Source organism: Bos mutus, chromosome 19 (genome assembly GCF_027580195.1).
Source record: "Bos mutus isolate GX-2022 chromosome 19, NWIPB_WYAK_1.1, whole genome shotgun sequence".
Taxonomy (NCBI): Eukaryota; Metazoa; Chordata; class Mammalia; order Artiodactyla; family Bovidae; genus Bos; species Bos mutus.
Genome location: NC_091635.1, coordinates 42,654,819 through 42,756,131, shown reverse-complemented (window position 1 = coordinate 42,756,131; position 101,313 = coordinate 42,654,819). Strand labels below are relative to the sequence as shown.

Sequence of the window (101,313 nt, the reverse complement as noted above, 5' to 3'; positions counted from 1 at the left end):
GGGTCACAAATGCAGTGGGCAACACTTCTGCTTTCAGTCCACTGAAGGCATATCACCATTCAATTTTCCTTTCTACTGCTGGTGAACAGTTTGTTATTTCCAGTAAGGGGCTATGATAAGTGAAGCTGTTATGCACACATGTGTATGTTCTCACCTATCTCAAATAAATATCTAGGAGCAGAAGAGCCAGGACACGGGAGCGGTAGAAGGTTGACTTTATTATGATCCACCAACAGGTTTCCAATGCTGCTGTATTTTACCCCAACCTGCAGTGAATGAGAGTTCCAGTTGCTCCATATCCCAGTCAATGAGAAAACAGTCCCCTTACCCCCTGATGTTGAAGAGAATTACTAAGAATTTTCCCTTCTTTTTCTCCTTTCTGTTCCAACTGTGCCATCTGCCCCTGCCCCTTAAATTTGGTAAGTTTCAGTTGATCCAGGAATCTAGTGAGGACAGAGAGGGGAGAGAGAAGGCATATGGCCTCAGTCTATGGAAACATCTCAAAGAAGTCCATCTTTGCAAATTCTGAAGCACAAGAAGGGAGCAGCCCTGGAGCACCTGCTCTCCACTCGGCTCCAGTAGGACCCTCAGTTGTTCGTCCAGCCTGGACCCTCGGGCCCTGTCTCTGCCACATGGTGTGGGGACCCTCTTGACCTCAGATAGGACTACTGTTGCTATGTCTTTCCTCTGCATCTCCATCCGAGATCCAGTTGATCCTGAGTCTGTTTCAGTCAATCATTTCCCTTAACAATGTGGTGGAGCCAATTAAAGACAGCTTATTCAATATACTGCCCTGGTATCCACGTCAGTTGGAATGTCTGGGACTTATCCGCTCCCCATTCCAAAGCCCAAAATCAAAGGAGAGAGAAGAGAGAAATTGGTAGAGAAAAGGGTCAGAAGCTCCTGGGGCATCATTATACACAATGCTAAGGTAACCTTGGGCTTTCCTGGTAGCTCAGCTGGTAAAGAATCTGCCTGCAATGCAGGAGACTCCGGTTCAAGTCCTGAGTTGGGAAGATCCCCTGGAGAAGGGGTAGGCTACCCACTCCAGTATTCTTGGACTTCTCTGATGGCTCAGACGTCTCTGCCTGCATTGCAGAAGACCTGGGTTTGATCCCTGGGTTGGGGAGATCCCCTGGAGAAGGGAAAGGCTACCCACTCCAGTATTCTGGCCTGAACAATTCCATAGACAGAGGAGCCTGGCAGGCTACAGTCCATGGAGCTGCAAAAAGTTGGACACGACTGAGCAACTTTCACTTCACTTCGCTTCAAGGTAAACTTCAATGTGAGGTTTTATATTTGCAAGACATTTCTTTCTACGTGATTATGTTTTTCTTTTCTTTTTTTTCCATGCCAGGCAGCATATAGACTCTTAGGTCCCTTACCAGGGATCAAACCCATGCTCCCTGCAGTGGAAGTGCAGAGTCCTAACCATGGGACCACCAGGGAAGTCCCAACATGATAATGTTTTTATATTAGGGATATAATTTTAAAGGGGAGGATACCTTTTCCAGACCCTACTGATGCTTTTGAACTGTGGTGCTAGAGAAGACTCTTAAAAGTACCTTGGACTGCAAGGAAATCAAACCAGTCAATCCCAAAGGAAATGAACCCTGAATATACATTGGAAGGACTGATGTTGAAGATGAAGCTCCAATACTTTGGCTACCTGATGCAAAGGGCCAACTCATTGGAAAAGACCGTGATGCTGGGAAAGATTGAGGGCAGGAGGAAAAGGGGGTGACAGGATGAGATGGTTGGGTGGCATCACGGACTCAATGAACATGAGCTTGAGCAAGCTCCAGGAGATGGTGAAGGACAGGGAAGCCTGGTGTGCTGCAGTCCATGGAGTCACAAAGAGTCAGACACGACTGAGCAACCGAACACCACCACCACCGAGTGGCCTCAGATGGCTCAGCTGCCTCTGATGAGCTGTGTGACCCTTAGACTCTCTGAGCCTCTGTTACTCGGCCTGGAAAAACAGTTATAGTCAGGCCTTCCCAGTACCACCGCCACCCCATGCACAGGCAGCCCCCATCTGCATGGGCCGTGCCAAGCAGTCCCACTGTTGTCTGGACATTCATGACACAACCACAACATCGGGGCGTGTCTCCGAGAAGCTCGCTGTGGTGTGCATGCGGTGAGGATCTCTGAGCCTACAGGAACTTCTGGGACCTGTTCTGACTCGGGGCGGAGCACAGGAGAGAGGAGAGAGAGCACTGGAGGAGCTTTCGCTTCTATCCCCTGCTGTTTGTCTCCACCTATTTCCTCTTGCCCTGGGCTCCTCCCCATTGAATAACTGCCAGATTGCTTAGGTTTCTATTTCTTCATTAAGCCAGCGGGAGAAGTGGCAGTGGCTACAGAGGCGGTGGAGAAATGGCCTTCGGTGGTGCCCAGGCTTCCTACATAAACCCAGTGAGTTCCCGGGGCTAGGGGTGGCCTCAGCTGGGGGAGGGGAGGGACAGGTGTCACAGCTCCTGCAGGTAACAGGAGCTCTTGCAGGGGATGGGGGGTGGGGGGCATCCAAATGAGAACAAAAGAAAGGCAGACACACCAGCTCCTGACAGAATTTCTGCTCCGAGCTCGTCTCGTCCCCCTAGCACCACGCAGGGCTGCAGCGGATGAGCATCACGAGGATTCCGTAAGCAAAGGTTTACTGAACTTTCTCTGGCTGCCACTCCTGCTCTAAATGCTCAGTGGGGGAAGAAGGGCCCACATCATAACTAGAAAAGAGATTATTAATCATTTTCTTTTGCCCGAAGGGAGAGGTACACAGGGCTTCTGGGGAGGCTAACAACCCAGCGTGGAAGCGAAATGCACTTACCTTGAAGATGACCTCCCTGGGTTCAGCCATGTACTAGCTGGGTGACCACAAGCATCCCAGGTGGCTCAGATGCGGACCCCCATCCCTGGGTGAGGAGGATCTCTTGCAGGAGGAAATGCAGGAAACGCAATGCATTCCAGCATTCTTGCCTGGAAAGTCCCATGGACAGAGGAGCCTGGCGGGCTACATTCCAAAGGGACATGACTAAACAGCTGGACACAACTAAACCACTGAGCAGGCATGCACACGCAACCTCCAGCAAGTTGCTTTATGTCTCTGGGCCTCAATTTTTGCATCTGTACAATGGGGATAATCTTCAAGTCACTGCCTAGGGCTGGGGGAAGAATTAAGCGAGGTAGTACACTGAGAGAGCCTGAAAGGTGTCTGGCTCACTGTGGAAGCGTTTAGAATTAATAGGAGTCTGGGGGTGGCAGGGAAGGCCTCCTGAGGAGGTGTCTGCTCCCTGACGGGGGAGAGAGTAAGGCAGGGCAGGTCAAGGCTATCTGAGAAGGACCCTCTGGGGAGTTATGGGGGAGAGGGGCCCTGAGGGGTGCAAGGGCTGCGTCTTGTGCCCTTTGCCTCTTGTGTGGAGGCCCATTGCGGGTGGTGTTTAAACCCTGTGAACCTTATCAGCCCCAGGTCATAAATAGAAAACAGGTTCAGACAGGTGGAAGTCACTTGTCAAATGTCCCCGGATGGTAAGTGACCGAGGAAGCAAGTGCCCATGGAGAGAGCCCTGGGTGAGCAGGAAGCAGGCATGTGGCAGGCCGGGTCTCAGGAGATCTCCGTGCTCTCTGTGTCTTGGGCCTGGTCCTTCAGTAGGAGCCTCTCCCGACCTCAGCTTCCTGACAGGCTGGGCAGGTGGAGTCCTTCCTGGGGAAGCATGGGGGGACAGCAGGTACTGGGGACTGCTGGACTCCACACTCAAGCCCACCTCCCCGGGGGCCCCGCTGGGCCTGCTTGCTCCAGGCAGTGTCCAGTGCCCCTCAGCCCACTTTGAGGGGTTCCTGTTGGGGCTGGAGGAAGCTGGGCCCCCCCCCAGTGGCTGCTTCCACGGTGACCTTAGGGTCAGGATGTGACACCTAGGTTTCCTTCTCCCTCAGAGGGGGGACCCGGAGCCCCTTCCGGGCCCTGACATTTTATTATTCTGAAGACACATTTTTCCTTTCTAATCCTTGGATTCAAAAGCCATTAGTACTTGGATTCTAATTTGAAATTAGAAGGAAATTCCTTCTACTGACAGCAAGGCCTCAAAGTCTGGACGAGAAAGAGGCTGGTGCAGCCCCCCAGGGACCGGCAGCACTGTCCACCCCACGTGGCCACCCGCCCCCAGGCCACCCAGGGACCTCTAGTATCCGGGACCTCACTTCCTCCCAAGTGCAACATGAGGGTCACCCGCCCGGCCATTCGGCTGAGTCAGTGCCTCTAGGAAATGCCTCAGGAGCACCCCTATTACTCGCCAATGCCCTGCTCTGGTCTCATCTGGCCCAGCCCCCAGAGGGCCAGAGGGCAGCAGCCATCAGAGTCAGGACAGGACTCGCTGTTCAGTCCAACAGGATCAGGGCTTCACCGTGAGAAGCGGCCTGGGTCGGGGATAAAAGCATGGGTGTTGGGATTCAAACCTGTCTCTATCACTGCCCAGCTGTGTGACTTCAGGAAAGTTGGACAACCTTCTTGTTCCTGTTTCCTCATCTGTAAACATGTCACCAATAATGACCTATGTGGTTTAGAGGAAAGGGGATAATGAGATAACAAAGACACGGAAGGGAGGCCACCAAAGGGTAGCAGTGCTGCCCCCTGTGGGTGAGCCCCCTAGCCAGGTATGGCTGGGTGGCCTCTGTGACACTGGGTCTCCAGAAGGGGACTGCCCACCCCTGGCCTGTAGGGCCTGGTTCCTCTTTCTGGAAGGATATGAAGAGGAGGGAAAGATCCTCAGTCTCCAGGCATGGCCAAGAGCTGAGACCTAGTTCGATCCCAGCAAAAGGATTAGGTCATCCTGCTGTAGACAGCTACCCTTGTCAAGTCTTTCCAGCCAAGGGCTTTCCACTTAGCCTTTCACCTAATCCTCTCAAGGACACTGCCAGGCTGGCCTCACTAGTGTCTCACCGTTCTGAGGAGGGAACTGGGGTGCAGACAGGTCATGCAACATCAGAGCTGCCAGCCCGGGGAGTTGGGAGGCGAGTCCATGCTGTGGGACCATAAATCCAACATAAAAATCCTTCCTCCGAGTCCTCTAGGTGCTGCTGTTTCTTGCTAAGATCACAGACACACAACACACACATGCACAGAGGGGTCCTTGGCCAGCCAGGCTGAAAGCGATACAAGTTTATTCTGTTACAGTTCTGAGGTCAAAATCTAAAGTCAAAGTGTCAGCAAGGCGGTTCTCTTCTGGAGGCTTCGGGGAGAATGCTTCCTTGACTTTCCCAGTTTCCCGAGGCTGCTCGCTTGCCTTGGCTTGTGGCCCCTTCCTCCTTCTTTAAAGCTAGCAGTTTCTCGCTTCTGTTGTCACATCTACTACTGACCCTCCTCTTCGGCCTCCCTCTTTGAGGACCCTGTGACTACACTGGGCCCATGCAGATAATCTGCAATAACCTATCTCAAGATCCTTAACCTAATCACATCTGCAAAACTCCCTTTGCTGTATAAAGTAGTATATTCACAACTTCCAGGAATTATCATGTAGACATTTTTGGTAGGGCAGAGGGGAGAGTGGTAATTATTCAGTCCACCCAACCCTCCTTGGAGTCAACCAATATTAATGGTTTGTTTGAATCATTCCAGAAATGTTTTTACATAATGCTTTATTTATAATTAGTAAATATATGTATATAGCCTCCCCCACCCATTTTTAAAATAATCCATGTGGCATCACTCCATATCAATTCTCAAAGAGTTCCCTTCTTCCTCTTCTTTTATCAAGTCTCCATTAAGTCCATTGTATGGAAATACCAAATTAATTTCACTGTTTTCTTCCTGGTGGACTTTTGGACTTGCTTCTGATTCTTTATAATTATAATGCAACTATAATAATCTTGTCTTTAGGACTATACTCAATTTGAAATAATCTTGTGTTTCAGAATTTGAGGATGTCATTTAAGACATTAAAATCTCACAAAGCTTTTTGGGGGAATCATTTCCTAAGATTCTTTACTGTCTGAGCCACGGCTTCCTTGGTGGCTCAGAAGTTAAAGAATCTCCCTGCCATGCAGGAGACTTAGGTTCAACCCCTGTGTTGGAAAGATCCCGTGGAGAAGGGAATGGCAACCCACTCCAGTATTCTTGCCTGGAAAATCCTGCGGACAGAGGAGCCTGGCACCTATAGTCCATGGGGTCGCAAAAAGTTGGACATGACTGAGCAACTAAACACACACACACACACACACACACACATTTCCTAAGATTAACTGTACTGCCCGCCCCCCTGGCCCACACAGGGCTTCCTCCATCCCGCCTTCCTTCTGTGCCCTGAGGACTTCATCCCATCACACTTTCAGTTCTTTATACCTTCATGTGAATATGCTTGAGGGAGGCGCCCATGCTGCCAGAAGGATATATTTTAAGCCTTGTCTTTCATAATGGTATGAAAGGCTCTTAAGAGGCTTCAACAAACAAATAAGGGGATTCTTCTTCGGGAAAGTCCACCATGCTGGTCAGCCTCACTGTGTCAGGCTGGTTCGACTCCAAAATCACTGACATGGACAGACAACAGAAAGAACTCAGAGGTGCAGAGACACTGTGATTTGCTTAAGGTCACCAAAGTATTTATGGCCGAGTTCAGACCTGACCGGGGGGGCCACAAAAGACACCTCTGCCCAAGGTGCATGGAGAGCACAGTCTGTCTGAATGGATCCTGGCGTCACTGGTTATCTCCCAGGGCCAGCTGTGCACACCGGGCTCGGAGGGGCTTCCCTGGACTCTGAGTGGTTGCACGGTTCAAGGACACAGGGTAGGACTGAACTGGGCTTGTGGGTGCTTTTTGTTTGGTCTTCACAGTGTTTACTTTAATTTGCTGCCAAAGAAAATATATAATGTGGAGAGAACAGTATCATAAACAACACACACCCATCCCTCAGTTTCAACTCTTGACCTATCTGCTTCACTTCTATCCAACCCTCCTTCCCTTTCCACCCCTGGATTATTTTGCAGCAAATCTAGATATATCAGCTCATTGCAAACATTCATTATGTGTCTCTATCACAAAGAAACTCTTCTACAATCCTTTTTAAAGGATTTTTGCCCCAGAAAGTAGAAAGCTTTACAGAGGAAAAAAAAAATCCAGATTTCTGTCTTCTCCTAGTAAGATGGAAGCTCTGTCCACACTGGACTGGAAGGTAATCACAGGTTACAGCTGAGTGGACACTGCTCTTTAGATAAGGAAGATGATGCCTACTTTGCTGCAGTCCCCAGCACTCCCTACTGTCCCCTACCTGGCCAGCTCAAATATGTAAATCACTTGCCTCATTTCTGGCAGCACTGCATGTGTGTGTGTGTATGAGAGTTTTTTTCCTTTTTTTTTAAAAAATTTTCTATATTTTTATTTTCTATTGGAGTATAGTTGATTAACAATGCTATGTTAGCTTCAGGTGTACAGCAAAGTAATTCGTTATACACATATATGTATCTATTCTTTTCCAAATTCTTTTCCCACGTAGGTTGCTCCATATCATTGAGCAGAGTTACCTGTGCCATACTGTAGGTCTTTGTTGATTATCCATTTTATATAAGCATTTAATTTTTGTAGGGAATTGACTTAAAGGAGAAGGTAGACAAGACTTCAACAGCTTGAAAAATGTGAAAATTGACTAGGAGATAGTACAGTGTGTAAGGCAGTTTGTATAACACCATCAGGCATTTGGAAGGAAGCTTCGAAAGTTGAGATGTAACTAATTTAGGAATTTTGCTCAGAGACCAAGATGGAAGCAGTGGTGGGGGTTGGGGGTGGTAGAGAGACAGCCTATTACACGATGGAATCTTCCACAGACTTTCTCATTCAATCATGAATCTCACCCCAAAAGTAGGGTTTATCCCTATTTCACAAATGAGGAAACTGAGGCAAAGAGAAGTTACGTAAGCTTCCCAAGGCCATTCAGGTAACGAGCAGCAGAATCAGGATTCAAACCTGGAGAATGCCTGGCTCTAAAATGAAGCCTCTTCACCAGAACCACGGATCCTTTATCTATTTATTTGTTTTATTAAAATCTTTTTATGTCTGCAGTAGGTTGTGTGCAGGCTTTCTCTAGTGTGGAGAGAAGGAAGCAGGAGACACTGACCACCATCTCCTCCCCACAGGTTGTCCCCTTCACTGGGATGATCCAAGGGGGTCTCCAGGATGGACACAAGATCACCATCATTGGGGCCGTTCTTCCCTCAGGCGGGAACAGGTACCGGGAATTGTCTCTCTCAGCCTCGCCCTGAGTGAACCACAGTGCTGTCAGCTCAGGAGGGTCCACTCAGCATCCTCCAAGTGTCCGCACCTGGCTCCGGGGATGGGAAGGGCCCGGCCCTGCCAACAATACATGAGACCCCGGCCACTTGCTTGTAGCATCCAGGGCACCATTAAGCAGACTTCCCAGAGACAGGGGGGATGGACGCTCACAGTCTAGGGAGGGAAGCAGGCCAGCCCAGAGCAGAGTTCTGGGACTGAACCTCGTACACAGTGACCCAGAGCTGCAGACATGTCAACTCCCTCCATTTCCTGCAGGCACCTGCATCTGCTTCAAAAACCTCATGTGGGCTGACATGGAAATATCTAAACTTGCCCTCAAAGTCGCGGTTTGGTGTCTTTCAGTTTCAAGGTCTTTGCTGCTAAAGTCAATTCAAAGAATAAATATCTCGGCTCTGTTTCCCATCCCCCTCCTTCCCGAGGTGGGCTGTCTGTGAACACAGAAGAGCTTGCACATATTCTCAGAGGCGGGAGGGTCATCAGTGGCTCAAGCAGCCCTGACTGACCCCTGCCGAGGGCCGGGTGACCCAGAGGCCTGCAACATGTGCCTGTGCGGGTGGCGTCCAGGTGGGCTGCACCCTGAGGTCCACAGTGTACACCGAGGCCCCTCTGGACACGTGAGTTCCCTCAGAAGCCTCTAGATGACTTCCTCTGCCACTGCCTCCCCTGCCAGGTGACATAGGCACACTGACCATGGGACTCTGAGAGCCCTGCGTGCCCCCAGGGGACTCGGAGGGAGGTGAGGCACCTGGTTTCCCAGAAACCGTCCCAGCAGGGGAATCGGGACCCTTGTCTCTGAACTCCCATCCCTCCTCTCTCCCCATCCCTGTGCCGACCCTTCCTCCCAACACAGGAGGGTTTTCTACTCCACTCTGTCTAACAGACCTGTCTCTACCTCCGATCGTCCCCCTTCTGATGGGAGCTGCTGTTCTCTCCTTCCCTGGGGCAGAATTTTCAAAGGAACACAGCCATGAAGCTGGAGGACGGCAAAGGGAAGATTACACCCCGATATTTCAGAAACACTATTCTTCACTTTAAGAGGAACAGGGACTTTGATTTTCTCACTCTAGAATCACTTGGAACATCCTTTCCTTTTGGTGCTCCCGGAGGGAGCATCTAGGGCTCAGGTCCCGGCCAGTTCTGTTGGTCTTGCTGGCTGAGAGCTCACCAAGCACCTTAGTGTTGAGGACAACACCCCAAACTCACCCTCGCAACTGATAAAGCAATGGGTTCTCAGGCTTTCCCTGGAAGGTGTGTGGGCACCCCTCCACGCTTCCACTGCAGCGGGCAAGGGTGCCATCCTTAGTTGAGGAGCTAAGATCCTGCAGGCCATGCTGCACAGTCCAAACAAAGAAAAAACCAAAACTTGGCCCTGCAGAGAGAATGTCCGCTGAGGGCCGCCCGTGGGTGTGCTGCAGCGCCGGGCTCTGTGGGGCTGGCACGGGAACGAGGCGTGCTCTCGGGCTGCTGCGTGTTGGTTGGGGAGACCAGAGTAACTCTGAGAAGCAGGCTGTGAACCGCACTGGTTCTGAGTTCAGGCAAGGTGGTGGGACAGAATTCTTGCTGGAGAACCTCAGATCAGAACTTGGTTTGGGGACATGCAGGAGTTCCATCTGGGAAAAGTCAGAACAAACATTGATTGCACCCCCTTCATGAGCCAGGCCCCTTGGAAGCTCCTTTTCTTTTTAGCCCTCACCTTAGAGTCATGGCTGTACCCAGAGGAGGTTGGGAAGGTGAGGAGAGATGGGAACAAAGAATCACTTACTTGGCATCCTCGGGCCGCCTCGATCATCATCCCTGAAGGAAGGCAATCACCCCCTTTCCTGGGTGGGGCAGCTTGAATAGCGTGGTCTTGGTCATCGCAAACAACAAACAGGGCAGAGCTGGGCTCGGGGTCCAGGCCTGCTGACCTCACTGGGGGCAGGTGGACACACGACGGCCTCCATGCCCGGAGAGCTAGGGTTTATTCTACATCTCCCCTTTAGACACCGTCTCTGTAGGGGTCCCACCAGTTCTTTCCACTTGTCCTCTTCTGTCCCAACTTAGTGGACGTGGGCAGGCCTCGGCGACCACTTGGTCCAAAAGGCTCTCCCTTCCAGGCACGTTTTTTGAGTTCCAACTTGGATACAAATTTCTTTACCCAGAGAAATTCACACTGTAAGGGCAAAATGTGGTAACTGAACAAAAGCACATTAGTGCAAATTAGGTGAACAAAACAGACAGCAGCAGAGTAGGGATGGGCATCAACCAGCCATGCAGGCTGTGTGCGGGTTCCCAGACGGATGTCAATGAAAAGTGTGAGGACTTCCTGCTCCCACCCTTGGGAGTAAACCAGGACACCAAGCACCGCCTGATTTCCCCCCATCTAGGTTTGCTGTGAACCTTCAGACCGGCTATAACGACAGTGACATTGCCTTCCACTTCAATCCTCGGTTTGAAGAGGGTGGGTATGTGGTCTGCAACACGAAGCAGAGAGGAAGCTGGGGGACGGAGGAGAGGAAGATGCATATGCCCTTCCAGAGGGGGTGTTCATTTGAGCTCTGCTTCCAGGTTCAGAGCTCAGAGTTCAGGGTGAGTTGGAACTCTCCTCTCGTCCCTTCAGCTGCCTGTCCCCCTGTCTCGATCAGGCGCCATGTATGGTCTTAAAATAGTCACGTGAACAACACCTTTGTACAGAGAAGAGGATCATTTCCTTGTAAGGCTGCAGTCCCCTTACACCTTCCCTTGCATTTTACAAGTGTAGTTGCTTCTTTTACTCCAGAAATAAGCACTAGAGGTCACCATGGGGCTTTTTGGCTTCCTGGTGTCTCTACAGTCCAAGTTATTTCCATTTCTCTGTTGTACCCCTTCTTCCACTCCAGGTCTCTGGGAACATTTCTTTTTCCTGTTACCTTGTTGGTGCCTTTATCCAGGTGTAATTAAGGACTTGGTTTTACTTAGCAGCAGCAGCAGGACATTGCACATTGGTTTGGCAAGCAGAGCAGTGTCTCTGGGCTTGGGAAGAAGGAGGGGGCGGAGTGAGTCCACCTGTGTCTGTGCTTCTCTTTGTGAACACGAATGTTGTCACACCCTTGTCATATAACCTGACGTCACCTCTGCTCCCCACCAACATTTGTATGTATATTTCAACATGCATATTTCAGTAATACCCCAGGTGAGCTATGCTTAGAAAGACAAACTACTGCAATAAACAAACAACCAAAAGAATGAAAAAGCAACGACTAGAGCCAGACAGAGATAGTGTCTGGATGCCCTTTGGGTCCCAAGCATGTTCCTGTGACTGGCACATCTCTGAAGGCTGATGCCCGGATCTACAGGGAATAAATGTGAAAACTAGATGCAGGTCTAAACTTCTAGAAGCAGGGGTCCCGGAGGCCCAGGTGTGCTCCCGCCTGGCTGGGGTCCCCCTCCCTGGCATGTCACGTCTCTCGGCAGGTGATGGTGAACGGGAACCTCTTCACGCAGTATGCCCACCGTGTGCCCTTCCACCGCATCGACGCCATCAGCATCACGGGTGTCGTGCAGCTGTCCTCCATCAGCTTCCAGGTCAGACTGTCCACCCAGCACTCGTCCCCCAGGGCTGGGAGCGGGGCCCAGTTCCCTGGGCCTGGGCCCTGCTGCATGGACCCAAAGTGCCAGCCAGTCTCCTTTCCACGCCCCCAGCTCCCTTCTTCTCCTCCTCCTCGTGTCGCTGTCTCTGTTTGGGACACCCGCTCAGTCTTCTGGACTCAGATGCCACTCGTCTCTGTTTCTCTCTATCCCCACTCTGCTTAGGAGGCCGTGTGGTGGTAGAAAGAACCCGGGCTTGGGAATCAAACTGAATCCAACTCAAATCCCCAGCTCTGCCATTCTCATTGGTTGGGGGATCTGGGACAAGTGACTTCACCTCTCCCAGCCCCAGTTTCCTCAGCTGTGCAAGGAGCAGGGTCTGCTGCCCCACAGGTCGCTGTGTCAGCTCAGTGAGGTCACAGCCATCGAGGGCACAGAACAGCCTGCTGGGCCACTCCCAGGTCTATTTGATCTTCTCTGCGTTCTGAAATTTTTAACATGTAACCAACATCTAAAAGGTCAGGGGCAGTTTTACAAGATGAAAGAGTTCTGGAGTTGGATGGTGGGGATGGTTGTACAATTATGGAAGTCAACCTAACACCACTGACCCACACGCTTAAAAAGTAGTTAAGATGGTCTTTTCTACGGGACGTGCATTCTGCCACAGTGTAGCAGGGAAAAGGTCAGGTAATAGCACATGGAAATCTGGATTTCGGTTTTTTTGTGTGAAAACTGGGAAGACTGGGGTATGGTGGGCTCACATTCTGCAGGGCCTCAGGCTACTGATTGGGAGCTACTGTCACCACTCTGGTATCTGTGCATGCACCTTGAGATGGGAAAGGCACGCAGCAGGCCCTTAACAAATACTGGGTCCTCTTCTTTGGTCTTCATCTTTCATATTCCTTCCCTCCTTAACTCTCTCCCATGGGGGTGGAGGAGAGAGGAGAGAAAAGTAGAGATGGAGAGAGAGATGGAGGTGGAGAGAGAGACAGAGAGATCAAGGTGCAGGTGGAGAGAGGAAGTGGAAAGAGAGATGGAGAGAGAGACAATGATAGAAAGAGAGATGGAGGTGGAGATGGAGAGATGGAGAAGGAGAGAGAGAGGGAGGTGGAGAGAGATGGAGAGGGATGGAAAGAGAGATGGAAAGAGAGATGAGGTGGAGAGAGATGGAAAGAGAGATGGAGGTGGAGAGAGATCGAGGCAGAGACAGAGATGGAGGTGGAGAGAGATGGATGGAGGTGGAGAGAGACTGAGGAAGAGAGAGAGATGGAGGTGGAGAGAGATCGAGGTAGAGAAAGATGGAGGTGAAGAGAGATGGATGGAGGTGGAGAGAGACCAAAGCAGAGAGAGAGATGGAGGTGGAGAGAGATGGATGGAAGTGGAGAGAGATGGAGGTGGAGAGAGACTGAGGGCAGAGAGAGATGGAGGTGGAGAGAGATCAAGATAGAGAGAGATGGAGGTGAAGAGAGATGGATGGAGGTGGAGAGAGACCAAAGCAGAGAGAGAGATGGAGGTGGAGAGAGATGGATGGAAGTGGAGAGAGATGGAGGTGGAGAGAGACTGAGGCAGAGAGAGAGATGGAGGTGGAGAGAGATCAAGATAGAGAGAGATGGAGGTGAAGAGAGATGGATGGAGGTGGAGAGAGACCAAAGCAGAGAGAGAGATGGAGGTGGAGAGAGATGGATGGAAGTGGAGAGAGATGGAGGTGGAGAGAGATGGAGGTGGAGAGAGAGACGGAGGTGGAGAGAGATGGATGGAGGTGGAGAGAGATCGAGGTAGACAGAGAGATGGAGGTGGAGAGAGATGGATGGAGGTGGAGAGAGATCGAGGTAGACAGAGAGATGGAGGTGGAGAGAGATGGATGGAGGTGGAGAGAGACCAAGGCAGAGAGAGAGATGGAGGTGGAGAGAGATCGAGGTAGAGAGAGATGGAGGTGGAGAGAGATGGATGGAGGTGGAGAGAGACCGAGGCAGAGAGAGATGGAGGTGGAGAGAGATGGATGGAGGTGGACAGAGATCGAGGCAGAGAGAGAGATGGAGGTGGAGAGAGATGGACAGCGAGATGGAGGTGGAGAGAGCGCTGGCTAGCCTGCTGTCACTCCCTGCAGCCCAGCCTTTCCTCTGTGGGTCCTGCGCATCCCTCACTCCCCCTCCTGTCTGATTCGCTCCTCCCTGCCTGGCCCCTGCTTTCCCACTCTTCCTTGGCTCCATTAACGCTTCTGTTCACCCCATGGCGCATGGGGTTTTGTTTTAACAGAACATCCGTGCAGCTCCCAAGCAGCCCGCCTGCTCCAAGGTGCAGTTCTCCCAGGCTGTCTGTCTCCCACCCAGGCCCAGGGGGCGCAAATCAAATGTGAGTTTAACAGAGGCCTGGGGAGGCTGAGCCATCAGCACGAAGGACACAGTGTCTGAGACACTGGTCTAGTCAGCAGGCTAGTCAAGGTCTCCAGGCCCCGTTATGCCCAAAGGTTCATCCACACCCCCAAGCCCAGAGCTGGGGACCTGGGAGTTGTCCTCAGTTCTTCCTTCCGTCATTATCTCTCCAGGGCACCGGCGCCTCTCCTCCCAAAGCCACTGGCTTGGTCCAGGCCATCCACCCCCTCACCACCCCACCCATGGCCTGGCTCTCCACCCCCACACACCCACCCACCCACCACCACTGTTTGTTCCCACGCACAAATCCAATTGCAACTTCCCCATGTTTTAAAGTCCTAAAGGCCCCCAAGTCCTTCTAGAGAAAGCCCAGATTCCCCAGCAGAATCTGCAGAATCCTCCTCAGGCTTGCCCCAGTCTTCCTCCCGGCCTCACCCATGAAGCTCACGCAGCCTCCACTACTCACGAGGGGCAGTCTTGGGCCACCATGCTTTTGGCAAGTGCCGCCCCTGTGCTGGGCTTGCTCTGCCACTCACCCCCAGCCAACCCTGAATGGCCCTTCGAAGCTCTCCTTAAGTGTGGCTCCTGTGGAGCTCCGTCCCGGATTGGCGGCTCACTGGATGCCCCTGCATCCCTACAGACTCTCAATATTTCTGTGCTACGTCAGTCATCATGTCCTGATATAACTGTGCTTATGTATGTCTCTCCATCACTCCTCTCCCCTGCTTCCCTACACCCACCAGGCCCTCTGTGGGCTCGGATTGTAGCTGGTTCATTCATGTATCCCAGCATTTTCCACAGCGCCTCGCATGCAGTAGGGACTCAGTTAATGAATGTGGAATAGGTTTGCAAGAGGAACAGTCTGCTGGGTGAAGGCAAGGTCTTGGACAGGAAGGGGAGCAGGACCTGCCCTTTCCTCAGCCACTTAAGCAGTGAGGACTGAGGGGAGGGGGGTCTCTCTACCCAGCCCTTCCCATGCCCATCACGGTACAGCCAGGGCACCTGCCTCCTGCCATGTGGACCCAGAATTGGTAGAGCTCCAGGGAGCCTTTGCAGGGCAGCCCGACTCTGGCCCTGGCCTGGGGAGGATGGGGCGTGATGGATACTATCAGAAGAACTGGGTACCATTTTGGATTTTATCTCTTGATATCTGGGTGAGCTTGGGCAAGTTGCCTAATTTTCCTGAGAACTGGTTGCTTCAGCAGCAAAACAGGAGGTAAGGATGCCTCTCTCATTTGTAAAGTCTTGAAGCCAGAGCCTGGCACACAACAAATCTCCAGCCAATGTTAGTGTTCACCTTATGGGTGAATTAGGGCACTGGGAATAATGGTTTTGTCTCAGGGAGCTAAAGGAAGTGAAATGGTCTGCATCAGATATGGCCTCCTCTCCTTTTGAGGGCTTTGCCGGTGGCTCAGATGATAAAGAATCTGCCTGCAATGCAGGAGACTCGGGTTCGATCCCTGGGTCAGGAGGATCTCCTGGAGAAGGGAATGGCAACCCGCTCCAGTATTCTTGCCTGGAGAATCCCATGGAAAGAAGAACCTGGCGAGCTACTGTCCATGGGGTCACAAAGAATCAGACACTACTGAGTGACTAACACTTTCACTTTCTCCTTCTGAAGGAGCCAGTGGGAAAGTTCCCCCTCCTCCACTTCCAACCCCTCCCTGACACTGTTGCATAACCACAGTGTATCCTGAGGGGGATGGGTGAGAATCTGGGCGCCCAGAAGGCTCAGGAAGGCTTGCTCGGCAGCAGGAAGGAGGCATTTCTTACCACAGGTCTTGCCGCCATCTCACCCTCATGCGGCACAAATGTTAACCACTATTTTCGCTTCTCATCCCCTTCAGCCTCCAGGGATCTGGCCAGCCAACTCGGCTCCCATTGTAAGTCTCTTGCTCTATCTTTAGAAGCTTTTCGCTTTGTTTCTTCCTGTGGGTTAAAAGAGAGCTTTCCCAGTGGCTCAGAAGGTAAAGAATCTGCCTGCAAGGCAGGAGACCCGGGTTCAGTCCCTAGGTGGTAGATTAAAGGAGGAAGCAAGCCAAACACTGGGCTTCTCCCATTGGAAGGTAGGGCCACCCAGGCCAGACCCTGGACCGTCTGCCTGGCTGTGGTGGTAACAGTGGGAGGGTTTTGGGTTGGGGGAAGGGTGGCTAGCCCTGATGAATTGGGAAACAGCCCCGAGGGCCACTGGTTTGCTCAGGCCCCTGTCAGTCTGTGGGCAGCCACAGGACGCCAAGACTCCGCTTCCACTTCTTCCTTCTGCAAAGTGAAGCTATGCTGGAGTGATTCCCCTAAGAAAGACAGGCCACACACCACAAATGCGTATTTGTTCTCAGAAGAAACCTTTGCCCCTATCTCATGCCCGTAAGAGAAGAAATATCTCTACCCACCAATTTGGAGGTACCTTCTGGCTGGTTACAAGCCCAAGATGAAACTCTCCTAAGAGGAGAGAGTTAAGTGTTAAGTGCCACCTCTGGGGGCAGGTGGTGGTCTCGCACAGGTGAGAGCTGGTTAAAAACGTGGTTTCTTCCTTCCAGGCTCAGACCTTCGTCCACACCATACACAGCGCCCCTGGACAGATGTTCCCTGTAAGTCTGAACACTCTGACCAGCTCACAGCCCCACTAAGTGCCCCTTTACCAGAGGCTGAATTCTCTAGGTCCAGGGTCAGGAAGAAAACAATTTAGCAAGGAGGGTGGGGCCATTTGGGGCTGAGGTCTTTCGCTCAGGGGACATGCACACAAAACTCTCCTTAGAGTCAGTAGAGGTTCTGGATCAGGCTGGATTTACCCAGTGGCGCAAGAAATTAATCCCTTAGTGGTCACTCCAGTGTTCTTGCCTGGAGAATCCCAGGGACGGAGGAGCCTGGTAGGCTGCCGTCTATGGGGTCGCACAGAGTCGGACACGACTGAAGCGACTTAGCAGTAGCAGCAGCAGGGGCCAGCAGGAAAACAGGTCCTTCTGTCCCTGGGGTGGCGGGTGGGTGTGACGCGCAGTGCTCCCAGTATCTGGATATGAGACCTTGCATCCAGAAGACGAGTCCCTGGGATGTCTGTCACTGCTGATCAAGGGCGTAGGCTGCTTCTCCGCCTCCGCCTCCGCCTCCTGCCGAGACAAAGCACACAGGAGCCTAGAGTCAATGGGGCTGTCCTTGGAGGGGCTGAGAGGCAGGTGACCATGATGGGATCCAGGAGTACGACAGGAAGGCCCACCAAGGTTGATATGCGGAGGAGGGTGGCTGGGAAAACCCAAGAGCTGAAACCTTTACTACTTCAGTCTTCTATTGGAGCATCCTCTCTAGAACGCGCGGTCTCACAAGAGTTTGCGCATACGTGTGCTTACGCACTCCCGCCCTGACGTTCTCAATCTCATTTCAACAGAATCCCGTGATCCCACCCGCGGTGTATCCCAACCCGGTTTACGTAAGTGGTTTCTCGGGGAGGAGGGGAGGTTTGGTTTGTGCTGTGCAGCGTTGGGGGGAGGGGGAGAGGGCAGCTTTCAAAATTAAAAGCAGTGCCTTAGTAAACTGAAGTTCTGGAAACTTCCAAGTAACTTAGAAGACTTAACAAAAGGAGCTTTCACCTTTAAAATCATCCCTTCACCCTTAGCATATCATACAGCCTCCCCTTCTCAGCCTAAGCATCCTTTGCGTCCAACCAAAGCTCTTTTCCTGAAGGTAAATGTCCATTAATTTGAGGAATGCTGGAAAGGTTTTCTTTGTCGTTTACTGAGCCAAGTAAAGATACCATGGAGTTCTTTCTTGAAGATACAGACACAACAAACTGTGGGCTGACAGTCCAGATGTATAGAAATTGGCACAAAGGTCCCCCTAGGGTGGCGGCTGCTCTGGCTGCTGCTGGCTGACCTGCCCCATCCCCTTCCCACAGCAGCTACCTTTCTTCACCTCCATCCTGGGTGGGCTGTACCCCTCCAAGAGCATCCTGGTGTCGGGCACCATCCTGCCCAGCGCTCAGAGGTAAGCCAGGCCTCCTGGGGAGAAGAGACACCCCAAGGTCATTCTGGCCACCCCTCTGCCTCGGGGCAGAGAGTCCATGGGAGTGGCCCGCCCCCCAGGTTCTACATCAACCTGCGTTCAGGGAGTGACATCGCCTTCCACCTGAACCCCCGCTTCAACGAGAATGCAGTGGTCCGCAACACGCAGATCAACGGCTCCTGGGGGTCTGAGGAGCGAAGCCTGCCACGAGGGATGCCCTTCTTCCGAGGCCAGAGCTTCTCGGTGAGATGTTGCCACCTGGAGCCTGAAGGGGCTCCCAAGGGGCAAATGGAGGAGCGGGTGGAAGGCATCTGGGGGCACGCTGATCGAGACATGAGTTGACGCCTCTAGTGTGAGGCCTGGCCTCAGAAGAAGAGAAACTGTTCACCAAATGACTGCTATTATCTTTTACTGTTACTGTCCTGCATAAGGCAGGGGGCAGGTACTATCGGCTGTTACAGATAAGGAAACTAATTCACAAGTGTAGGTTACTTGCTAAGGTCACACTTGCTAAGGTCCCACAGCCAATCAATGTGGGATGGGACTTGAGAATGAGGTGTCATTCATTCACTCACTCACTCACTCATTCAACAGTCATTTATCAGCTATTTCATCCAGGCCCACTTTGAGCAGAAAGTACCCCAGGGGCTGGGGGGACAGTTATGACGCCAGCAGTCTAGGTCCTGACCCCATGGAGTTTACAACCGAGGTGGGAGGAGGAAGAAAGAAACAATGGACAGATCACCGTGGAATAGCAATGGGTACCACACAGAGAGCAAAGTAGGATAAGGAACAAGTGAGCCCCAGGGTCCTGCGGCCTTAGGAGGGGGCAGATCTCAGAGGAGGCCAGAGTGCATGTGGGACCTCGGTGGTGGGAGGAGCCCAGCTTGCAAGATTTAGGAGTAGCAGAGAGAAGGGTCATGGGCACGGCCTGTCTAGGAAGCAGGGAGGACAGAGAGGTGAGGGGTGGAGGGTGGGAATTCTGGAGGCTGGGATGACACAGAGCTAGATTCTCAACACTGACTATACACTCAGACCACCTGAGAGCTTGAAAAAGAAAAATCAATGCCTGGCCCCACCCCAGGCCCATGAGGGGGTGAGCCTGGGCATCTGTATTTTTTTTGGGGGGGTGCACTGGGTCTTCATTGCCGTGCATGGGCTTTCTCTAGTTGCGGCAAGTCGGGTCTGCTCTCCAGTTGCGATGCATGGGCTTCTCGTTGGCAGTGGCTTCTCTTGTTGCAGCTCGTGGGCTCAGTAGTTCTGGCCCCGGGGCTTAGTTGCTCAGTAACGTGTGGAATCTTCCCAGACCAGGGACCAGACTGGTGTCCCCTGCATTGGCAGGCGGATTCTTAACCTCTGGACCACCAGGGAAGCCCCATCTGTGCTTTGAAATATGCCCTGATACTCCTCTCCCAGAGTTGAAAATGACCAATAGAGGGCTTGGGGGCCAGCGAAGGGATTTGGATTTTAGTACCAGGTGTTGGTGTGTTTCAAGCCAGAGAGCGGTACACTTTGATGGCTGTGTGACCTTAAGCAAGTGGCTTAACTGCTCTGTGCTTCCATTTCCTCATCTAAAATATGGGGCTACAAGTAATACCAATCTCGTGGAGAAGCAAGAAGGAAATGAGATCGTGTCCGTGACATGCTTAGGACAGTGCCTGGCGTGCAGGGACTATTCTGTTGGTGTCAGTGTGCGGCGGGCACGATGATAGTCTAACAGAAGTGCTCCCGGTGCCTCTGGAGGGTGTCGGGAAGGAAAAGACAAGTTAAGGGGCTGCTGCAGCAGGAACACGAGCACTGACCACGCCTGTGTGCCGGGTCCTAGGGATATGGATGACATAGGCCAGGCCTAAGGGGGCATCTGACTTGACTCGATGGGGGTCAGGAGGTGGGGAGTTTCCCCAATAGCTCAGCAAGTAAAGCATCTGCCTGCCAATGCAGGAGACATAAGAGACATGGGTTCCATCCCTGGGTTGGGAAGATTCCCCTGGAGAAGGAAATGGCAACCCACTCCAGTAGTCTTGCCTGGAGAATCCCATGGACTGAGGAGCCTGGCGGGCTAAAGTCCAAAGGATCGTAAAGAATGGGACACGACTGAGCGACTGTGAATGCACAGGAGGTGTGGGAAGGCTGGTTGGAGGAAGGAGGGTGAATCCTGAAGAGGGGTTAGCAGTGATCCATGTGGACAAGGTGTGCAGGGTGGGGAGCGATGACGTTCTGGGTTGGGGTGCGAGGCGGGGAACAGAATACGGAAAAGGTGCTGGGAAGGAGCGCACGAGGCGGGTTTGGGCACAAGGGAATCCTTCGGTGTGGCTCAAGTGCAGGTCTGGGTCTTGCTTGACTGAAGTTTGGGGAAGTTGGGAAGGAGGGAGGGAGACGAGCCTGCCTTCCGCTTGAGGACAGCCCAGGTGGGGTGCGAATGTCGGGGGTCTGTCTGTCCAGGTGTGGATCATGTGTGAAGGGCACTGCTTCAAGGTGGCCGTGGACAGTCAGCACCTGTTTGAATACCACCACCGCCTGAAGAACCTGCCCGCCATCAACAACCTGGAGGTGGGGGGCGACATCCAGCTGACCCACGTGCAGACATAGACCGGCCCTGCCCTGTGCTGCTGTCTGGATCTGCTCACCACCCACATCTTCCCTGCCTCAGCCCCAGCCCCAGCCCTTCCCAGGCCGCCCAGCATCTGGGGGCTTTGCTGGAGAGATCACGACCTTGGCTGGCTCTGCTCCTGGCTGCAGCCAGCGCAGAGCGGAGAGGGCAGCTGGCCAGGACCGGGCAGCACCCAGAGCCTACAGAAGATGGGTGGTCCACAGGCAGAAGGCCCTGTTCAGTTCCTGTGGCAGAAAGGGAGGGTCCTGGCCTTCCCAGGCTCCAGGCCTGCAGCCCCACCTGCCTCGAAACCACATTCCCATCCCCCATTCAAGTTCACCTAGTCCAAGTGCCAGCTGTCACTCCTCATGGGAAGCGGCATCCTCGACCCCTCCCCTTTCTCCAACCTTGACCCTCTCCCCGCTCTGTTAAGTCTACCCTGCTGACACCCCTCTGGCCCCCACTAATGAACCGGAACTGTCTCGGCAGGGGGCTGTCCCTTTTCCCAGTGTCCTTCGAATAAAGAAAGAAAGAAAAAGACTTGTTGGTTTTATTAAATGAATCTTGAGACGTTTTGTTGTCTCCGGAATTGAGAAGATCCTGGCTGAGGGAAGGGGAAGGAGAGATCATTGGTTCACTTTGATCAGGGGGCTTCCTGACATTGCACCCTGCTCCCCGCGGGTCCCCCACTAACCCCACAAGGGTGTGGGAGAAAGCTCAGACCCCCTCTGGACGGGAATCTTTGCTGGAACCTTGGTGACAGAGGTGAACCCCAGAAAACCAGTGGCTCCATGCTTCTGAAATGGGCTGGACCAGGCGGCCACATCGCAGGGCCGGTTCAGCAGAACCCTGGGTCCCAGTGGGAGGAGGGGGCTGGTGAGCTCCAGAGAAGCTGGCTCGGAAGAGAGGCCTGTGTGTGTGGTTCCGCTGTGGTTCCCCCGGCATCGGGGGTCTGTATGTGGGGAATGGGAAGAGACTCAGTGTGGGGGCTCCGCCGGCCACAGAGCCAGTGCCGGGGGACCCGGCTCTGTGTCCCTCCCCATGATGCCAGCACATCCTGCTAACTCCAAGAATCCAGTCCTTGGATACCAGGGTGGGCTTGGACCAGCAGCACCTGGGGGCTCCTTAGAAATAGAGAATCCAGGCTCTGCTGCAGATCTCATCAGTCTGCGATGTAACAAGAGCCCAAGTGGTCCCCTGCTCGCTGGAGTGGCAGAGGCCCTGGTCCAGGGCACTGGCCTTGACCACGTTGTACAGATGCATCGCTAGGACACTGCGGTGGCGTGTCCCTCCTCCTCCTCCCCCACCCCCCGGCCACCCCACCTGAGCAGGAGTGGGGGAGGGGAAAAGGGGGCCAAGGAGTCAAGGAAACAAGAGTCCAAACCCAGGCTGGGAGCCAGATTTAGCCAACCCTCCACTTAGCCTCTGGCTGAGTTCCTTCCTTGTTCCCACTGGGCTCAGTCCCTGAGGAAGCCTTCCCTGTGGAAGACGTGTGTCCTTCACTCACCATCAAGTCCTTGACACGTAGCCCAGCCTCACCTGCTTTGTCACCCAGGAGCCAAATCATTATTGGCCAAACTGTCATGAAACAGGCAGCCCCAGAGCAGAAGGCGGTGACTCCCGCGACAGGGCTGCAGGGCAGGCCTTCACTAAAGGACTGGCAGCTCACGGCTCAGCTGGCGCCCTCAGGCCAGCTGTGCTTCCTCACCTCCGTCACAGGTTTTCAGATGTGCACAAAACTTCATGTGCTGCCCCCAGGCCCAGTGGGCATTTCAGAGAAGCAACGTAGCCAAGCTGGTATGTCCCTTTGTGGGGGATTTTTGTCCAAGCTGTGGGAACCCCACCACCACCCCGCCAACCCTAACTCTGTACAGCTTAAGGCTGCTTTCCTTACAAAATACACACATACATATACAGTGTGGTTAAAATAAAATGTATTTAGTATAAATATCTCCGTTATAGAATCATACAAGGAAGGCCCAAGAGGCAGACTGGGGTTTGCTTGTTTTAAATACAGAGGCATAAATAACTGTACATGGGCAGTTAAATACAGAGTGGCGTGACAGCGCCTCCTGGTGGTCACTCCAAGCGGTGCAATCAAGGAAGTTCCATCTTTCTCACCTCTGGCCAGACACTGCAGATTTAGTCTCCAAGGGACCAGGGAGGCCAGTCTCTCCACCACCCCGGAGCAGGGGCTCAAGAGAGACAAAAGGTTCCACTCTGTCTCCAAGGCTGCTACTTGGTAGCAGGTCAAGTAAAGGGTTTGAGAGGGAAGGAGATGGGGAAATAAAATGAGAAGCTTGGGGATATAATCTCCCTCCAATCTCCCCAGTCCTGTGACCTCAGATAATCGAGAGTGGGTGCCATCATTAAGTTCCATGGCAGCAGCTTTAACTTCTGTGGGTGCCTGGAGCTCTGGGATTGCTGGGCAGCCCTGCTGCCCCATCCTTTTTCACCTCATAGGGAAATACAGCACCAAAGATGTCTTCATGATAGCGCTTCTGGTTCTTTAAGGGAAAACAGAGACCAAGGTATTAATATCAGCTCTGCTGGTGCAGCCCCCTCTCACTCAGCAGGTCCAGGCTGGGACCAGTCCCCAGGGTTCCCTGGTTTCCCCATCACACGGACACTCATGAACTATTTGCCTTCCCAATTGCAATGCTTAGATTAGATTTGAATCTCACTTAAAACTCTTTAGCTCCCATGAGTACCCACTCTGGTGTGAACCACAAAACATCTCCCCAAGCTTTATGATGGCCATTAAAGGCTGTTCATTGGAAAAGACCCTGATGCCGGTAAAGATAGAAGGCAGGAGGAGAAGGGGATGATGGAGGACGAGATGATTGCATGGCATCGTTGACTCAATGAACATGAGATGGTGAAGGACAGAAAAGCCTGGTGTGCTGCAGTCCACCGGGTCGCAAAGAGTCGGACACGACTGAGCCTGCCCTGTGCTTGTCCCACAGGGCTCCAGGCACTGTGGGCTCTGAGATAAATATGGTTGGGAAATGCTGTGCACTTTCTCCCAGTCTTCAAGCTCTTTGATGCACAGCAGCATGTTAGGGACTCTGAGTGTCTTGCAGAAAATCAACACGTTTGCCTTTGTCTAACTGAGCAACCAGATCAGGATGGAGAGTCAGGCCTTCTAACAGCTCACCAGCTCTGACCTCCCGCCCTCTCTAGGATTCCTTTGAGTTCAGTCTGAGCCTGAGTTCCCTGGTTCCAGCTCCCAGGCCCATGCCTGTGACCCGCATCCCGAGCCCACACACCACCAGCGGCCCTACCTTGAGCTGGAAGAAATAGTCCTCCACCTGTTCCTCATTCAGGCTCAGCGCAGTAGCCATCAGCTGCTTCAGGGTGCGGGCCACGTCCCGGGCCATGTGCACATCCCCACAGACATAGAGGTGGCCTTGCTCCTCGTGCAGCACGCGAAGCACCTCGCCCGCCAGCCGCTGCCGCAGGATGTCTTGAACATAGACCTGAAACCAGAGCAGATGGTGGGTCCAGGCCCCCGCCATTGAGGGCAAAGGCTGCGGTCAGGCCTCCTGGCCATGGGGAGGTGGGGAGGGGGCACAAGGGGCCATGGGGTGAGCACCCTCCCAGCCAGGGCCTTGCATGGGGACAATCAAGGTCGAGATGAGGAGGTGCACTGGCGCCCTGCCTGGCCCAGGCCTGAGTTGGGGCTGGAGAGGTGAACACCGGCCACAGCCCTGTCCTTGAGGAGCTGACCTTCAGTGGAGCTCCCAGATTTAGCACACTTGCTCTGAATTTAGCACACTTCAAAGAGGCATCAATCAAGCCACTTGCCCTGCCCAGGGATCTGAGGCCCATCTGCTTACACCCCAGAAAATGAAGCCTCTCAGCGCAGACTGTCCAGGGGACCCTCCTTGTAATTCAGAGCAGGGTTCCCCAGATATTCAGAAGTCCTGGAGTCAATCGGGGACTCCCTGCTCTTGCTTCACACAAGTGATGCCACCAGGCATGGAGATGCCACCAGGCACGGAGTACCAGCATGGGAGGGACTCAATGGGACAAGTTCACAAAGGCTGAGCCAAGAGACTGTTCTGACTGCCCAGGCTCTTGGGGCAAAGTGCCCACTGGGGTAGCAGAGTGAGTCAGCAGGCCATTCAGGGAACAGCAGCCACCCTCCAGCCTTGCGGTGCCTGGACCACCACCCACCCAACAGTTGTACATCCAGAGGGGGGAGCCTTCAGCAGGCTGGGCACTGGGGATGAACCCATACATGACCCTGACTTAGCCCTGACCATCTCAGGACCTGTCTCTTCTCCTGGAAGAGTGAATGTACATCAGTAGCTTCACAGCACTGCTCTGGTGACTGCACCATGGCTTCCATTTTATTTTTAAATATTTATTTGGCTGCACTGGGTCTTTGTTTCGGCATGCAGGATCTTTAGTTGCATGATGCCTGACCAGGGATTGAACTTGGTCCCCTGCATTGGGAGCATGGAGTCTCAGCCCCTAGAACACCAGGCAAGTCCCTTGCCTCTATTTTGGAGCTGAGGAGGTGAAGGATCACAGAAGTAAGGAGCTTGTGGGGAGCCAGACACCCACCATAGTCTGTTCTTTAAATGCTCCGCCCTTTCTACACGCACAGTTGTGGTATTTACCTTGGGCTGGTCAGGCAGGCGGGAATAGGCGGTGTGCACCTCGTGCAGCACCCCCTTGCGGGCCATCTCCAGCATCTCCTCCCAGTAGAGGTGGTCCTCTTCTGGGCGGCGGCACCCGAAAACCAGGGTCATGCGGCCGCCCTGGAGCCCTGCAAGACCCAGAGCAGGTTGCAGTTACCAGGGTGGCCAGCAGAGGGCAGGCGGATCATGCTGCAAGGCTGGCTGAGCTGGGCACCCAACTGGAATCCCATTTCACCACCACATCCTATCTAAAATAGTACTGTCCCTATTTTACAGATGAGGAAACTGAGGCCCAGGGCATTCATATCATTTTTCCACACAGGCTGAGGTAAACTTGGGAGAGGGGCCAGGAAATGTCTGTGGGATGGTTACAGTTACAGTTTTACTCCCAGGCAGGCGCTGGGCACCACCCCTCCCCATCCCCGGGAGCCTTCCGGTTATACCTTTGTGCTCAGCCTCATGGAGCCGCTGCTGCCAGAAACTGCGGAAGGGGGCGATGCCCGTGCCGGGCCCAATGAGGATGCAAGGACGGGAGCGGTCCTCGGGAAGCTGGAAGCCGCTGGCACTGAGGAGACAGAAGGAAAGAGGTCCTGTCCTCAGAGACTCTGGGTCTGATGCATGCACACAGGACAGGGGCACGGGAACTGAGGTGTGGTGGAGGCAGCAGTGTTGAGGGGCGGGGGGTTGCAGTGGAGACAACAAGCTCAAATTTGATTTTCCAAGTCCAGTAGGTTATTTCATGTCCCCCATCCAGGTGAACTACATTCACCATCACCTCACCCTGGGGTCCTTTGGGAAAAAGGCTGAGCCTCGTTTTCTGAGCCCACCACCGCTGTCAACCTCCCTGCTAGAGACCTGGCTGTGCTCTATCGCTAGGGGAGATACCCAGTGTGAGGAGACACCCAGTGTGATGACCCCAGTGCCTTCTTTACAGGCCAATAGACCCCAAGTGGCATCTAAACCCCAGAAGCCTCCCTTTCAACCCAGTATTCCCCGGGGCCCGTGGTCCCACAATAGACACAGTGGAGGAGTGCCTACCTTCGCACAAAGCAGGGCACCGGGTCTTGGGGCTTCAAGCTGCTGAGCCACGTGCTGCAGACGCCATGGTGCAGGGGACCTTGGCCATCTGCAAGGACAGCACAAACTGACCAACGTGGTCCCCGCCACCCGTGCATGAACGCTTTCAGTGGCTCCTCCCTGAACTGCCCGCTCAGGCGCTCAACAGGGTTTAATCAGAGGGCTGCTTTTCCTCCCGGTTCTGAGCTCTACTCTCTATGTGCCCAGAGTTGGCAAAAGCTGAAAGGGACTCAGAGCGGGCAAGGCTATCTCACTGCAGAAGCTGAGTCTCAGAGAGGGAAGGTGACTTGTACAAGGCCCCTCAGGTAACGGTAGAATCAGGTCACAACTCAGCTTTCCTAACTCCTACTCCAGTGCTCCTACCAAGAAGTCCTGTTGGTTTCCCTCAGGGTGGAATCCTGCTTTCACAGGATGTGCACCTGCCTCCCCTCCCCAAGGACTGAGCCCTGGCCTCTTCAGATGTTCTTTGAGTGAAAGTCGCTCAGTCACGTTGACTCTTTGCAACCCCATGGACTGTAATTGTAACCTGCAAGGCTCCTTTGTCCATGGAATTCTCCAGGCAAGAATACTGGAGTGGGTAGCCATTGCCTTTTCCAGAGGATCTTTCCAACCCAGGGATGGAACCCAGGTTTCCTGCAAATGTTCTTTAGCAGAGCAAAGAGGGTCTCTGCCTGGTTTTCAGAAACCATGTGAATGTGCTTCTCAGGTCACATCTACAAAGAAGTTAGCTTGGTGCCCGGTTCATAGTGATCTCTCCCATACTCCTCCCACTGCTGTTAACAGGGCTGGAAGATGGGTGTGTAATGATGAGGAGATCAAAGCTCAGAGGTGTTGAATGGCTGTCCAGTAAGTAGCAGACTTGGGCTGCTCCGCAGTCACTGCCCCAGCCTCACCTCGGGTGCGGTACGTGAGCACGGCCACAGTGAGGTGGATCTCCGTGGGTGTGAGGTCCCTGGAGGAGCTGATGGAGTAGTACCGGGGCTTCAGAATAGGGAGCTGGGAGAGCAGGAAGCTGGCAGACACCCGCAGGGACGGGAACTCCTCCAGCACCTCCAGAAATGTGGGGCTGTTGGTGAACTTCCACTTGTTGTAATCTGAGGGCTGAAAGCCAAGGACAATGTGAGTGTCTCTGGGAGCTTGCTCCACACGGAGGGAAGAGGCTGTCACAATTCAGTATTCATTCATTCACTCACTCATTCATTCCCACAGCAACTATTTCAAAGAACTGGGCGCTGTCCGTGGTGCTGAAAACACTAAGCTGGAGAGGAGTAGCATTTCTCTAACCTGTGTGCTTAGAACCTTACTGTCAACAACTGGTGGGCAGCAGTCAAATATTTATTATAACCTAATTTGGGGGAGTGTTTTGGAATCATACATGGGCAGCAGTCAAATTTTTATCATAACCTAATTTAGGGGAGAGCTTTGGAATCATATCCTGGAGAAGGAAATGGCAACCCACTCCAGTATTCTTGCCTGGAGAACTCCATAGACAGAGGAGCCTGGCAGGCTACAGTCCACTGGGTCACAAAGAGTAGGACACGACTAAGTGACTAACACCCTTGGAAACATACAGACCTGGGTTCAAACCTTGCCTGAAGGCTCTTACTATTTGTGGGATCTTGTCCCCATTACTTAACCTTTGTGGAGTGAGGGCAGCATCACTGCCTCGTGGGGATGTTGTGAGAATTAAGTAAGAAAATGTGCACCAAGTTAGTGTAGTGCAGCCACAGGAGAATGGCAGTGGAGGTGACTGGAATCAAGATAATTAGAGATAATGGTGATGGTAATAATGGTATCCAGTGCCTTTGCAAAGGGCTTCCCTGGCAGCTCAGATGGTAAAGAATCCATCTGCAATGCAGGAGACCCCAGTTTGATTCCTGGGTCAGGAAGATCCGCTGGAGAAGGGATAGACTACCCACTCCAGTATTCTTTGGGCTTCCCTTGTGGCTTAGCTGGTAAAGAATCCACCTGCAAAATGCGGGAGACCTGAGTTCGATCCCTGGGTTGGAAGTGCCTTTGCAAAGACTTGGGCCTAGAAAGTTTCCTGTGAGTTAATGCATTCTTTCATTCATTTATTAATTCAACTACTACACATCTGTCACTATGTCCATTCATCCACACCATCTATCCTCCAACACTTCCGAGTTCCAGGCTTCTTCCAGGTGTGGGGAATACAAGAGAGAATGGTTCTCCTTTTCTAGCTAATTTCTGAGGAAGGGCACTTAGGTTGCATTCTGCAGACATTCAAAAAACTCAGTTCACTCAATGCAACTAACTATGTCCTAGAAATGGGATGGAAGAGGATGCCTGACTTCCTACCAGCCTTTGACAAGTCACGCTTTGGGAAGTTGGGGTGGATTCCTCTTGAAGCTTAAAAACCAGCTCTAGGCTCAGGCTCCCCCTGACTCTGGGACCCTGCCCCAGCCTCGCCCACCAGCCCCGACCTTCACCTGGCATAGGGTCTCCAGCCTCTGCTTCTCAGCCTCTTCTGTGGCCAGCTGGGCCAGCTTTCGGAGCAGCAGCTGGGTTGGCGGGGTGGTGATGTCCAGGAAATAGGTGAGAGCCTGGCTGAGTGAGCAAGGTGGCAGCCGCTTATCCTTGACCCAGTAGCTGCCTGAAGGGGGAAGAAAGGAGACAGGGTAGGAAAGAGGCCCTGTTTAGGTTTCCCAAAGAGTGATAAGGCATCTGGGACAGACATCCTCCACCCTCCAGCTGCAGGGGAGAGAAGACACTGAAATTCTGGTTCCAGGAACAGCAAAAGGGCTCACGTGCCCAACTCAAGTGCAGGAGGATGCTGCTCAGAGATAGGACTGCTAGGAAAGGCTGATCAATAGTCCCCTGAAGGGCACCCAAGTGGACACAATCCTGCAAAACTAACCATGCACCAGGGTTCAGTCCCTCTCTGGCACGGACTTGAACTTCAGCAGTACACACACAGGTGAACCACAGACTCACAGTGACTAAATTCACCAAAGACTGGTGTACACCCTAGAGGTAGATGAGTTGTTCATTTAAAGAAAAGCCTTCTTCTATCCTGTGGTGGCTGCTTCTGTTATTATTATAATAGTAATTATTATGACTATTCTTGCATATTTGCCCCCTGTACTAAGTAATAGGTTTTCTGAGGGCAGACACGAAGTCTCATTCATTTTAGCACAGGTATATAGCCCAGGTGGGGGCTTCCCTGGTGGCTCAAATAATAAGGAATCTGCCTGCAATGCAGGAGACATGGGCTCGATCCTTGGGTCGGGAAAATCCTCTGGAGGAGGATATGGCAACCCACTCCAGTATTCTTGCCTGGAAAATCCCATGGACAAAGGAGCCTGGTGGGCTACAGTCCATAGGGTCACAAAAAGTCAGACATGATTGAAGTGACTTAGCACACATACACACAAGCCCAGGATATAGATGTTTTGTAGCCTAGTATACAAAATGGCAACCCACTCCAGTGTTCTTGCCTGGAGAATCCCAGGGATGGAGGAGCCTGGTGGGCTGCCCTCTATGGGGTTGCACAGAGTCGGACACGACTGAAGCGACTTAGTAGCAGTTAGCATACAGATAGTATTGGGCTTCCCTGGTAGCTCAGAGGGTAAAGCATCTGCCTGCAATGCGGGAGACCTGGGTTCAATCCCTGGATCAGGAAGATCCCCTGGAGAACAGAATGGCAACCCACTCCAGTATTCTTGCCTGGAAAATCCAATGGACAGAGGAGCCTGGACGGAGGAGCCTGGTAGGCTACAGTCCATGGGGTCGCAAAGAGTCAAACACAACTGATGAGTAACTTCATTTTTTTTCTTTCTTTCTTTCTATACAGATGGTGGTGGTGATAGTTTAGTTGCTAAGTTGCGTCTGACTCTTGCAACCTGATGGACTGCACCCCACCAGGTTCCTCTGTTCCATGGGATTTCTCAGGCAAGAATACTGGAGTGGATTGCCACTTCCTTCTCCAGGGGATCTTCCTGACCCAGGGGTTGAACCTGCATCTCCTGCATTGCAGGCAGATTCTTTACTGCTGAGCCACCTGGGAAGCCCCTGGTATGTAGGTATGAGAGGTTAAAATTTCGATGGAAAAATGAATCAATAAACAGAAATGGCCAGTTAAGGAAATGAATGAAGGGGAAAGACAGCCCAGCCTCTGGTGTTGGGCAAATAGTTCAAGGAAGAATCCCTTCTTGCTGGAACTATTATAGTCCAGAATATATAGCCCAGAATAAATAGTCCAGAACTATTTGCAAGGCTACTTTGGGGCAGGCTTCAGGAGCCCCCTACTCAGCCAGAAGGACAAGACTAGATGAGTGTTTGCATCCTAACCCATCAGTGGGACTGGCGGGGGGTGGTGGGAGGATGCTGAGGTCGCCTCAGCCAAGCTCCCCTGCATAACGCTCACCATTCTCACAGAGGGTCTCCAGGCGCACAGGCTGGTGCGGGGCAGGGCCATCCACCACTCGCTCAAGGATGCCTTGAACCAGGGCCGGCTGGTTGCATGGGAAAACTCCGAGGTGCTCTCCCGGCAGGTAGCTTGGAGCTTGGCTGCCCTCACAGGAGAGTTCCACCAGGAGGGTGGTGCGGCTGGAGAAGGAAAAAGAAGCCTCTGATGACGCCACCAGGATTTCCTCCCATGCTCCCCGATGGGTGGGCCAGCTTCCCCAGGAAACATGCCCTCCTTTCGTGTTCCTGCCTGGTTCCATGAACACAGGTTGCCGGCATCCCAGGGCTGGGGTGCTCAAGAGGGCCGGGGGCTGATGGGGACCATGGCTTCTCCATGGGGAGAGGGTGGGCAGTACCCCCCCCATGCCACCCTCCACGAGAGCTTGGCCACAGACTCTGCCTAAAGAAAGCATGTCACTGGGAGATACGTGGGCATTGGGACAAACCTTTACTAGTGTCAGCACAAATCTGGTTCTTATTAGAACACAGCCCAGTTTTGCTAATCAATGTAAGGACAGCACAGATAAACCTCTGGAGAATCGACAACACTGGCTGCCCGGCAGGGAAAAGTCCTGCCCTGTCAAAACTTCTGAAAGTTCTTAAGAGCCAAAGGGTTTGAATTTCTCTTGCCCTCGTTTTTTTGGTGAAATAGTTAAATCACAAAGGACAGGAAGTGAAGCAGGTGCCCGATTCCCAAGCTGGAAAACTGGCCCATGGTTAGTGGAGACCTGATGTGAAGGTGCTGGTGGCCACAGGGGTGAGCAGTTTAGCTGGTCCTACCAATAGCACCATAGCTAAGGCCAGCGGACACTTTTGTTTTCTTCTTTCAAAGACTGACTTACTTTGGTCTTCCCTTGATTAAAATAAAATCTGTGGGGACCTCCCTGATGGTCCAGTGGTAAAGAATACGCCTGCCAACACAGAGGGCGTGGATTCGATCCCTGGAAGATCCTATATGCCTCGGAGCATCTAAGCCCATGCGCTGCAACTATCAAAGCCTGTGCACCTTAGAGCCTCTGCACCACCTGGGCTCCGAAACTAGAGAGTAGCCCCCGCAGACCGCAACTAGAGAAAGCTAGCGCTGCCAAAAATAAATGAATAAGTCAAATCTGTGGAATTTCACCCCGGAAGTCCTGTCTTCTGCTCTACCTGGATTTCGGACTCTGCAGATTCTGCTGCGATTTGAGCCTCATGGTGAACACATGCTTGGCGTGCATACTGCTCAGGGCTGTGGAATAGAGAGAAGGTGAAGTGGCGACGTGGCTCGTAAGTGCTGGCAGGGCAGGCTCCACGTGCTGAGTCAGCTACACCCGACATTCCCCTGGGTGTCTCACAGTGACGGTGCTGGGATTTTCCTTCCCTGCCTTTTTTTCCCACTATGTTTCTCAATCACAAATAAAGACCCTTGTTCTGACAGAAGGTGCTTGTGCTGCTGCCAGGTGCTGGGAAATGCAATTTATATGCCCCCAGTATGGGGATTTCTATAGCATCCCATGGCTTGGGATCCACAGGAGAGCATAGTTGAAGCTGAGGATATACATGCAGAAACCTTCAGGACCACTGCAGTTGTGGTACAAGACAAGAGAAATCATGGGAGCACAGCATTGATAGGGGCCATCCAGAGTTCCCAGGCCACAGCTTGGAATTGCCTCTGCAAAATGTCCTTTATAACACCTGGATGCCACTGGAGTTGGAAGGCTGGGGCCCAAATCCCAGATGGCCTCGTACTAGCAACTTGTCGTACCTCCCTGAACTTCAGTTTCTCTGTCTGAGCTTTCCACTTGGGCTGAGTGTCAGAGATCACTTAGAGCAGGTGGACAAAGAGCCCAGCACAGTGTCTGGCACACGGGAGCACCCTTCTCTTTCCATCACCCTCCCATAGTTTCCTTCTGAATACCCTTCCTCAGAGACCAGACAAGCCCTGGGTCTTACATCCCTACAGACTCTTGGACCCAATAAGAGAGAGACGCCTGGTAGCCCTAGACTAGCTGCCTCCGTTCAGAGGGTCCTAGTGGTCTCCTTGGGTTTCCCAGGCAGCACAGTGGTAAAGAATCCATCTACCAATGCAGGAGACACAAGAGACCTGGGTTCGATCCCTGGGTCGGGAAGATCCCCCAGAGGAGGGCATGGTAACCCATTTCAGTATTCTTGCCTGGAGAATCCCATGGAAAGAAGGGCTGGGCAGGCTATAGTCCAGGGGGTTGCAAAGTCAGACATGACTGAGCAACTAACACACACATGCAGATACACACACACACACACACACACACAGAGTGTTCTCCTTGACCATAGGCTCAGGACTCAGACATGCCCACCCCGGCAGGAAGGGCAAACAAGCTCCGTGTGGTGCAGGGAAGCAGTACCTTTGTTGAGGTCCAGAGGCTCTGAGTCCTGCATGAGCCTGTAGTGCTGCGGGTCCCAGGTCACATTGGAAGTGTAGAGCTTGGGGATCTCAATGTGGTGCTTGCCGCTGACATCGAATGTCTCACAGGCTGCCTGGACGAAGATGGAACAGACCAGTGTTAATAACCATTCCTGTCAGCAGCAGCAGCATCACCACCCCTGGGGCTACCATGTTCCTTACAACTGAGCTAAGTGCTTTAATTACTAAGGACACTTATCTGGTAGGGCTATTATGAAGACTGCATAAAGTGGCTGGTCCTAGCATGGAGTAGGTGTTGCTGCTATTATGAATATTAATAGTAACGACAGCATCTCCTTTTATCTGCATGCCCACACCATGAGACAGGTTTGATTTCTCCCATTTTCCTGATGTGGAATCATGCGGAGGAGACCTGGGCTTGGGAATCATGCCGGCCTGTCTCAAGCTGGTGCTCATAAGCCCCACTGCAGGGTGAAAGACTTCGCTTCAGTGAGTTTTCTCAGTCAGTGGGGTCAAGCCGGAGGCCCTAAAGACCTGCTGAGATAGCCCTGTCTCCAAGTTCTCTGTAGCTGGGACACTGAAACAGGACAAGGATGTCAGGAAGTGACCTGGATAATCAGAGGGGGTAAAGATCTTAAACCATAGCTCCCCAAGGGCAGGGAAGCATCTTATCCACCTTCTCCCACCTGGGGGACACATATCTCAGTGGAGCTCTTCTGGGGGCTGTTGGGGTGCAGCAGTGACCTGAGTCCTCCAACCTGCGACCCTGCCCACACTGGGACCGTGCCTACAGGGCGCAATAGGGGTGATGACCCCCAGGATGCCTGGCACAGGTGTCTGGGGCACAAGCACACCACAGCCTCCCTGCCCATGTGGTGGGGCAGCTCCCAGCTGTGAACCGACCTTGAAGGTTTGCACGGCCCAGCTGCGAAAGGCCTCCTCCTGCCCGCTGAGTTCGTCCCCTTCCCCGGTTGGGGCAAGCTGAGAAGCTCCCAGCTGGGACAACTTCTGGTCAATGTCATGAGCAAAAGCGCAGAACTGAGGGTACATGCTGGAGCCAAGGCCAAACACGGCGTACCTGCCGGAGGAGGACACGCATGGAGCCTGGGTGAGCCGACCCGCCACCTGCCCCAGAGCCAACAAGCCATAGGCCAGGCCCCGGACACGTTCATGCCAGCTGGGCAAGGATCACCAGGGCACGCGTCCCCTTCCTGTCTTCCCTGACTGCCGAACGTTGTCATCAACTCCCAAGACCAACCCCACCCCTGGCCTGCAGACCCAAGAAAGGTACTTGGTTTTCCTGCTTTGACCCATGACATCCCTGAGGACAGGCTCTCTTTGGGTCTGGATGTCCCAGAGAAATCCCCCTCTGGTACATCCCCAGCTCCATCATCAGATGGAACCCAGAGTCTGGGAGCAGGGAAGGGCATTACCGGAACGTGTTGGTGAGTTCTTTCAGCATCAAGAGGGACTTCTTCAGTTTCTAGAAAGAGAATAATAGAAGTCTCAGGACACGATTAATGAGAGCACTGCTTTCCTAGTCATCCAGTGGCTCATTTGAAAACTGGCCAGATCTGGCAGGACAAAGTCCAAGATCCTCACGTGGAAATTGGTTTATGTGGACCACCTGGCTGGGACTTGGGGACAATTTCAGCCTCAGCAACTCATGGGGGCCTGACCTTTGATGGGGGACCCAGGAGAGCCCAGCCCTGGCTGGGGGGGGGGGACGGTTGCTGTCTAATAGCAGGGTATCTCTAAAGGGTCTCCTGATGGGACCTGAGCCTTTCTTCTTGTCAGATTGACAATTGGTCCCATATTCTCTGAAATAACCCTGATTTCCCAGAAACTTAAGATAACTCCCCAGGTGGTGCAGTAGTAAAGAACCTGCCTGCAATGCGGGAGACCTGGGTTTGACCCCTGGGCCAGGAAGGGAATGCTTACCCACTCCAGTGTTCCTGCCTGGAGAATCCCATGGACAAGGAGCCTGGCAGGCTATAGTCCATCGGGGTCACAAACACTCACACATGACTGAGCAACTAACATTTTCACTTTCTTTTGTTTTTTTCCAAGATAACTTCAGATGGAAAATAGTATCAAATCACATGGTGGGAAAATATTCTTTTTTCTATAATTTTTAAATAGTTACTCCTGTTTCAATTATTTTATTTTCTTGTCCTGAACACTAGGGGAAAATCTCAGATCACTGCCAATGGAGACTTAACACTTCTCTAATACTTGCTTATTACTCTTTTTGAAGAACAAAGCAAGCCATGATAAGGCAACAGTATCTGGCTAAAATTCAATAACTGACTTTCATTGGATTTACGTGGGACCACTCTTTGCTGGCTTTCTATTTCTGAGACTGATATAAAGTTTCCTCTAAAAATGAATTGTTGAATTTAAAAAGGCAGGTCAATTTACTGAAATATATTAAGCACGTCATAGGCTTGGAGGCTTGAGTATGCACCAGTAATTACCAAGGAGGAAGGCTGATGGCTAACGTTAGGGCAACCCAGAGTGATCGGAGCTCTCACTTCCAAATGCCCTCCTTAGGACATGCTGAGTCCCCATGTCCTTTCCTTGGTCCTTCGGGCCCTTACCAGCCTCCAGACCCCTGGGCCACCCACCTCTCCGTTGCCAGGGGAGTCTCCGTTGCCAAAAGTGCTGGTCACCACCAGCAGCAGCTGCTCCTCCTCCAGATGGCTCAGCTGGTACTGATCCATGCAGAGAACCTGCAGCGCACCCAGGGTGGACGTCAGCCCTCGCTTCCCAGGCTGACTCCCTCCACGCCCTCCCCAGGCATCCAGGGCTTGGGTCCCTGTCATCAGCTCTGTCCCCCGGGGCCTGGCACGGAGGAGGTAAGTACTTAACAAGTCCCTGCCAACCGAACCTATTTGCACACAGCATCTTCGGTTCTTTGATTCTCCCACAGCTAGCACATCAGCCAGCCCTGGGGGGTCTGCCTCCAAAACACTTCATGTCCCACATCACGTCTTACCACTTCCACCGCTATTTCGGATTCGAGAATGCGGACATATTTTTCACAAAAACAGGATGAGCGGGTTACAAAATTGCTCAACTCCTTTGGCATCTTGGGAACACAAATGCTTTGCCTGAAGCTAATCTCAGGTGAGATACGTCAGGGCCTCAGGTTTCTACCCAGGCCAGCCTGACCCTGGATGCCTTCAGTGACTTCAGTGACGGAGGCTCAAATCCAGCACCGCTAGAGGGAACGAGTCACCCTTCGAGGTTTCGTTTTATTTCTCTGCCTCTTATCCATTCTCTGCGTCCTTTGCCTTTAGCCCCACACCCCGTATAGGAGGTACTCTGTAAATGTGAATAAAATTCCTCTGGGACAAGCTCGTGTATCTGGAGACTTGGCATCATTAGGAACATGTTTCTCAAATTGTGTTTCCTGGAACACTATGAAAAGCTTACCTACTGGGAAGTTGGGAATCCTGGGACACATATCTCTCTTTCTATTACAGAGTTGCAAAGTACGTCCTGAGGCTCAGGGCTATCTGGGAGCAGAGCAACCACTGTAACTGGTCCCAGACTGCCCCACACACAGGCTGAGGCGGCTACCTTGGGGTTGAAGGCACAGCTGAACAAAGCCCCCAGGTCCTGGGCCAGCGTTTCCGATCTCCCCGTCTCTGTTGCAAAGAGGATCGTGGCTCTGACCCGGGATGCCATGGCCTTATGCATCAGCACCGAGGCGAAGAACACAGCTCTGTGGGGACAGACAGAGTAGGTGCCAAGTCAGCCTTCCAAAAAGGAAGACGGGGGCCCTGCGCTTAAAGCAGGGCAGGTTGAGGGAAAAGAATCCAGGTTTCTTACCAGCTATGGACCTTGTCTCACTCCCCTCCCCTGCTCAACCCGCCACTCAGGTCCTTTGGGAAAATAGAGGAGCGAGAATTCTGGGGCAGAGGTGGCAGGTGACCCATGGAATTGGGGTCTGCTGGCGCCTGCGGTAAAGAACCCATCTGCTAATGCAGGAGACATATTGGACACAAGTTCGATCCTTGGATCAGGAAGATCCCCTGGAGGAAGGCATGACAATCCACTCCAGTATTCCCGCCTGGAGAATTCCATGGACAGAGGAGCCTGGCGGGCTACAGTTCATAGGGTCGCAAAGAGTCAGATGCGACTGAAGTGACTTATCATGCACGCACATCTGGAAATCAAACTCTCTCTCTCTTTTTTTTTTTAAATAGTTTTAATATGCTTTTAAAAAGAGATTTTTAAAGTCTTTATTGGATTTGTCACAAGGCTGCTTCTGTTTTACGCTTTAGTGTTTGGGCCATGAGGCACCTGAGATCTTAGCACCCCCCAGCAGGGATCAAACCCACACACCCCGCAGTGGAAGCGCGAGTCCTAACCACTGGCCTGCCAGAGAAGACCCTCCAAATCATTTCTCTTTGTTCCCTGTCCTTCAAGGCCTAGAAGGAAGGGCTGCCATTCAGATGTCAACATCGACCGCTCCCACTTACTTGACCAAGACTTTGAATCGAATCCCTCTTCTCTGGGGTCTCCGCCTCTCGTCCTGCCAGACGTGGGTTTTCCAGGCCTCCACCTTCAGAAAAGAGGCCAGTTATGTGGGCAAGACAGACCCTGGCTTGGCTCCGGCGTGGAGAGACAGAGGGCCCTTTGTGCCCCTCGTAAGTTGGGGGTGGGGTGGGGAGGCAAGCCACAGAGGGAAGGGCTGCATCTGTCTGTCTCCCTCAAACTTGAAGCTCCTGTCTGGCACAGATCAGCTGATTTTCATTCAACTGTCCCCCTGGAAGGAGGGGCCACATGTCTGTTTCCTTTTGATGTCTCATCACTAGGAAGCCTATATAGACTGCATATAATGCATAGTCTGGCCTGGGATGCTGTTGGGAGTAGAAGGAGGTGCTGTGACAACAGGCCCACAGTGTCCTGGGCAGTCAGTCACCCTCCTTCTCACCTTTAGAGCAAGGAAGCCCCTCCCTAAATCTAACCAAGGTCCTTTTGGATAAAAAAAAAAAGGAAAAAAAGAGCCTGTTTCACTGGGTGGCAGTCCCTGAGTGCACTCTGGGTAAGGCACTGGGGTGAGCTGTCCGTGCACTGGCTCACAGGATTCTTGACCACCTCTGCCATCATGGAGCTGATAGCTTTCTTTTCAGAGATGAGAAAATCAGGGCTTAGATGGGTGCGATGACCCACCCGAGATCACACAGCTAGGAAGTGGGAGAATCACCCCAGATGTGTGTGACTGGGAGCCAGGCTCCTCACCACGGTGTTCTGTGACTGTCTACGCCCCTCCCAGGCAGGCGGGCACAAGGGGTGTGCGGAGCACTGGGCTACTAAAGGGACAATGAAAGGTGTTTCCTTCGGTCTCACCTCTGTGGAAATGGACAAAAGCATCCTTGAGTGAAGCCCAGAAAGCATTAAATATATGCCTCTGTGTCCCTGATTCTTCCCTGTATGTCCTGCACTAGTGAGCACACACATGCACACTCAAACACACACACACACACGCACACGCGTGTGCAGATACACAGTCTGTCTCCACCCCTGAGCTCCCAAGAGAGAGTAGAGGAAGCCCCCTCTTTTACCTGGTAGTAGTAGAAAGGGGACAGGACGTAATTTAACATCTCCTGGTGGAACACGGGGGTGATGCTTCCAGAGATCGGGGGGACCAGCCAAATCCAGTCAGCTGGGCAGCCCCCTCGGGAGCGGTACTCATTCTGCATGTACTTCATGAAGGACTCTGCAGCGGAGTGGTGGTCCATGATGGTCACGTTCTGCTTCTAAATCGGAAGGCGGCAAGAAGGCAAGTTGATGAGAGGAGTAAGGAGAGTGGCCAGTGAGCTACAGGGCTCCCGGATGGACTATGGGAGGGCCTGGCAATCTGTAAAAAGGGAGTGCAATCCCCTGGGCCCATTCTCACTGATGAAAATAAACACCCAAATGCAAGGTACAGCCAGAGCCTCTGAGGAGCCCAAGCAGGCACAATAGCCGTGGTCAGCCCTCAGACCACAGGCTGCCGCCCTTGGCGCTCCAAGGGCGGTGTCCAGCTTCTCAGGCCATGCTCACACTCTCCCCAAACTCCCAGAAAATGGCTCCCTGGATGCTGTTGAATCAAAGCACAGTGCCTTTTTTGTCACTTGTTGGCAGAGAGTTCCAGGAATCACCTCCCAAAGGAGTGGCTGTCTCAGCTAAGAAGGAACTAGACATCTCTGAGGAGGGCTGAAGCCCTGGGGGAACTACAGAGTATGGAAGACAAATTACCACCGTGTCTTATTATCACCATGGCATGTCCCATGTCTTAAAATTAGAATCCAAGGGGCCTGAGCCTTCCTGGAATGATCCAGTAAGAGCAGCCACGTTGTCTGCAGCAACTCATGCAGTCAAGAGACATTTGTTTCATGGAGTAGTTCAAACCTTGGGCTCTCATTAGCTCTGTGACCTTGAGCTATTAGTTCCTTAACCTCAGTTTCCTCGTCTGTAAAATGGGGATGGTAACAGTTGGTACATCATCATGTTGTTGAAAGGATGCAATAAATACGGGACGTGCCTGGGGCTCCAATCACTAAGAATCTGCCTGCAAGGGGGAACACGGGTTCAGTCCCTAGTCTGGGAAGTAAGATCCCACCTGCCACGGGGCAGCTAAGCCCATGCACTGCAACTACTGAGCCCATGTGCCCTAGAGCCTGTGCTCGGAAACAAGAGACGCTACCATAATGAGAAGCCCACGCACAGCAAGCAGGGAGTAGCCTCTACTCGCTGCAACCGGATGAAAGCCTGTGCACAGCAACGAAGACCCACCACAGCCAAAAATAATTTTTGAAAATCTTAAAATAGTTAACAAGTGAAGCATAAAACATGCTCAGTAAATGTTAGCTGCTATTATTATTTCTATCTACCAGCCACTGCATATGGAGGTGGAACACGCAGCCCCGTTTCTGCCTTAGATCATGTTCCAACTGGGGGGAGGCAGAAGGACCTCGGCCGTTTCACATGGTCTGATAGAAGCCACGACGGAGGTCGGAGCAGGTGCTGATGGAGGGCTGAGGGAGGGCTACGCTCAGATAGGGTCCCGGAGGAGAGATGGGGGACTTTAGAGACAGCTTCTAAGAGGAGGTGAGTTCTTTAGAGAGCTTCTAAGAGGAGGTGAGTTCTTTAGAGACAAGCTTCTAAGAGGAGGTGAGTTTGGAGAGACGGGTACAAGTTAGGCAGCCGACGGGCATTGCTTGAGACCAGGCCAGGAGGCAAGAGAGGAGCCCGCTGGTGGAGGGACTAGCAGGACCAGCCACGCCTTGTAAACTTTTAAATATACAGCAACTGGGGGCTTCCCTGGCGGCTCAGACGGTAAAGGATCTGCCTGCAGAGCAGGAGACCCAGGTTTGATCCCTGGGTCGAGAAGATTCCCTGGAGAAGGGCATGGCAACCCACTCCAGTATTCTTGCCTGGAGAATCCCATGGACAGAGGAGCCTGGTGGGCTACATACAGTCCATGGGGTGGTGAAGAGTCGGACACGACTGAGCGACTAACACTTCACTTTTCACACAGCAGCTGCTGGATGCCAGACCAGTTTTAGGCTCAGGAGCTGATGGTGATAGTGGTGAGGATGGTCGCAACAGTAATAAATAATAATAACAACAAAACTGATGCTGGACTTCCCCGGTGGTCCAGTGGCTAAAACTCTGAGCTCTCAATGTGGGAGGCAGAGGGGACTAGGTTTGATCCCTAGTTGAGGAGCTATTAATATTTAACAGATTCTACATGCTGCAACTAAAAGATTCCTCAAGCTGCAATGTTAAAGGATCCTGCATGCTGTGATGAAGACTGAAGATCCCGTGTACGGCAACTAAGACCCGGTGTAGCCAAATACATAAATAAAACAGAAAAAAACCCACAAAACTAATGCTTTTTGAGTGTTTACTGTGGGTCAGGGAGTGCAGCTAAACAATTTGCATTGGTTTTCATTTCATTCTTACTGTAACCTAGTGAGGGAGGTACCATTATTATCTCTGTTTTACAGATGAGGAAATGAGCCCAAGTCTTTTGAAGTTGACCCCAAAGGAGGGTCACGGGGAAGTCCTGCCTGGAGACTCTCAAGCAGTGGAGGGATGTGGTCAGCAGTGGTCAGGAGACTGCTGAGGGTCAGCAGACTGCTGAGGGTCAGCAGATTTTCTGGGACGTACCCACATCCTGCCAATGTCAGAGCTGATCCCAGGGTCAGGATGTGTGGTCCACAGCCTTGGGGCCTTCCCAAGCTGGGCCAGCCTCAGGATGCTCTTTCTGTCTTATCTCAGAGCTTCCCCATGCCCCCTACTCCCCACAATCAGGCACGAGCTTGACCTTTCTATAGGGTGACCAGCCCTAGGGAACAGTGCATGATCATATGTATTTACTGGGTGTTTAAAGTCAGCTCCCACTACTTTCCACAAGGTCAGGGTTTCTGTCTGTTTTGTTCACTGCTCATATTCTTGCCCTGGCCTGGTGCCTGACACATGAAAAATGTACAATAAAACTTTGCTAAATGAATGAATGACTCTCAGCCCAGTGGCCGGGCTTCCAGGACATCTGCCAGCTTTGTGGAGATGATCCCAGCTTCTAAATCAATAATAGCTTCACACGTCCCATGGCTCCTTCCCACAAGGGGAGTGTTTATATGAGAGAGAGCAGCAGATGGGCCAGAGGGCTCAGTCCCACACAGAAACAAGCCTGCTGTGTGTGGTGGACGCTGCTGCCCAGATAGGGAAGCAAGAGTAACCACTGCTCGTGTGGACGTGGGCTCTGGTTCTTTCATCCAATGAATACATTTTTAGCATCTCCACGTGCCAGACACTCTTCTAGGCTCCAGGGGTAGAGCAGTGAACAAGAGAGAAAAGGTCCCTGCCCCACAGAGCCTACGTTCTAATGGGGCAAAGAAAGAAAGAAGAAGATGGACTTCTCTGGTGGTCCAGTGGTTAAGAATCCACCTGCCAATGCAGGAGACATGGGTTCGATCCTTGATCCGGGAAGATCCCTCATGCCACGGGGCAACTAAGCCCACACACCACAACTACTGAGCCCCTGGGCTGCAAGTACTGAAGCCCACGTGCTCAAGAGCCACGCTCCACAGTAAGAGAAGCCACTGCGATGAGAAACTCACGCGCCACAACTCGAGAGCAGCCTCCGCTCGCAGCAACTAGGGACAGCCCGTGCACAGCAACGGAGACCCAGTGCAGCCGAAAATGAACACATAAAGAAAAACAGAAAGGAAGAGATGGACTATGTCAGGATCTCATAAGGATTGTGAAGGAAAAGAAAGGGTTAAAGGAATAAGAGGATGAAGGTGGGGTGAGCGTGCCATTTTTATGGTGTCAGAGAGGGCTGCTCTGAAGAGGTGATAATTGAGACCTGGCTGAAGGGAAGGAGCTGGTCACAGGATGATTTGTGGCAAGAGTTCTAGGCAGAGGGAAAAGCAAGTGCAAAGGCCCTCAGGGGCGGAGGGGGACCATCCTGGTGAGTTTGAATAAAAGCCAGAATTCCAGTGTGACTGGCAGAGCTGTGGAGGATAAAAGCCTGACTGGAGGAGGTGGGAGGTGAGACTGTATTATGAGGTCTTTCAGTGGTTTGGGGGCTTCCCTGGTGGCTCAGATGGTAAAGAATCCAACTGCAATGCGGGAGACCTGGGTTCCATCCCTGGGTTGGGAAGATCCCCTGGAGGAGGGCATGGCAACCCACTCTAGTATTCTTGCCTGGGAAATCCCATGGACAGAGAAGCCTGGAGGGCTACAGTCCATGGGTCACAAGGAGTCGGACACGACTGAAGCAACTTAGCACATCACTGGTTTTGCTGTAAATGGAAGTAGAAAAACAAGGTAGTTGCTGCTTAGGGGGAGTATGTGGCTGGCTAGTCATTTATCTCTTTGAGATGGGAATCATTACACCTTATTGGTCATCACTGGAAATGATCCAGTGGATAAGGAGACAGCTGCCATGAGAGGGGGAGGATTTTCAGGAATAAAAGTCCTTGAAAATTGGGAGAGGACAGGATTCAGTGCTCAAACGCCAGGACTGACCAGTCTTGAAAGGTAATGAGTTGCCTGTTGCTAGAAGCATTCAAGTTTACACTAGAAGACCTGAGAGGCTTGTCTCTGTGTCCCCAGCACCTGACATAAAGGTCAACACTTGGATGCACAAATAAATGAGCAAAGCTGTAAGGGGAAAATCAAGAATGACATGAGCGTCTGCACCAGATAACCTTCTAACCAGAGCGCCTTCAAACCCACAGACAGCAGACGTGCCTGGAAACTGTGGAGCACAGCGACGTTGATCTCAACGACAGCCCGGTCCTTCCAGAGTGAGGCCACCTTGTGCGTTTCCAGGCCCATCCTTCTGCCCACTTCCTGTAGAGGCAGAGGAATGGGGGTGAGTCAGTCCCTGGGGCCCCACCCGCAGGCCCACACCTCCAGCCGGCCCAGCTGGACGGTCCTCATTACCTCCAGGATGTTGTATCGCTGGACGTCGCAGAAGTCCCGGACTCCAACTTCTGTGCCCATGTACCACCCGTTGAAGGGGCACCCTGGGAACTCGAGGCCGCCCACCTCAAGCAGCATGTTGGCCACGGCTGGCAGGGCGTACCACTTGAGCTCCAGCTCCCGGAACCATTCGTACCTGGTAGGGAGGCAGGGCTGGTGGCAATGGAGCCTTCACTTCGGCCCACACCCACGCCCTAATAAAAGCTTCAGAAAGAGAGTCAACCAAGAAAACTCCTTTTCAAGTGCTGATCTCTAAGTTCATCCCACCTGGAGAGGTGAATTGGACATAACATGTGGCTAATTACGCATCCATTCATGAGATTATTCAAGCAAACATATTAAGCATCAAGTAAGTGGCAGGCTCTGGGCTAAATGCTGAGGACTCAACAGAACATACCAATCAAGGATCCCAGTGTCAGAAAGCCTAGGATCAAGTTCTGCCTGACTGATTACCAGCTGTGTGACCTTCAGATATTATTCAGCCTCTCTGAGCCTCAGCATCCCCACCAGCAAAGTAGAGATAAATCATGGGATTACTGTGAAGATAATAGTACCCTTTACTTGTATATTCATTCACTCCAGAAATATTTATAATTGAGTACCTACTATGAGCCAGACATCTTGCTAGGTGTTGGGGATATATTGCTGAACAAGAAAGACAAGATCTCTGATTCTCAAAGACCTTACAGACTATAAATAGGTAAACAAATAAATAAATAAGAAAATAAAGACAAGGTGATGGGACTGCCCTTGTGGTCCACTGGTTAAGAATCTGTCTTGCAATGTAGGGACTCAGGTTGGATCCCTGGTTGGGGAAATAAGATAACTATGATCTCACGTGCTGAGGAGCTGCTAAGTCCAAGGGCCACAACCAGAGAGGGTCCGCTGTGCTTCCCGAGTGACGCTAATGTAAAGAACCTGTCTGCCAATGCATGAGACATAAGAGATGCGGGTTCGGTCCTTGGCTTGGGAAGACCCCTGAAGAAGGAAATGGCAATCCACTCCAGGATTCCTGCCTGGAGAATCCGATGGACTGGCAGGCTCCCATCCATAGGGTCACAAAGAGTCAGACATGACTGAAGTGACTTAGCACGCACACAGAGTCTGTATACCCCAATGAAGACCTGACGCGTGCAAATAAATCAATGTATTTTTTTAAAAAAGCACAAAGTGATATGTTAGATGAAGAGTAAGGGTTCCTACTCTAGATTGGGTGTTCAGAAGAGGCTTCTCAGAACAGGTAATGGAAATACCTCGTTAACAAGAAATGAACTCTGCAAAATTCTGAAGAAAGGGCCTGTCAGGCAGAGGGAACAGCAAGTGCAAAGGCCCTGAGCTAGGACTAAGTTCAGTATATCCAGAGGATAGAAATAATAGCCCAGCCTAAAGCCTGCTACACAGTGTCAATGTATGGAGGTATTTTTGTAATTCAGCCCCTGAAGCAGGGGCTGAATCCGATGAGCTCTTGAAATACTGTCACCCTATCCCATCACCACAGTCAGGAGATGAATGGCTAAGAGAGTTGGCAGGAAGGTCAAAGAGGCCTGGGCTGTCCAGTGTGAGAATCTCAGGGCCTTTCAAGGCTTCCCTTCCCAGGGTCACCGCTTCCCAAGCTCCCAGGGCCCAGTCTACCCAAGTCATTGCTTTCCTGTCCCCTTCAGCATCTTCTCATAAGTCTGAGGCCTGACAAAGCTGCTGTACAAGGGTGATGTGGTGGACTGGGAAAGCCAGCCCTGCTGGGCATCAAGCTGCTGCTGGCTGGGCTTTGGGGGAGGAGCAGGGAGGGTCCTGAGGACTGCGATCTCTCTTTGGAAAGGAGGGGGCATGCATGTGAACTCACACTCCCAGCACCCACAGCCTGCTCACCTGGGATGTTCCATGGGCACCTCGAGAACAAGGTCAGGGGGGATTTCGAAGAGCTCTGGGTCACGGCCGTCAGCCTGCAGGACTAGAGGCAACACGTCGAAGCGGCCGTACTTGGGCTTCCAGCCCAGGTCGATGCACAGCTGGGGGCAAGACAGGCCCAGTGAGCCTGGAGACCCAGGTCCCTGGGCCACTCTGGGCTCCGCTCTCACCCGCCAAAGCTGGGTCTGGTACCTGTGTGAACTCCACATTGGCGGGGTCCCCTCTGATGCTGCCATCCGGCATCTGGTAGCCGGCATAGCGGATGAGCTGGGCGTTCCAGACCCGGAAGTCATGCTTCCCATCACTCCGCTGGGGGAACACAGTGATGGCCGACCTTTCCCAAGACGAGGATGGTACTGTTTGCCACCCGGCTTTGGTGGGGGCTTCCAGCCACCACCCAGCTAACAGATCCCCCTCCCCTGCCATCTTCCCACTCCCCAGCGCTCTGCAGCCAAGCTAACTGAACCAAACCCCTGCAGCCCTGAGACATGCCAAGCTCTCGCCAGCCTCTGTGTAGCCTGTCCACTTCCTGACATAGCTGCTCCTTCCTTCTCCCCCCTGCTCCTACCCTTTCCTCCAGACCAGCGCAGGGACCACCACCACCCCTCCAGGGAGCCCTTCCCACCCTTCAGGCTGTCCCAGCCCTTTCTGCAGATGGACCGTATTTCTCTTTTTGGCATCAAGTTAGCTGGGTGCTTGTTTAGTGCAAGGTGTAGGTTCACAGCCGGCTGGAGCCTCGGCTTAGGGTCCTGCTCACTTCCCACCCCCAAGCCTAGCCCCGTGTCAGGTCCCCATCAGGCAGACACTGAGTGTTTGCCGAACAGAAAATAAATGAATGACCAAATGAGTTGGCCTTGATCTCCTTGGTTGGGGGAGGGAGATGGTAAGGGAGACGGTTTGGGGTGGGTATGATGAGCAGTGAGTCCCCCACCTCCAAGGGAAACACCACACTGGACCCATCAGCTGCAAAACCAACTTCTCATCCCCTCTGCAAAGTGGGGACCCTAACCTCGAAGACTGAAGTTACCTCTTAAAGATCCCCCCAGTCTCCTCCAAATGGTTTCAAGTCAGAAAGAAACCAAGGAAATGGGCCACTGATGAGGCACTAGGCTCACAGAGGCGGGCTCACTGTGACGACTCCCTGAAGAAGCCAAGGTCTTTCTACTTTCTTCCTCTCTGGCCTCTCCAGGAGCTTAAACCCGCCTGCATCTCTTGGCTAAGCCTCGGGGGTCTGTGCGGGGCCCCAGCCGTAGCCTCAGGACGGGCACACGCACCTGATGTTGCCGTTGTTGGTGGCATAACGCACGTGTCTGCAGATGTGTTCGAACATTTCCTGGGCCGTGGAACAGCTCCGGGCGTCAAAGACCTGCGCACAGCCCACCCAGACCACGCCCGTCAAGGACCAGGAGGACAGAGGCCTCGGCGGGGCTGATCAGAAGCTGAGTGGGGAGGGACTGAAGGAGCGGCCCAAACCCCCTACCACCTGAACATCCTTCAGAGGCATGCACCTGCCTCCCCCCACCCCCACCCCCGCCACCTTCTTCCTTCTTCTGCTTTCCTAGGAGAGCCCAGGCCCCCCTGCCCACTTGGAAGACCCTATCTAAACCTAACCCTCAAGAAAACCGGATTCTCAAGCACCATGATTTCCACAGCCTAGTTGCTTTAAACATTTCACACATGGCCTCCAGCACATTTCTTTACAGCCAGAGCCCGTTCTGTTGGCATTTCTCATCTGTTTTTCTGTCCAAGTATTTTCACTACTGTTGTTGTTGTTTAGTCGCTAAGTTGCGTCCGACTCTTTTGTGACCCCATGGATTGTAGCCTGATGGGATCCTCTGTCCATGGGATTTCCCAGGCAAGAATACTGGAGTGGGTTGCCATTTCCTCCTCCAAGGGATCTTCCCTACCCAGGGATCAAACCTGCGTCTCCTGCATTGGCAGGCGGATTCTTTAGCACTGAGCCACCCAGGAAGCCCACAATTACCCAGCAATAAATGTAAAGATGACCTAGGAGGCTAGGATGAAGAAAATGTTTTCTAAAAGACAAGAATTCAATCAAGGTGAAGAACTGGGTCCACAGCAATAACAATAGCAAGGCCATTTGGTTTCATGCTGGCATTTAGTCTCAGATTTAACACAAGGGAGAAAGATGGGCTAGAAATCCTGGTGCAGAGGTTGGAGTCTAGACTCTGGGGGGTTGGGGGGGTGTCTGTGAGCCCCCATCTCAAGTGCAGGGATGGAGAGAGACCCTGCAGCCAGCTCAGGGCCCGCCTGCGCACCCCCCAGCTTCCTCTCCCGTTGCCCCCTCCTCCGTCTAAGGGCATCGACCTGCAGGTTCGACCACTGGATCCTTCCGATGCAGCGGGGGGCGTTGCGCCAGGCCTGCTTGGTGGCGAAGATGAGCTCATCTCCCGTCAGCTGGTAGGTTCCTGTTGTTTCTATCTCCTTTGTTACTGCTTCCACCCTGGCCAGATGTTCCTCTATTTTTGCCCTGCGGGACAGGAAGACATCAGGAAGATCAACAATGAGATGGCTTTAAATGGAGACTGATTCAATCCACAGAAGCAGGAACTGAACGAGGACACCAGGAGGGCAAGATGTCGCTCAGAGAAACCGTCCCCTCCAGGGCAGCTTCATGGGCATGTGTCCAGGGCACCGAGCTCAGCAGGGCCCCGCTGGGCTTAATGCCCTGCTCTGATTGTCTTGAATTCTTAATCATTCATGAACAGGAAGCCACCTTTTTATTTTCACACTGAGTCTTGCAAGTTACATAGCTGGTCCTGATCCCAGGCACCTTTTCTCTAGTCATACTCATCTCAGCAAGGAGTGCAATGCTTTTCAATGGTCTTGCAAGACCCAGACCAGCATCCATCAGGCTGCAGGCACATCCTGCTTCTTGGCCAGGGGAGCACCAATCCACCTTCTCTTGGTTAAGAGATGAGTCAGCTCCTCCCCAGCAGCTCCTCTGCACTGAACAGTCACTAATGAGCCAAGTACTGGGCAACGCCACCCATAGTCAGGGTCCCATTGAGTCTGTGACAGAGGCGTTTTTGTGTCCTTGTTATAGTTGATGTATCTGGAAGGTTAAGTACTGGCCTGGAAACAGAAGTGTGACAAAAAGCAAGCCCAAGATTCAGACTCGGGTTGCCCTGATGCCAAGCCCAGGCTCTTAACCTTCTACCTTCCACCCTAGGGGGTGGATCACAAGCCCAGAGATGTGGAGGGCCTGCCCACATTTTCCTGGTCAGGTCCGGACAGGAATCAGCTCTCAGGACTCAGCCGTCAGGGCCCCAGGGTGGTTCAAGGAGGTGTCCGCCACAGTGTCATCCAGCATCGCAGGGTCCCCACAGCAAGCTTTCTCAAACCCGGTGCCACTTGGCCAGCTCTCCTGTGTGAGATTTCCAAGCTGGCTTCTGCCCTCCCCTCCCAGGCTTGTAAAAACATCCCACAGCCAGGAAGGTTTTAAGTCACATGCACACAGAGCAGCCTTGAGATTTCCAATCAGCATCAAAGACGTCTGAAAGTGCCACAAACAAAACTATTTAAGGAATGAACTCTTGATTAAGGAGAGTGGACAGCTCAGGACAAAATGGCCTTTCAGTGGACGAAGAGTGTCTCAACAACTCTTCCTTGATTAAAGAAGAAAGCTCAAAGACAAAACACTCGGCGCTATTTATCTTCAAGGACACTCCTCGCATAAGGACCTGCTAGGCGAGGTTGAGGCTGCCCCACCAACGGCAGCCCTCCCCCCACAACCTGCAAACAAAGCTTCTAGCAATGTTTTTCATTCTGCATCCAAGCATGAAAACAGCAGCAACTACCAGAACATTGATGCTGCCAACACGCTTGGCAGTGTTAATATATGACTTTTTAAGAAAAGATTACGTTTTCACTCAATTCCTTTAGAGGTTTACATTATACCTTTGTTTTCAAACAGTCACATTTCTGAGGCACTAAAATGCTATGACACCTATTAGTTCTGAAAAAAAGGGAGTGGCTTTTGGCATCTGTAAACTGGCTTTGGAAAGAACATTCAGAAAGTTATCATTTCTGACTATATAATCCTTCACCTACGAAAGACTGAACTGGCCCAGGTGTGGGAATGGGCTGCCATCTGTCACTCACACCCCCAAGACCTCTTGGGGGAAACCAAGGCACGGACTTGTGACTGTGAAAACTTCTTCCCTCTGTGAAAAGCAAATGGATTTGAATAGCTATCATCAGCAGCCCTGTAGCTTCCCCAGCTAACAACCCCCCAACTGCCTTCCAAACACCAGCAGGAACCCCTTAGGTCCAGCATGAAGTCAGAGCCTTCAAAATCAAAGAGCTGGATGCTAGATCATTGAGTTTTAAAGCAAGGGCTCTGGCTTAAAATGCCTGAGTTCGAATTCCAGCTCTGGGACTTCAGAATGTGTGACTTTGAACAAGTTACTTCTCCATGGGCTCTGGCTTTCTTGCCTGTAGAGCAGGTAGGATAATAACAGCACCAGTCCCATAGAGCTGTGGTGAGCCTTACGTACAAGGCAGAGTCCAGAACATACCTAGGACATCAAAACAGTGGCCCAGTGAAGCCCGTTGAGAAAATTCCTGGGGGCTTCCCTGGTGGTCTAGTGGTTCAGAATCCACCTGCCAATGTGGGGGACACGGGTTCCCGCCCTGGTCTGGAAAGATCCCACATGCTGCAGGGCAACTAAGCTTGTGTGCCACAACTACTGAGCCCACACACCACAACTGCTGAAGTCTGAGCGCCTAGAGCCTGTGCGCCACGAAAGTGAGAAGCCCATGCACCCCAATGAAGAGCAGCCCCCATTCACCTCAACTAGAAAAAGCCCATGTGCAGCAACAAAGATCCAGCACAGCCAAAAATAAAATAAATAAATCTTAAAAGAAAATTCCTGGACCCTGAAAGTCTTCTTAGTCAACAACCGAGCGGAAAACCTAAGGACCTTGGACCTCCCAGTGACAGAGCCTGTCTGCAGAGGTTCTATTTACACAACACAGGCAGTAGCAAACCCCTGACGGAGTTCCCAGTCTACTTAGAATTGCCTCCAGAGCTTGTAGAGAACAAGGATGTCCGCCCCCTCCCCACTTCCTGAGAAGCTGATGCCCTTGCCCAGGGGACCCTGGCACCAGTATTTTACAAGGTCCTTAACAGCAACTACTGGGCAACCAGGCTGGAGGATCACTGGCCCCAGAAGATAAGGACCTCTTTCATAGACTCAAGGTCCCTTCCAGCTCACACAATGCAGGTCAGAGCCAAGGGGGTGTGGCATCACCAGGAGCCAATCTTTCTGCCACACTGGATCCCAGGGTATTTCTGTGGCTCACTTCCTACAGTAAAGTGCCTTGTGGGGCTGCATCGTAAAAACCACACTCCCGTCCCAGCCCATAAAACAGCAAATTCATTCCCTCGGCCTTTCTAGATATTAATGGACTTAAATTAAGAGCCATATATTTTATGCAACTCAGAGATACAGATCCCCACAGAAAACAGTGCAAAGAGCTCTCTCCAAGTCAAGCAGCCTGAATTTCAGCTGGGACTGAACTCTAGCTGCTACTGGGCTTCCTGGCTCACACCTGGAGGTGGAGGGCTTGGCTCGGTAGTCTCCGAGGTCCCTTCTATCTCAAACATCTCATAATAAAAGGTTTTGCATATTGACTCATTGCTTTGCGCCAGGATGCTGTTTCAAACGTATTTAATCCTTGAAACAATCTTAGGAACAGTTTTATCATGACCCTGCTTTGGACTTATGAGGAAGTGGAGATGCAGAGAGGATCTATTTGGGAAATAGATTTCCCAAAAATACAGAACCAGCTACTGGTTGAGCAGAATCCAAACTCAAACGTTTAGACACCCAACCCACATTTTCAACCACTACGGCCATGCTCCTTTCTCTTATGGTTTTGAGAACCTATCCAAGGTCTTTTCCCTGAAAAGCTGTGTCTTAGCCTTGGATTCACTGCAAATCTGGGAAGGAAAGAGGTTTGGGGTCAGAGGGAGATGGCAGGAGACTAGAGAGCTCAGGGGAGGCAGAGGGAGTGATGCTGAAGGAAGGGAGCCTTACTCTTTGAAGGAGCCGTAATACTGGTTGACAAATTCGATAGCTTGAGGTAGAAGCTCGTCTGGGGGGGTTGGCTTGTCCCGGGGTCCTATGGTCAAACTTTTGGGGTTCATGATGGATGCCAGGCAAGACTTGGACTTGCAAGAGAGATCCTGGAAAGAAAGAAGAGGTGGTGAGGCTGATCGCTTGGTTCCTCAGCACAGGCACTGATGGCCATCCTCTTCCAGGGCCAGCTCTCCTGGCCACCTCCTTCCACTCTGACTGTTCCAGCTCCCCACCACCCCTCTCTACCTCTGTGGCACCTTCTCCTTGGGGTCGACCAGGCTTTTCCCCCATCCATATCTCCTCTCCTCTGACTGGCTGAACACCACGGACTGTGGGCTGGGCCGCCCCCCGCCAGCCCTAGTCGTTGTTCTTTAGTCGCTCAGTTGTGAGTCTTTTGCAGCCCCAAAGACTGGAACCCTCCAGGATCCTCTGTCCATGGGATTTTCCAGGCAAGAATACTGGAGTGGGTTGCCGTCTCCTTCTCCAGGGGGGTCTTCTGAGCCAGGGATCGAACCCGAGGCTCCTGGGTCTCTTGCATTGGCAGGCGGATTCTTTACAACTGAGCCACCAGGGAAGTCCCCAGCCAGCCCCAGACCTAGAGCAAAGTCAACAGTTCGAATGCTGGGAACATCTCGACTATCTTCTCATTTAAAGAAGCTGATACGACTCCTGGGGACAAACTATTGCTATTCAGCCAAAATGAACTGAGAAGGTACAAATCCCGAAGTAGGGAATGGCACAGAAAAAATACTGAAAGAAAGCACACCCATAGGTGAACAGTGGTCATTCCTGGAAGGCGTGGGAAATGATTCTGCTTTCATGGCCTTGAAATTTTCAATCCTTTCCTACTTTACAATCACAGAATGCATATAAACTTAGAATAAGAAACCTAGAAGTTAAGAAGCCTTAAAGGGCACTTAGTCCAACTACTCACTGGATGCTTGGAACCCCTCTCCAATCTCCCTATCCAATAGCACTTGAATCCTTTTCATGACAGGGAGCTCACTACCTTATGATGTCGTTCAGTCCAGCTTTGGGCAATTCTGTTAGAAGATTCTCCCTGATATAATGATGAAATCTGTCTCTCTGAGAAAGAATTCATGTGTTCCTATAATTCTTTATCTCACCTTCTGGATTATCCATCATCCCTGGGGTAGGGGGGAGGGACGGTGGGTGGGAGGGTGGTGTGGAGCTAACAGAGAGTTAGCATCATTTAGTCCTACTGTTTCACGAGAAACAAGAGTCTTTGTTCCCAGTAACCTTTGACCAAGCAGATGGCTGTCTGGTTTGCTGAGGGGGACATCTGTTTGATTCATTAACGGCCTTGATGGCTTTGCCAGTTTGGGACAAAGTGGTTCTCGAGGGACTTCCCTGGTGGTCTAGTGGTTAAGAATCTGCCTTGCAATACAGGGGATGCGGGTTCAATCTCTGTTCAGGGAGCTAAGATCCCACATCACAGGGCAACTAAGCCTGCATGCCACAACTACTGAGCCCACGCTGGAGACTGCATGACATAACAAAGGTCTCACATACCTCAATTAAGACCCAAGGAACCCCCAAAAAAAAGAAAAGTAGTTCCTCAGACTGCTCACCCCTTTGGCCTTCTGGTGAAGCGTGTCTTGGAAAGTCACTCCGCTGCCCCAGTTTTTGATCCTCACATGCCGTGGACAGGCTGACGGGGGTGCGTCCAGCTTGCTCAGGGATTCTGGAGACGTCTAAGAGGGAGGGAAAAAAATCAGGGGTTTCTAAGTGCCTCCGACCCCAGGACCACAGGGGTCTCTCCCAGCCCTGAGGCCCTGCTTGGGCCTCGGGTGGGCGGGGAGCTGCGGGCGGCACACGGGTCGAGGTGTCAGCTCACGGCCCTCCTCCCTTTCCGGTAGCCAGGCCACCTGGGCCAGAGTCTGCTGGGAGCTCCAGGTGCCTGGGCCATTGGCCAGGCTCCTGTCCTCATCCAAGAGTCTGCCAAATGCTCTCTCAGGGGAATTGCAACAGGAGGGATTAAGGGGTCTACACGGCACAGATTACCATCACAGCCGCTAATCCTAAGAATAGAAACGGGACAAGGAAGAAGGGATCACGGCCTTCAGGGAGGCACTGAAGAATATGCAAACCAGTCCTCTGCCCACCTCTGTGGAACACTAAGGGCCAAACCATGCAGGGAGGACGGAACCGTTGGACCAGAGGCTGGGGCTGGGGCTGGAGGCTCAGCTGCCAAGTCTGGGATCACTTCTGAGGGTCTCACTCTGACTCCACGAGTGGTCTGCTCCCTCCCAGGTCTGCCTGCCCACACAGGCATGTCACCCAGATGCCCACCCCCCTGGTGGGGTCAGGGTCTACCACTCCTGATCACCATGGTTCACCCCCTCTCTCCCAAAGCTCTTCCTCGCCCCCACCTGTGTCCCTGGGTCTCTACTCACTGCCCAGACCCCAGCATCCACCAGGCTGCCCACCACATCTGTCTGGGCAAGGGAGGAAGGGGCTTCCCACACCCGAGTGACTCACTGACCTTTACTGTCCCCGTGAGGGGCTGGGGAGACTCATTCCCGTGCTTGCCCGGGCTGTGACGTTTGGGGTCATCCTGTGTCACTGGACTGCAAGAGGAAACAGCTCTCATGAGATGGAGCGTCCGAGGGCAGAGAGGGAACTCAGGGTCGCCTCAGCCAGCCCTCATTTGACGAAGCGGGGAGTGAGGTCTAGAGGGTGAGAGTGGACGTCATGGTTTCCAGCCAACGTGGTGGAGGAGGCAGCCTCTGCACCATCACCACCCTGCTTCCTCTTCTCCCCTCACCTGCCCCCCCAACAAAGCCAAAGAGTCCAGAGGGGAGCTGAGCCAAAGCTAACAGGCCAAAGGGTGACCCACAGAAGCTCTGTGAAGATGACTCCCTCAGAAGGCAGGTACAAACGTGATACAGAGTGGAGCTGGCAGAGGACAGCTCCTTCCACCCTGCCCTCCCAGGTCAGCAGTACTGCCCGCCACCCCACCCACTCCCTCTTTGGGACTTAAGCTTTTTTTCTTTATAGCACTTGGTTCATCCTGGTTTATTCATTCTAAAATTTTATTATGGAACATGTTAAACAGACACAATTAGAGAGAAGAGTGTAATAAACCCCTATAAGCCTGTCACCCAGATTCAGCCCAATTAAACAATTATCAACCCACGGCCAATTCTGTTTCAACATTACTCTCCCAGCCCTCGCTCTCATTTTAAAGCAAGTCTGAGACATCATGCCATCCGTAAATATCTGAGTATTTCTGGAAGATAAGGATACTTTCAAAATATATTGGTTATATTTGCTTGGAAACAACAGATTTAAAAGAATTTAACTTGGGACTTCCCTGGTGGTCCAGTGGCTGGGACTCTGAGCTTCCAATGCAGGGGCCCTGGGGTTCAATCCCCTGGTCAGGGAACTGGATCCCACATGTCACAACTAAGACCCAGTGAAGCCAAATAAATATGTTTAAAAAGAAGAAGAATTTAGCCTATCGTTTGAAGAAGAAAAAGCCCTAATAGTCTGAAATCACTCAGAAACCATTGGTTCCGGTTTGGGATTTTAGGATTGCTCTCCCTACATATACTACAGAGAACAGACAGTGTGAGCACCCCTCTAATAGTCACACCCCACACATGCCTCCTCCTGGGGCATCTCAGGAAGAAAGCTTATTGTGTCCCGCGTTCTCTACAGTATTTTCTAGGGTGCGCACACATCCCAGGGGAAAGGTGATTAGCGAGGACTACAAAGGTCACTCATTTCCCACCTTATACACGTTTGTGATGTCGGAAAATGACAAATGAGCGTGTGCTGCTTTGTTATTAGAAAAAGTAATGACCATTTACATCGTGCTGTGCTGTGCTCAGTCACTCAGTTGCGTTGGACTCTTTGCAATCCCATGGACTGTAGCCCACCAGGCTCCTCTGTCCGTGGGGATTCTCCAGGCAAGAATACTAGAGTGGGCTGCCATGCCCTCCTCCAGGAGATCTTCCTGACCCAGGGATCAAATCCAGGTCTCCCACATTGCAGGCAGATTCTTTACCCTCTGAGCCACCAGGGACAACCATTTACATTAGCATTATGTAATTAACTACATATATTATATGGTTGCATTGAATGATTTATAACTATAAAGAGACAGTGTCCCTTTAAGAGAAAATGAGTATGTATCAGAAAGCATCTTCATTCTGATTCAAGTGATTCAGTGGGCCTATACCACGCCCTCCCTGTGACTGGCTATTCTCACCCCACTGGTCTGGTCTGGTGTGCCCCACCAGAAAAAAAGCCAATACAGGGTAATCTGGACACTCAGAACAGGTAAGCCATGACTGAGTTGTCATCATGGGGCTGCTTACACGGGAAGATGTTTTGAGGCTGGGGTCCTCAGGGAGGCAATGCCTTACAGCTCTTCTCAAGCTTTTACCATCACCCCCCACCTCATTCCACCATTTTATTCTTGTTTCTTCTCCTTTACTTCTGCCTAGTTGGATGTCATCACTGACTCAACGAACATGAGTTTGAGCAAGCTCTGGGAGTTGGTGATGGACAGGGAAGTCTGGCGTGCTGCAGTCCATGGGGTGGTGAAGAGTCAGACACAACTGAGTGGCTGAACTGAACTGACAGAACTGGAGAATCTGCAACACTTACTGGTCTATAGTAACTTTTAGATTGAGAAACAATGTCCTTGTTCACTTAGCAAAAGTATTGCCCCCAATTTAAAATGTTGGGATTTCCCTGGTGACTCAGATGGTAAAGAATCCACCAGCAATGCAGGACACCCAGGTTCAATTTCTGGGTTGGGAAGATCCTCTGGAGAAGGGCACAGCTATCCACTCTAGTATTCTTGCCTAGAGAATCCCATGGACAGAGGAGCCTGGCGGGCTACAGTCCGTGGGGTTGCAAAGAGTCGGACATGACTGAGCAACTAACACACACTCACACACACATTAAAAAGTTACCTAAAAATCCTCTCTACCAATGGACTATAGTGAGTCTGACCCCATCGTCTATGGCTGGATTTTAGGAAGCATCCGATTTCTTCACTATTATATATAATGCCTCAGACACTATATGTGACCTGATGCTGGCTCTGTGTGCGTGTGAGTGTGTATGTGTACAAAGGAAGAGAAAAACACCTGGGGGTGGTGGGGGAGAATGCTAGTAACAGTGATTAGCACTGATAAGATCACAGATGATTTGAATTTTTCTTTCTCCGCGTCTGTTTTTCCAACTTTCTTCAGTGACTCTGAATTCCTTCCGTAATTGGGAAACTTCTTTTTAACCTGAAGCATGAATATACGAAGCTATGCACAGTCTCCTTTCTCCCCTAGTAAGCGGATTTCTTTGGGTTAGTTGCTGGAAGATAAAGGTTCACCCAGAGGGTGAACATATCAAGGTTCTGGAATGCAGGCGTTCTCAGTCGCTAGGCTGTGTCTGACTCTTTGGTTCTGGATACTTATTGCCAAATTATTGCGGTGCCCACCCAGACACTGCAATTTGGCTAAATCCACAGCTGTGCTGGGTCCCGCTTGATCCTTCACGGGAACAGAGGACCCTAAGGATCTGGCATCAAAAGGAAAGCTGAAGTGCAGCTCTTGTTCAGACCCAGCAATGTCTACAGGTTCTCGAGCGACAGGGCGCTGAGGTCAGAGCTGCAGTCGGTGGCTCCTTCCGGAGCTGATTCCCTTGTGGTCCCAACTTCGCCACAGGTCCCCTTCTCTATATACGGGCGGTGGGGGGCCAGGAGGGGGGCCAGGAGGCGTTCTGGGAAATGGATCTTACTTGTAAAACAAGAACCTCCTTGCTCTCTAACCCTATCTATCCTAACGGGTGTTGCAGCCCCAGTGTTGAAATCTAGAAAGCTCCCAAGTGCTGAAACACCCACACAGCCTGCAGACACCTCTCAGGTGTGCATGTGGGGTTTCTCTGGGTCTTTGGTGGCTACTGAGTTGCAACCCCGGATGGCATCACTGACTCGATGGACGTGAGTCTCAGTGAACTCCGGGAGTTGGTGATGGACAGGGAGGCCTGGCCTGCTGCACGATTCATGGGGTCGCAAAGAGTCGGACATGACTGAGCGACTGATCTGATGCGTTCTATACCAGGAAAAATTTTTAAGTAAATCCCCATCAGAATCCTACAGAGCGAATATCCCAACCCTCCTGTTTTCCCCGGAAAGCCGAGGCTCAGAGAGGCTCAGTGCGCACCGGAGTTAGCCTCCCTCCCAGGGTGGACCCCGGCCCGCGCAGTACCTGGCTCGGCGGAGGCGGCAGGCGGGCTGCGGCCGGAGGATCCTGCGGAGGAGCCGGCAGAGCCGGGGCCGGGCGGCCTCGCACGCGGCGCCCAGCCCCTCGCGCATGGCCCGACGGTGGGCGCAGCTCGGAGGGCGCCCCGCGCCCCGCCGCGCTGGCCCCTTTATCGCCGCCGGATCCCGCAGCCCCCGCCCCGGGGCGGAGCGAGAGACTCGGTTTCATCCCGAGCCTGGATCCGGGCCAGAGTGTCCGCTCGGCCGGCGGCTGCCTGGTCCGGGCCGGGCGCCCCTCGCCCTGCGCCTCCGCTCCAGCGGGCGTCAGCGGGAAGGTGTGCCTTATGGATGCCACTGGCCTGTCTCTGGGCTGAGACTCCGGCCTTGGGTTTGTTATTCCCCATGAAGGAACATTAATGACCATAATAATAACTCTCATTGTACGGTGCGTCATAGTTTACAAAGCAAACTTTCCTGTCCGTTATTTCATCTTCCCCTTACTAACTCCACTCAAGAAGGCAATTCTGTATTGTTATCCTCACTTGGTAGGACGCTCAGGGCCATGAAAAGTGAAGGAGCTTGCCCAAGGCCTCACAGGAGCCCCAGGCCACAGCTGAAGTTCTCCCACCTTCTGGGGCTGGCCCAGGAAGTACTATTTCTTTCCTGCATGTTCATTTCGATTCCAGGAAAGAAGCCTTAAAGAAGTGCAGACCTGGGGGGCGGGGAGGGGAGCTTTAGTGGGAGTCAGCGTGGCTGGCCAGGGGCTTCCTCAGGTCCCTTTCAAGCTCCTGGTCCTCATTACCTGGAAGGCGCAACGGGGCCACGGACCTTGCTCCCTCTGTGTGTAGCTCCTTATACCGGGAGCTGGATAATTCCTAGGGTCCAGACAGAGGCAGGGCAGCAGCCTTCGACCCCAGAGTATGAGGAGCCTTCCTATGCGTCCTCCAGTGTGTTTAATCCAAAACCCAAATTAACGTGGAAAGAGGATACATATTTATTCTGAGCCTACTGCAACCCACCTTGATTTTGTCCCAGATCCCATTCAACTTCACCTAGATGTTCTCAACATTTGCCTTTGTCTCTAAAACACAGGCCCACGAACGCCCCATGTTCACTTCCTAATCATTTGTTTTCATAAAATATAGAACCATTACTCACATACAAAGTCCTGGGTCTTATTACACCTGAATGGATTTTAAAATTACTTTTCCAAATCAAAACACATTAATTGGCTCCCATTGCTTTCAGGATAAAATCCCCTTTGTGCTGCAGCTTCCTCTTCCAGTAACATTCTCCCCACCCCCACCCCACCGTTAGGTGAAGTCCAGCTGGGCCTGCCTCCTCTCTAAAGCCCTCTCCCCATTCCCATCCCCTACCCCACCCCCACACACACTCCAGCCAGGCCAGGCCCCCTACAGTATTCCCAGAATGGATCCCAGCATCCCCCAGTTCTCCTGTAACCCCCTGTCTACCTCTCTGTCCACCTCACCCTAATTTATAATGCTCTTTAACGTTCCGGTTTGTGTGTATTCTTCCCCAAACCAGTGAGAAAGACATCCTTTCCCCCACCCTCTCCCCAGCAGTGGGAACTGGGTCTCTTTCCTCTGTGCCTTTCTCAGCCCAGCACCCACCAGGCCATCGGGGAGAGTCCGTATAGTGTCCAAGTTAGGAGTTTAGACTTGGTTCAAACCTCAGCTCTTCCCCTTTCCAGATGTTGTCCAAGGAAGTCACTCAACCTTGTAATATAAGGCTAATAATAACTCCTACCTCATTATTGTCACAGTAATAGTGTTAATCAGTCATGTCCAACTCTTTGTGAGCCCATGGACTGTAGCCCACAAAGTTCCTCTGTCCAACTGTGGGAATCTGTGGGATTCTCCAAGCAAGAATACTGGAGTGGGTTGCCATTCCCTTCTCCAGGGGCTCTTCCTGACCCAGGGATTGAACCCAGCGCTCCCTCATTGTGGGCAGATTATTTACTGTCTGAGCCATCAGAGAAGACAACACAGTAATAAGGACTTTCTAAACAGTATCTGTTCTGTTTAGCTGCTGTGTATGCAATGAATGGGCTTCCCAGGTGGTGCTAGTGGTAAAGAATCTGCCTGCCAATGCAGGAGAAGCAACAGATATGGGCTGGATCCCTGGGTCAGGAAGATCCCCTGGAGAAGAAAATGACAACCCACTCCAGTATTCTTGCCAGGAAAATTCCATGGACAGAGGAATCTGGTGGGCTACAGTCCACAGAGTCATAAAGAGTCGGACACAGACATGCTATGCAATATATTATTTACTTAATATATATCAATATATTATTTACTTAATTGATAAACAGAAGCTTCACCGACAGCCCTGTGACTCCCCAGCAAGGTGTGAGAGGAGTAGCCCTCAGCAAATTGTCATTAATGGATGGAACATGACCAGAACCCAGAGTAGGGCAGCCAGTGTAGTGGTCATCAGCCAACCTGCCTGGGTTCACCTCCTGCCTCTGTCGTTTGCTAATGACAAGTACCTAAAGATCTAGACAAGATCTCAGCAAGTAAACTTTCTAGCCTTCAGTGTCCTCATTGATGCAACATGAGGACAACAAAAATTCCTTCCTCCTCGATTGTTGGGAGAGTTAAATGAATTAATGTGTGGTGTTTTCTCCCAATCATCTCTAATATCTGATTTGAGTACTTCTTTCCAGCCCAGCCCAGCTTTAAAAGATGCGATAAGTCAGCTGGTTTGCCTCCAGTCAACCTACAGCTCAGGTCTCCTGAATGGTCCCAAAACACAAGTCAATGCTATTAGAGGGTCTGAAATTCAAGGCCACAGCCTATAGGCCACACTGTAAGGATTAGGGGAGGAGGGGGATTCGAGATGATCTCAAAGATTAGGGGATGGATTGGGTCTGCATGGATCAAGGGAGGAATGTGCCATGTACAGGAAAGTGAGGAAGGTCTGGCTGAGCAGGTGGGATGGACCCTTGGTCTGGGACGGTGATCAGCCAGAACCCAGCAGTCAAGCCTCCATGTGGCGACCGGCAATAGGGAGCCACTAAAGACTCTAGAGCCAGAGTGTGGCTTGCTAGAAGGCAAGTTAGAGTGAGAGAGGTCAGAGCCAATGTGGGGGCTGCAGTTAGGGGAGATCAAGAGGCCAGGGCTGCAATCAAGATGTGAAGAAAGGCAGAAATGACCAAGAAGAATCAAGGCAGATCCCTGGGGTTCACAGACCCCAGAAGGAGGATGGAACTGCTCTCAGACTGCAGCATCTGAGTCTGGAGGGCCAGGAAGACATCTAGAGGCAACCCAACCCTGCATTCCCATCCTGGGCCTCCTGGCCACGTTGGCCACCACAGCCCAGACCGCCTGGTCTCCAGCATTCTCTCCTCCAGTTAAACCCACACTCTCTATCTGGACGATCTTGCTCAAGAATCCACAATGGCTCCCGTTTGCAAGCAGAGAAAAATCCAACCCCCCTGCTCTACATTCAAGCTCCCAAGCTCCGGCATGGCCTCTCCTATCCCAGCCCACCCCCACCCCCACCCCGGGCCCCAACACAGTCACGCTGGCTTGTGTCTCGGAGTCTTTGGCCACCCTGCCCCCTTTCTGGAATGTCTTTACTATGTCTCTTCACCTCCTCCCAGTCTATCCACCCTTCCACGTCCACACTGAGCCTCCCACTCCTGTGCAGTGGCTAGAGGGGACTTTGTTTGATGTTGCTCAACTTTGTCCTACTGACTACAGCAATTACAGTGCTGTCAGCTGAGAGAGATGCTGTTTATGAAGCACGGACTCTGCCAGGCATGCAGCTCAGTTGTTTACATGTGAAAACTCACGTAACCTCCTACCACAACCCCGGGACACAGGCATTCCTACCCCTTCTTACAGATGAGACAGTTGAGGCTTAAGGCCAGGGGACTTGCCAAAGGCCACAGGCTTAAGGTTGCCACTAAGTAGTAAAGCCACCTGCTTATCTGGAGAAGGAAATGGCGACCAACTCCAGTGTTCTTGCCTGGAGAATTCCATGGCCAGAGGAGCCTGGCAGACTCCAGTCCATGGAGCTGCAAAGAGTCGGACACAACTGAGCAACGAACACACACACCTGCTTATATGCAAGCCCAGGCTCTAACTGGTGCTGCTTTTCTGGGTTGCCCTGCTGCCTGCCTGCAGGGGGCGTCCTGCCCACTGTGATCCAGGGGGAAGGCTCCCCGGGAGCTCTGTGAAGCCTGGGGCTTTGGTTTGACTCGGACTGTGGTGTTATCACAGGTGGACTTGCCTTTCCAAGGGAGTAAGCCTCAACGTGGAGTGCGAGGCCATGAGTTCTCCTAGCTTTGGAAGCCTGGCAGGCTGGCACTCTAATTCTCTCTTGTTCTATCTCTGGCTTGCTTCTTGTACAAGGTGCAAGGGACTTTGAAGGAAGTCACACCAGGCGTACGGAAAGTTTCTGTTGCCTTAACTGTAAAATGAGACAATACGTTGTACTTCACAGAGCCCTGGAGGACGGCAGTTGAGTGGCAACCCCTGCAATGGGCCCTAGACGGCCCTGGTCCAAAGTGAGTGCTCGGTAAGTTATAATAAACACTTGCGTTTATTGAGTGCCTGCTCTTTATGGGCACGCTGCTGATAGATCTACATGCCCACTCTCATGGGGCTTCCCTGATGGGCTGTACAGTCCGTGGGGTCGCAAAGAGTCAGACACGACTGAGCGACTTACACTTTCACTTTCCCACTCCCATTTCATCCTCAAAATGCTACAAAATGGGTCTCACTGGTTCCCTGGACCGCAGATGAGAACATCTGAGGCTCAGAGAAGTTCACCTGCCCCAAGTCACACAGCTGGTGAGAGATACCTCAGAGCCAGTGAGTGAGGCCCAGCACAGGGCTTGGATATAGTTTATTTAACATGTCCATGTTCAGCTGTTTGTGACCCCATGGACTGTAACCCGCCAGGCCCCTCTGTCCGTGGGATTCTCCAGCCAAGAATACTAGAGTGGGTTGCCGTGCCCTCCTCCAGGGGATCGTCTTGACCCAGGGACCAAACCCGCATCTCTTATGTCTCCAGCATTGGCAGGCTGGTTCTTTACCATGAGAGCCACCTGGGAACATCCTGGTAGCCTTCCCCAGGTTGATAGTCAAGATAGCTGATCACCAGTGAGGCACGCGCACTGGCAATTCAGAAGGGGTGTCGGCCACGATGCTGCCTGGTTCTAACCACTGGCCTCTACTGCCCCCACCCCCATTCTCAAGTCAGATATTGCATATCAGACGCTCCCTCCAGGACCGTGCCATGGCCCTTCCTCCTTCACATAATGTCAGGTGCAACAGTGGCTGCACCAAACCCCGACAGGGACATCAGAGAAGCCTCTGGTGAGAGCAGACCTCCAGTGAGAAGCCAGGAGCAGAGAGAAATTCCGAGATGGAAACCCGGAGGCGCCCAGCAGGAGGCGGCAGGCAGCAGGGGAGAGCCTACCTGGACGGGGGCTGGTAGAATTTTCCCACATTGTTGTTGATGTCCAGTTCCGTAGCCAAGTCCACCTTTTGGGATTTGATTTTGAACAGAAACTGCCAGGGACAGGCCATCTCTGCGGTCTTGCAAAGCACGTCGTTTGCCTGGATTTAAGCTTGGAGGTTCTTCTCGGCAGGCTGAGGAAGGAGAGGGAGAGCGTGACGGGAGGTTGGGGAAGAGGCGACAGGCCTGGGCCTTCTCAGTGTGGTTGGTTTATCACACCTCGGCATCAGTGCAGGGGATAACGCTCGTAAGTCATGAACTGCCACTTCATCGGGGTTTTGCGACCTCTGTTCCTCTTTTGGAGTTGCATGCAGGGATCCTATGGATTTAATTCTACAAAACAACGTAACTGTCTAAAGGAAGAACACATAACTCAATAAGGACAAAGCACAAACCCTGTGAGCCTCTTGAATGGGACCTGGCGAGCTTCACGGTTGACCTGAAGCAAGGTGGCGAGGAACCCGCTGGTCATCGGAATACCATCTGCCTGGCCCTGCAGGCAGAGCACCTATCACTGGGGAAAGCTTTCAAGTCATAGCTGTGCTAACTCTTTTCTGATTTTGCAGTTATTATCAATGCTGCCATCTGCTCCTTTTTTTAATTTTATTTATTTATTTGGCTGCACCGGGTCTTAGTTTTGGAACATGGGATATTTTATTCTGTGGCATGTGAACTCTTGGTTCTGGCATGTGGTATCTAGTTCCCTAACCAGGGATCGAACTTGGATCCCCTGAGTTGGGAGCACAGAGTCCCAGTCACTGGACCGCTAGGGACATCCCTGCTCCTTTGTTATTATGGGGGGGGGATAATTATTTGTGGGGGAAAAATGCACTCAATTCTCAACATTTGAGATCATCTTCTTTTAAAAAAGGATCAGAGAAGAAGACCTAAGTGGAGGCCCAGTTCTGGTCTGGGCTTGCCCCACCCGCTACACCTTCCTATCCCCTACACCCACCCCTGCATATCTCCTCCATGGAAAAAGCATTGGGAGCCAGTGTGGTGAGATGTGGCCCATGGGACCTGGGAATTAGAATCGTAGAGCCTGGGACTTATCTGGTGGTCCAGTGGTTAATAATGCACCTTACAATGCTGGGGATGTGGGTTCAATCCCTGGTCAGGGAACTAAGATCCCACATGCCATGGAGCAACTAAGCCCGTGTACCACAGCTAGAGAGTCCATAGATCCTGAATCTTGCAACTAAGACCCACTGCAGCCAAATAAATAAGTTAAAAAAAAAAGACTCTTAGACCTCCCAAATGTGGGTTCAAATCCTAGCCTTACTAGTTATGTGACCTGGCTCAAGTTATTTAAAAGACTCATTTTTTTTCTCCCATAAAATAGGCTTAATAATATTTAGTTTACCTTTCCCCTAAAGCTGCATGTTACAAGGACTGGACAGTATCACCAATGTAAAAAAGAATTCTCAGTAGATTACTCCCCATTCTCCAAATGTTTTCCCTTGAAATGTAGCAACTACAGCAAATTTGGCAGAAAACAAAATATGAACAAGATGCCAAACCTCATGTTGGCATTTCTTAGATTTTTTTTTCCCACCAGTTTATCTCTATAGGCAGAAAAGTCCCACAGTTTTCTGAGCCTTCCCAAACAGGAAGAAACAGAGTCCTCTCAAAACAGTACCTTCCCCAGAAATGAAGACAACTCACCTTGGGGCCGGCCACACTGCCTATGCAGGGTATGGACAAGAGAACTCGGGAGATCTTCACGCTGAGAACTTTGGAACCGTCTATAGCTGCCCAATTCCCTCACCAAGGGTGGCTGAGAGGTTTCAGACCAGTGACACTGAGTTCTCTAGGGCTAGAGAGTCTCAGTCTTCAACTCACTGCAAAGTTGTGATTATATCAGCAGCTAAGAGGAATTTATACCCAACCTGTGGCATCCAGGGAGCCGTTTTGCATAAGAGTTTTTTTCTTTCTTTCCCTAGGGAGTGTTCCTGGCTGGGTATACAGTTAGCTAATTTATGACTGGCCTTTGAGTGACTTGATGTTGCTGTTACATCACTGTGTGTGTGACATCCTCAGTAAACCCAACTCTTCCTGGTCTCAGGTCCAAGGCGGTGGTTCATCAGCAGGGCACTGGGTTCAATAAAGGAGTCATTATGAAGCCAAGTTTTATTTAGCTAAACCATGTTGCCTCACTTTCATACTCTGGGGGATTTTTTTTTTTTTTTTACACCTCAGCAGGGAGCACTCCAGTTCATTTCTGTCCAGCCTCTTGGTTTTCCAGTTCATGGCAGAAGACCAGGAAGCCAAGGAATATTGACAATATGGAACACACTGGAAAATGCCCAGGTTACAGAAAGCCAGTGATGCTGGGTCCTGCCAGTGTTCCCAACAGATCTCTGAATCATTCAGCTTGAGCTTTCTGGAAGGGAAGGAAAGCCCTTGGCACAGAGAGACCTGTCAGATGCAGGTATTGCTAATGTCTCTCACTTCAGCTCTGAGTAAGGGAGGGTGGCAGGTATAGTGGTTTTCTTCAGGGGAAAAAAACCTTTCTTATAACAGAAAGTATATCTTAACTTCATTATACTTTCTTAAAGTTCCATTTTATTGCAGTGCCTCAAACACAGTGTTCTTATATGGTATGAATTGTTCCATTATAAAAGAAAAATAATAACTATGTTAGGAAAAAGTAAAAAATGGAGGGGAAAAAAACCCACCCTTGTTTTCACCATCCTAATGCATTGCTGTCACAATCCGTTCATTTCCTTCCTGCATTTTCCAAATTAAATGCAGGATTCTAATCAATTGGATATGGCTAAGATAGGAAAAAACTGGAGAGGGGAATGGCTACACACTCCTGTATTCTTGCCTGGAGAATTCCATGGGCAGAGGAGCCAGGCAAGCTACAGTCCATGGGATTGCAGTCAGACATGACTGAGCGACTACTGAATAAAGAAATGAATAGGAGCTCCAAAGATCTTTGTAGAGTGAGTGGTTGAATGAGTGAATGAATGAAAAATAGGAGTAGCCCTCAATGAGTTTCAATGTATCAAGACCATTCTTGTTTTTAGCTGGCTTTAGCCAGTTCAGTTCAGGGAAACTAATGCTGCTTGAGGGGAGATACAGAGTCCCCTGGTTCAGGGAGTACAAAGCTTAAAGAGTAGATAATTATGGATATGGCACCCCACTCCAGTACTCTTGCCTGGAAAATCCCATGGACGGAGGAGCCTGGAAGGCTGCAGTCCATGGGGTCGCTAAACGTTGGACAGGACTGAGCAACTTCACTTTCACTTTTCACTTTCATGCATTGGAGAAGGAAATGGCAACCACTCCAGTGTTCTTGCCTGGAGAATCCCAGGGACGGGGGAGCCTGGTGGGCTGCCGTCTCTGGGGTCACACAGAGTCGGACACGACTGAAGTGACTTAGCATATGGAGTGATCCGTGCAGTGAGGCAAGGGGGCTACAGCTGGAGAAGCTGAAACTGCATTGCTCAGGGAAGGTTGACAGGGGAGAGGGTACCAGGACAGGGTTTTGGGGGATAATTAGGAGTTTGTCTTACTCTAACCATGTTCCCTATAATTGCTTCCACATATTCTGGCTATATCTGTAGCAAATACACGTATTAATCCTTTAACTCCTCCAACAACCCTGAAAGGGTACTGCTCCTTGCCATTCATGGACTCCTCTAGAATCTTATGTACTTGACCTCAAAACACCTGGCTGTTTTTGCTTCAGAATATGCAGTTATTCCGTTGTTTAATCGATCAGACATGTGATAGCTGGGCTTTGGCTGCACGGGCAGTGAGATCCCAGGCTGTGTGTATGTTGCCCCTCACTTGAGGCTGGCCCCCGGCTCACTCCCGCAGATGCTCCCACCCTGATGAAGAACACCACTCCCAAACGCAGTCCCCAGAGAGTGTCTCTGTGTCCTCATGATCTTGTCAGGGTACCTCCACAAGGGGCCTCCCTTTACATGACCCCCTGAAATACGTGATGCCTATAATCGGCCAGCTGCCTGTGTGTCCATGGCCTTCTTTGATTCTCCTCCCTGGGGATAGGTGTGAAAACCGAAGCACCTGGAGTCTCAGGTGAATCTGTGGCAGAGTCAAGTGGGAACCCAGATCTGGTGACTGTCTCCCCCCTAAATCGTGAGCCCTGGGGAGGAAGGGACCATGCTGTCCCCATCAACCAACATCCCCAGCACCTGCTGACCAGCATGGAGTGGGCACTGCGGAAGCACTAGATGAATGAATGGTGGATGAGTGAATGATGAGTGGCGCCCCTCTAGGGGCCCTGGAGTAGCTGGCCCAGAGTTAAGGCTCTATAACTACTTGTTTCCTTTTCCTGTTCCTTTGCATGCTGTTCAGGTTACCAGCCTGAGCTCAGAGGCTGCCATCTCACCTTGGGTCTTGCTCTGATTCAGCATCTGCCAATCATGATGTTCTTGGCCTCCGGTGGCATTTGGGTCAGCAGTGACTGTCTGACCTGAGCACCAGACTCAGCACCTGACACGCTGCATTTAGCCTGAGAGGTTTTGGGTTCTGGTGACAGTTCTGATACTGAGCTGCTTTGTGGTCTCAGAAAAGATCAGGCCTAGGACTGACCTCAGGCCCTCTAGTCTCTGGGCCTGACTTTTCACATTAGAAAGACTGGCCAAGATAAAGTGAGTAAAGAAGATACAAGAAAATGCTTTGAACTATGGAGCAAAAAGGTAATCACACAAGAATTTCTGGTTCCCACTGTGGGTCAGAGAGGAACAATTTACTTTTTGATAAAGAGCAAGCAGGTGAAGATCCCCTGGAGTAGGAAATGGCAACCCCGTCCAGTATTCTTGCCTGGAGAATTCCATGGAGGGAGGAGCCTGGTGGGCTACAGTCCATGGGGCTGCAAAGAGTCAGACATGACTCGAGTGCACACACACTCACACGCAGGTGACATGACCTGCTTTTGAAAGTTTCCTTCTTCATAAGGGTCAACACTCTTCTGCAAAAATTTGTGTTTTTTTAATTAATTAATTAGTTTGGCTGCACCGGGTCATAGTGAGACATGCGGGCTCTTTGATCTTCGTTGCGGTATGCGGAATCCAGTTCCCCGACCAGGGATCGAACCCTGTCACTCTGCACCAGGAGCACAGAGTCTTAGCCACTGGACCACCAGGGAAGTTCCACCATTAGCTTTTAAATTCCCAATTCTCTTTCTCTGTATAACATTACATTTATGTATTCATCTTCTTATTAGGATAAAATTCATATAACATACAATTCACCATTTTAGCTATTTTTAAGCGTTACACGAGGTGGTGTACAACCATCACCACTCTCCCAATCTCTCTTAATTAGCAAATGGCAAAGAGGGGAGTAAAAACAGCACTAAGGATGGTACACACAGAGAAGCTAAGAGACTACCCACAGTCACACAGCAGACAGTCCCTGGGCTGGGACAAACAGGGCCGCTCACCTCAGAGCTCTAGTTTGCAGGGTCCAGGGCTGGTTCCCATCCTGAAGGTTGTCATGGATTTCTGTATCTGCTGTTCTGTGCGTTCTGGGTCCACTCCACCCTTGGCCCTGCTCACCCGACAGGCCGCATTCCTGCCCGTCTGTTGTTGATAGATGCAGCAGGTGAACGCTGCTGAGGGGAAATCAAAGCGCAGTTTGAAGAGCAGGCAGAGGGCGCGTGGGCCCCCAGGAGGGTGGGGATGCAAGTTCCAAGGCTGCTGTGAAGAAAACATCTACCCTACCCAACCGGTGCTTCAGGGCACCATGCCGATAGCAGCTGATGCTGGAATTTCTTGGCTTCCTCATCCTGGGATTGACTTGCCGTCAGATAGAGTTGGGGCTTCCCAGGTGGCTCTAGTAGTAAAAAAAAACAAAACAAAACAAAAAAACCCACCTGCCAATGCAGGAGGCATAAGAGACAAACGTTCAATCCCTGGGTCGGGAAGATCCCCTGGAGGAGGGCATGCCAACCCACTCCAGTATTCTTTCTTGGAGAATCCCATGCACAGAGGAACCTGGTGGGCTACAGTCCACAGGGTCACAAAGAGTTGGACACGACTAAAATTTTAGCACGCACACACATGTTCTAATCAGTAATTTGCAGAAGAGGAATCTGCAGTTCGAGAGGGATGGTGACACTTCGTCACCCAGGGAGGAAGGGGCAGAGCTGGGATTTGAACCCAGAACTGTCAGACCCCAGAGATAGGTTCTCCCTGTATTTATAAAGTGGGGTAAGGGGGCTGTTAGGCAGGATTCAGCATGCTAGTGAGCAGAGGGGTGATCCTCAAGACATGGCCTTTGTCCTCCTCACTCCAGAATAAGGGAAAGAGGGTGACCCTTCAGCATATCCCAAGTTCCATGAGAACAGGAGGGCTCTATCACATTTATCACTATATTACCTTGGTACACAGTAGGTGCTCAAGCAGTGATTACCTGGAGGATCTGTGCACTTACTACATGCCTAGTAACCTCTAGACAACCCTGCAATGGAAGTGTCACTGTTCTCATTTTGTCGCAGGGCACCGAAGCTCGGAGAGGCAGCCCACACTGGCTCGAGGACCCAGGGATCAACACGGGACAGCCACAACTGCGGTTCTGCATGCTCCCAGCTCTGAAGCCAGGGGCCTCTGCCCTGAGGGTCTCCGTGCTGACTCCAGTACTCTGCCAAATGCTGGGCTGTGTTGCCTAGATCCTGAGGGCACCAGATCTTCAGGGATGGGGGCTCGAGGGCTTTAGGCCATGGGGGGAGGACAGAAGGACAGAAGGACTTAGATGGGGGGAAGAGACAGAAAGGGCATCTCAGGCCAGGGGAAAAGCCTAAACCTCCCCTGATGCTAAGTGCCCTGTCTCCACAGGGAGAGCCTTCTCTCTCTGGATCCAGAGAACTCCCATTCCTGGAACTGGCTGCTCTCAGGGTGCTCTGGAGGACTTAGGAGCAGCCTCCCAGCTTCAGCCAGGCTGGGCGGCCAGGCAGCCTCAGGCAGGCACTGCAACGGCTGATTTGTCAAGTGATGTCATTTCGGCAAGGCTTGAGACAGTCGGGCTTACCTTCACCCCTGGTACACGTGGGACCGTGAGGTCAACCTGAGGTCGTGAATGGTGTCCCAGGCCCAGCTCAGCCAGGTGACCTTGGCCAAATCCCTTCATCCCACCCCTAACCTCACTTTCTTTAGCTGCCAAAAGAGACCAGGAAGCGCTTCTCTGTAGGATTTTCCTGAGGATAAAATGAGATCCTCTCTTTTTTTTAAGAGGTTTTCTTTATTATTTTTGGTTGCACTGTGTCTTCATTGCTGCATGCAGGCTCTCTATAGTTGCGGCGAGCAGGGGCTGCCTGTAGCTGCGGAGCCCAGGCTTCTCTTTGTGGTGGCTTCTCTTGTTCCAGGGCACGGGCTGCAGGGCACTTGGGCTTCAGTAATTGCAGCACGCGGGCTCAGTAGTTGTGGCACACGGGCTTAGCTGCTCCACGGCATGTGGGATCTTCCCAGACCAGTGATCGAACCCATGTAACCTGCATTGGCAGGCAGATTCCTATCCACAGTACCACCAGGGAAGTATGAGGCCCTGTCTTCAAAGTGCCAGACACCTCAATAAATCCTAGGGGTTCCCATCCTGGCAGATGGGGAAGTTGAGGCCAAGAGTAGCTCATTCCCGGGTCTCACAGCAGTTCGTTCTGGCCTACTTCCTCTTCTAGGCCAGCAGGCCCCTGACCTTCCTGGTAGCTACATTAGGCCCTTCTCCTCCTCCTTCCCCAGGCTGTCTGGTACCACCTCCCCTACCCTTTGAGATGGTGACATGGATGCCCTCTCCCCATGAATAACCTCAGCACTCTGCACTCTCAGATGCTCAGTAGATGCCCTTACTGGCGATGCTAAAGGTCCATATCTGCATGACCTGGGATCTCTTTTTCAATCAAATGACAAGTTTCCCTAAACGTGACCAATCCAGAGGAGATTTGCAGTGGTAGGTGGTGCTAGTGTTAAAGAACCCGCCTGCCAATTCAGGAGACTTAAGAGATGCAGGTTCGATCCCTGGGTCAGGAAGATCCCTTGGAGGAGGGCATGGCAACCCACTTCAACCATGGACAGAGGAGCCTGGTGGGCTACAGTCCACGAGGTCGCAAAGAGTCAGACACGACTGAATGACTTAGCATGTACCTGGAGTAACCTTTTTTAATTTTAATAGTTGAAGTATTTATCAGTGTGTTTACTGTCTATGACCATTTACTGACATTTCATGGGTGGGAAATGATAAAAATAGATTTGAGAATTACATTTATTTAAGTTCAAAGAGGAGTCGGTTTAAGGGGAAAGTATCGGAGCAAATAATAATGTAGGTAGTATGCAGGTGTGACAAAAATTATCAAGGTGAGATGCAAGAAAACTGCAAGGAGCACCCATGAGATGTGTGACTTTGGTTCTTTCTCTACACGTGTGCCTGTGTGTGACCTGTGATGTCGCTTGTCCTGTTTAGGCTTCATGCCCCTCACCTGACCAAGGAAGGCAAAGGGAAGAAGCTCTCTAAGGATCCTCCAGTTCTGTTACCCTAGGGCTCATGCAAGACCCCTGGCCCTGAGCCCCTCCCTTGTCATTTGTTGACTAACCACTGGAGGGCGTGAGTCACACAAGGTCTCCTGAGTGTATACCACCTTGGATAATTTGGAGTTGGAAACAGAGGGATTTTTGCTGGAAATGACCCGGTTGTTACCTAAGGTGGACAGACCTAGGATGGACCAGGATTTGGACGGCTTTGATCGCTGAATCCCTGGAGTATGACTCATGCTGGCAGGCACAAGCCTGGCACTTCACTGGTAGGCTGGGCACAGTAGGCGATGACCTGACCAGCTCTCGGGGGCGGGTCAGCCAGGAATTTTCTTTAAGGGCCCAATTTCTTGTTAATGCTTCCCAGAACATCATCCCTTTTCTGCCCTTCTTCGCTGCTTCTCGGATTGAGGATTAATACTTGGCGTGGCATCAGGGCAAGTCCTGAGGTGTGGTACTTCAAAGGTCAAAGATTAAGGTGCAATTAGTACCTGATTCTGTGCAGAGGACATCAGTAGGGGAGCAAGGAAGGACAGATAACCATCAAGTGTGCAATGCTAAGCTAGTAACCGCAACAGGCAACTGGAGTTCAACCCCACAGAGAAACCTAGGTGAAACCCAGACCTCACCCAAGGTACAAGACTTCTGACTGTTTGCCCGACAATTCTAGAGCATCACTTCCAGGAACAGGGTAGGGGCATTAACTCCCCAAGGCCTGTTATGGGCAGGGTAGCCTTCCTTGGCTCTGGAAAAGCCCACAGGCACAGAGATGCCAAGGTTGGACGCACTGCCATGAAGGATGCGGGCAGAGCAGCAGCTGCGCTGCTGCGAATGGGCTAGGGTTAGGTCAAACGGAAGACAAGTGTCTGGTCACTTTCTCCCCCACTTCAGCCTCTGAGGATGTTGGATGCTGATCCAAAGAGAAGGTCTAAATACCTTCTCACTAGCTTGGGTGAGCACATTGTCTTGGGTCCTCCCCTAAACAGCTGTGAATCTTTTGTCTGGCCCCGTGAGCTTGCTGGGTCTCTGTTTTCTCAATTAAGGTTCTCTGCAGCCTTTCCAGCTCTGATATCTGGGTTTTTCTGAGTCTCCCCAACTCAAGTACATCTTGTCTCGGGTGCTCTTGGGAGAGTTCCCTTGTCGACTGGAGTGCCCTCCAAGAAAGCAGAGCACAGCAGTAACCAGCGCCAGTGACTCCAGACCCAGGCCACAGAGATGTTCAGGGAATCATTGCACATAAGGCTCAGAAACAACCTAAATGATCATCTTCAAGAAAGGCACCCTGGTCCAACTTTAGGGGCCAGGGTTATGGTGGACCATTACACGAAGAAATGAAGTATTTTAAGAATATCTTATGACAAGGAATAATGTTTATGGTGTCAGTAAAAACATCAGATTATAGTGCAGAATCACCCCCTCCAAGTAAAATAAAGGCATAAAAAGACACGAGAAAAAATATTAAAAGTGGTAGAAATAAGGGCGCTTGTTGCTTTCTTGTTTACTCTTCTTTGTATTTTCCCTACAAGAACGAGGGTAGGGCAGGGGGCACAGGCACCTGGAGAGGTTCTCTCAGAGTAGGTTGAAGCTTTGGTTTTTTAATATTTATTTTTTATTGGGCTTCACTGGGTGGGTCTTCATTGTGGCATTCAGGATCTCTAATCGCAGCACGTAGGATCTAGTTCCCTGACCAAGGGTCAAACCTGGGTCCCCTGCATTGGGAATGTAGATTCTTAGCCACTAGACGACTGGGGAAATCCCAGAGTTGATGCTTTATTTCCTCCTGCCCAGGGAACATTCCTCTCATGTTACTGTAGGAGGGAAATTTGGCCTTTGGCATCTGACACTTGGATTTGTCCTGCCTCATCCTGGTCCCTATTTCAATGTTCTCCCCTTCTCCTGGGAGGTTCCCCAGCCAGCCACACCTTTGCATAAGTTATTCTCTCTGCTTGGATTATCCTTCCTGGCAACTCCCCATCCCCACCCTTCTCAGACTCTGCTCTACTTCATGATGCTGTCATCTCTAAAAAGTACTCCTGACCTTTGATCCCCAGGCTTCCCTGGGTTCCCCTCCACCTCAACATTAATCCTACTCTTTTAGTTGTGGACTCACTCATTTGTCTCCTCTATGAACTGCAAGTTCCTGAAGGCCAAGGCAACATCTCATACATCTCTGTGGCACCAGCACTGTGCCAGACACATAGTAGATGTGTCAAGAAAATTTCTAATTGAGACATGATTCACACGTCATAAAATCCACCCTTTAAAAGTGTACAGTTCAGTGGGCTTTATATTCACAAGGCTGTGTAACCATCAGCAGAACCTAATTCCAGAACATTTCCATCACCCCCAAAAGAAATTCCATATCCATTAGCGTCATGCCCCCTTTCCTCCTCCCTCCCAGCCCAAGGCAACTGCTAGTCTGCCCTTTGTCTCTATGGACTTGTCTATTCTGGATATCTTATATATATGGAGTATGTGACCTTTGTGTTTGGCTTCCTTCACTTCAGTTCAGTTCAGTCACTCAGTCGTGTCTGACTCTTTGCAACCCCATGGACTGCAGCACACCAGGCTCCCCTGTCCATCACCAGCTCCCGGAGCTTGCTCAAACTCATGTCCATTGAGTCAGTGATATACAACCATCTCATCCTCTGTCGTCCCCTTCTCCTCCTGTCTTCAATCTTTCCCAGATTCAGGGTCTTTTGCAATGAGTCAGTTCTTCACATCAGGTGGCCAAAGTATTTGCGCTTCAGTTTAACATCGGTCCTTCCAATGAATATTCAGGACTGATTTCCATTGACTGGTTAGATCTCCTTGCTGTCCAAGGGACTCTCAAGAGTCTTCTCCAGCACCACAGTTCAAAAGCATCAATTCTTTGGTGCTTAGCTTTCTTAATGGTCCAACTCTCACATCCATACATGACCACTGGAAAAACAATAGGTTTGACTAGACAGACCTTTGTTGGTAAAGTCATGTCTCTGCTTTTTAATATGCTATGTTGGTCCTAGCTTTCCTTCCAAGGAGCAAGTGTCTTTTAATTTCATGGCTGCAGTCACCATCTGCAGTGATTTTGGAGCCCAAGAAAACAAAATCTGTCTCTGTTTCCATTGTTTCCCCATCTATTTGCTATGAAGTGATGGGACCAGATGCCATGATCTTAGTTTTCTGAACATTGAATTTTAAGCCAGCTTTTTCACGTTCCTCTTTCACTTTCATCAAGAGGCTCTTTAGCTCCTCTTTGCTTTCTGCTATAAGGGTGGTGTCATCTGCATATCTGAGGTTATTGATATTTCTCCCTGCAATCTGGATTCCTGCTTGTGTTTCAGCCAGTCCAGCATTTCGCATAATGTACTCTGCATATAATTTAAATAAGCAAGGTGACAATATACAGCCTTGACGTACTCCTTTCCCAATTTGGAACCAGTCCATTGTTCCATGTCTGGTTCTAAGTGTTGCTTCTTGACCTGCAAACAGATTTCTCAGGAGGCAGGTCAGGTGGTCTGGTATTCCCATCTCTTGAAGAATTTTCCAGTTTGTTGTGATCCACACAGTCAAAGGGTTTTGCATAGTCAATGAAACAGAAGTAGATGTTTCTTTGGAATTCTCTGGCTTTTTCTATGATCCAATGGATGTTGGCAATTTGATCTCTGGTTCCTCTGCCTTTTCTAAATGTACTTGAACATCTGGAAATTCTTGGTTCACATACTGTTGAAGACTAGCTTGGAGAATTTTGAGCATTACTTTCACTTAGCATAATGTTTTCAGGGTTTTTTCATGTTGTAGCATGTATCTGTACTTCATTCCTTTTTATGACTGAATAATAGCCCATTGTATAGACATAGCACATTTTGCTTATCCATTCATCAGTTAATGGGCATTTAACTTGACTTCATTGTTTAGATATTTTGAATAATGCTGCTATGAATATGTGAGCACAGTTTCATATGAAAAAATATTTTCAGTTCTGCTGGGTATATATACAGGAGTGGAATCGCTGGGTCACAGGAGAACTTCACATTTAACTTTTTTTTATTGTTTAACTTGTGGAGGAACTGCCCTAATATTTTCCAAAGGGGCTGCCCCATTTTATGTTCCCACCAGCAGTGTATGAGGGTTCCTATTTCCCTATTCAACCCTTGCCTGTCAACTATTGCCTGTCTTTTTCATTATACAATCACTTCCTAGTGGGTGTGCAGTAGTCAATGGACTTCTGATGAATGAATGAGTGGCTGGCCAATGGATGGGTGGATGGACATGTAAAAGTAGGTGTCAGTCCCTGAGCTCCGAGATCTGATTTTGGTGGAAGAGCCTGATCCTCCGGCTCGCTGGGGGCCTGCACTAAGTGGGGACACAGCAATCTGCAGCCTGCCCCCACCTGTGGCTCCAGACACCCCAAAGCTGCCTCAGTCTTGGGTGGCTTACAGCACGGCTCTGAATGGGACCTGTTTCTGGGTGGGGCTAGCTTGTAACCCCTCTGGGCCTTGGTTTCCTCTTCTGGGTAATGAAAATAAAGCTCAGCGTGTGGAATGACTGTAGGATGAAGCGACGCACGTAAATTGTCCACAAAGGGCACAGAGTGGGCGGTGCCTTTTTCCAGACTGTTTTCTCAGAAGTCTGCCCCATCCGTGCATAAATGTCACTTCACTGGTTAACTGCTGGACAAGAATTTGAGAAGAGGGGGGTGGTGTAAAGGGTGGGTGAAAGACTGGAGGTTTACAGATAGCAGGGAACAGCAGCGGGGGCAGCTGGCGGTTGTGGAGTAGGTGGGCAGTGCAGACAGTCCTGGGAGGATTATCACAGGCCTCCACAGGGCACTTTCTCCCAGTCATTTCTGTCCTCAAGCTCTCCGGATTTTCAGATCCCCGAGTCTTCTATGTAGGCCCTCGAAGGGCATTGGTTGGGAGCGCTGGGGGGGTGGGGGTGGGGGTGAGGTACACCTGAGCGATGCTGATTCAAACTCAACTGCAGGTCTACAGGCCAATCTCATGGAAGGGTGATCGGATGCCAAGATCTAGGATGGCATATGGGTTATCTGTTGTGCCCAACTTAACAGATAAATAATAACGATTCGGAGCCTCTCGGCAGGAATGAGTTTAAGGTTCTGTACTTTAAGGCTCAGCAGGAAAAAGTAGCTGTACCTGTCCCAGCTCCGGAGTAGGGCGTGGTCAGAGCAATGACCCACATTTACTGTTCTAGACCAATATAAGGTGAGCTCTCTGTTGGGTAGTTTCTATGTCGCCTAAGCAATTTGTTGGTTGGGGCAGTTTAAAGGTCAAGAGAGATTCAGAGAATTTGCTGAAGTGACTGAGGGTGGTGGCGCCCATGGCTTCCCGCTCTAGCTGTCTTCCAGAGGCTCTAGCATGTGCCAGAATGTTGTGTCTGGTTTATGGGAAACCTGGGCAGAGGTTTACAGGAAACCCCGGGCAGAGGGTATCACTCACGCACAAAGGCCATGGAGTGCCGTTAGAGCCTGACCCAGTTGGGGGAAATTCTTGGCTCATCTGAATGGCTTCCAGTGAGCCAGTTCCCTGGTTCTGTGTAACATGGGGCCACAAGCCTCATGGGGCTTCTGGTCCAGGTGATCCGATAGGCCCTGATCAAGAAAGTAAAGGTGCATGTGGAGGAAATGTATGGTCTTAGTTTGACCAGAAGAGAAAACTGCAGCCTGTACTGGGTGGAGAGAGATGGAGAAAGTACACTCAGAGAGGTGCAGCTTTGTGACTGCAGCTTGGATTGATCCCTGTTTTGTCTGTGAAAAAAAAACAGTCACTCAGTCATGTTTGACTCTTTGTGACCCCATGGACTGTAGCCCACCAGGCTCCTCTGTCCATGGGATTCTCTAGGCCAGAATATTGGAGTGGGTAGCCATTCCCTCAGAGAAGGCAATGGCAACCCACTCTAGTACTCTTGCCTGGAAAATCCCAAGGATGGAGGAGCCTGGTAGGCTGCAGTCCATGGGGTCGCTAAGAGTCGGGCACAACTGAGCGTCTTCACTTTCACTTTTCACTTTCATGCATTGGAGAAGGAAATGGCAGCCCACTCCAGTGTTCTTGCCTAGAGAATCCCAGGGACGGGGGAGCCTGGTGGGCTGCCGTCTATGGGGTCGCACAGAGTCGGACACAACTGAAGTGACTTAGCAGCAGTAGCAGCAGCAGCCATTCCCTTCTCCAGGGATCTTCCTGACCCTGGGATCGAACCTGGGTCTTCCACATTGCAGGTGGATCCTTTACTGTCTGAGCCACCAGGGAAGCCAGTTTTGCCTGTAATTCTGTGTTAATTGTTTTCTCATTAATACCTAATTCCCGCTGGAGAGACTCCTAGAAGTATTGGGACACCTGCTCTGGCTGACACTTCTGAGGACTTTCCTGGGCCTATTTCGCTGCTGTGTACCACGTGATCCCTCCCGGTCCATTGGACAAGGGTGGGCACCTCACCCTGGGGCAGCCAGTGGCCTCGGATGTGGACCCTCTGCCTTTGAGTATTTGAACTGGAGACAGAGGAGCAGCAGTTGACAGCAGTGTAGACCTCCAAAAGACCCCAGAAAGAAGAGAGAGGGTGGGAGGCAGAGGGCAGAGGAAGCCACCAGTAAACAGAAGTCTGGGGTGGGGAGCAGAGGCCAGATTGCAGGACGCCCCAGGTGGGCAGGGTAGGGGAAGCCCAGGCCCTGGACATGACTACCCCAGGTCCCGAACTCTCCCCCAGGCTTTGTGACTCTGGCCATGTGACCCAGCTTCCTTATTGCCCAGAATATTCTCCAATAAATTCTTTATTCCCCAAAGAAGCCTATATGAGAGGCTTGTGTTTTTACAGCTCCCTAACAAAGCCTAACACGGGTATTATTGCTTTATTGAGAAAGCTTCCTATTTCACAGTAAAAATGGAAGCAAATTGTTTATCAGGGACTGAGGAAGGAGAGGAGCTAGACGGTGATAAGGCTCGATGCTGGAAAGTACCCTGACTCCGCATCTTCCGGGGCTCTGGAACAGATGGCTTTGCCGAAGTTCCTGTTGGAAAGCAATCAACCTTTCATGGCCTACTAAGCAACTTTGCTGCTGTTGCTGCTATTGCTGCTGCTGCTAAGTTGCTTCAGTCGTGTCCGACTCTGTGCGACATAGACAGCAGCCCACCAGGCTCCCCCATCCATGGGATTTTACAGGCAAGAGTACTGGAGTGGGGTGCCATTGCCTTCTCCAACTAAGCAACTTTAATGAAGGCCAATTTTATGATTGCCTTTGCACTCACCTGTCCTCCCTGGGTAATATGGAGGTAATATGCAGCTTCTCTCACCATGAAGCTGGAGAAGTCCAATGCTTGCTCGAAATTACACAGCATCTACCACCTGACTTGTTTAACAGTTAAAAATGAACAGAAACCTCAATTAAACAGACTTGGGAGATCACACAGCAGAGTTCCTCTGACCTGTGCATCTAGCAGAGCCCAGCAGGAAGAAGAAAGACTCCTCTTCTTTCCTGGCAAGCACTCAGGCAAGGAAAGCCACAGACACTTTGTTTGCACAGACTTCCCAGCTTCCTTTGCTCTCTATAAAAGCAGTCTTCTTCCCTTGCCTTGCAGAGACTTGCACATGGCTCTCGAACCCCAAATTGCAATTCTCTGCTGATCCCAACCCATCTTTAAAAAATTAAAAAACAAACCCATCTCTGCTGGAGAAATATCTGGCAATCTATTGATTTCAGGTCAACCAGACCTTCCGTGCGCTTCTCAGCTTCCACTCCACTTCCCACACACTAGGTCTGCAGTCTGCCTGAGGACCTGCAGCCTGCCTGTCTTCCCTATTGTAGCTCAAAGTGATGAATCCAAGAGCCAGGAAGAACGAGGGAGGATCTCCAGGGCAGGTAATTCCTGAACAGAGCTTTGTGTTTGAATTAGCATTGGTTTTTCTTTCTTTTGATGCACAGACATATGAGTGTTAATACTTGTATAAATTCATGTGATCACCACCATATTCAGGATACAGAACAGTCCCATCACCTCGCCAAACCCACCATACTCCGAACCCCAACTCCCTGGAACTGTTATGTTCTCCGTCCCTATGGAGAAAAGTTTTGTCTTTTATAGATTGTCGTATAAATGGAATTACAAAGTGTGTAATATTTGAAACTGATTTACTTCACCCAGCATAATGCCTTTAAGCACCATTCATAGTCTGTTCCATTCTGTTGCAGAAGAGGAAGCCACCGTATGGACAAACGACAGTCTAACAATTCATCCACTGAAAGATACTGGGTGGTTGAGTTTTTGACAGTTATGGGGAGAGCTGCTGCAATCATCTGTGTGTAGCTTCTTGCATGAACGTAAGTTTTGTTTCTCTAGGTTATATGCCTGTAAGTGGAATTACTGGGTCTTGTGGTAAGTGTATGAGAAGCTGCCAAACTGTTTTCCAGAATGACCATATTAAGAATTCCCTGTTGGTCCAGTGTCTGTACTTCCACAGCAAGGCGCATGGGTTCAATCCCCGGTCAGGGGATTAAGATACCATATGCTGCAATGTGGCATAAATAAATAACTAAATTAATGCAAACAGCTTGTCACCTCTTTCTAAACAAACAAACCAACCCAGAATGGTTATACTGTATCGCATTTCTACCAACAATAATGAGAGTTCCAGTTGCTCCACACACTAGCCAGTACTTACGATTGTCAGACTTCTGTTTGTTTAGTTTAACAGGCTGTAGGGTTATCTCACTGTGGTTTCGCGTTTCCCTAGTGACCAATGGTGCTGAGCATCTTTTTGCGAGCCTATTTGTCATTTGCATATCTTCTTTGGTTAAGTGTCTGTTTGAGTCTTTTGGTCTTTTTAAAAATCTGGTGTTTGTTTTCTTCCTGTTGAGTTTTGTAAACTCTTTATATACTCTGCATACAAATTATTTTCCAGATACGTAGTTTACAAATATGTAGTCTCTCAGTCTTTTCAATTTCTTTAAAGTGCTCTTACAAAGCAAGTGTTATTGATTTTGCTTTTTTATGGATCATTAAGCAGAGTTTTGAAGAACACATCCAAAGGATTCTAGGCAAAGGTCACACTACGTGCAAAGCAGCTCAATACTGCTGGAGAGGAGCGTGTGGGGTAAGGGGTAGAGGGAGTGACTGATCATAGAAGGATCAGACCCCATGTCTCCAGGATGCCACACCAAGGAGTGAGGACAACTTGTCCTGTAGGTGAGGGAACTACCAAAGGACATGGCAATTGCTTGCTTTATTTTGACTAACTTTTAAAAATGAGTTTCTCATAGGAAAACAAAGAGCAACAAAAAGACAGTTAAAACCCTGCGTGATCCTACCACCGAGAGGGGAGGTACACTCATTAACATTTGGGCTGGTTCTTCTTTTCATACACACATGTACACATACATTATTTTTTTTTTTTTTTACAAAAATGAGGCCATGTCATCATACTGTTTTATAACATGTCTTTTGCTCTTGCTCAACAATAATATCTGTGAACAGTTTTCCATATCATTATTTTTTACTTCCTCATGTCTTCAGTTAAGATTATTATTTTTTCGGGCTTCCCTGAAGCCCTGGTGATTCAGCGGTTGAGAACCTGCCTATCAGTGCAGGACACCGATGTGAACTCTGACCTGGGAATATCCCACATGCCATGGGGCGACGAAGCCTGTGGGCCACAGCTACTAACCCCTTTATGAGAGCCCGGAAGCCACAGCTACTGAGCTCACGCACCACGATGCGTGCCCTGGAGTCCAGGCTCCGCAACCAGAGAAGCCCCTGCAAACCGGCACAGCTCAAAGAAGAGTATCCCCCACTCATTGCAACGAGAGAAAGCCAGAGCAGCAACGAAGACCCACTGTACTCATAAAGAAATAAATAAAATAAATTTTTAGAAGATTAACCTTTTTTCTTTTGTTATATTTTAATGTAAGATTTCATGCATTTAAATTAAAATGCCCAACATGAAAAACATGATGATATTATGAACTACCATCTGGTTAAAGGATAAGAACACAAACAATGCATCATCTCTGCGGTGAACACGTGTCTAGTTCTTCCTATGTGCCAGATGCTGTTCTTTATATATATGAACTCCTGTCCTCTCCAAACAGCCCCCTGAGGTAGTGACATTATCTCCATGTGACAATGGGGAAAGGTACAGAGAGGTTAAACCAGCTTCCCCAAGACCACACAGATAGTGAGTGGCAGAGACAGGACTGAAACCTTTGGGTATGGAAACACCAGGTGGTGGCCATGGAGGATGAGGGGGCACAGGGGTCAGGGGTGACTCCTAGAAAGCTGCTGTGACTGAGGAGCAGAGATGCCACTTACTGAGCCAGGAAGATGGAGGAGGAGCTGATCTAGGGGTAGGGGAAGGTCAGGAACTCGAGGTTGAAATGCCTGTGGAACAGGAAGGTAGACATGAATGAATGTCTGCAAAATGGAAAAAAGAAATGCGTGAATGAATGGAGAAATGACCCACTCCAGGCAAGGACATCCACAGCAGAGCAGCAAAAAACTCTGATCAGTCAGGTCAGGGAAGCCATAAAGCTGCAGGGTCTAGTTGAAGAGGGTCACAGCTGTTTACAACAGGGAGACACACAGACATACAGGATTTGGGAGCAGTTGTTTTCACCAGTGTTTATCAAGTACCCAGGGTATGGCAACTGCTCCATCCACAAGTTACTGTCTCTACTCTGAACCTGGGATTGGGGGTCCGGTGGAGACCAGCTGGGAACAAGGCACATTCCTCAGCGGTCAGGGCAGGAGGGAGGTGGTGGGATGGGGGACGCTTCCATCCTTCTTCTCAGAAGACAAAGGGCTCTTCATGATTTAATTAAAAATGCCCATCAAAGGCCTCAGAAGATAAGGGCTAGTTGGAATGAAATAAAAATTGCTGGGGTGAACATATTACCAATTTAATTTCATTCTGGGGGCATCTATGAGGTTCCAATATTAAAGAGAGAATCCATCACTAAATCCCCATCTGTCCTGCCACGAGTGAGTGAGTGAGTGGGTGGGTGGATGTCAGTCGTGTCCGACTCTTTGTGACCCCATGGTCTGTCTATGGAATTCTCCAGGCCAGAATACTGGAGTGGGTTGCCATTCCCTTCTCCAGGGGATCTTCCCAACCCAGAGATTGAACCCAGATCCCCTGCATTGCAGGTAGACTCAGACTCAGGTACCGTCTGAGCTACCAGGGAAGCCCCACCCTGCCATACCGGGGGCATTTCTGAAGATGTCCAAGTTCTGTTTGAAGAGGCCTGGGGAGCTTTTAGCAACTGAGCTCATCTGTCCTTTGTTTCTCAGTGAGCGGAGAGCTGTAGGGGGTGAGAGACTCTAGAATACAGCGGACACTAGATTAGTGTATGTGAAAGGGAGGGAAGGAGAAAGGAAGGGAGTGGGGGTTGGGGGAGCTTTGGATTTAGAACTCACCTCATCTGAGGGTGAGTCAAAGCCTTGCAGAACAGCTTTTCCTCCAGATAACCCCATGACTCCCTTCCTCCCCACCTTCAATTCTTTGTTCATATGTCCCTTTTCATTGAGGCCAACTTTGCCACCCGTTTAAAAGTACATCCCTTCCCCAACCCTGACCTTCCTGATCCCCTCGTCTCTGCTCTATCCATCTCCCCAGAACTGAACTTCACATCCTATATAATTTACTAATTTGTTTGTTCATTGTCTGTTTCTCCCCACTAGAGTGAAGGCCCCGTGAGAGCAAGAATTTTTGTCTCTTCTGTTCATTGATGTATATATATACCCAGTGCGTAGCATCATGCCTGCCTCGATAAATATTTGTTGGATGAATGCTTTGATTCATCTGGCAGAGAATAAATTGTTAATAATTTATTAACTATCTCCTTCCAAGGAAAGTGAGTCTCAAGAATGACCCTGACTCTTCCCAGTGTCTCAGTAAGTCCCTGACCGTCTCATGTTGGTTCTTCCTGGTCCAGCCTGCAGTCTCTGCTGAAACCAGTCCAGGATGGCCTGCCAGTCATATGCCTTTTGTATAGCTCTGACTTAGAGCAATAGGAATATTTCATAAACACTGCACAGATTTTAAAGGGTACATAGTCTATACCAACCAGGAGGTGAAAAATACAAGCCCTTTCTCCAAACTACAGAAAAACTGGGCCAGGCAAGGCCTCTTGTCAATAAAGAAGAAAAATTTAAGTTAAAAAAAAAAAAAGAAGAACAATCCTGGGTTAGCAGAGCCTGCTGATCCAAAGGTGACTTATCCCCTGTTATACCTGCACCTGCAGACTCTCAGGTATAAACTATGAGTCAGGGAAGAACTATTCTTCCAGCATCAACTCAAGGGTCATAGCTCTCACCCCCAGGTCTGCTCCCCCGCTCTGTGCCCACCAGCCAAGTCCAAACCCCATACACTTCGGAAATGGTGAGAAATAACAAGGGCCTGCCAGCCCCTTCCTCGGAGTGTCAGAGTGAAGTCTACAATAGCAGCTTTCTTGTCCCTTGCAGATGGCAGGGTGGCTGCTGGGGCTCACGTAGCCAGAGGGAAGGCCCTGGGGAGCAAGCCAGGAACACTCTGGACAGTAGTCATCTGTCTGGAAAACATTAGTCCTCAGTCTGATGTATGCAGAACCTGAGCCCAGACACTCTTTCTCTTTCGCTTACAGAAATAAACAGTTTTGGGTCTCAAAATTCTCAGGACTTTCCTTGGTTACTGCTGCTGCCAGTACTGGTTTAGTCTTTCAGTGTTTAAAGTCTTTCAGTGTTCTCCGGAAGCAAATATTTAGCCTGGGCAATGTGAAGAGTAATGAAAACATTGTAAAATGCAAAGCCAGGTTCTTTTCTCCAAGGGTAATTTCTTGGAAATCTTGTTTTGCCAGAAACACCTAAAAAGTCTGGCCTGGTGCAACATCCTTCTAAGCATTATGGAGACAGAATTTTAGAAATGGAAAGAACCAAACTTTTTCCCTTACATGTCCCATCCATCTTAGAGTTGATGGCTCCATACTATCCCAGCTCAGAGCATCTAGACTCCTTGCCCGTTCATCTCTTTCTTCTGAGGCACAGTTCAGAGACCCTCTCCCTAGTTCAGAGACCCTCTCAGATTTTAACACTCTACGGGTCCAGATCCCTTTTAAAGACTAGATCTATAGATTAAGTGCACCCCTCCTACCCTGGGTGGAAAATACAGACTTTTCACTAATTTGAACTGGAACAGTTGGGTTTCCATAGGGAATGAATATAAAGAATTTTGAGCCCTACATCACATTAAACACAAAATGTAATTCAAAATGAATTGCAGGCCTAGGAATGAAAAGGTAAAACAATAAAGCTTCTAGAAGAAAACATAGTATGAAATCTTCTTGACCAAGGGGTAGGCAAAGATTTCTTAAGCAGAATGCAAAAAGCTCTAACTCTAAAAGGAAAGTTAATAAATTAGACCTCATTGAAATTAAAAACTTCTGTTCATCAAAAAGATATGATTGCTGCTGCTAAGTCACTTCAGTCGTGTCCGACTCTGTGCAACCCCATAGACAGCAGCCCACCAGGCTCCCCCATCCCTGGGATTCTCCAGGCAAGAACACTGGAGTGGGTTGCCATTTCCTTCTCCAATACATGAAAGTGAAAAGTGAAAGTGAAGTCGCTCAGTCATGTCTGACTCTTATCAACCCCATGGACTGCAGCCTATGGGATTTTCCAGGCAAGAGTACTAGAGTGGGTTGCCATTGCCTTCTCCGCAAAAAGATATGATTAAGAAGGTAAAAAGTTAGCCATAAACTAAAAGATATTTGTCATACTTACAAGTAACAACATATTTTATATATTTCTGTATCCTGAATATGGGCTTCCCAGGTGGCACTAGTGGTAAAGAACCCACCTGCCCATGCAGGAGACATAAGAGATGCAGGTTCGATCCCTGGGTCAGGAAGATCCCCTAGAGGAGGGCATGGCAACCCACTCCAGTATTCTTGCCTGGAGCATCCCATGGACAGAGGAGCCTGGCGGGCCATAGTCCATAAGATCACAAAGAGTTGGACATGCCTGAGCAACTTAGCACACACACACACACATCCCAAATATATAACAAGTTTCTAAAAGTCAACAAGAAAAAGACAAATGATTCAATTATTAGGAACAGCAGAAAATTTTTACTTCACAAAAGAGAATATTCACATGGCCCAAAACAGCATTTTAAAAGGTGCTCAACATCCTTAGTCACCAAGGAAACACAAAATCCACAAGGAGATACCACAACATACTGACCCAAATGGTGGAGTTGAGTACCTGTAGCAGAAGCTTATATAGTCTGTGTAGCTGAAAATGCTTATTATCTTACCCTTTACAGAAACAGTTTGCTGACCCCTGATACACAGCACGTCTTTTTCACAAAGACCGACTCCCTAATACATGCAAAAGCCTGAGTGATTCTCACAGACAGAATGTTGAGTGAAAGAAGCCAAACGCAAGTGCACCCTGTATGATTCTATTTAGATACAGTTCAGAAGCAGGCAAAATGAATCTCTGGTGATGGAGGTCAAGCCAATGATTACCTCTGGGTGGATGCGAGGAAGGAAGCAAGAGGGAGTCTGTGTTCTGTCTCTTGAAGGGGTCACGGTGGAGATTCCACTGGTGTGTCATTATGCAAAAACCCATCAAGCTGCTTAGTGTAATTTAGTGCATTTTACTGCATATAATGTCTCTTCAATTTTAAAGGGGAAAAAGTGCTGGTCTTCAGGCAAGGGCTTCCCTGGTAGCTCAGTTGGTAAAGAATTCATCTGCAATTCAGGAGACCCCGGTTCGATTCCTGAGTCCAGAAGATCCGCTGGAGAAGGGAATGGCCACCCACTCCAGTATTATTGGGTTTCCTTTGTGGCTCAGCTGGTAAAGAATCCTCCCACAATTCGAGAGACCTGGGTTTGATCACTGGGTTGGGAAGATCCCCTGGTGAAGGGAAAGGCTACCCACTCCAGTATTCTGCCTGGAGAATCCCATGGACTATATCGTCCATAGGGTCGCAAAGAGTCGGACACAAGTGAGCAACTTTCACTTCACTTCAGGTCTACCACATGCAAAGCACATTAGGGGGGTTCTTCTTTCATCCCAGAGACTGAACTCAGTATTGGAGTGGCCACACCCTGGCCCCTTGCTGACTCGAGCATGCCAAGATCTTTGCATTTATAGCGACAGGTCACCATGCTTCGTACTGCTTGAGCCCATCAACCTGGCTCCAGAGAGCTAGATGCAACGGATGGTGTCAAAGGCGACTCTCCACATTTAGCCTTCAGACTTCAGGACAACTGTAAATAAGCTGAGAGTTTGCTAGTGACGCCTATTCCTGGCCCCTCCTCCCCAGGTCCTGGGTGGCATTGTCAGTAGTTCGGCATGTGAATCTGATCCAGAAGATCTGGAGACCACACTCTGAGAAGCGTTGCTGTGCAGGCTGAGGCAGGAGGTGTGAGGGTGCCAAGGGAAAGAGACAAACTGCTCTAGAAAGGGAAGAAAGAACCTGAGAGGAAGAGGCAGTGGGTGAGACTGAGGGGAGCAGGGAGATAAGTACTGATCGGAAATGGGGTTGGGGATCTTTATTAAGCTGGTGTCTAGGGGAGCACCTTTTCTCTGTCTCTCCACCCAAGTGTCGTAAAGATCCCAGTTCTTATTACTATACTATGACGTGCCCACCTCCGAGGTGAGCTCAGGATAAGAAAAGAGCCTGTCCTTAGAGATTTGGTCACATCTGGATTTGATAACCATCCAGGAAAATGCGTATCATCCTCCTTTCAGCACCTGGGGCCAGTCATTCCCCTTCATAAAGTCCAGGTTCAAGCTGCCCCTTCCATCATATTCAGGCAGGTGTGTTTTTTTTGTTTGTTTTTTTTTCTATTTAGGATTTTTTTTTTTTTTTAAGAAAGCACTTGAGTGGTGTTCTTTGATTTTTTCTTTCTGTGGTATACTGAAGTTTTACACAGAATCCATACCCTTTGAACTGGTGGTTTGTGCTTCTGAATGAACAAAAATCGACTAATGGGGTTATTTTCTCCTCAGGGAAGGTATGAAGACACTGCATGAGAGAGAGGTTTACCTTTTATTTAAGGAAAGTTGAAAGAAAGTAAGTTATAAGTGGTAGCCTTACTAACAAATTTAACACTACCTGCACCTACCAAACATGATTTGGAATTGTATAGCTTTCCCAGTCCTACTAGGGACTCGAGCAAGGTGTATTAGAAAAAATACGGTATTTTCCACCATATGCGTTTCATGTTGCCTGTGTACAGCTCTGGAATTTTATGGACCTAGGGAAGGAACAGACAGTTAAAAAGTAAAACAGACACTCAGTATTCGGGCCTGTGGAGAATCATGGGAAAGCAAAACACTTTTACTAGATTTGATTTAAAAAAAAAAAATGAGAATAAGAAAAGTGTGCACAGAGACACCTGTGTGGACCCCTACCTGACTACCATGGGCAAGATCAAATAGGCCAGACAATGTGGCCAGACGAGTCTGCAGGAAATAGGTTGCATTAAGTAAACTGAGTGTTCTTGCCTGGAGAATCCCAGGGATGGTGGAGCCTGATGGGCTGCCGCCTATGGGGTCACACAGAGTCGGACACGACTGAAGCGACTTAGCAGCAGCAGCAGCGGGTAAACTGATGGAGTCTTCAGCGGCTGTTACAAAGAGCAAACAAGACAAGACGTGGTAGCATCACACGACTTGTGAAAAAACAGTGGGGGCCCAATACCTCCACCAGTGCTTTCCCACTTTAGGTGTCTTGGAGACGAATGGGCACTGTGGTTGCCTCTGGGAGGGGAGACCGGGTGTGGGAGAGAATCAGGGCTGGGTGAAAGTGAAAGTGAAAGCTGCTCAGTCATGTCCGACTCTATGCTGCCCATGGAATTTTCCAGGCCAGAATACTGGGGTGGGTAGCCTTTCCCTTCTCCAGGGGATCTTCCCAACCCAGGAATCAAACCCAGGTCTCCCGCATTGCAGGCAGATTCTTTACCAGTTGAGCCACAAGGCAGGGTTGGGAGGAAGACTTAATTTCTATCCTACATTCTTTGAGGCTGTTTGACTTTTTTACCCTGCATAAATTTTGTCTACTAAAAAAAATAAAAATTAAGAAAGGAAGAGAGGGAGGGATGGGAGGAGGGAACAGGGCATTTGGTGGGCATTGTTCTTGAAAAGCCAGCTCAGAGCTGTTCCAGAATGAGAGGCACGCACAGGCTCCAGAGTGTTCCTGCTGGCCAGTTCGTGGTGCCCACAGGCTGCGTGCCAGGTCTGTCACCGTGCCCGGCACTCCGTCCTCCATCACTTGTTCCACAGCCTGAGGTAAGAACGTGTTGTCTTGAGGTTGTGCCCACACACCCTGGGTGGAAACACCATGCTGTACCAATGTGGAATTTCCAGCAGCTCTTGCAGTCCAGGGTAGGAGTTTGGAGAATGAACTCCAAGGCAGAAGCAAGAAGTGCAAAAGAGACAGGGGTTAGAAAACACACAAAGAGCTGTCAAAGGGCCTCCTGGTCATTGTCAGAGCATAAGAAATGAGAGGCAGGACAGGGCCGTGGTTACAGGTCTGGACCCATGTTATCTGGGGCCAAATCCTGGCTTTTCCACTTAGAGACTGCGAGACCCTCCAGAACATCATTTCCCCCATGTACAATGACAAAATCTACCATGCAGGAATAGTGAGAATTAAATAAATTAAGGTGTTAGTGTTTAAGTTGGAGAAGGAAATGGCAAGCCACTCCAGTGTTCTTGCCTGGAGAATCCTCAATCTTATGGCTCTTCTATCTTCTCTGAATTCTCATAGTACTGTGTCAGACAGGATGTGATTATTGGTCTATTTTCCCCGGATACATCAAAGTTCAGATAAATAAACTTCGTTAAGGGTTAGACAAAGGAGTCTCTGATACCAAGCATAGGGTTTCATCCATTACATCAGCATTTCCCAAACTCTGTTCCAATGAACAATTGATGTATCACCAAAATCTTAATGAATGTTCCTCCAACACAAGGTTTTGTAACCAATAAGTTTGAGAAATACTGATTAAGTGAAATTAACCAGGTTATTTACTATAAGATTCATCAGAGCCTTTAAAATGCTAATCCACCCGTGACTCCACGATGGAGGAGCATTTCCCAAGTCATGCAAGCACTGAACAATTTTGTTTTCCGTGGCATACATATTAACACACAGAGAAACATTAGGGTTCTATGAAAAATAGCTCTGGACATGCTTTGCTACATTAAAGGGCAAGCACGTCACTTCCCTCGTGGTCCAGTGGTTAGGAATCTGCCTGCCAGTGCAGGGGACACAGGAGACACCTCGTCAGATCCAATTAAGTCTGTGAGCCACAGCTACTGAGCCCAAGCTCTAGAGCCCAGCTCCACAATCAGAGAGGCCATCGCAAAGAGAAGGCCACACGCTGCAACTAGAGAGTAGCCTCTGCTCACCACAACTTGAGAACGCCCTCGCAGCAACCAAGAGCCCACATGCCACAACAAAGACCCAGAGCAGCCATAAATAACTAAACATTTTGAAAAGAACAAGCACAACTAGAAGAAGGCTATTCAACATCTGTTTTCATGTCAGTCTCCATCAAAGAGAAAGTCTTCCAATCACGGAATATAGAACACATTTGGGCATGGTGGTTAAGACAGGGATGATGAGCCACGTAAAGTACATGAGCACGGAGGTAAGACTGGGATCTGAATTAAGATCTTTTGTCGGTGGGGGGAGCGTGCTAGGTCTTCACTGAAGTGCGTGGCTCTTCATCGCAGCACACAGGCTTCTCTAGTTGTGGCACACAAACTTAGTTGCCCCTCAGCATATGGGATCTTAGCTCCCCACCCAGGGATCGAACCCATGGTCCCTGCAATGGAAAGTGGAGTCCTTAACACTGGACCACCAAGGAAATCCCCTGAAGGCAAAGCTTGAGTTCCCTGGAACGATAGGTCATTTGCTATCTCAGAACCTCAGTTTCCTCATCTATAAGTTGGCAGAATAACATCTACTTCATTTGGCTGTTTTACGATTTAAATTTCAGTGAGTAATATCTCAGGGTTAGTCTCCTTTCTTCAGTTAGAATGTTTTCGGTTGCAAACAGCAGACAGAAAAACTTAAATTGGCTTAAACAAAAAAGGGAATTTACCAAAGTAAGTAAAAGTCCAGATAAGGTTTTACCAGTGCTTATGATGTAATTAGAGTAGGTGATAATTATCACTGTCAGGAAGCTTAATGCCCATCCCTGGAAAAATTCTAAACTGAGCATTGAATAGATGATCTTTTAGTGCCTTGATCTCTAGGGACCAATGCAAATTTACTAAGAACAAGTCATTGGAAGATAGTCCTTTTTATTTTTTCAAAAAAAATTATCCCATCAGGGGACTAGTGATTCTCAAGCTGTGTAGGCAGGCACCCTAGACAGCTCTCAGAATTTCCAGAGGGATTTTTCTACCAAATTCCTTTGGCGGATAGATCTATTTTAAAAGCGGAATAAATAAGCATTGCACAGGGCATGAGCGAAAAAAATGTTTGAGAAGCACTGTCACACCCATAGTATGACTGGTTCTCAGAAAGGGCATTTGATAAAACCTCTCTAGAGGGCTTCATAGATAAATACGCTGGGGGCATGTGAGCCAGCAGAAAACAACAGCTCCTAATGATGGAAACACTATATAGTTTTGTGTAAAACACACAGAATCTTGAATTTTCTATTTAAGCAGAACTTGAAATCTTTTATTAAATGTGCATTGGTTATATGTATACTGCTCAATGATGGATAAATTGTGAAGTCCAACTTATAGTCAGAAGATTAAAAAAGAGTTGTGTACCAAGATGCTCATTGTAGCATTATTTATAGCAGATAGGGAAAACAACAGAAAAGTCCAACAATAGCAAAATAGTTCGTAAATCATACAAAAGAGTATTAAGGTAAAACACAGACTAAATGAAGGAATTATTATATAGTCATTATGATGTTACTTGGGATTCCCTGGCAGCTCAGCAGTAAAGAAACTGTCTGCGATGCAGGAGACACAGGTTCGATCCCTGGGTCAGGAAGATCCCCTGGAGAAGGAAAGGGCAACCCACTCCAGTATTCTTGCCTAGGAAATCCCATGGACAGAGGAGCCCGGTGAGCTATAGTCCATGGGGTCGCAGAAGAGTTGGACACGACTTAGCAGCTAAACAACAAAATGATGTCACATAGCCTCATTATGAAGCAAGATTGTGAAGAACACATAATGACATGAAATATATAATCTGAATTTTGTTTTAAAAAAGTGTAAACACACAGAAATGGATAAGAAGGTAAAATGAATGATAAACATGTTAATGATCGATTTATTTTTTTTTTAACCTTTCTATGTTTTTCCAAAGTCCCTCTCTTTCATAACCAAGTGGGGGAAATAGCAATAAACGTTCTTTTAATATATCATTGGGTATTTTGACAGATCATAAGCCCAGCATGAGTCAACAGTGAACAGACACATCTGCCAAAAATACTAACAACTCTCAGCTCCGTGAAGAGAAGCAGAGTGTTCTGAAAATAAGAGGTGACAACCTTTGGCATACAGATGGCTCATCCTCATATGAAACTTTGTGTCCAGTTCAGGAAACCACATTTTTAAGGACATTGGGACACTGGGGCATGCCCAAAGTAGAGAAACAAAGGACATTAGGAAAGTTTATACCCTGTCATATTTACTCATTAATGAACTCACCTATTCAAACCTCAAAAGTACCTCTTAGGCACTGTAGGTGAAATGGGAGAATTGTATCAAAGGATGGTTGATGCATATAAGTCGGGGGCACGATAGCTGTCTACAATATTTTAAGGTCTATCATGTGGCAAATGGACCAGGGGCATATAAAGTTTCAAGACAGTGCATGGAGGCATACATGGTCAAATAATTTTCTACAAGGATGCCAAGACCATTCAATGGTTAAAGGACAGTCTTCATCAAATGGTGTTGGTGTGATGAATATCCCCATGCAAAGGATGAAGTTGGGTCCTCCTCTTACTCCTCATTTTTAAAAGTAACTCAAAATAGATCAAAGACTTAAATTTAAGAGCTAAATCTACCAAAGTCTTAGGCGAAAACATCATGGCATTGCAATCAGCAATAATTTCTTGGATAAGATAGCAAAAGAACAAGCAATGAAAGAAAAAGTAAATACATTGGAATTCATTAAAATTTAAATGGAAAGGAAACCCAAAAAAGAGGGGCTATATGTATATATAGATATGGGCTTCCCTGGTGGGTCAGATAGTAAAGAATCTGCCCACAATGCAGGAGACCCGGGTTGGATCCCTGGGTTGGTAAGATCCCCTGGAGAAGGAAATGGCTACCTGTTCTGGACAGAGGAGCCTGGCAGGCTACAGTCCATGGAGTCACAAAGAGTCACATACAACCGAGTGACTACCACTTTCTCTTTCACTATGCATACGCATAGCTGATTCACTTCGCTGTGCAGTAGAAACTAACACAGCATTGTAAAGCAATTATACTCTGACAAAAATTTTAAAAAAAAGTTTCTGTGTCAAAGGACACTATCAACAGAGTGAAAGGAAATCCCCCAAGTGGGAGAAAATAATTGCAGCAAATCCTATTTCTGATCCCTTATGGGATATCTATGTCCTCGACTTATATCCTGATACACCCACTGGAAGTTGAAAATATCACAAGTTGAAAATGCATTTAATACACCCAAACTACTGAACATCATAGCTTAGCCCTCCTTAAATGGGCCCAAGCCACTTACATTAGCCTACAGTCAAGCAAAATCATTTAACACTAAGCCTATTTTATAATAGTATGTTGAATATCTCTTATAACTGATTGAATGCTGTATGGAAAGTGATCAGCATGGTTGGCTGGGTGCAGAACGATTGTAATCATATCAGCTGTTTACCTTCGTGATTGCTTGGCTGACTGGGACCTGTGGCTCGCTGCTGGTGCCCAGCATCAGGAGAGAGTATTTTTCCCTCATATTGCTGGCCTGGGAAAGATCAAAATTCAAGGTGTAGTTTCTACTAAATGTTTATCGATTTCACACTATCGCAGGTCAAAAAATTGTTAAGTCAAACCAACACAGTTTGGAGACCATCTGACTCTATGTGTGTATATATTTCTACCTGCAACTCTAATCTTTTATGATAAGGGTTAATAAATCTCCAATAACTTAACAACCAAAACACACAGCCCAATTAAAAAATGGGCAAAGGACTTTATATACATTTCTCCAAAAATGATTTACAGTACCAATAAATACATGAAAGGATCCTCAATATCAATACTTATCAGAGAAATGCAAAGCAAAACCCCAATGAAACACCACTTCACACACGTTAGAATGATGGCTATTATTGAAAAGTAAAATAGAATACAATAAACAGATAATAACAAGGGTTGGTAAAGGTGTGAGAAAATCAGAACCCTTGTATATGGTTGGGGGAAGGTAAAATGGTGCAGTCACTGTGGAGAAAAGTATGACAGTTCCTCAAAAAGTTAAACATAGAATTATCATATGATATAGCAGTTCTACGAGCATATGCCTAAAAGAATTGAAAGCAGGGTGTCAGGACTTCCCCAGTGGTCCAGTGGCTAAGACTCTGTGCTCCCGATGCAGGGGGCCTGGATTCAATCCCTGGTCAGGGAACTAGAGCCCACATGCTGCAACCAAGAGTTCTTATACTGCAACTAACAATCCCACGTGCCGCAACAAAGACAGGGGAAGCTTCATGCCGCAACGGGGACCTGGCACAGCCAAATAAATACATATTTTTTAAAAGCAAGGTGTTAAACAGATATTGTACCTCATGTTCATAGCATCATTATTCACAAGTATCCACTGACAGCTGAATGGATAAACAAATGTAGCATATACTTTCAATGGAATATTATTCAACCTTTAAGATGAATTCTGACATGGATGAATCTTGAAGACATGATGCTAAGTGAAATAAGCCTGTCCAAAAGGACAAATATCATATGATTCACTTGTATGAGGCACCTGTGTGTGTGTGTGTGCTCCAACTCTTTGTGTGTCCAACTCTGCGACCCCATGGACTGTAGCCTGCCAGGCTCCTCTGTCCATGGAATTTTCCAGAATACCAGAGTGGTTGCCATTTCCTACTCAAGGGGATCTTTCCGACCCAGGGATAGAAACTGCATCTCCTGCGCTGGCAGGCTGAGTCTTGATTTTATCAACAGTGCCAGCTGGGAAGCCCATACGAGGCACCTAGAAGTAGTCAAATTCACCATCAGACAGTGGAATGATGGTCGCTGGGTCTCAAGGGAGGGAGAGATGAGCGGTTTAATTAATTGTTTAATGGGCACAGAACTTCAGTTTGGGAAAATGAAAAGTTCAGTAGATGGACTGTGGTGATGGTTGAGAATACATAAAAGGAGGGTCATACCCACCAGGATAGCTAAAACAAAAGACTAAGAACCAAGTGTCAGCAAGAGCATGGAACAACAAACTCCCATACATCGCTGGTGGGAATGTAAAAGCTGAAACTGTGACCCAGCAATTCTTTTCCTATATATTAACCCAAAGAAGAGAGTTCATGTGCAAACAATAATACACACACAAGAATGTCTATAGGGCACTTTATCCATAATAGTCAAACACTAGGTACAAGTCGAATGCCCATCAACAGACAAATTAATTAATTAATTACAGGGTAGTCATAAAATGCAATACTATTCAGCATAAAAAAGAACAAAGTTGAGCTTACAAAGTGAGATAAAAGAATCTCACAGATACTATGTTAAATGGAAGAAGTTAGATAGATAATGGATCATTTCTCTTGCCACTTTCAAGAATTTTTTTCTTTAATTTTTAGAAGCTTGATTATGTGTCTTGGCATGAATTTTTTTTTTTTTTTAGGATTATCCTATATGGGATTTTTCCAGCTTCTTTAATCTGTGTCTGTTGCCAAGTTTGGGAAGTTTTCATCCATCTTTGCTTAAAATATATTTTAAGCTTCACTCTCTTTTCCTAGGGCTCCAATGACACTATTCTTTTGTTATAGTCTCATAGGTCCCTACAGCTCTGTTTTTCCCATATATTTCTTTTTACTGTTCAGATTTGAGAATTTCTATTTTTTATCATCAAGTTCATGAATTCTTTCTTCTGTCTTCTCTCTGTTCTTCCCTTAAGCCCATCAACTGAGTTTTAAATGTTTGGTTACTGCATTTTTCAGTTCTAAAATTTCTCCTTGATTCTTTTTGATATCTTTTATTCCTCTGATGAGATTTTTCAGTTTTTTATTTGTTTCAAAGATGTTTGTCATTGCTTGTTGAAATATTTTCATGATGCCTGCTTTAAAATCCTTGCCAGGTAAGTCTAGCATCTGTTTCATCTTGGCATTGGTCTGAGAATCCCATGAAATGTTATACAACTACAGTCTAGGGGCCTGAGATGCTAAGAAAAATTGTTTCTGACTTCCCAAAATTATGATAGGAACTGAGAACCAAAGGAACTGGATCTACCATGCAGCAAAGTCCATGAGCCACCAGGGACTTCCCTGGTGGTCCAGTGGCTAAGACTTCAGGCTCCCAATGCTGGGGGCCTGGGTTCGATCCCTGGTCAGGGAACTAGATCTCACATATGCCACAAGTAGGAACTCATATGCTGCAACTCAGAGTTCACACGCCACAACTAAAGATCCCGCATGTCGCAGCTAAGACCTGGAACAGCCAAATAAATAATCTAAAAACCAAAAAGCAAAGTCCATGAGCTACCAGCTTGAAGTAAGCCACCTTTCCACCAGGCCTGCCAAGAGATGAACACTCGTAGGAGTCAGGGACAGACCCCCTTCTCTCCACCACCTGGGTCTATATAAAGCTGGTGGTTTAGGGTGAGTGGGGAGATGCTTCTTGGGGAAGGACAGTGTTTGTGAAAAGAACTTCTTCTATCCTTACTCCCCTGGGGTTGGAGAGGGAGGAGTGGGCCTTCGACTAGTTCAAATGGGGATGAGACTCAATAAAAACCTGGCAGTGTCTGCACGATGGGGAGATGGACACTTCATTGCCTATTTGATGTCCACTGAGCCGCCCTGACGCTACTGGAGTGGCAGTGTCAAGAGAGGGCAAGAACTCTCCCCTCAACCCTGCCAGCAACCAGGACCTGCGGGTGCCAGACTTGGGGCGGCTGGAGAGCAAGATGAGCTGGGAGGCTGCTGGTTTGCTGGAAATGAGGAAGCAAGCTCCACCGGGCACAGAGGAAGGAGTGGCAGGGCCTTCCTGCTGGCAGTCAGCCTGAAGATGTCCAGTCTCAAGGGACTCCCACGTCCTGGCAGAGTTGCTTAACACCATAGTGTACCAAGGGAGTATGGTCTGCGTAAGTGGGAAGGAGTATTTCATCACTGACATTGTTTGGTATTTTCTGGGCATAATGGAGACAAACACAGACTGAGTTTTGTCAGTTTTATGATCGCTTTTCAATTCTGTATGGACCATGCCCCCAACACACACGCCCCTCAACATGCCACTTGACATCGATGTCAACACTGAGTCTCTTGCAGGTGGGCTCTTAGCAGGTACCTCGTCTGACCTGAAACAGGGAGTAACCACGGAGGACAGAGGGGTTGACTGACAGCAGACATACTTCGTCCAGCACACACACACACATCTCAGAAGGAAAGGAGCCTCCTGGGACAGGAGGCCTGGGAGAGGAGGCATGTTTGGAACTGAAACAGGATTGAAGTTTTTAAATGGAGAGAATGTACATAACATCATTAATATTAAGGTTTAATAACTTAAATGAGACTGTTCCCTTCCCACTGCCCCAGCTTTATGGAGCTGTAACTGACAAATAAAATTGTATACATGTGTGAAGTGTACAAAAGACTTTAATAAATGCAAATGACTAATGTTATGGGGACAGCCTGAGAAGTCCTGTTGGTTTCTCATCAACAGAAGCTTGCCTGCAGAAAAGAGGGCTGAGAGTACCACTCTCAGATAAATGATACTATTGATCAATATCAGAAAAATGATATTATTCCTTGTTAAACAGTCAGTGAGGTGCAATTCCTCAAGTAAAGCAGCTATATTGGGGGTTTTTTCCTATGATAACACATAGGTACATTTTTCTGGGAAGACAGTGTATGCTTTCAACCTATTCTCAAGGGGCTCCTGGATTCAAAGAAGATTCAAGAGCATCAGGCCTACAGACAACCCAGTCCATTACCTGATGACACGTTCTTAGTATACTGTGTTCAGCAGACATTGTCTTACCTCTGTGTGACCATGGACAATTTACTAACCCTCTCTGTTCCCAAAGTTCATCACCTGTAAATGAGAATAACACCACCAACCTCATAAGGCTGTTAAGAGCATCAAATGAGTAAATGTAAGGGAAGTGCTTAAAATGGAAGCTGCACTTATGTATTTATATATGTGTGTCCCACTCCAGTGTTCTTGCCTGGAGAATCCCAGGGACGGGGGAGCCTGGTGGCCTGCAGTCTATGGGGTTGCACAGAGTCGGACATGACTGAAGCGACTTAGCAGCAGCAGCATATATTGGTAAAGAAGCTGCCTGCAATGCAGGAGACCCCAGTTAGATTCCTGGTTAGGGAAGATTCCCTGGAGGAGGAAATGGCAACCCACTCCAGTATTCTTGCCTGGGAAATCCCATAGATAGAGGAGCCTGGCAGGCTACAGTCCATGGGGTTGCAAAAGAGTCAGACACGACATAGCAACTAAACAACAGCAAATAGAAGCAATGCTATTATTTTTTTTTTTACTACTTTTACTTTCTATTCCTCTCGGAAAGCCAGAATTTCTGCATGAATGTCAGTCTCCCTAGCAAGTGACTCACTTAAGTGATGCCTGTTTCTAAAGTATTTTTTTCCTACAGCAAAGTCAAGACAGAGCCAAGAGCCAAGAAGGGATATTAGCCAAAGAGCTGAATCACATGTCTCACCCAGACAGGGAAAACCCCACAGTTGTCATGCTCAGAACAAAACTGGGTGCCTCAGAATGCACCAGTTTAATAAAATGGGGAAGTTAGGGAGCTCTCTTCCTGTCCTTTGATTTGATTTTGGCTTAATGTCCCTCCCATGAGGGCACAGCCCCTTGCTTCTCAATGCCAACTCATCCCCTCTGTTGTCCATAAAACAGCTCAGTGTTCCAGAAAGAAGACTGTTACTCATCACCCCTGCCATTCACTTGGCATCTTGTGTCTTCCAAAGGGCACACAGCCAAAAAGAATCCACCCCTAGGCTGTCCCCAAGTGGAAACTGTCTCATTTAGAGGCTTCTAATCAAGAGATGGAATGGCCGCATTCAATTCTGTACCTACTTCCTTATGAGGCAATTTCTCTCGATCCAGAGTTGTGAGCTTCCCTCCAGAATGCCTCATAGGAATGATAAGGGTCTCCTTGGTCCGAAACTCACTTGCAACATGGAGGTTTGCAGATGGCTCCAAAGAACCAGATGAGAGAGGGCAAGGAAACAAGTTAATTGATCTCCTACAACTGTGTATCAGAAAAGCTGTTATTGTATATACACAGTCAAACATTGGAACTGGGCCAGTTTGGTAAAACCAATATTTGTCCTTGGTCAGGGACCCACTCTTACTATAGATAGCAGGCAGGGCTTTGTTCTACCATCCCAGAAGTCCATGCTCCAGGTGGAAAAGCCAAAATGTGCCCACTGGGAATTTCCTACAGCTGAGGCTCCTGCTCAGCCCATGAAGTCAGTGCCGTTCTTCACGTCTCCTTTGGCCAAAGGCTGTCCTGGTTGTTTCATTTTCTCTCTTGACAGCATCACACAGGGGTAAATACAGTATTGAGCAATCACTGGAAAAAGAAGAAACTGGGCTTTTCTGGTGGTTTGCTCAAGCTGATTTGTTTGTAGTACCTGTACCGGCTGTGTCTCTAGCATCCATCTTTCTGGAAGTCAGTTCATGATGAGCAACCACTTCACATCCCTGAACCAGAGTTAAAAATAAACGTGACATGGAATTAGGCTTATATTCGGAGCATAATTATGAGTTGACGGCTTTCCTTGGAAGGACCATCATTGATTTATGTTTTCATGATTTCATGGTAAGGTGGGGGCCACTTTTGCTCCTGCAAAACTACAGCTGAAGACATCTCTGAGCAAGTTATCTCAAGTCCCTTACATGAGGATCTACAAAATTTAATTTTCCAAAAATATAATGCCAGTTAATGCTGGCATTCTTCAAACAAAACTAGATGCAGCCCAGCTGCTTTGCTTCTCCATCTCCTCCCCTCCTTTCTCCATCTCCTTCAGATAATGATGATGAAACTCACATGGCCCACCATTTCTACTTTTGCCTTGAGGGTTAGGAAGCTCAGGGTTAAATTTTATGCTCAAACTATTTTATCTACATTTCTGAAAGTACTTCCTATTTTTCCATAACCAGCTTCTGGTCCGTTTTTAAATTTTCCATTTTCACTGTATTTAAAATTAAAAAAACCCTTTCTGTCCTTTGTTTTTTTTTAAATAAAGAGGCAGGCTAAAATTAATTAACTAATTAAACCTGAGTTGGGAAGATCCCCTGAAGGAGGAAATGGCAACCTGCTCCAGTATTCTTGCCTGAAAAATCCCATGGACAAAGGAGCCTGGCGGGCTACAGTCCATAGCATCGCAATGAGTGGGACACGGCTGAGCACACACAATTAAACCTGACTTTGGGGTTAAGTGCCCACGCTCCTTAAAATAGTTGATCACCTAATGTTCAGTGAGGCATTGGTTACAGCTATTGTTCACAAAGAATTGGCTCTGGGTGGGGTTTGGGTTACTGATTTGAATCTGTTTTCTTGGAGCCAATTTGAATTCACTGGTAAGGCTGAAGGACTGTCACTTCCTACAGTCCTTTGTTCGAAAGGATGGTGTTTTGCATCACAGCCCAGGGAGACAGGTGCAGTGAAGCAAAACAGCTTTTTCTCCTCTCGCCAAACGCTTTGCACAACTACACACATCCATGCTCTTATCTTTGAGCTAAACCTTGCTACAACAAGGAGCCGCCCTGCAACATTCTCAATAGAACAAAAGACTCCTAAGCCTTGGGAAACAGAAGCGGTCCACTTGATAGAACAATTGTCAACTAGTATATTACAAGAACAGCTACATTTGGACTGAGCTCAAGGTTGGTTACAGTGAGGTGTGACTGTTTCTGGTTTACAGGTTGAGTAAACGCAGGACTCAAATTTGCCTTAGGGTTCCTTTATTGACAAAATCAATCAACCACAATTCATTAATTACAGCCCTCAGTTAACTGGAATTTTATCTATCCATCTCATTCCTAAATGTAGATTTTCAGCTTTTAACATAAAAGGCCAAGTTATAAGAAGTTAAGTGTATGTCT

The 101,313-nt window shown here is 49.7% G+C and overlaps 2 protein-coding genes across 5 annotated transcripts; one reads left to right on the top strand and one right to left on the bottom strand.

Moving 5' to 3' along the window:
- Positions 1–2,258: 2,258 nt before the first annotated feature.
- Positions 2,259–21,309, top strand: LGALS9 (galectin 9). Of its 3 annotated transcripts, XM_005896683.3 has the most exons (11): positions 2,259–2,415; positions 8,114–8,205; positions 10,637–10,838; positions 11,703–11,813; positions 14,073–14,168; positions 16,036–16,071; positions 16,726–16,776; positions 17,568–17,609; positions 18,075–18,163; positions 18,262–18,424; positions 20,624–21,309. In XM_005896683.3, exons 1-11 carry the CDS (start codon positions 2,377–2,379, stop codon positions 20,768–20,770), a joined length of 1,068 nt encoding a protein of 355 aa, XP_005896745.1. In that variant the 5' UTR covers positions 2,259–2,376; the 3' UTR covers positions 20,771–21,309. The 3 variants fall into 3 exon arrangements, with proteins under 3 accessions (XP_005896745.1, XP_005896746.1, XP_070246490.1); XM_005896684.3 differs by lacking the exon at positions 14,073–14,168; XM_070390389.1 differs by lacking the exons at positions 14,073–14,168; positions 18,262–18,424.
- A 1,379-nt stretch (positions 21,310–22,688) lies between these two features.
- On the bottom strand, positions 22,689–63,610 carry NOS2 (nitric oxide synthase 2). Of its 2 annotated transcripts, none has more exons than XM_014478521.2 (26): positions 63,501–63,610; positions 54,321–54,405; positions 53,407–53,529; positions 51,773–51,921; positions 48,036–48,198; positions 46,982–47,073; positions 45,900–46,041; positions 45,669–45,808; positions 43,764–43,938; positions 43,569–43,670; positions 38,885–39,079; positions 37,799–37,881; positions 36,894–37,038; positions 35,936–36,040; positions 34,742–34,791; positions 34,212–34,386; positions 33,289–33,421; positions 32,075–32,153; positions 30,885–31,066; positions 28,948–29,111; positions 27,391–27,598; positions 26,459–26,546; positions 25,864–25,985; positions 25,400–25,548; positions 24,056–24,250; positions 22,689–23,278 (listed from the first exon to the last, which is right to left on the bottom strand). In XM_014478521.2, the coding sequence occupies exons 1-26, from the start codon at positions 63,608–63,610 to the stop codon at positions 23,162–23,164; spliced, it is 3,471 nt and encodes a 1,156-aa protein (XP_014334007.2). In that variant the 3' UTR covers positions 22,689–23,161. The 2 variants fall into 2 exon arrangements, with proteins under 2 accessions (XP_014334007.2, XP_070246488.1); XM_070390387.1 differs by lacking the exon at positions 63,501–63,610 and adding an exon at positions 58,057–58,297.
- Positions 63,611–101,313: the final 37,703 nt, after the last annotated feature.

Bases quoted from the DNA above. Each gene is read 5' to 3' on its own strand.
- LGALS9 (XM_005896683.3), top strand. From the start codon at position 2,377: ATGGCCTTCGGTGGTGCCCAGGCTTCCTACATAAACCCA. The intron at 2,416-8,113 runs GTGAGTTCCCGG...TCCTCCCCACAG, and splicing joins AGGCTTCCTACATAAACCCA to GTTGTCCCCTTCACTGGGAT. The intron at 18,164-18,261 runs GTAAGCCAGGCC...CCCGCCCCCCAG, and splicing joins ATCCTGCCCAGCGCTCAGAG to GTTCTACATCAACCTGCGTT.
- NOS2 (XM_014478521.2), bottom strand. From the start codon at position 63,610: ATGGCCTGTCCCTGGCAGTTTCTGTTCAAAATCAAATCCCAAAAGGTG. The intron at 39,080-43,568 runs GCACGTCTGCTG...CTTCCGATTTAG, and splicing joins CTGTGCTCCACAGTTTCCAG to AAGCAGAACGTGACCATCAT. The intron at 31,067-32,074 runs GTAGAGCAGAAG...TTCCTTCTCCAG, and splicing joins CTGCAGAGTCCGAAATCCAG to CCGCACCACCCTCCTGGTGG.